The 144179-nt window shown below is 34.9% G+C and overlaps 1 protein-coding gene, 2 non-coding genes and 1 pseudogene across 3 annotated transcripts; 3 read left to right on the plus strand and 1 right to left on the minus strand.

The window, feature by feature from the left end:
- Positions 1 to 19442: 19442 nt before the first annotated feature.
- TRIQK (triple QxxK/R motif containing) lies at positions 19443 to 95777 on the plus strand. The gene is made up of 4 exons (XM_049782132.1): positions 19443 to 19494; positions 56410 to 56491; positions 86839 to 86924; positions 95518 to 95777. The coding sequence occupies exons 2-4, from the start codon at positions 56431 to 56433 to the stop codon at positions 95629 to 95631; spliced, it is 261 nt and encodes an 86-aa protein (XP_049638089.1). The 5' UTR covers positions 19443 to 19494; positions 56410 to 56430; the 3' UTR covers positions 95632 to 95777.
- On the plus strand, positions 91999 to 92107 carry LOC126021684 (U6 spliceosomal RNA). The gene has a single exon (XR_007500175.1). It is a non-coding gene; the product is annotated as a U6 spliceosomal RNA (small nuclear RNA).
- Positions 95778 to 100571: 4794 nt separating the features above from the next.
- Positions 100572 to 100696, minus strand: LOC126021236 (uncharacterized; annotated as a pseudogene).
- A 3907-nt stretch (positions 100697 to 104603) lies between these two features.
- LOC126021075 (small nucleolar RNA SNORA22) lies at positions 104604 to 104736 on the plus strand. The gene has a single exon (XR_007499689.1). It is a non-coding gene; the product is annotated as a small nucleolar RNA SNORA22 (small nucleolar RNA).
- Positions 104737 to 144179: the final 39443 nt, after the last annotated feature.

Below are 144179 nucleotides of genomic sequence, written 5' to 3' on the forward strand. Positions count from 1 at the left end.
AAAAATAATCTGAAACAATGAAGTATAAAAATCCCATAAATAGGACACTTTCATTATTGAACATCAGCACACTAATGAACTGCATTACTGTGTGGCATATTTTCAGTTTAAAGTACACATTTTTGTTATTTTGATTGTCATACAGGTTCTTTTGTATGCAAAGAACAGATATTCATTTAGGTCATCTCAGACAGGAATCCTATAAAAATGGGGAAAACAAGAATCTTAGCCAATCTTTATAAAAAGCAAACCAAATAAAGCAAATAGTTGTAAGTCATTATACAAACATGTGTCATCTGAACTATCACATTGAAGCTCAGCCTTTGAAAGTCAATGTAATTGCAAGTGGCCCTATTTCTTCTTCAGTGGCCATGACCATCATGCATGCTCAGCCTTTACTTGTCAAGCCTCCCTTGATTCTATCTCTACGCAGCCACCAATAAGTGGCCTCTCTACGTGTGTGAGTCCAGACGCACACAGGGAGATCTGATTTGCTCAGCAGCTACTGCCACAATAAGGCGAAACTCCCATGTCATGGCAAATTTGATAGCCCAGGAATTAGCACCCACCTTTGTGGGTCACAAAGGTCAAGTGTCAGAGAGCAAAACGTCCCATAGTTGAGCTGTACCAGTAGTTCTTTCCGGTAGCTTTTAATGAACAGCTCTTATGAGGTTCTATCTCATGCAGGATATGGCATAGTTCTTATACCCAGAGGACCACTGTTCATGCAATAAGATGTGGATTATTCTCCAAAACCTTTGATTGTCTTAAGAAAGACAAGCATATTATTGACAAAATTGAAACTAACCTCAAGTAAATCTTTTGCATCCAGCAACAGAAACATTGCCAGTAGATAAGAGTCATTATCTGGCATCTTATAAAGTAAATAAAATAAAAATAGGGCTTTAGGTTTGGGACTTAGCAGGTAAAGCTTTATTAACAGAATAGAATAATGAGTTTCCTCAATTGAATAAACTAACAAAGATCAAGAATCGTGAGTTTATATCAGCATATTTGCTACTCAATATTTTTGTGGCTTATGTGTGCTTCTGTTACAAATTCTCACTTATACTAAACATGTCATAAATATGCTGTCACATAATCTATTATTAATAATTAAAAATGTCAATAACCCAGTTTCTGACATTTATTCACTGTGTATCATATTATAGTCTCAAATAAGTGATTTTTCTATGTTGATTTATTTCCTATTCCATCCCAATGAGTTGGCAAGTATAAATGCACTCCATTTATAAGTGCAGAAACTAAGTCATCAAGAAGTTTTAATTATTTGCTCAAAGTCAAGTTAAAGCTCATGAGTGTTGGGACTATCTGAGTCCTGACTCCATTTTAGTCATCATTGCCATTATATTTCATATTAACTCTTAGCTAATTCGAAAGTTTTAAGAGAATCTAATCCCAAATCATTTTGCTTCCCTGTACATAATTTTTTACCTTTTTCTTTCAAATTTTAAGTATTTAAATTACAACCAGAGGAGAAGGAAAGGAAAGGAAATACAAAAAAACAAAAAGCAGGAAGTACCTAAAGAAATTTTAGAAAGAGTAGATTGATCTCCTAGTTTTCATACTCGTCTAGACTCACATGCTCATTACACCAAAAGAGCTTTCTCTCTATTTTGCTGTTGTATAAGGGCTCAGTAACTCAAACTGTTGGCAAAAATCACCTGTGCTCACCTTGGAAACACATATACTAAAATTGGAGTAGCATTTTCAATGCCTAAAATTAATTAACATTAATCATCTCCATACATTATGCTTTTGCATTATAATGCACATATATTTATGTACATGTATAGATGTATATACATGTATATATGTATTATGTATATACCCATATATATACACAATATACATTATGATTTTGCCTCATCTAATATTAATACTATTGAATACATTCCCCAATCTGCTGAAACTGGTTAAACTCATTCAAGTTTTGTTTTGAGGTACAGAAGTAAGAGAAAGCATAAAAGAAGTGACATGTATGGATGGATGGATAGAGAAGAGAGAATGATGTAGTGTTGGGTATCCCCCAGACTGGCTACTTACATATACAACAGTGAATGTTGATTCAAGCAACTACATATTACTTTGTAAGACAAGAATAAATAATGAAATCATCAAAGCTCTACACTTTGTGGAACTCATTCTACTATGAAAACCTGTTTTTCCTATCTTTGGGATTAAATAAGTCTTTTAGTAGTCAGACTATTTTACAAAAATTATTACTGGAATATTGATTATTTAGTCTCAAGCAAAACTATATCACAGACTAACTGGTTTCTGGCTATTTTGAAAGTATTTTTTCGAAATACCTAGCTAAAATCAGATACTGAATGGGGCCCCATCTCTCCCTGCTCATGGTTTCCATTTTGGGTGACTTTGCATAAGTACCTACCCAGAATGAGAGCAAGAATAGTGCAAAATTGTTTCTCCCAGTCTCTAGAAATGCTTTTCTTTCTCTTTATTTTTTGTTTGTTTTGAAGGGCAAGACAACAACACCCAGAAGTATTTAGAGCTTACTCTTGGTTCTGGCTAAGATATCACTTCTGGGTTTTGTTGTCCACCCCTTCAAAATAAACAAACAAACAAACAAACAAAAATAGGTTCAGGGACCATTTGGGGATCCTAAGACTGAACTTGGGTAGACTGTATTTATGACAAACACCGTCCCCACTGTCTTATTGTTCTACCTATTATTTCTTCTCATTTTTGTTCCCAATGATCACTGTTCCAGGAAGTGGTCCCCAGTCCAGTAAGCGCACCATAAGTTTGGCTGTAGGTAAACTGGCTCTTTTTTTTTTTTTTTTTTGGTTTTTGGGTCACACCCGGCGGTGCTCAGGAGTTACTCCTGGCTATCTACTTAGAAATATCTCCATGCAGGCATGGGGGACCATATGGGACGCCGGGATTCGAACCAACCACATTTGGTCATGGATCGGCTGCTTGCAAGGCAAACACCGCTGTGCTATCTCTCCGGACCCCTACTCTTTTTTTTTTTTTTTAATATAATCCATCTTGAGTTTTTGAGTAGCTTCAAAATCTGTTCATGGCTACTTTATATGTAACTTCAAGTGCTTTTTATAGCAATTATAAAAATTGTAAAGGAAAAAATGGTAAGGCAACTATTACAATATCTATACATCATCATCAATATAAATAATAGTAACATTGTGACATTTTTGCAGTTTTTTTAAGAAAATAATTCATTTATAAGACAAAAGTTTTGAATGTGTATCTGCTGCATTTCTTGGTGTTGGATGATACCAGTGAGCAGACTAGACCCTGATTATTACTAGTCACAAAGCATCAAGTCATGGAAAACTAATTTTAATTCTCTAGTTGAAGACATGCTTTTTCCCACTTCTGGTATTTCCTTTTAGGTGAAGGCGAAGATCATTAGCACAGCAACTTCTGTTCTCTCCAGTCTAATGCCTGTCCTCCGAAGTGGTACCATTTGTCTTGCTGGTGTTGGTGTAAGATTTGTTTAGGGTGAATGTCAATAGGAATCATGGAATACAAGATATTAATTTCATAACTTTGGCTAAAGCTATTTTAAAAATAACTGTTGATTTTGCACCACTCTTAAAGACATCTCTGAACCCATTTAATTAAAACAGTCAATATTTTGCTTTTAAATTGTACACTTGTTGTTTTGACTCTGTTCCTTAGTTAGTAAAAGAAGCAATAACTTGTTGGGTGCTCCAAAACTTCTTGAATCAGTTTCTCTTCCACCAAACAAACAGGAGCATTATAATATTCGTACATAACTCTAGCCGATGGTTTCTTTTCCTTTTCTTGTTTTTCCACCACATTTATGTTAAACCAAAAAACACTTGTAATCTATGCATTTTAAACTTTACATAAGTGTTCCATATGCTACATATTAACCAGTAGTCTTTTCCCAAAGAATTTTGTTATTAAATGTGACCCAAACAAATTTGAGCATAGCTAATTTGTTTATACTTACTTTTTAATACTGTATCGTATTATTATAATATTTTCTTTATGGTGGACTTCCTCTGCTAGTCTTAAATCTTTACTTGAAGTGTGTTTAGTTGCCTAATCAACACTACACAGTCTTGGATCTTTGTAGTTGCTGTTACTTTTGCCAGAAAAAAACTGCTTTTGCACAGCTATCCCTTATCCCTGTCTGCCACTTAATTAATACCGAGCTAATATCAATATTTAGTACTTAGCTCCAATTTTTCTAATTTTATAAAATTTTCTTCAATCTACATCATGACTTGACCTTTTCAAGCTGATGTAAAAAATTCATGTTTCCAAAAACAACTTTAATTTGGAAATATTTTGCAAACTGAATTATTTCCTCTACTCATTATACCTGGAATGTAGATTTTAAGCATTTTCTACAAATTTAGATATCAGCAAAGGAAAATGTTGCTTGGTTGTTGGTAAGCTTTTTTCCCAAGACTAGATTAGCAAACTGGTTGCTAATGAAACCATATGTGCTTTCATCTAGTCTCCTCTACACAATACCACAATACATTGAATCATTGCTAATAAAAATAGAAAAACACACAATGATTTAAAAAGTCTCAGTGAGGGCCGGGCGGTGGCGCTAAAGGTAAGGTGCCTGCCTTGCCTTCGCTAGCCTTGGACGGACCGCGGTTCGATCCCCCGGTGTCCCATATGGTCCCCCAAGCCAGGAGCAACTTCTGAGCACATAGCCAGGAGTAACCCCTGAGCGTTACCGGGTGTGGCCCAAAAACCAAAAAAAAAAAAAAAAGTCTCAGTGATATTAATGTTGGAGGACATATGGAAAACCAAGAAAATTTGTTCTTTTTCAATTAGCAGTGGGGTACACTTTTTTTTTTTTTCAAAGCAGGGCCATTGCTTTGCAAAATGTACTTTGTTCATGGACTGTGATGACTGCACTCTAATTTAAATTATTGATGATGAAGTTTTATATTATATTTTATAGTCAGAGTAATATGAGTCCTCACTAAAGCTCTTTGCTATTAAACCTTTGTTGCGAAGCATCAAGATCACTGATTTTCAGTGAGAATTTCATGAATCAATAAAAGAACTGGTAAGTTGTTTGCATTGATTGTGCATATGAAGTTCATTTTGAGGAAGACAAATCTATTCGTAGCCCAAAGTTTAGCTTGATTTTATTCTTTTTCACTTAGATAAAGCAGTGTTTTTGTTTCTTATGCACAAGGTGTTTTGTGTGTAACACTCATTAGGGTTAATGGGAGTAAGATGCAAAAATCTCTCTTTCTTTGTGAGAAGAACAGGCCCATAATGTTTCCAGGAGGAATATTCTGAAACCTTCATAAAACATTTATATCAGTTAGATAGAAAAAATGTTTAAAAAACTCTTTTAATAAAACATTTGCCCCATTACACTACACTGCCACTAGATTTTATTTATTCAAGCATCACATTCAATAAATTTGCATTATATGTAAATTTTGCAAAGAATGAGAGAATACCAATATTTTCATCTTACATAAAGTATACATTTCTGAAGAGTTTAAGGAAGAGGATTTTGGTAGAAATCAGCACATTTAAATATCCTTGTTTTACGTGAATGTCATTTTTAATTTGGGTTTTAAGGTTCAAAGTATTGGTCCCAAATTAATGATACAGAGGCAGGCAAAAGAAATTTGTGTTTATTTAATTTATAGAGTGACAGGTTAAAGTAAAATGAAAATAATAAAAATGAAAAAAATAATAAAATGAAAATAAAGTAAATGAAAAGTATTTTCATTCCATATGAATAAAAATGAGGATATAATTTAAAAATGATATGCTCACAGAACAAATCTACTACTAAATTTATTTTAAAATAATCTAATCTATGATTTAAATTAAATATTGTAATTTCACTGAAATTTGATGAAAATGCTGGACTTTTTACAAGAGCTTTTAAAATATTGTAAGGTATTGTTTTGAAATAAAATAAATGTTTAAAAATCACAAAAAGTAATTCCTAAATATTGCTATATTTTTTTAAATAAATGCATTCATAGTTTCCTAAACCTAATAAAATACTGTCTCTAGTGATTGTTAGGTAGAGCATTACAATGTTCATTTTTTTTTATAAATTTTGATTGAAATATGCCCCTTCTTGAGGAAATGTTAAATGTTGAACATCAATGTTCTCCACAAGTAAATAACACATTATATGGCTACATTATGACCAGATTATATCTATTAGTTACTGCTGTGCACCATGTAAATCTCTAGATTCCCCTGGGAAATGAGAAAATCATTTCAGACTTCAATAACTAACAATCAGTTATTGCTCTGGGCAATAATAAAGCTGAATGCAATTACCTAAAGTGAAGTTAGCAGTGTAACAAATGAAATACAGATTTTTCCCCCTCTCTTAAAATAAATGTAGCATCCCTTCATCCCACTCTACTGTGTATTACAATGGATCTTCAAAACAGTGCATTGTCTGTGCCATATTTATTTAATATTGCAAAATACATGAATAAAGTCATAGGTACTTTTCATGACACCACTGACTCATTTTGTATGGTAAACAATAGCAATGACAAACATTAAGCAGTAAGAGCCACAAAACTCAAACCTAAAACACTTATTTTTATTGAAATATTTACTAGACAGTTTTGACTCAAAGATGTCAATCTCTATCAATTAAAAGCTTAAAACTTGTTCATAGTCTTTGTTCATAAACGGATAACCATTAAAATTTTGGCTACCATGACAAAAATAGGTTCCTTTTTCAAAGTGTATGGAAATTAATATAGAAAACATAGAGGTGGCTCAGATTGGCTAATTTATAATTTTACTTTAGAATTTCTTTTCTTTTGTAACATTATTTATATATCCAAAATTGATTTCTAATTCATTATTTGCATATATTTCCTATTTGTCACAACAGAATGCAATTATACTGAAACAGATTTCCCAGTAGAAAGTTAATCCTGCTGTTTCACATTTTGTTTAACCATTTTTTATGTATAATTGTAGTCTGTGTTTTTGGCATCGACCACTCTTGAAACAGTAGATTTTCTGGCAATTTGGCTGTTAGCATACATTTGATGGTGAATATAGCCTTTCATTAGCTCTGTATTCAAATAGCACTGCCAAAGTATTTTCCATGTTCTTTACTCACTTCTGTTTATAATAAATCCTTGGAAGCTTAACGTTGACATCTGTTTTCTGAAGTAATCCTTTCTCTTTCCTCTGCATTGGCACATATTGACTTATTATTGTATGGTTGTTTTTTAGAATTGGTGTGCTAGCAATTATTATTATTATTTAAGAAAAATGGATTGTTTAGTGGGATGAAACACATAGGAAAACTACATGAATAATGTTGAAAAGGATATGTAAGAATTGGCACTTACAAACACCGACAACATCTGCTTAACCACATATTTACATTTTGTAGTTTTATTAAATGTGTAATTTGAGGATGTCTCTATTCACAGCTCATACACTATTAAAACATAAAATTTAAATATTAGAGTCAAATATTGGTTGAACTTCTCATTATAAACAATTTTAATTGTGTCATCTCACACAAGCTGTTTCCTCTTTCTCTTCCTGTCCATCTCCCTTTCTGTCATCTTCCTTCCACTAATATTTATTGTCACATACTCTGTCAAGATTCTATCAGAAGCAAAGGCAGTGCAATAGTCAGAGACATGGTTCCTAACTGTAAGAGGGATGGATCTAACAGGGATGAGGATGTCATCAACAAATTTATACAATGGATAGATTGAATAAAATAGCCAAATCACTATTCAAGTAAGCCTAGAAGCTCTTTTATTGGTAGTTATCTGAAGACAGGATATTGGAGAGATTGTGTGTTCCCTTTCTCTTCAACATTTGAGTGGACAAAATGTTTCATAATTTAACAAAATTATTTTATTAGTGTACTAAGACAACTCTGAAACAATTCAGCCAGGCCACTTAGCATAACTCAGGTCTGTTATCACCATCTGTAGTACCTTCATCATTGTAGGGTACTTATCTGAGACCCACCCATTTCTGGGAGGGGTCTTGGGAACCGGATAATAGGTGTGACCTTACCTGCAAAGCCCGGCCCATTCCTGGGAGGGGTCTTGGAATAGGTAGATAAACCCGGAAGCCAAGGGATTAAGGGGCTTTTGCCTTTTGGCCCTGCTGGGCTCTCTGAGGGAGATGGCTGAAAGAGGATAAGACGCAGGGCAAGCCTAAGATGGCTGTATGCTTGAAAGGTTATGAGTAGGCCACACACATGTGGTGGCTAGGGCATGAATAAAGCTGATGGTTTCTAATGCCTGCCTGTGAGTGAGTCTTGATTACGCCGATTACCTGGGCCTGGAACCCGCCGGCTGCATGGGGGTTGCTGAGCCACGTGGCCTGGGATGGCAGACAGAAAAATCCAACTCCATCCATCGCCATCTAGCCCCATCATTAATTATTTAACACTACAATCATATTTTACACACAGATACATACACACAGATCCATTACACCAGATATTTTTCAATTTATCATATAATCACCTTGAGAACTAGGATAAGGTCTGAAAACGCACTTTTTTGCCAAGTTACTAAGTTATGTGGGTACTGCTGATTTGAGGGAACAACTGAGAACTAAAACACTCTTTTAATAGGAATATTCACCATCCTCTGATTGTGAGAGCTTGGTAAAGAAAATAAACCTACTGACAAATTGGCACTGTAGTTCAATATTTAGACAAATTTTAAACCTTGTTATAAATTATTACATCACCATAGCAGATTGTAAATTATTACCACAATTTTCTATGCTAGTATCAATGTAAAATTCACTGCAGGCCTTCAAATATGGTTGTTTCATATGAAAGTTATATAATTAGAAAGTCCACACAAATTTTTCAAAAGCTTACCTGGGTCATTTCTGAAAGTGACAAAAGACACATTGGACACTCATAACTATAACGAAGGTTTTGTTCTCCTGAAATTGTTCATTTACCCTCCGTTATATATTGCTGAGATTTGGGCATTTCAATGCACTATTTTACTTGATCACTATTAGAAAACTATTCTTTTGAATTAATTTAGTATTTTTAAGGCATAACAAAAATATTTATTTAATGCATACAAAATGATTTAAGAAGTCTCTGTTCCTTTCATAGAGATCTTAGTTTAAAACTTACAGGAGTATGATTGAGCCATTCCATTTAATAAGTTCAACGGCTCAAATAGTGTCCTGTGGAAAAAAAACACAATTTCTTGACTTTATACCCTTTTGTTGAATATTTATGTCATAATCTCTCTAGATACTTTTCTCCTACTGGTGAATATTTTCCATCATTACCTCAACTCTCTATCATTCAATTTCATCTACACTTATCAGCATTTGTACGTATTTAATTTTGATATCGATTCAATTCCAAGGAGAATAGTTTCAAGTCAAATGAGCTTTGGATTTATTTGTACTGAGTTTAAGCCCATTCTTTCCAGTTAGCAATTGTGTTACTTGGGTTGTTTAAACTATTTTATAGCTGCTTTCTTTGTTAAATATAACTTAATTCACATTGAGTAAATCTTGCTAGTGATTTAATAGTTTACAGTTTGTAAAGTACAGATCCAGTATAAGGACCATTCAAACTGTTTATTTGATAGTGCTCTTCTTCCATTTCTTCTTTCCCTAAAAGATTTTTTTTGTCCTCACAACTTTCTAGGAATCTCTCCTTCCCATCCTTTTACCACTCCTCTGAATAGAGAGATAAACACTAAAATACTGTTGTTTTATTACAAAACCTTGAAAACAAAGAAGCCATTCTAACTAAAGCATATTTTTGCATTGCTGTCTTAAGTGTTAATCACAACTACTATCAACTTCCCAATAGAAACATCATTTAATTTTTTTAACCTAAGAGTTTTGTAGTTAAAAATTATTTTGATAAACAAATTTATAATGTCTACTATTGATTTCATTTACTATATTCAAGATAGAGAACCCCTGTATTTAGAGGGGTCACTCAAAACACACATTCATAGCAGATTATTCAAGATTATTCAAGCAGAATATTCATGAACAGATTATTAAAGACTAAGAAAAATTGTAAAGAACAATAGTACTCATAAAACTCATAATGGCTTATTATAGAGTAAAATGAGCACCAATTTGAAAGATCCAGTATTATTAACAACACCATGTAGTTGCTGATGAAATACCATGCTAAAATGTGTTGTATTTTAGGCCATAACTGACATGATTCAAACTGTGTGGGAAATATGAATGGCAAAAGTACTAAGATTAGGGGACAGAGCAGTGGCACAAGTGGTAGGGCATTTGCCTTTCATGTGTTAACTAGAATGAACCTCGGTTTGATCCCCTGGCATCCCCCAAGCCAGAAGTGATTTCTGAGTGCATAGCCAGGAATAACCCCTGAGCATCACTGGGTGTGGCCCAAAAACCAAAAAAAAAAAAAAGTAATGAGATTAAGAATAAAGGTAAAATTATTGTAAATCCTTTTAAAAAATAGTATGACTGCATAGTATGACTGCAGTGGGCACTTGCACAAGAAAGTACTATTTTCTAAAGATTCAAGAGTTCTTATTTTCTACATTTGAGTTTGTATTATTAAAATTTATGTGAGTAGTTCAGTATTTTTGATTGCTGCATATGGTAGCTAAGAAACATTTTGTAAAAGAAGAGAGAGGGAGAGAGAGGGAGTGAGAGGGAGAGAGAGGAAGAGAAAGAGGGAAGGAGGGAGAGGGGGGAGAGAGAGAGGGAGAGAGAGAGAGAAAGAGAGAGAGGGAGGGAGGGAGGGAGGGAGAGAGAAAGAGAGGGAGAGAGAGAAAGAAAGAGAGGGAAGGAGGGAGGGAGGGAGAGAGAGAGAGAGAGAGAGAGAGAGAGAGAGAGAGAGAGAGAGAGAGAGAGAGAGAGAGAGAGAGAGAGAGAGAGAGATCTGCTCCAGGAGCATGCAAAGGGGAAGGTGGGAGGGTAACTGAGGACATTGGTGGTGGGAAATGTGCACTGGAAAAGGATAGTGTACATCATATGACTGGAACTTAATCAGGAGCTATTTTGTAACCTCTGTGTTTAAATAAAGCTAATAATAAAAACGAATCATTAACAATATTGCAAATCAGAGTACTTCAATATGGATTTTTTTAAAAGGCAAAAACGACATAACTCAGAAACTAACACCACGCCCCCAAATTGAATAGACTAATAACAAAAGTTTTTTTTTTTCTTTTTTATGAACATGGGATTCCCAAGCAGGGTCAGGGATTTTTGTTTGTTTGTTTGTTTGTTTGTTTGGGACATCCCTGGCTATGCTCAGGGGTTATTCCTAGCTCTGCATTCAGAAATCTCTCCTGGCTTGGGGAACCATAGGGATGCCGTGGATCGAACCTGCACCGGGGATCGAACCTGCACCTATCCTGGGTCAACCATATGCAAGGCAAATGCCCTACCACTCACCACAGCGGCCCATGGACCAGGGATTTTAGAGGCACTATTACCTATGAAACCAGGTCCGATTCATGACTAGTGTTACTGGAGGCCACAAGGACTCCCATGCTGGTAGGTTGAGGTAGAGGGTGCATATAGTACAAAGGTTCTGGCTTTGGTCCCCATGGATGCAGGATTTTTGAACCTAGCTGCTACAATAAGTGCCTGGACCCCACAGAAATTATGTTTTGGGGTAGTGGGGTTAGATTCACGCACTTAGGGAGAGTTCTATTATAAGTGCTCAAGTGACCATGATGGGATGCACGGCTTTTGAATCAGCTTCATGCAAGACTAGCTTTTTACTTTGTTCTATCTCTCTGTCCATTAATTACATTTATTGTAAATTTTTATACTGTCCTTAAAAGAAAAGGAAATGTCAACAAAATATAGACCATGATGGGGAACAGATAAATATACAATTCTCACATTATGGTTGTGTTATACGAATGGAAATTTTTTGAACATCGTAAACGGAGCCCTAGGAATTCAAATTCTGAAATTCTGTGATTGGAGTGGGGAGTGGGGATAGAGTGATATATTAACTCTCATATGTTACATAACTATCGAGGCCCATTCCCCCTTTTTTTAAGTTATAACTTAAGTTCTCTTATGTTCGGGGATTACTCCTAGCTCTTTGTTGCAAGAATCACATTTTTGGAGCTCAGGGACTATGGTGCCTAGGATTGACCCTGAGTCAGGAGTGTGCAGGGTAAGTTATTTACCCACTGAACTATCTTTTTGACCCCACTATTGAACATTTTTGAAGATTTATGAATTCATACTAATTCTAGAATAACACTAATAAAATAATTCAAAAATTGGTATAGTTAAAATTTATTGAAAGAATAAAACTGCTTAGCTCTACATATGTATTTGACTAAATGAAATGAAAATAGAGAAGGCAAAATATATAGAAATATAAAAAGGGGAAGGGAAAATACATAGGAAAATGTTAGACATAAATATGTATAGTAATATAACTACAATAAATATAAATAGAGTAAACATTCCAATAACAAATGAAAAATTTTTATACTGGCTTAAAGGCAAATTTAACAATATTATCTATAAGAGACAAATGAGATATAAGGATTTACATATTTTGATATAAATATATATTTATATAGATAATTTAAGTGTATGGTAATGGATCCATAGAAAAATAAACATGAGGCATGGGGAAGCTAGTTTGACTATATTACCATCAGGCAGAATATAATTCAATGCAGAGTATGTGCAGCAGAAGTCGAAAGCAGCATTTCATAGTAAGAGTCCTTTCATCAGGAAGTCATAGCAATTCTAGATTCTACCTTGTAAAAGCCTAATGATAGAGTTTCAAAATACATAGGAAGAATGAACATAACTAAAGGGGAAAATAAACACTGCATAAGCATAATTGGAGATTTAACACCTGTCTTTCAGCAAGTGATAGAATATGTTAAATACATTAGTAAGGATATAGAGGATAATTGACATTTATAGAACAGTACCTGAAAAAAAATTGCATAATGCACATTCTTTTCAAGTACATTGGGAATAGTCATTGAAGTAAGCCATATGTTGGGTTATAAAAGAAGTCTCAATAAATTTTGAAAAGTTTGAAATCTTAAGGATTATATTCTTTAACAATTTCATTAGAAGTCAATAACAACAAGATGATTAAAAATTCTGATTCCTGAAACCAAAACAACAGATTCTAAAAATAAACTATTAAAATAAGAACTTAGAAAATTAAGAAAATGTTTCCAGTGTTAATTAAACCATACTCTAACAAAGTTATGATGTCTCATTAAAGCAGTCCTTTGAGGAAATTTTCTACTTTTAAGTGCTTATATTACCAATAATAAAAGTCTAAATCAATTAGGTTGAAGTCTAACCTGAGAGTATGAAAAGAAGACAGAAATTCAAGTAAAACAAAATAAAAGAAACAATAAAGATAAAGAGCAGAAGCCAATGAAACAGAAAACATCCAGGGCCAGAGAGACAGTACAGTTAGTAAGGCACTTGGCTTTGCATGCAACCCACTAGGGTCTGATCCATGGTATGATATCACATGGTTTCCAGATCACTACCAGCAGTAATTCCTGCCCTGGGCATTGCTAGATATGGCCCCAAACAAACACAATTAAAAGAAGAAAATAAAAAACCATCAGGAAAATGTTGGAAAAGTCCAAATTTGATTTTCTAAAGAGATGTATATGTTTGAGTCTCATAAACACTTCTAATGGGGAGAATATAATACCTTGAAAAATTTAAATTTTTAGAAAATTAATTATTTTATCAATTAATAAAATAAATTATTTTTACTTAGTAGATGTACACTCTTTAAAAATATGTTGTTCTACTCGTAAACTACAAACTTGAAAATCATAAATCTGTAGCAGGATATTCACATAATAATGTTTACTAACAACCCATTTGTAAAACAAACCTAGACATTGTTGAAAGTCCTATTACAGAAAGGAGGATGGATTGGCTTATCCATAGCACAGACTAAAATTTGCATTTGTGAGATCCTGGGTTTAATCCTAGACTAATACAAACCTTCCAGAATCTCTACACCCCACCAAAAGGATAGATGTATCAATGATAACATAAATTTATTTATGTGTTTGAGTATTGTTAATACAGCTTTAAAGTAGCATCGTGATTTCTTAGATTAATATTAAAATCTTTTAAAATAATTTATTTGAGGTACATATTAACATAAAATCAGGGGAATTCCCACCATCGAATTGTTCTCCCTCCACCTCTGTTCCTGTCCTACCTCCCAAATCCTCTGTCCTTCCCCTCGGGGCTGCTAGAATAAGTGGTCCCCTCAGTGCCTACTTTACTAGTAAGTGGGCTTACCCCTGTTTGGTCTTGGTACCTCCCTTATTTTCACCTCTAATTGAGAGGCAGGTCTAGATAGTTCAGGTTAGGTGGTTTTGTTTGAAGAAGAGAACAGTAATAAACTGGGGGAAAAAAATCATATACTCCGAACATGGGTGGAGTCCTTCTAGAGGTTCTCATCCTAGGTTTGAGATAGGAAGGGGAAAAAAGGTGAAACACCACAACAGTACAATAAGAAGTGTCAAATAAAGTATCCAGTGAGCACTCCAGAGGGGAAAAGAAAAAAAAAAAAAAAACATTTATTTGAATATTTAGGGGCCGGGCGGTGGCGCTAAAGGTAAGGTGCCTGCCTTGCCTGCGCTAGCCTTGGACGGACCGCGGTTCGATCCCCAGGTGTTCCATATGGTCCCCCAAGCCAGGAGCAACTTCTGAGCACATAGCCAGGAGTAACCCTTGAGCGTTACCGGGTGTGGCCCAAAAACCAAAAAAAAAAAAATGAATATTTAAAAAGAAATTTTTATTTTATTTGCATTTTAATCTACATTTTATTTTATTTGATTATTTTAAAATAAAATCTAATTACTTTCCTGATGTTCTAAAATGAATACACAGAAATTAAAGTAAATATCTTTTTTTTAATTTTTATTTTTGGTTTTTGGGCTACACCTCGTGATGCTCAGGGGTTACTCCTGGATACGTGCTCAGAAATCGCTCCTGGCATGGGGGACCATATCGGATGCTGGGGGATCCAACCGCGGTCTGTCCCAGGCTAGCACACCCAAGGCATTACCGCTTGCACCATTGCTCTGGCCCACAAGTAAATATATTGACCTGTTAAGTAACAGGTCAATTTTAGTGTTAGTAGTAAACTAGTATAAATAAGTGTTTTAAATTTAAAACACAGGACTGCCAAAAACAACAAATGCTTTTGAAATATTTTGTATGTAATATAACCAATATATATCAAATATTTTGACAGTCATAATTTCTAGAAATGACCCAGATTTGTTCCCCTAATTTCAATTTTTATGTTCACTTATTTAGAAAAGATATATTTGCATATATAATTATTATATTTTCATTTAAATAATAATTTATAAATATTTTCACTGAGGGTCTGGATCTATAGCAGGGGGCATGTCTTGCACGTATGGACATGGGTGAAATCCCTGTCATCCTAAATGAACCCCCAGGGGTCCTCAAAGTTTTTAAACAGGGGCCCAGTTCACTGTCCCTCAGACCATTAGAGGGTCTGACTATAGTAAAAACAAAACTTAGGAACGGATCCTTATGCACACTGCATAGATCTTATTTTGCAATGAAGAAACAAAACAGATACAAATACAATATGTGGCCTGCTGGCCATAGTTTGAGGACCACTGCCCCAAGCCCACTAGCTTGGAGTGATCTTTGAGCACAGAGCCAGAAGCCATGAGCAAAGCCTGGTATGGTCCCAAAACAAAACAAAAATTTAACTGAATATAAGACTGTCATGGTAAAAAAAAAAAAAAGCATACTCATGATACATTTGGCTCTTTTGCTTTTACATTAAGCCACTGACCTCTTGTTGAATGTTACTAAGACATATATTATTTGATGTTTGGCTAGTTAGTCTTCATACTTTTTAAAAGAAATATATTTGTACCTATAAGGAAATTTCAAATTACTCATGTTCAAGTACTGAGCATGAAGTAAAAGATAAAAATATAATTTGAAAATATAAGATTTTCCTACTAAAATCTGGAAATATTTATGAGGATTTTAATTATTGTGAGGAATTCCTTCGTAATTGTCATCTTCATATGGAATAAATGGATTTATAAACATTTTAGAGATTAGCAGGCTGCTTGCAAACAGATTGTCAGTCAAGCAATCTTCTAAGGACATGATCAAGAAATTCACTGGTAGAGCTATATCTCTTATTCAAATCATAGGTCCTCATTTGGGTTAGAGCTCTATTATTTATTCCTGGGCTAGTGGGATGGCTCCACTACCAAAGTGTGTTTCTTGCAAGTTTGACCTGTGGCTGCTGTCTAGAAAGGTTGAGCATGGCCCAGAAGCTCTACTGCTTGGAATACCCTAATGCCCATACCAGTGTGAAATTTTCAGTTCACTGGAGCCAGCTGTGTGTGAGCAATGTGATGTAAGTCTGTGATTCCCTCTTGAGTACTTTGACGAAAGAGGTGTGAGCATTACAACCAAGACTGTCATATCTAGGTAGTTTGTGAGAACAACAGCAATCCCCATGAGTGTCACAACCAGAATGTGTGCTAGCACCTCAAGTAAGAGAGCGACCCTACAGTCCGATCCATGGCATTGTGTGAGAGCACCACAGCTGGAGGTACTACTCTGTGGCAAGAACCACAGACAATAGTGTGGGGACCTCGGTGATCACAACAACTTCGACAACCAAATAAATATGAAAGACAGTCCTATAATTGTGTAGCCCAGTATTTTCTACTGGATATTTATTTAACTAAATACCAAGGTGTAAGTTCCAGAAATTTGAATATATACTTCAAACATCTGGAGCAATCCATATGGTAGCTATACAGCTGTGTTTATTTCAACGATTACTCATTTACATGCATACAATACATTTATTTAAATGTATAATCTCATTTATGTGAGAATATTGAAACAAATGCCATTTGCTGTACGTATTTGAATACCCAATTGAAAAAGAATTCAAATAATTCATCACTTTTATTTTAATCTGAGCTTGGTTATTTATATAATTAGTACTTATTAATATACATTCAGAACTTATTTTTATTCTCAAACCAAATACTTTTAGAAGATTAGAAGATTAAAGATAGAATTTTAGAAGATTAAGAAAAATGGGAAACATGAGACTTACAAATGGAAAAGAAATTTCTTGGGGGGTTTTATGAGTCACACTAGTGATGCTGGGGCTCACTCCTGGTTCTGCACTCAGGAATCATTCCTGTTTGACCTCAAGAAACTAATATATGGTGTTGGGGATAAAACCTGGGTTGGTCACATGCAAGTAAGCACCCTGCCTGCTGTACTATTGCTTGACCCTGTAAATTTTGTATAGTTAGTTTTAAGAATTTTGAAAATTCAAGGACCTTGATAATAAAATCACCTGCAATTGGAATGTGTTTTCTTTGGACCAACAATTTTATCATACTGTTTTTGACATTGTAATTGAATGAATATCAAATCATCCCATTCTTTTTTCTACCCTCTTTCTTTCTTGCTTCTATTTCTTCCTTCTATTGTTATCTGAGAAGATAAAAAAACCTTAGATGTATTATGTACTATAAAAGAGGAAAAATTAAGAAGATAAATAATCTGTTTATGAATATTGAGATGGGGGGGTCAGAGAGATTATAGTGGATAGGTCATTCCTCTTGAATTTGGGGGATAGAGTTTAATCCTGTGTCATCCCGTATGCCAGGGGTTCTAGGGCACTGCCAGGGTAATTCCTGAGCACAGAGCCATAATAACGACTGAGCACAGCTGGTGTGGGGATGAACAAATTCTAGGGCATTTTCCTTGCACATGAACGTCAGAGATTTGGTCCTTGGCATCCCTACTGTCCCAGAGGGCTGCCAGGATGACCCCTGATAGCAGACCCAGGACTAAGGCTGGGTATGGTTCCCAGAACAAAACTAAACACAAGAAAACAAGAATATTTAGAGAACTCTGCGATTATTTCTGGGAGAGGAACTGAAATTAGTAATGATGGAGAGGACAGGAGATTATAACATATTTTAGAATCAGTTCTTGACACTAATATCATGGGAGACTTAGAGAAACTTCTAGAAATATCTATAACTTTTTTTAATATAATTTTTATTTTGATTGTAGTGGTTTACATATAGTTGACAATAATATCATGGGTACATATTTACATAAAATCAGGGGGGTTCCCATCACCGATTTGTCCCTCCGTGTTCGTCCTACCTCCCATATCCTCCTCCCTCACCCCCGGGGCTGCCAGAATATGTGGTCCTCTCTGTACCTAGCTTGCTACTTAGAAGTCTTGGTCTTGGTGCCTCCATTATTTCCCCCTCTAACTGGGAGGAAGGACTACATAGTTCAAGTTATGTGGTTTTATTTGAAGAAGAGAAAAGTAGTAAACTGGGTTAAAAGTCTAATATGCTGAAAATGGGCGGAATCCTTCTAGAGGCTCTTATTGTCGGTTTGAGAGATGAAGGAGAAAAAAAAGGTGAAACACCCCAACAGTACAAAAAGAATCGTCAAATATCCAGTGAGCACTCCAGTGATAACGGTAGGCACCACAAAAAAAGCCATGGTCTTGAGTTAATTCTTTTGCATTATAATTATTTCCCTACCGACTTATAAAAAGACATGATTGATTGGTCTTTAGTAAAGTAAATTATATTTCAGGTAGAGAAAGGTTAAAATGCAAAATGATGCACTTTTATTTTTTCTAAAGATTTTAATTTTCATTCACCCCATAAGAAAATGCTCGAAAGCACTTTTGAATGATTTAATGATTGGATACATGGAACCTCCATATCTCAATGTCATTGTTCTAGGTGATGGATGGAAAGAGGGATTTTGAAAGAATTGAAAATATGCTCCAAATAAGCTCTAATGACTTCACATTTCCTTGTGTAGATATGACCAGTTATTAAATATCAAAATATAAAATATTATTAACAGTAAATTAAACTATCGATTTATTAATAAAATATTATTAATATTAACTATTAAAATATTAAAGATAATATTCTGGTTATATTGATAACACAAAGTGCTGTCCTTATTTTTGACTGCTGCAGAGAAGATTCCAGTCAACACAGATATTAGGTCTTCAAAGTTCCAAGGAAACCATCATCCACAAACAGGGCAAAGATCCCGCGCTTTCTGGCTTCAAGGAAGAGAGTGAGCGGAAGCGACACCTTCCAATCAGAGCGCGGGGACCGGAGTGAGCGGGAGAGCTCCCGGCCAATCGGCGCGCGAGCTCCACCTCCTTTCCCTCCGGGTCCCGCCCCTTTCCCGTCGTTCCCTATGGGAGCTGCGTGTGTGGCTGAAAGCCCCGCCTCTTTCCACCCAGACCCCGCCCCTTTCCCTTCCTGCCCTGAGGGAGCTGCGGGTGCGTGTCCGCCTCGCCCCGCCCCCTGCCTTGATTGACAAGGCGTCGGAGAGCTGCCGCCTTCCCAGCAGGACCAGAAGTTCGTCGGCCCTTTTCTGAGGTGTGTGTCTCAGGTAAAGGCGACGGGGCTGGGCTGACCCGGGAGATGCGTGGGATTCGGGGGTGATGGCAGGCGCGCCGCCACTGTGTCTTTCGGCTCCCTCTGGGTTCCCGCCCTGCCAACGTGTCTGGTGCGGGCCTTGGCAACGGTAAGCCCCACCTTCCCGGCCCTCCTTGTGAGAGGATTGGCTGACGTTTCTGTCATTCAGTCGTAAGTCCCGCCTTACTCCTCTTCAGCTTTTGAGCGGATTGGCTGTTTGTGCTGCCTGGCAACCCTAAGTCCCGCTCTACCCCTCGTTGAGCGGATTAGATGAACTTGCTGTCAGTCAAAGCTAAATCCCGCCTTCCCCGCTTGCTAACTTTCTACGGATTGGCTGATCTTGCTGTCAATCAACCCGCGGCATTCTTTTCATGGTCCCTCATCAGTTTGTGGTGGTCCTGCTCTTTCTCTAAACGCAGTCTCCCTGGACATCTTCCCCTTACTTTATTTTTTCTTTTATTTTCATTTTCTTTTTTTCCTTTTCTTTTCTTTTATTATATTTTCTTTTTATTTTATATTTTGTTTTCTCTTATTTTCTTTTGCTTCTTTTCTTTCTCTTATTATTTTATTTTGTTTCATTTTAATTTTTTTAATTTAAATTTATTTTATTTTCTCCCCTTCTTTTATGTTTCCTCCCTCTGAAGAACAAATACCTGAGGTCCTGCAATGTCCTTCCTAAAGTCTGAGGATGATCTCGGGGTGTCTACACTCTGGAATCCCCTTGTCTCCACCGATCTTGTGTGTTGCAACTCAGTCTGCTTCTTAGCCATGGGAGGCAATTCATCCTTGGTTAGGTGCAAATCTAGGACTCCCTCCCACCAGCCCTTAAGGTGAAGGAGGTAGTAGGGATTCCCCAAAGCAAAACCTCTGTTGCCTCTTGCCTTCCTTGTGACCATTCATTCATGCATTCATTCAAGGTGATAATTCCCAACGAACCATTGCAAATCTCCCCTTTTGCTCTTGTCCCTTGTGCCCAGATGAATCAGGAGAGCAAAAACTTTCCACATCCATCCATCCATCCATCCATCCATCCATCCATCCATCCATCCATCCATCCATCCATCCATCCATCCAGATGATAACTCCCAACGAACCACTGCAAATCTACCCCTTTGTTCCTGTCCCTTGTGCCCAGATGACTCAGGAGAGCAAAAACCTTCCACATTCAATAATGCATTCATTTACCCATCCATTCATTCATTCACTCATTCATTCATTCTAGATGATAACTCCCAATGAGCCATTGCAAAAATCTCCCCTTTTGCTCCTGTCCCTTTTCGCCGCCCAGATGACTTAGCAGAGCAAAAATCTTGCAGAGAACAAAGGGAGCTTAACTTCTTGTTGACTTCCTTCTGCTCGATTTACAAATCCTGGAGAAGGAAACTTGTCTTGCTTGTTAACACAGGGAGGAACCTTGATCTGGAAGGCAGAGCTGGCAGGATGTTTGTTTGGAATGTTTGTCTTTGGTCAGTAATCTTCTGTTTTTTCAAACTTAGAAAGCTAGGGCATGTATCTGTCCTTCATTCCTGAAATGATTTCTGAAGGTGCTCCTAGGAGTATATCTTATTACTGATTCCATTGAGTCTTTTTTTCTTGTTTTTAAATAGGATCTGGATTTGTAAAAACATAAAATAAAGTCTATTTTAATTTCCCTTCTGTTTGGTTTTAGTTTTTTCAACTACAGTTTTTGGTATACAGTTTCTTCTCTTAGCTGAGGATATCACCTTCCACCACTTCTCTGCTTGCCTCATACTGCCCCAGATTTTTCCCTTTTGGTTTCCACCATTCGGTGGCAGAGATTGTTTTGGTTTTACTCCTTTCTTTGCTTTATTTTTCTATTCCACAAAGACTAAAATCACATAGTATTTTTTTCATTGCGTTTATTTCATTTCTTTATAGTAAATCTGTATGGCAATTTTTTTTAACTGAATCTAATTCTATTGTTCATATCTACCACAAATTTACCCAGTCATTCGTCTTGGACACTGGACTGTTACTCTTTGCTCTTGTGAGTAGTGCTGTATATATATATTGGGTGCATATCTTTTTGAGTTAATGTTTTTATGTTCTAATGAATACACAGAAACAAAATGGAATCTTTCCGGTTTGTTTTTAATTACTTGAAGAACCTCTATTATCTGCCCCCTCTCCCACCTCTAGAAATAGTTTGTTGAGCTTTTTCCATTTTTTTGTTTTTGTTTTTTGGGTCACACCGGGGTGCATCATTCGGGGGTTACTCCTGGCTCTGGGCTCAGTGATTGCGCTTAGCTCAGGGGACCATAAAGGATGCTGGAGATTGAACCTCCTTGTCTTCCTGGGTCAGCTGTGTGCAAGGCAAACACCCTACCACTATGCTATCCCTCCGCTCCACTTTTTGCATTTTTGCTTATCACCTTTTGACCTTTATATTTTTCTTCCTTCCTTCCTTTCTCCCTCCCTCCCTCCCTTCTTCCCTCCCTCCCTCCCTTACTCCCTCCCTCTCTCCCTCCCTTTCTTCCTTCTTCCCTCCCTCCTTCCCTTCCTCCCTCCCTCCCTTCCTTCCTTACTCCCTCCCTCCTCTTTCCCTCCCCCCTCCTCCCTTCCTCCCTCCTCTGTTTTTGGTGTCATTGTTAATACTGAGCTCAAAACCCGAGTTAGGAAACATTTCCTTTTTTTTTAATTTTGCTTTATGAAGAAGTTAGAAAATATATCTTTTTGATTGTTGAAAGTCAACAGTGCAAACATTTGGTTCTGAAATTTGTTTCTTGGATTTTTTGGTAGTCCTTTCATTTTCTTGTGAATTGGTTCTAAAGACAAATGAGTCTGTAGAAAGGGCATTAAGGATGAAATTAAGGGTATTAAGGGCATTAAGGAGTGGCTCTTTCTTATCGTTTGTTGTTGAAGCTGTATTTTTCTGGGTTTCAGGTGTGTTCCGGCCAGATTAATTCATATATAGTTGAAGTTTTGTTGTAATAATCAATGGTAGGAAGTAAGCACAAGTTCTTCCTAGTCACCATCTTATTCTTCTTGTATTTTCTTCTTTTAGGATATTAAGAAGTGAGGGAAAAAAATCTACTCATTTACCTGTTATTCATTCTTTGTTAGTTCTGTTAAGTAGCATTTGAGTTATTGGATGTTATTTTTCCCCCTAACATGCCCCATTTTTATCCCCCCCCAATCTCAAGTATGTACATACCTGAAATAATTGAGAATGATGATGATGATGATGATGGTAACCTTTGGTGTCATGTCACTTTGAGAAACCAAGAAAACTAGTAACTCCTTAGAGACACAATCTAAACCATAAGTGAACTTTAATAAAAACTTGTTTCACTTTGATTCTTGGGGAAAAGTTTTCTGTCTTGTCTTATGAATAAAATACAGAGCTAGGGGCAAAGTCAAGTCCTTTTTGTTTCTTCCAGTCCCTTTTACCATAATTTAACTTAATTTTAAATCTTCTGTCACTTTATTTTAACATATAACAAACAAGAACTACCAATATTTACTAAATTGCTATCTTTTAAGACCAAGAAAGCTCTATTTTACTCCAAATGCCCTTTATACATTTTTAAAGTCATATTTTTATATCTAAATAATTGAAAAGAGCATTTATCTACAAGTAGTATAGAAGAATTCTCATTTATATTTTTGAGGTAAAAATTAAATGCAAGTTTTCTCTTCTTCATAGTGCATTTTAGAATAAGAAATGCTGATTTGGGGGCCAGAGTGATAGCACACGGGTAAGGCATTTGCCTGGCACATGACCTACCTCTGTTTGATCCCTAGCCTCCCATATGGTCCCTGATCCTGCCAGAAGTGACTTCTGAATGAAGAGCTAGGAGTAACTCCTGATGCTGCTGAGTGTGGCCCAAAATCCATAAACAAAACAAACAAAGAAAGAAAGAGGGCCCAGAGAGATAGCACAGCGGCGTTTGCCTTGCAAGCAGCTGATCCAGGACCAAAGGTGGTTGGTTCGAATCCCGGTGTCCCATATGGTCCCCCTGAACACTGCCAGGTGTGGCCCAAAAACCAAAAAAAAAAAAAAAAAAAAAAAAAAAGAAACGCTGATAATATTTTTGTGTATACTAGTGACTCTTAGAATTTTTTTCTTCACTTAAGTTAATGGTCCTTTATAATGTTTTAGTGGCTAAAAATATTGTGGTTATTTCCACTGTAATTCTTTTTCTATTTTCTGTATTCAAATGGAAGGTTGTAACATTAATTATCTTTGCTCAAATTCCTTCATTATATCAATGAGAGCAGGTTTCAGTATTAGATATTATCAGTAGTTAAGTAAAACTTCTCAAGAGAAAAATATATTGCATTTATAATACATGTAAAACTATATAGATATCTGATGTTTCTTTAGTGCTTATCATTTTATTTTAAATACTCTTATTTAGTGAGTTTGTTTCTGGTGGACCAACGGAAATAAAGACAAATGGATAGGAGAAAGCATTCTAATGAAATTCAAGTTTTGGGGGGATCAATACAGAATAACTAATGCCTTCTCTTAAATGTATAGCAGGCACGTAGAATGAATATGCTTTGTTATTATCTTTATGCATTGCTTTTGTAACAAATAATGCTTTATTATTAAAGAGCTGATTGAGGATCATGCTTCACCTGGGAATCCAAAATGTTAAAAAAACACTAGTATTTGCTGCTTGTTTCATAATCATTTCCCTTTATCAGAGTCTAGATTTAATGCTGGTGAGAGAAAATTTCAATTTTCAGAAGAGACACATTTACTCAGAATTACTGTTCTTCGTGGGAAGAACAAAATGGAAAGAAGAGAGCAAACCTTGAGTGTTTACCAATTTATAATAGATTAGCCCTACTAATGGAGCAATAGAGATCAGAAGATTTTAGCCAGGGAACAGAAATCCATTGAGAGTTCATGAATAAAGAGTCAGATCTGAGGTGTTCCTGTGTATTTGTATGCGTCTGTGTATGAGTGGTTGTACACTAAGTATACTATTACTTCTTTAAAGTGACAGTGACTTTCCAGATCCTAAGTTTTAGGGTCACATATTGTGTGACTACTAAGTTTAACCCAGTCTTTGATGCACCCTGTTGCCCAGTGCTTCTCTTGGAAACTAATTACCCCAGTGGGCCTTGCTTCATGGTGAACTATAAAGCTTATTCTGATCTCTTCAAGTCTTTGTTTATACATATCTACTTTTTTAGTGTTTTGATTATCAGTAGATTTGGTTCTAAATGTAATAGTCTTAGTAAATGTGCCCTTAGTATGGCTTTTATGGGAAAAATATTATACTTCGTGAATAACACAAATTATTTAATGAACTTTTGTTATATGATTGTATTTGAGCCCTTATCACATTTCTTTTTTTATATCTTTATTTAAACACTGTGATCACAGACATAATTGTAGTTGGGTTTTAGTCACAAAAAGAACACCCCCCCCCCCCTTCACCAGTGCAACGTTCCCACCACCAATGCTCCCCAGACCCCTCCACCCACAGTAGTGAAGACAGGCATTCTACTTCTCTAACTCATTAACATTGTTATAGTAGTTGTTAGTGTTCTAACTGCACTCACCCCTCCTTGAGGTGAGCTTCATATTGTGAGCCAGTCCTTCCGGCCCTCATATCTGAGCAATATTACCATAATGTCTTTATTTTTTAAAAACCCATAGATAAGTGAAACTGTTCTGCATCTCTCTCTCTCTTTCCCTCTGACTTATTTTATTCGGCATAATAGTTTCCATGTTCCTCCATGTATAGGAAAATTTCATGACTTTATTCTGCTGATGGCTGCATTATATTTCATTGTGTATATGTACCACAGTTTCTTTAGCCATTCATCTGTTGAAGGGCATCTTGATTGTTTCCAGAGTCTGGCTATTGTAAATAGTGCTGCAGTGAATATAGGTGTGAGGAAGGCCTTATCACATTTCTTTTTTTTTTTTTTTTTTTTTTGGTTTTTTGGGCCATACCTGGTGGCACTCAGGGGTTACTCCTTGCTATCTGTTCAGAAATAGCTCCTGGCAGGCATGGAGGACTATATGGGACGTTGGGATTTGAACCAACCACTTTAGATCCTGGACAGCTGCTTGCAAGGCAAACGCTGCTGTGCTATCTCTCCTTTCCAGCCCCACATTTCTTATTGAACAGGTAGGATTACAATCCAAGTGCTAAAGCTTTTTAGTTTTTTTGTTTTGGGACCATAACTAATGGTGCTCAGGAGTTACTCCTGGCTCTTTCACTCAGAAATTGCTCCTGCTAGGCTCGGGGAGCAAATGGGATGCCAGGGATCAAACCCAGGTCTATCCTGGATTGGCTGCATGCAGAGCAAATGCCCTACCTCTGTGCTATTGCTCTGGACCCGCAAATGCTAAATCGTTTCATAACTAATCCATACTCTTAATACCCCTTAATCCTTTCTCTCTCTTTCTCTTCTCTTTTTTTTCTTCTTCATTTTTGGGCTATTCCTTGCAGTGCTCAGTGGTCACTCCTTGGGGACATAGGGATCCATACAATGCTAGTGATGTAATTTGGGTCTCCTATGTAAAACATGTACTCCAGCCATATGAACCATCTATATGACCCCTTTCAGTCCTTTCATACATTGCAGAAATGTGGACTATCTTTACAACAATAAGCATATTGATATATTTTTTTATGAAAATAGAAGATTATTTTTGGGTCTACCTTTTTTTTTTTTTTGATGGTAGTTTTGGTCGCATCTCATGTTGCTCTGGGCTTATTTCTGATTCTGTGTTCAGAAACCTGGTAGTACTTGGAATCATTTTCTATACCTGTAATTGAACCAGGTTTGGCTGTGTGCAAGGCAAGTATTTGAGCTGTTTCTCTGGTCCTTAGCTTAAGTCTTGATTTTGAAATCATAAATAATAAAATATTCTATATGCAAGGATAAACATTCTGTAACTATTCTGTATTTAAATATAGTTTACCTACCTAGGACATTGAATTAATGAAAATAACTGATACATTTAGCTTAACTAATGAAGTCTATTTCACTAATATTAGTTTATGAAGAAGAAACTTCTTTGTTGGATCATTATATGGAAATAATTCCCTAAATGAGTGGATCTTAGTTTTATAATAGCATAAAAGATACTGAAATGGAGAATGAGAATATCAATGAGGTGGTTTCATTAGCTTTGACAATAGCTGCAAAAACTGTAAGGCCAAATAGATTAGCAACTTAAAAATTAATAGGAAAGTTAAATATATTCAACTCTTTTGGAATAGTAAACATATAATCCATATATACACATATTATATGAGTAATAATTTCTCATCTCAGTGATTCAATATAATGTTGAACTTCTGGGTAGGTTTTTTTTTTTAATTTGAGAATCGATAAAGAGAATTTTTCATTTTCTGATTGCAACCTTTTTTTTTTTTTTGCAGTGGTGGTGGTAGGAAGATTTTGGGCTACATTTTGCAGTGCTCAGAGTTTAATCCTCCTTTTGTTTAGATGTTACTGCAGTGTTCTTCATGGAATCATATGGTATAGGGGATTGAGTCAAGGTTAATAGTATGCAAGACATGTACTTTAATTCTTAAACCATCTTTCTAGCCCAACATTTTGTCCTTTCCTAGGAGATCAATTTTGCTTCTTCTCTGTTATCTTGATCACAATCCTTATGTAAAAAAAACAGACATGTCGAAGTGAACTGTCCATTCATCTCTCCTGATGTCTGCATAATATTCCATTGCTTATATGTACCACCATTTCTTTAGTCATCTATCTGTTGAAGGTATATATGTTAATTGTTTCTGTAATCTAAAGAAGAGAATATAGTTTTGAGGAAAAAAGTAATAAATAACTGTAAGTCAAAACTTTGATCTAAGAAAATCCATGAATAAAAGTAGGACTTTTTTGACGTAAGATATAACAGACATAATGGCAAAAAATTTTCAAATCATAAAGAGAAAGAGGAATATGTGGTGAGAGTGGGCTGGAGGTGAAGCTAAAGTTAATGAAGGAGAAGGATGTAAAAAGGAAAGAATAATATTCCTATAGAGGAGAGAAATCTGCCTTTCAAAATCTGCCTTTGGCAAAAGATTAATTTCAAAGGGTGGATGCTGAGAGTAGAATGGAGATTATCCTGTGAGAGATTTCCCTGTAAATAAATATTTCTTTAGCACTCTTATCAGAGAAGACCTTGTTTCCTTACTAGAATTTAACTTATAATTAATTTTTAATTGATTAACTATTCTAATTAATTTGCATACTTTTGTTTTACTCTGCTTTCTTTGATAGCCTTGCCTACCTGACCTTCCCCTTCTAGCCAATATCATTTGCCTAATGGTGGATTCTGAGAAGTTGCTTATTTATTTACTATTTTTTAATTTTTGATTTGGAACCCTGTCAAGCTGTATTCAGATCTTACTCATGGCCTCTTGTCAAGGCTCACTTGTAGTAGTGCTCAGCAAATCTATGTGGTGCTAGGGCAAAGTGCAAGGCATATGCTGTCTCTCATCTAGTTACTTATTTTTTATGAATCTTTCAAATGTACCAGAAGATATTACAAGAGGCATATATAGAACTATGCTATTAATATATTAATATATTTTTCTTACTATGTGATGCTTATTTGATCATCTATCTAAACTAAAAACCTAAAGGGATATATAGAGATTGTGTGTTTGTGTGTGTGTGTGTGTGTGTGTGTGTGTGTATGTGTCTGCTATGATTTGATATTAGGAAAGAAAAACTCAATGACTTCAGCCAATTGAAGCAACATTTTAAAATAAAACGTTTTCTAGTCGTACAATTAGTATTTTTGGTGTGATGGCAATAGATTACCACTCATTTGGGACTTTAAAGTATTTTTGTTCCTTTTAGGGAAAAAACAACTCTCCAAAAAGAAAAAAAAAAACCAAGACAAATAACAGCTTACTATTACTTTAGTACTATTTAGTACTTTTTAATACTAAATCTAATACAGGCATTTAGTACTAATCTTTAGTACTATTTAACAACTATGTTTCCCTATTGTAACTTGACCTTCATTATGATCACTGTTTTTCAGGTTGGCCAGGGGCTACTATAGACAATGTTTGGCCCAGTTATTTGGACCAAATGGCTCAATGGTTGAACCTGGAGATCAGTACTGCTTGGAACCAACAATTGCGGGGATACCAGGGCCACTCCAATGTACTGAGGGACCACCAGACTACTTTGAGCAGTGTCATATTGTACTAGGAAATAGAGATAAATTTATTATTTCAGGCATAATTTATAGCCCTTGCAAGCTATGCTTTGTTATAATGATTAGAATTTGTAAACTGTTCTAAAATACTTGGTGTTGAGTTTTCAGCTGACATTATTATTAGAATATAGATGGGTATCATTTAATTTGACATTCTTTTCTATGGAGAGCAATTGCAGTGCAAAACTAAATAACTTTACTGCTTTGCATGAAAAGATAGGTAGATATTAAGTAAATACTTACTGGATAAAAACGAACACATCATTTATTATGTGATGTTTTTTAATTATTGCTTTCATTGTTGCATTATTGAACATTCTGAAAGTAAACTTGGGTCAAGCAAACTTAATAGGCCTTTCTATTATAGGACTTTAATTAGAGCATTTTTAAGAAAATGGGCTTTGTGAAAATTGGGCAAGTCTGCAATGTTTTACAAGCATGTTTTAACATACAAACTTAATTGGATGGAACTTAGGACAGATTTAGTAAAGGAAGAAACACATTTTGGGAATTCTGGTATGAGGATTTTATTTAGTGGACAATTAGGGACCTTGGAGCTCAATCATTTGATATCTATATTATTCTAGTTTGAATTTCATTAAGAAAAAAAGGAACCAGAATATTTTATTAGTATCTGGAATTGCAGTTTGCCAAGGATGCAAACACAGCTTCCTCCAGAAAGATCTTTCCTTTGGAATTCTCTTACCCCTTGGCAGCACTCCAGAGTTCAGTGTTGGCAGCATTACGGACACAACACAAGGTGTGTTTATTTGATTAACATTTGGCAAAAGGTGTTTTCATTTGTGATTTATTTCTATCACCTTATTTGTTTTGTTTTGTTTGCTTCTGGCAGTGTGCTGGAGTTCAAATTTAGTTCTTTCTATGTCAGGCAGTGTTGAATTGGGAATACATTTATATTTGTATTTGTTTTGTGATATTTGGGCAAATCAAAGTAAATGAAACATGAACTGTAAAGCCATAGACATAGAGCTCTAAGAATAGATCTTGTTTGTTTCTTGAGTCATTTTTGATTTGCTGCTTAAGAATTTGTTGCCTTAAATATTCCATCTCTGTCAATGTTTGAAATATTATAATACTTTGGCAGTTTACTATGTTTCAGCAGTTCATCATCATCTTTCTTCTTTTTTCTCTTATATTTTTTCTTCTATTTCTTTTTTTCCTCCTCTTTCCTTCCTTCTTTATTTCTCTCTCTCTCTTCTTCTGTTAGAGCATACCTGGCACTGCTTGTAACTTACTCCTATCTCTGCTCTAAGTGACCACCTAGGGGACCATATGGGGTTCTGGGGATTGAACTTTGGTTGGCCACGTGAAAGGCAAGTGGGGACCCTACCTGCTGTACTATCTTTTTAACCCCCAGTTTGGTTGATCATACGTTGAGCACACTTAATGTCCCTATCACAAGAAGACCATATCTCTTAGCTATTATGCATTGCTTTTGATTTTCTTGATTATTTGATTATTCCTCCTCACAAGTATTGTGGGGAGAGGAAATATGTCCTAAAATATGGCACCGAATTCTGTCTTGCACTTTTCTCTACTAAGAATTATTTAACAACTCTCCGTTTCATCCAGAGTAAGGTTAAGATGTTTAGCCTAGCCAACCAATATCTACCATCTATCTATTCTCTGTCTGTCTGTCTGTCTGTCTGTCTGTCTGTCTGTCTATCATCATCTATCTGTCTACCTACCTACCTACCAACCTACCTACTTATCTATCTATCTATCTATCTATCTATCTATCTATCTATCTATCTATCTATCTATCTATCTACCTATCTATCTATCATCTATCTATCTACCTACCTACCTACCTATATCTATCTATCATCATCTGTCTACTTACCTATCTACCTATCTATCATCTATCTACCTATTATCTATCTATCTATCATCTATCTATCTATCTATCTATCTATCTATCTATCTATCTATCTATCTATCTATCTATCTATCTATCTATCTATCTATCTATCTATCTATCTATCTATCTATCTATCTATCTATCTATCTATCTCTATCTATTTCTCTCTCTCTGTCCACCTGCCTGTCTACCTGTCTGTCTGCCTGTCTATCTATCTATGTATTTATCTATCATCTACCTACTTATCATTTATCCTTTGTATGTGTATGTGTGTGTGATTGTTTATGTTGTGTGTGCATTCCTTTCAATATTTAGGGTTTACTCTTGGATCTATGTACATGGGTCATAGACCCACCGGGGTCAATCCTGGTGGTGCCTGGGGAACCATATGCAAGTTCTGAGGATTAAACTGAATTTGGCCACATGCAAGGCAAGTACCTTAATATTCCCTGTACTGTCTCTGGCCCAAAGAAATATTTTTACTGCTGACTATGTGCATATACCTTGGCTATATGATAATTAGATTAAGAGTAGTTTTCCAACACTATTTAATTGGCCATTTATTTATTTTTGGCCCTACCTGCTGTTGTTCAGAAGTTATTGCTTGCTCTGGTTTCAGAGTTATTCATGCCAATACTCTGGGGACCATAGGGAGATCATATGGGATGCCAGGAGTTGAAACTTGGTTGGCCATATATAGAGAAGTGCCCTATCCTCTGTACCATCTATTTGGCCCCTAATTTATTACTTTAAAAGTTATCTAGGTTTTTTATTTGTTTATTTCTGGTTTTGTTTTTTTTTATTTTTGGGAAACAATCTACTGTGTTCAGGGGTTACTTCTGACTCTGTACTCAGTGCTCACGGGACCATGTAGGATCTGGGGCTTGAACCTGGGATGACTTTGTGCTGTTCTGTTGTTCTGGCTTCAATATATAGTTACTTTTGATGAAGATATTAAAGCTTATGGTAGAAGATGGCTAACAGAATAAATAATAGAAACTGTACATTATGTATAATTAGGTTTTTATAGGCTTAATATGGTCTGTGGCCACTCTTAATACTCTAGGAACCTTCAATATAAGGAAGTTCATTGACTTTTTAATTGAATATGCAGTCATTAAATTGCACTTCTCTAAGATTTGAACTGTGTGGAGTTTTACCTCACCCATAGGTAGCTTATTCAATTAGCATGCTTTTTATCATATTAATGATAATTATTAAGAACAAATTTAAGAAATACCATGTTAATTGCTTTGTATTAGATTTTATTTTATTTTATTTTTAGATGACATCTAGCAATGTTCTGCAGTTACTTCTGGCTCAGCACTAGGGTGTTACTGCTGGCAGTGTTCAGGGGACTATATGGGTGGCAGAAAATCTAACCTGGGTTGGCCCAAGGCACTCTATTCCCTGTACTATCTCCCTGGGCCCTGTATTAGCTGTTAATTTAATGCTTACAACAGTCATTTAGCACAGGTATTCTTACTATGACAATTAAAAAGCTTGTAAATGAGCGTAGGTTGGTGAGCAACTGATAAATGATAAAACTAGAAAGGAAATGAATTAAATTAGGGAGAATTTTCCTCCTGTTTTATCAGATCTATCATCATATAAGAGTTTGCTTATAGAAAAATGTTAAAATTCAAAGCAATGTAATTTAATGCTAATCAAAAGATATTGACATTTTAGGTTAACATAATTCTCTTCACAGACTATTTCTCCCTAAAATATGTAATGAGAACCCACAACTATTTATAGTGCATTTCTATTGATTAGATTCCTTGGTGTACAGAACAAAGGCTTTCTATTACTCATTCTAGTGGAGAGAAATTGGAAAATATTTTTCTGTTTCATATTAAAATATCTTTAATTTTAAACTAGAAATCATATCTCATGTAAATAATTTTTGATGCAAAGCTAATTGCTTGTATCATTTTGTAATATTGTCACCAAATTGTGAAATGAACAAAAAATTTTTGTAAAATGTTAGTTTTAAATAATAAAATTGAAATTCGATATTATTGGTTATTACCTTGAAGAAATCTTTCCCTCTATTATATATAAAAGACACAGCATCTCAGTAAAGCAATTGATGCATTGTCATTTATAAAAAATAAATAAAAAAATTTTGTAGGCTGGAACAATAGCCCAGTGGGTAGCATGTTTGCTTTGCACATGGTCAACCTGAGTTCAATCCCTGGCATCCCATATAGTCCCCTGAACACCATTAGGAATGACCCTTGACCTAGAGCTAGGAATAACCCCTGCACATTGCTTGGGTGGCCCCAAAACAAAAAAAACAAAACAAAACAATTTTTCCCCCATTAAAACTGACATAGGTGGTTCATGATTGAAATTATATGAAACTGATTAAGAAATGTCTTAGGACAGATTTTCCTATAAAGTGTATTAATTGCAATTCTAATAAGTAATATAGGTTGTCTTTATATGTGTGTGAAAGAGGAGAGAATAAGTATATTAAGCATGCACCATTTGCTCAGACCAAGTACCTTTTCTACATTTGATGGTTTTACAGACTACTAGCACTGTTATCAATAGAATTTACTAATCCCCCACTCTCCCCCCACACACAGAGTTTCAGCTAGATCTAGGTTAGCTACCTATTGACACAATACATCTATATCTTCTACTTTTTCTCAAGTGATCTCAGCATTACTGTAATGGCTATTCCTTAAAGAGAGAATTTCTTGGTTGCCACCTGGAACTGTAGTTTGGTAGATCATCCTTCATTTACTCTTTTTTATAAATGCTTTAAGGAGTTAAATAATGGATGTGGTTTATGGACTTCATTATTGGATGTAATAAAGATGTGCTACTGTGAAAAATTAAAATGTTCAACCATAAGGTTATTAACAAAGAATGAAAAATAATTAAGGGCACAGAAGGAAGGTTTTAAGATAAAATTTAGTTGATTGGAGCTCGTAGTTGATCCCATGACAATATGCTATAAGGGTGGAGAAACCCTGTATCTTTTAGGCCAAGGGAATTTCCTTTCTAATTTCCCCAATTTCTGTGCCTATGCAATAAAACCCCAACCAAAAAAAAAAAATTGCCACATCAGCCAGCCTTTTTGTTGTTGTTGTTTTCTTTCCTTTTTTTTTCTTTTTCTATTTCTTTCTTTTTCTTTCTTCTTTTAAAAGTATATTTATAGCTTCTAAACAGGGGCTCCTCCTTGCCTTTTTTTCCCAACAGTACCTTAGTACATGAATCATTTTCTTCTGCCTCATAAATTAAGAAGAAAAAAAAAAGTGATGGTACCAGGAGCAAGCAGTCTCATGAACATTGAATGGAAATTTAAAAATGATCAGCCCTAAATACCCAACCCAAAGTCAACAACAACAGAATCAAGAGACTCAAAACTATAACAGGCTAAGCACTAAAGGGACCTGTTACACTAGCAGTCCAGGGTGCTAGGGGTGGCGGTTTGGGCTGCATGTGAGGAACTCTGGCGGAGGGAGGTCCACACTGGTGGTGGGAAAGGCCCTAATTCACTGTCACTACGTACCTTAAATGTAACTGTGAAGGAATTGTAACTCACATTGGTCTCAATAAAAATGATTGAAATGTAAGATAAAATTTATACTCAAGTATAAAAAGACAAATATATTCAAAGAAGTGCAGGAAAGATTTTTTTAGAATAAGATCTTTATTAAAAGTAAATTTTAGTTCTGTTACTAGATTTTTATACAGAAAGTGACAACATTAAAGTCTCTGAAATTGGTTCTAGAAAGTTTTGGGAGAGTAGAGGTAATAGAAATAACAAATGTAGTTTAAAAATAAAATATAAGGACATGTGGTCCAGTCAAAGATTGTGATTATAGCCCAGGAATGTGAAAAAAAATTAGAAAACAGCCCCTTTTTAAAGAAATAATATTCAGTCAATGTATTCATGTGCCCAAAATTACAATATCTATAAGAATATTTTTTCTGATCTGAGCCAAACAGGGCAAGTTTAAAAGCAGAGGCTCAGAGAATTCATAGCCTTTTTACTATGTTTCATTTTAAATGCCTTACAGAAATTTTCCTGTTTTATGATTTTCATATTTTTTCTTTTAGATAGTGGCAGATGGCATGAAAACTGGACTCCCTTATTTAAAGGGAATGTTGATATTTATAACCAAGCTTATCTCCAGCAAGACTTTTTTTTTTGCAGCTGTTCCAGGTTGAAAAAAATATATATTAAAACCCTGGATTTTTTTCTTCCATATTTAGGGAGGAGATTTTCAGAATCTGAAAAAGTGATGTTTGATTTTAAGCATGAATGCTATGTAAACTGTGACTTTTTTGCTTCTATATGTGAATTTTCTGTTTGTATGCTGTGATGATATTTCTTTTTGTTTCACTGATCTATTTCCTATATATATTACACTTGAGAAATAATTTACTCATCATTTCAAATCATCAAAGTATTCTAGGAAGTGTAGTAGTTTTTCATTAAGAGTTAGCCAATGCCAGAAAACTACTGAATTTTTGTTTTGTTAATTTAGTTTTTGTTTTCTATGATTTTTTTCTTACAAACTTACTTTATGTTATTTCTCTTATACTGTTTCAAAAGATTTTTCTTATTTATTTTCTATTCTTTAACTTATATATTTAATTATGAATACTACTTTCTGTGGACATATATTAGAAACTTCCTTTTATAATTTAATTAAAAGTATACTTTATATCCTAAATTAACACATGAAGTTATCTTTTTAGACACATGTTAACTCTAGAGTGTCAGAATAGTCATGTAAGTGTGTTCACATTATCTTCAGTGCACCCTTACGAGTGCATATAGGTGCAAAGAATGCTATGCAAAGAAGAATACTTTATAATATATTGATGTATTGAATGAGTGAGTGATTATTGGTTTATGTAATGATGTTTTACATAGGTTGTCAAATTAAGTTGGGCCCCACTTCTTATGTAGAGATTGACTTTCTCGTCTTTGTTGTTGTTGTTGTTGTTGTTGTTGTTGTTGTTTGGCCACACCCAGCTGCTCTCAGGGGTTATTCTGAGCTCTGCACTCAGAAATCGCTCTTAACTCTGAGAACTGTAAGGAATGTCAGCAATAGAACCCAGGCCCTTTTGGGTCAGCATGCAAACCAAATGCCCTACCACTGTGCTATTGCTCCAGCTCTGAAACTAACTTCGGAACATAGCATTCTACACAATTTATGTTATGCCGGCTTTGTATACTTTTGTTTTTAATAATTAAAATTAAAATTTCATTTATTCATTTTCCATCCTGCTTTTTCAGCAAAGTTTTACTACTTACTTTAAGTCAAGGACTGTAGCTTATTGCTCATATTTTTGCTGATAATTTAATCATCTTTTCAAAGATTTCTAATTTCTGATTAACCCTTTAAATTGTAAGATTCAGGGATCAGAGAGATAGCACAGTGGTATGACATTTGCCTTGCATGCTGCCAACCGGGGACAAATTTGGATTTGATTCTGGCATTCCATATGGTTCCCCGAGCCTGCCAGGGGCAATTTCTGAGCACAGAGCCATGAATAGACCCTGGGTGTGGCCAGGTATGACCACCACCAAAATTATAATATTCAGTTCACAGAATAATGTATCTGTCTCTTTAATCATATAGAACATAAATACCTTTAGTAGGTTTATCAATTCATTCCCCCCATAATTAGCTTTTGCTATGTATATTCTTTATAATGATATACACAGTGTCAAGTGTGAAGTGAAGAATATTTTTGGTACTTGGAACTTATTTGTGGTATATTATATCTGTCTTCTTGTAAGGAAGACTTTGCACTCTAGTACAATAGTTTATTACACAAATGCCATTATTTCTATTAATGTTTAATTAGCCTAATATGGATTTACTATAAATAATGGAATTCTCAAAATTAAAAAAACAAATTAATATAAAACAGTAAAAGTTGCCAGATATCTAGTATTTTGTAGACTCCCCATATGCCAAATCAAGTGATTTCATATACAATATGAAACTGTGCAAAGAAAAATCTTATACCTTCCACAGAGAGATTGCTCAACCATCTGAATGCATGCTTCTCATGTGGGGTCACTCCCTACAGCTATATGGTCTCTTGACTATTGATGGAAGCAAATATGCAGAATAGAGCTGGAAGCTCCAGAACAGAGCCCCAAATAAAAAAGAAAAACAAAACAAAAACACATTTTATGCTTTACTATTCCTGTGCATATTTCCAGTAGGATGTCAAGTATTGAGTACTTTTCTACATTGATTTTTATACTTCTTCAGATTGGAGGTGAAAAGTATGTGTTTCTCTCAAATTATGAGAAAATAAAGATGAAATCATTTTCTTTCATTTGGTACTTTACATTGCTAAATGGTAGTTAAGCCTGGCTCTGTAGTGCAATGAATAGCGCATTGGACTTCTAAATGACAATTGAGTTGAGAAATAGAAAGCTTGGAGAGTGATAAACTGTATTCTTTTAGTACATGATGTGAGTGAAGAAGAAACTGTTTAGTCAGGTTATTATAAAACTAATAGTATATTGAAGAAAATTAAGCTACATTTAGAAACTGGATCAAAATATTGAGTTTTCAATGTAGAAAATGTACAAAAATGTAATTTTTGTAGTTTTTGAATTTCACTGTGAATATCAGTGATCATTATTCTATTAGTTCATACAGGAAAACATCAAACTAATGATAATAATCACCCTTTTTTAGAAATAGACGTCTAGAAAACCAAATTTACAGAAAAATTGTTAGCTTGCTTGAAAGAGAATTTGATTAGCTCTGCTCTAAATTGACCAGAAGGAAAGTGAGAAAACTCACATAGTAGTAATTCCACTAAATACTAGAAAAAGTTGACTCTAGGGACTGGAGAGATAGTACGGATGCCTTGCAGCTGATGATCTAAGTTTGATACTAGCACCTTATATGGTACCCTGAGTCCCACCAGGCTTGATCTCTGAGCACTGCTTGGCGTGGCCAAAAACCATACAAACAAACAAAAGGGAAGATTCCTTTGGATGTCTTTCCTTAGTTGGTCTTTGAGTTAGATTTTAAGGCATTATTTTGTGGGTATATTATTTTTCAGATATGGGTATTTAGCCAGTTTATTTTTTTTTACTGGTATAGACAAAAGCCAATTCTCTGACTTTCATACAATTGCTACACAAAATCAAATGATTATTATATAGCATTCACAGTAATATTTTTATTGTTGTCTTGTGAATATTAACAAGATTATGGTAGAGTTATATACATTTTTTTTAATATGGCTTGTTAGACTATGCAAGTTATAACGGTTAAAAACAGTATTAGGGGTCTGGGCGATAGTCCACTTTTTGTCTTGAATGGGGTTGACCCGGGTTTATCTGTAGCACCCCACTATGGCACCATAAGCACCCTCAGGAAGAAATCCTGGACACAAGCCAGGCATAAGCCCTGAGCACAGTAGGGTATGGACTCCAAAATAATGATAATTAAAAAAAAATCAATCATGATATTCCAAGTTTGTGAGTTTGACATTTTAAACAAATGTGTTAACAAATTGAGAATACTTAGGGGCCTGAGTGGTAACACAGAGGTAGGGCACTTGCCTTGCACATGGCTGACCCAGGACTGACACGGGTTTGATCTCTGGCATTCCATATGGGCCCTGAACTAGCAGCGATTTCTGAGTGCAGAGCCAAGAGTAACCCCCGTGAGCACCACTGTGGTGTGGCCCCAAAACAACAACAACAAGAACAACAACAACAACAACAAACCCAAAAAAGAAATACCTTATAAAATTTTTATACATTTTTTAAAATTGATATTGGTTGATAAGGTGTAAAAACCTGAACAAAATAAAATTCATTGTTTTCTCATTTATATTTTGATTCTTATCTGAAATGGTCATGTATTATTACAGACATTTAAATATACATTTTAGTATCTTTCTTTCCCCCTATTTTATTTATAATTTCCTTTCAGTGTATAGATTTATTTATATTAGTTAATAACCACTGACTTCATCTCATTAAGTTGTTCTACATTGTTTTCTCAGTTTTCAAACTCAATACTCCTTATTATGTTTCTCTTTCTCTATAATTTGGTCATTTTGCTTATCTGCAATTTGCATTATTATTTATAAATATAAATTTTAGCAGCACAATCTGTTAAAAATTACAAGCCTGAGAAATTTATACTTTTTTGTAGATATGATATACAATGTTAAAATAGAATTTTATGTATTAATTGTTGTAATTTTATTTTTTTGGTTTGTTTTTCAGCCATACCCGACCCAATAATACACCTGGCTCTAAACTCAGAGATTACTTCTGGAGGTGTTTGGGGGACTATATAGGATATCAGGGATAGAATCTGGATGGGGTGCCTGCATGTCAAGTGCCCTAGCCATCGTACTATCTCTCCAGCTCCTGTATACCATGTTTTAATTTCATACCTACAGCATTGTCCACCAATGTCTCAAGGCCCACTTTGCATCTCTCACCCTCCCTCGGCAAACATTTTTAAAAATGGAATTGTCACATGTTTACAGAAGTGTTAATGGTTATTGTATTGATGTACAGTTACTTCATCACCTCCAAAGTTCCTACCACCCCATATTTCTCCTTTGTCTTAGAATTTTTATTTTTGTCCAAAGAGTTTCTTTGAATGTCATATAATTATTTAATGTAAATTCTAAAACTTATGTGTACTAATTTTTTAAAGTTCAATATGTTATTGTTTATGCTATCATATTTAAAAATATTTATTTTTAAATATTTATGATTTTAACTCATAATTTAAATAATATAATTTGATCACAATTTAAATATTATAAATCATTATTTATAATAGTAGTAAAGGCAGGATTTCATACATAAAATTTTCTATCACCACACACTTCATCAGAATATCATCTTCCTTCCACCATTGTCCCTGTGCCCCATCTCCATTCTGTTTTTCAATTTCTTTACATAGTGATTTATGCTTCATTCTAAACTTAGTTCTCTGTATCTGTTGTCTTGCTTTTTGTTGTTTACTTATTATGTTTCTTTATATGTGACATATGAGTGAGATCATTCAGTCTATGTCTCTCTATTTCAGAATGACTTCATTGAACATGGTACTCTAGAATCATTCAAGTATTTGGAATTTGCATTATATCATCTCTCCTTATAGCTAAGTACTAGCGTACTTTGCATTTGCACCAAATAACATAGTCGCATTGGACCTCATGTAATAAATCAGCTTATTGAAAATTCTAAATAGATTTGTTTATACGATACCAATTCTTAAATAAAGTTATCTTTTATATTTTTTGTTTTGGTTTAGATTTTGTAAGCCAGTGCTCTGTGCTTAGTGATTACTCTTGAGGAAGCTTGGAGGACCATATGAGGTGCTAGGGGTTAAACTAGAGTTGGCTGGTGTAAAGCAAATACCCTAGCTGTATTATCCAACCAAAAGCTACTTTTGGGAATTACATAGAATTATGAAAGCATTAGAAATAAAATAACCATAATGGATATTCTGATAGTTATTTTGGGCTTATTTCCCCTTAAATATGTTTCAAGTTATGTTTACATGAGTCAATATTTCCTTAAATGGTTTAAAGAGATATGTTTAACATTATGTAGCACTATTACTAGCCTTTTCTTAACTTTGAAGGATATATTTCATGCATAAACTATGTTACTTTAACCTCAGGCTTTTTTAATTTATATACTCTGTTTTTTAAGTTTGAAAATCATTTTAGAATTAAGAAGAAAAATGGCATAAATTTGTCCAATTTTCCCATCATGTTTAGAGGCTTTGCCTCAATTACGATTTTCTGGATTTTAGTAGTTTTTCTCAGGATGATATTGTTTAATGTGGATGCCTTATGTAGTATATAGGTAATAAACACAAGTGGTTAGTAATTAGCATGAGTGATGTTTGCCATTAAGTAGGTCAAAAATGTTCAGTGAATTATCTGGCAATTGTAAATAGCACTGCAATGAATATAGGTATGTAGAAGGCATTTTTGGATTGTGTTTTTCTGTTCCTACTGTATATCCCTAGGAGTGATATAGAAAGATCATATGGAAGCTCATTTTCCACTTTTTTGAGTAATCTCCATATTGTTTTCCATAAAAGCTGGACTAGATGGCATTTGCAACAGCAGTGAATGAGTTTCTTTCTTCGTATGTCTATGCCAGCAATGTTTGTTCTTGTTCTTTGTGTTATGTGACAGTCTCTGTAGCATGAGATGATGTTGTTTTAATTCGCATCTCCCTGATGATTCGTAATGTGGAACGTTTCTTTTTCTTTTTTTTTTTTTCGGCCACCCATTTGACTCTCAGGGGTTACTACTGGCTAAGCGCTCAGAAATTGCCTCTGGCTTGGGGGGACCATATGAGACGCCGGGAGATCTAACCTCGGTCCTTCCTTGGCTAGCGCTTGCAAGGCAGACACCTTACCTCTAGGGCCACCTCACTGGCCCCAGTGTGGAGCATTTCTTTATGTGTCTTTTGGTCATTTGTATTTCTTCTTTGATTAAATGTTTGTTCTTTTCTTCTCCCCAGTTTTTGATGGCATTAGATTTTATATATAAATATATACATGTATATATATAATTAGATTATATATATTTTTATTTATATTTGTACATATATTTATTTATATTTGTATATATATATACAATTTATATATGTATATGTATATATATATACCTTTTCTCTAAGATCCGGCACAAGACAAGATTGTTCCTTCTTGTCACTTCTATTCAACAATATACTGGAAGTACATCCCATAGCAATCAGGTAAAAAAAGATATCAAAGGCATCCATATAGGAAAGTTAGAAGATGATGTGATATTATATTTAAAAAATTCTAAAGACTCTACCGTAAAGTTTCCATTAATAGATTTGTATAGTTAAAGTGATAGGCCACAAGAATTAACACTCAAAAATCCTTGGTGTTTTTATATACAAATGATATAGGCAAAACAGTCATGACATTGAGATAAAAGCATCTTCAAGGAGGAAACACCACTGTCCAAGTAAGTGGAAGCAGAGATAAATAAATGGGACTACATTAAACTGAGAAGCTTCTGCACCTCAAAGGAAACAGTAACTAGGATACAAAGACTACCCACAAAATGCAAGAAATTATTCATCTAATAACCCATCTGATAAAACTCTTAATATCTAAGAAAGTTCTGTCTTAAGATAGAGGCACATTGGGGCTGAAGAGATAGCATGGATGTAAGGCATTTGCCTTGCATACAGAAAGACTGTGGTTCAAATCTGGGCATCCCATATGGTCCCCAGGCTGCCAGGAGTGATTTCTGAGCGTGGAGCCAGGAGTTAGCGCTGAGCACTGCCAGGTGTGACCCCACCAAAAAAAAAAAAAAAAAAGATAGAGGCACATTAATGCTTTTTAGTCACTAGACTCCCAGAATTTTATCATCTGAAAACTATGATGTTTTGGGAGCTACATGAGCGGTAACTTCTCTGGAAGAGATATAAATTATGAAAAATCAGGGCTGAGAAACTAGCTCAAACTTTCAAGCCTTTGCCTAGCTTTTGTGAGTTCTCAGCTCACTCCCCAGTTTTGCCTGGTTGTACTTTAGTGTGAAGTCCATTCCTCCAGGCACTCTAGGCTTATAGTTGAACCTATTAAACCTCTGCATTGAGTCATCCGTCCTGTACAGTGGTTAAAATAATACTGTCAGTATAAGGAGTGATTCCTAAAAAATGAGTATAGCTCTTACTTAAAAATAAGAAAGAGAAAATTCTACATTAGATCTACATAACATAACATAGAATTAGAAAATTCTACATTAGATCTGCATTAGATCTACATAAATATTATGTAGAAATTCCCAGAAAAATACTTTTAGCATTTTGGTAAAATATAAAAAAAATTTTTTTTTTGGTTTTTGGGCCACACAAGGTAATACTCAGTAGTTACTCCTGACTCTGTGCTCAGAATCAATACTGGCAGGCTCAGGGGACCATATGTGTTGCCAGGGATCGAACCCAGGTCCATCTGGGTCCGCTGCGTGCAAGGTAAGTGCCCTACCACTATGCTATCGGTCTGGCCCTAAAAATTAATTTTTATAGTAAATGTTTGATTTCTGTTGATGTCATTGAAGATGTCATCATTAAAAGTTTGCCAATATATTTGTAAAATAAGAAATGTAATTCAGACTGAGAAATTGTGATAAAATAGATTATATCTGATTAGTTAGGAATCGCAGAGATAAGAATAGATACCATCTGAAATGTTTGCATCTAAAGTCGATTGTTTTCTTTATTCCTTTAGCCACCAGTTTTTGGTACCATCTGGACAAAATAAAAGGTTTTGTTTTTTTATTTCTCAGCTAAATAATTAAAACAGCCCTTGTTTTTATAAACCTCTATTTAAATAACCCAATTGATAGGGTTTTAAGTATTAAAAAAGCAGTGTTTGTGACATTTATATCTGTAACCCTATTGCATTAGTCTTTGATTCATCAAGAGAAACATTTGTCAGTTTGCTGAATAATGGACAAGTAGATACAAAACTTTTCTTTCTCTCTGATTCCCTGAAGTTAAACTACTCTTGCTGTTTGTTTTTAATTTTCATTATTCATTAAACTCTAATGTGTAGTGTGCAGTTACCGTTTCTTACTGGGTTTATGCCAGATCAGATAGCTTTTCTCTCCTCCATGATTTCTTCTTATATTATTATTTTGTAATAGCAGACACTTAGGCTTACATTTCATTTGTTTGCTACTCTATTATTGTATTCATTCTTTTTCTTTACTTCATTTTTTGGGGGGGGAAAGGCTGTTACTCCCAATATTATTTGTGTACTACTTCTAGTTCTGAGGGAGGAATCCTTCTGGTGGTACTCAGGAATCATGTGGTAGTGCTGGGGAACAAATCTAGGCCTCCTACTTACAAAGTATGTGCACAGATTAAGGAATAGACTTTCCAGCCCCATAGTGTTGTGATTATTAAAATGTTTTTGAAAGTATACTTGACATAAAAAATCACTTTTCAAAAGAATATGTATCATGTCATGAAGAACATTTTAAAATAATCCATTATATCATAGATTTACTTCTTAATAGATTTACTATTCCCTTTTGCAAATACAATAAATTAGAAAATCACATTTTCATTTTTTGAATTTAAACTCTTGTGAACCATAATGATCCTTATTCTGCTAATAAAATGGTCACTCTATAAAAATTCTCTCCTTCCCAGAACCAAAATGCCTCTCTCCTCCGTATTTGTAAGAACTTCAGAATTAAGAATAAATAAATAATTTAAAAACAATGGGATGCGACTAATGTAGCACCCCTCCCCCAATGATGAGTGTTGTTGATGGTACATGAAAGGCAGCTTTTTGTCTATTCTGGGCAGTATAAATTTAATGTGTTGTTTTCGAGTATGTCATGTGTCCAGATGCCACAACAATCTGTGCATTAAAAAGACATTAAAATTAAAGTAAGTAAAATATTTGTGGGTATTTTTTGGAAGGGATCAGTGACAGTGAATTATGACAATTATATTTGGATCGACTATTTCTAATACTACATTTTAGGGAAAACAAGTACATCATTTTCTTATAGCAATCATAAACATTTTATCATGCAGATTTATAGTAGTCTTATCCCATTATTCACATCCCTTCTACCTATTTCTATGTTACCTGCTTCTGAGACCATCTGTTGGATCCGATATTTTGCAAAGAATGGTTCACAGAGCACCTGGCAAGAAGTCAGTTCTTTTTTGTTTGTTTGTTTGTTTGTTTGTTTGTTTTGTGTTTGGGCCACACCCAGCAGTGTTCAAGGATTTTTCCTCCCTCTGCAGTTAGGACTCTCCTGGAGGGCTGCAAGGGATCATAAAGGATTCTCAGGATCCGGGTGGGCCTTCAGCAAGACAAGACAAGAGCCTTCTCTACCAATTGTTTATCAACTCCCCAAGAAGTCAGTTTATTATTTATTTATTTACTTATTTATTTATTTATTTAGCACACCTGCCCAAGCTCAGAGATTACTCCTGGCTCTGAACTGAGAAATGACTTCTGGCAGGCTCAGAGACCTTTTGGGATGCTGGGGATAGAACCCATGTAGGCTGCATGCAAGGCAAATGCCCTACTCACTATGCTATTCTGGCTCTGAAGTCAGTTCTTTCTTTCTTTCTTTTTTTTTTTTTTTGGTTTTGGGTCACACCCAGTGACACTCAGAGGCTACTCCTGGCTATGCACACAGAAATGGCTCTTGGCTTGGAGGACCGAATGGGACGCTGGGATTCGAACCACTGTCCTTCCTGGATCGGCTGTGTGCAAGGCAAACGTCCTACTGCCCTGCTATCGCTCAGTCCCCTGAAATAATTTCTTAAATGTACTGCTCTTTGCCCCTTCTCCACCATAACTCACTACCTTTGAAAGTTAAAATCAGGGGCTCTGTATTTCATTTATTTTAAAACTGATTTTAAAGATTTTATAGCAACAGCATTCTTGGATTGTTGCAGGTCCTTAGATATAGCAGGTTGAAAATCGCTAGTCTACTGCTTTTGGTTATAATTGCCGCCATGTGGACCAGTATTTAGACAGGTGCACAAAGAGGTTGATGGATACTGGCTTAAAACACTTAGTTATTTTCAGGTTTTCTTCTGACATATGCCACATATCTGAACTGTTTCCAAAATCTAAAATGTCAGAAGCTAAAAGTCACCAGTATTCTTTTATGGTTTCCGATTGGATCCAGAAAATAAAGTTTCAGTGAATTATTAAAAGCTTCCAAGTTTTTAACATTTCCCCATCTAGGTATCTACCAAGGGACCCTTATCTATTTTCAGCAATATTTCTCAAAATGAAAGCACACACAAGAGTTATGAGTTACTTAAGTAAAAGCAGTGATTCTCAAACTCCAATGGCCATAGCAGTCATTCATAAAATCTAAAAGAAAAAAAAAAAAAATGGATCCTTTTCCTTCAGAGTCTGGGTTGGTAAAATCAGAACAGAGTCCAGAACTCTCGACTAATGAACATCCCTGTTAAGTTTGATACAGCCCATTATGATAAATGCTTACTTCTCATAACTCTGGTGAGTCATTGTGCCTAGTGTCACAATTGGGATCCAAAACTTTCTTCCCCTGACAAACTCAGATCTAACCTGCTAAACTTCTTTCCCAGTGTAACTTCCTCCTTCAATGTCCTCTGTGAAACTTGTGAGAAAGGCTTGTTCAAGCTACACCACGTTCTTGCTGCCTTTATTCGTTGTCTAAGGTCTCCTATTCATTGTCTGCTAAACACTTAATTCAATTATTTTTGCTATGGATTATTATTTTTCATAAAATATATTCCCTTTCCTATTTATTTTTGTACCTCTCTGGAATTCCATCTGTTCTCAAGTACTTCATTGATCATTACTTTAACTTCTTGACACTAATTGAAAACTGATTCTTCTCCTAAACACCATTTGCCTGAATCCTTCTACAGTGGAGACTGTCCTTTCTTTAATTCTTTGCATGCCCTCAAATCAAAAGGTACTTTCCATCATTAACTTTTCATGCATAATAAACAAGTAAGACAAATGAAATTCCTTTACGGTTAACTATATTTGACTAGAGTATTGATCTGCTTTGTGTTTGTTTATGTAGGGTCTCACCTGATGATGCTCAGGGGTTACTCCTGGCTCTGCCCTCTGGAATCACTCCTCGGCAGCATACAGCATGCTGGGTTTGAACCTAGGTCTTCAGTGTGCAAGGCAAATTCCTACCCACTCTATTATAGCTCCAGCATCAATCCTGTTATTGTAACTGTCTCAATGAGAAACTTAATCATTCCTTAGTGTTTCGAATTCACAAGTCTCCACCCCCCATATTGACACTAAAGGTGCCTTTACACTTTATATTTATGCTTTCTGTATTATATTAGTTTTTCATTTTCTTTATTTTCCATATTGTTTCCTAGCATTTTAGGCACTTTGGATTGAATATCCTGGACATTTTCAGGATCAACACTAATCGCCACATTTTTTATTAGCTTTTGTCTAGAAGCTTTTGCCCTATTACCTTCAATATTTTGGTAATTTGATTTTATCTAAATTTTTAAAAGAAAACAAAATGTATTTTTATGCCTAAGTCTAAACTTGTATTGTATTTTCCCTTTTGTCTGTAACATTAGAAACTCCATGGCACACAAATGCATTTTATAGTCTTTTAAACTTCTTCACTGTTTTGCTTTATTTCAGGGTTAGGTTGTCTGGAAAACCTAAATTTTACTTAATCTGTTTACTCTTTCCATATCCCAACACTGAGTAATTGATCTATCAGAAAAATTTATAAATCATATTATAAGATGCTATCTATATAGGCTCATAGTTATCACATTTATTCCAGCTCAGTCATCCTCATTAGTTTTTCCACTGAACAAGCTCGTGTTCTTTCACAGTATAAATTCCATCTCTGAATTCAAATCTTCAAACTTGGCACCTCCAGTTTCACTCTCAGTAGGTGATTTTTGCCTCTTATATCACAACAAAAGTTTACTAACCAATTAGAACTCCACCAAAAATAAAATACTATGTGTACTTATGACTTTTTAATTTTGTCTTTTTGCTATTACAATAAAAACAGAAGTCTGCTATCATTTTGTTTTTATGAAGAATTATCTTACTCTACACTTAGAAATCCCAATAATTTTCAACTTATTTTCCTGTTTCCCCCTTTTATTATGTATCTTCCACATATTCCACTAGAAGTCTATTCTTTGTTAAATTAACAAGCAATATGATTAATGTAAATTAACAAGTAATAAAACAGAAGACAGCAACAGAAAATATCTCTCAAACTTAGTTTCCTCTGCTTTCCTTTCTTTTGCTTAATTTGTAGTAAATTTATTATATTTTTCACCCTTTTCTCAGCTCTTAATATTATGTTAAGCTGACAGTAATAGGAATACAATATTATTTAGAATTATGTTAAAAGGACACATATCTGATGAGTGCCAGTTTGATTTAAATGATAGAGGGTTTGTAGAGCATAATTTTATTATTTATCTCCTTGTTGCATACTTTCAGTGCTTGTGGTATTTATATATTTATATATAATATTTATATATATAAATATATATATATATTTATGGTATTATACACTTTTTTGTTTCTTCTATTACTAATTTTTTGGCTATTATGAATCAAGCTGCTACAAATACCTTTGAACAAAGGTTTCTTTGTGAATATATACTTTTTATCTTTCTTAGCTAAGTACATAGGAGTGGAAATGCCTTTGTTAGAAGTTGCCAGTTTTTCAAAGAGGTTGTGTGATTTTACAATCCCAGCATCAATGTCTGAAATTTTCACTTACTCCAAGCCTCCCAACATTTAGACATATTTGTAAAATTTCTGTAATAATTTTATTTTGGATTCTGATAGTTACTATTAGCATTTTTATTTCTTAAATGGATTTATATATTATATACATTGCATTTGTGAAATATCTTTCATGCCTTTTACCCATTTTTTGTTCTCTTTGTTGTTAATTTTCTTTTATCTTCCAGATATGTTGATTTTATTTTTGTTTGATACAGGCACTATGACTTTACTTTCTACTTATAATTTTTTCTTCCAACTTTTTTTTTTGTTTGTTTGTTTCTGGATCACCAGAAGTGCTTGGTTTTATTGGTTTACCATTCGTTAAATATTAGAAGGTTTTGAGAGTACAAACTTCCCACCATTACCTGTGTCTATATTCTCACTGCAGCTCTCATTAAAGTTCTAGTGGCATTGAGGTAGTCAGGTAGGCACCTTGACAATTCATTTTCAGAAAATTTAAAGCTGAGATATGATCTTCCTTCACCTTTTTCAAACCCTATGTTTTAAATGATAGCTCAGATTAAAGACCTGCCCAAATACAGATGAACCCAGTCAAGGCCAGAGGGCTGGCCCCTTTCAGAAGGTAGTAGAATGTAGGCCCTTGTAAGATTCAAAATTTATGACAATGACTACGTAGTACTGACTCTTTTCTATACCAGGAGCCCCAGGCTAGGGAGATAAAAAAGACTAATAGGGGTTGGAGTGATTATAGAATGCTTTGGGAGCATGTACTTGAACTTGTTCTGCTCTGCTTCTATCCCCAGAATCCCGTATGGCTCCCTTTGAGAAGTAATTCCTCTCCTGTCCTTTCCTCTTCCCTTTCTTCCTCTGTCCCCCTTCTTCTCTCCCTCCTCTCCCCTTTCATTCATTTTTATTATTCCTTTCTTTATCTTATCTTCTCAACAAGCCCCTCTCTTTAGTTTTTCTCTTCATGCCCTTCTTTGCACCCCTTCATTTCCCGCTCTTCTCTTCCCATTCATTCTTTCCCTCCTTTCTTCTCTGTTTTCTTCTGCTTTCGCCTATTCCTTTATCTTCCTTCTCCTCCTCCACACTTCATTTTTTCTCCTCTTATTCCCTCTCCCTCCTCTTCTTCAGTCTCTTTTTTCTCCCTTTTCTGCACCTCTCACCCTCCCTCTCCCCTTTCTTATCCCTTCCATTCCTCCTGCCATTTCCTCTCTTCCTCTTCCTCCCCCTCACACTTCCTTCCTTCTCTTCTTTCTGATGCATTCTCTCTTTTTTTCTCCTTTTCTCTTTCTAAATCAGTTCATATTTTAATAGAATTAGTCCCTTTCTTCAGTACTGATACCTTCTCACTATTTTATCTTACCCAGAAATTGTCTTCTGTGGTATAAATCAAAAATATTAAATCTTAGTAGATATTGGGACTGACTTTTCCTGAAAAAATCATAAGCTTCATCTCAGCTTAAAATTAAATTCCAGTGGTAGTAATAACTCCATTGCCTAATAGGTCAAGTGTCTCTGGGCACTTGATAGTTGCTCAGTAAAGTTGGTAGTGCTGTTCATGCACTTTAGGAACTCCTGCTATCTTATTCTATTCCAGACATCCCCAGCACTAATGCTACTAAAAACAATATAACACTGTCAAAATGGCCCCCTCTACCAATTTCTACCCTCTCACCCACCTATGTATTTTACTCTGGAAAACACTATGTTTCAAAGACTTACTTTGGTTGTGTTTTGCCACTTGCTTTATTTATTTAGTCTGTACATCTGCGTGAGAAACCATGTAGTAATTTTATTTCACTGTGGATTTGCTGTGCTTAGAAAAGTTTCCACAACCTTTATCCATGCCATCTTTAAAGGTATGACTATAGTTTTGATAGTTCATAGTATTTTACAGTGTTTCACTAGATTTATAGTTCTGGCTTTGGAAGTTATTTTCTATAGTGGTATCTTTATTCTGCATATTATTTCTATTGGTTCCTTCCTTTTGCTTTATCATTGGCATTACATACATTACTGTAGACTTTCACAATGAATGTCCTTTTGCCTTAATATACCAGGTGAGTTTTTCTTATGTATCATATACAGATGGGTCATGGGTTTATTAATTTTATCCATACAACCATTTTATCTTTTGTTTGGTAGGAGTCCAGAACATTCACGTTTGGAGTGATTTTCATTACGTGGAGATTACTACTGATATAGTATCTTATTTTCTAGTTGTTTTATATTTCTGCTATTGCTTCTTTTTCACAATTTTTTGGGAGTATATTTTCCTTGATGATGCTCTTAATTTCTTTATTAATTTCCCTAAGTGTTCTTGGTATAGAATTTTGTTTGATGTTCATGGTAAGGTTGGACTGTACAATCTCTGTGTGTCTAAGATACTTTTTGTGTATTGTTATTAACTCCTTTTAAACTATACCAATTCCATCTCAATACTTTATGTTCTTCCATTTTAAGCGCTTTTATCTCATCATCTTCTTATCTGTTTTTCTGATTTTGTATTACTGTTTATAACCAAACTCAAGATTTTGTCTTCTGGGCCCGGAGAGATAGCACAGCGGCGTTTGCCTTGCAAGCAGCCGATCCAGGACCAAAGGTGGTTGGTTCGAATCCCGGTGTCCCATATGGTCCCCCGTGCCTGCCAGGAGCTATTTCTGAGCAGACAGCGAGGAGTAACCCCTGAGCACCGCTGGGTGTGACCCAAAAACCAAAAAAAAAAAAAAAAGATTTTGTCTTCTTTTTGTTTGTTTGCTATAAAAGTACTTTCAACATTTATTATGTTGAAGTCTGATGGTGATCAACTCCATTAGTTTTGTTAGTAAGGAAGCCTTTATTTTTCCATCATATGCTAATGATAATTATAGTGTAAAGTATTCTTGGCTGGAAGTTTTTATCTTTTAGAATTATGTATTTGTTATACTATTTTTCTCATCTGTAGAATTCCAACTGTGAAATTTGTTAATAGTTTAGTGGGTATGTTACATACTTCCCCCCCAAAAAGCCTTTACTTTTTTCTTTGTTTGTGAATATTGAACAATGATGTAATACTTTTCTTTTCTTTATTCTTTTTTTGGCTACACTCGGTGATACTCAGGGGTTACTCCTGGCTTTGCTCTCAGAAATTGCTCCTAGCTTGGGGGAACCATATGGAACTCCGGGGGATTGAACCGTGGTCTGTCCTAGTCTAGCACATGCAAGGCAGACACCTTATGGTTTGCACCACCGCTCCAGCCCCAATGATGTCATAATTTTCTCTTTAATTTTAATTTTGTTGTGACTTTTTAATGATATACAACTTTATAAAATTTTAGTAATTTAACTGGACATGTCTCTATATTTGTTGTAATTCTTTATAGAGTTCTTGTGCCATCTTTCCACTAAAAAGAGTCTACCTCATTGGCAGTTACAAATATGGGTGTCACAAATTTACATTCTCTATTGGGAAGTTGCCAGCTACTCTTTTATTTACTGCATTCTTAGTTCCTTTTTTTAATTTCTGTTATATCCATTATGTTTTCATATTTCTCTTATACTGAATTCCGATAGGTCTCAAAGGAGTTATTGATTTTTCTAAATCTTCTTTTCCCTCCACCTGAGCCTTTACTGGAATTTTATCTTCAATTTCACTTAATCTGCAAGATTGATCTATTATGTTTTTATAAAAGTTTTAATTTTATTTCTTGGTGTTTATCCTTCATATACAACATAGTTTTTGTGGGGGCACACTGACGTGTTTGGATTTAATTCTGCTTCTGTGCTTTGGGATCACTCCTGGCAAGGCTCAGTGGATCATATGTGGTTCCAGGAATCAAGCTTACTAATATCGCTTTAGCCTTCCATCTTTTAAATTTTTTATGACTTATCTCTTTGGTAAGACTTCTTTATACTCCTGTATTTAATTTATTGTTTATTGTTTCATTTTATGTTCTATACAGTTGATGTATTTTTTTTCATTTATTTTGAGAGTGGCCACATGGAGTGACCACTGGTGGTGCAAAGTGTTGGAAATCAAACTGGAGTCAGCTGTGTTCAAGGCAGTTACCTTACTTCTTGTATGATCTCTCTAACTCAACCAGATGGATCAGTCCATGATATGAGGCTTACCACAAAGAGAGTTGAGCACAGTTAGAGAAATAATTACACTAACAACTACCATGACAAGGAAAGGGAGAGAGAGAGAGAGAAAGAGTGAGAGAGAGAGAAAGAGAGAGAGGAGAGAGAAAGTAAGAGAGAAAGAAATAGAATGCCTATCTTGAAGACAGGCAAGGGGTGCAGGAAGAGGGAAATAGGGGACATTGGTGGTGGGAAACTTGCACTATTGAGGAGTTAGGGGTGGGTGTACATTTTATTACTGAAAACCAACTGTTAATATGTTTGAAACCATGGAGTTTAATAGATTACTAAAATAATAATTATGTCTTATATTTTACAGTTGCTTTGTTTATGCAATAGGCACCATAGTCTCTAGGTTTGTAGGTCTATTTTTTTAGCACCTTTAGGTATAAATGGAAAATTTTTGTTTTATGTTCCCATATTCTAACTTTGTCCTGGTGGATAGACATTTCCTAGGCCAATTGTATTTCTCTACTTCCAGTGGAAACTCTAATTTTAGACTTTCCTGGATTTCCAATTAAGGTTGGGGAGGGGGTTTTAGCCTTCTGAGATTTTCCAGACATTCTACAGCTAAGATGTTAATGGCTATAGTATTTACCAGTGAGTGTGGGAAATGGGGAGACAAGGTTTTACCTGCTGTCTTATGTATTGAACTAGCTGTGACTTTTGTCCATCTCTATATTCTCACCTTTGCATTTTGATTAATCCTTTGTAAGAGTCTGCTGGAGCCCTTGAAACATACTAGTTCTAAAAATCTAGACTGTTTCCTGCTTGAATCTCAGAACTGTACAGCCACAGTGAACCCTCTGTTGGGTTCAGAGGTGTAGCTGGATTCAGTCTTGGATGAAGATCTGTTCCACATACAACACTACGCTCATCTGGCCAATAATCAGACTCAAATGGAACATCTAGTATTGGTCGGCCAAGTGTGTCTTTCCTGTCTCAGGGTTTCACTAGGAGACCTGAGTGCTAAGTGCTTCCTCAGTTCTGCACCTTCTTTCTGGTCTCCAGTTCTCTCCATTGCTTCAATCTCAGCTAAGCAGCCTTAGGCACTCCAAATTCCCTATTCCTATTCACCACATAATAGTTTATTAGTCACTCACTTTCCAAACTTCAGGTGTTTAGTTCATTAGAAATCTACTGTCATAAACTTGTGTGAGCATCAGAGATATTTTGTTGATTTTGTTTACTTTTTTTTTTTTTTTTTGGTTTTTGTGTCACACCAGGCAGTACTCAGGGATTACTCCTGGCTCCATGCTCAGAAATCACTCCTAGCAGGCTCGGAGGACCATATGGGATGCTGGGATTTGAACCACCGTCCTGCATGCAAGGCAAAAACCGTACCTCAATGCTATCTCTCTGGCCCCGATTTTCTTTATTTATTTTATTTATTTTTTGTGTTCTAGATTTTTGCTTTCTTCTAGGAAATCAAGTGTAATTAAATGCTTTAAATATATTAATTACATGGGGCCGGGCAGTGGCGCTAAAGGTAAGGTGCGCCTGCCTTGCCTGCGCTAGCCTTGGACAGACCGCGGTTCGATCCCCCGGTGTCCCATATGGTCCCCCAAGCCAGGAGCAACTTCTGAGCGCATAGCCAGGAGTAATCCCTGAGCATTACCGGGTGTGGCCCAAAAACCAAAAAAAAAAGAAAAAAATAAATATATTAATTACATGAATATATCTGAGTTTTTCAGTTTTTGTTCTGGAATTGAATTTTTTAAGGAAACATAGGCATGTATCATCTTTCTTTACTACTTATATATGTGGCATAATATTATATACTCATGATTGATTTTCTGATCCAGCCATAATTAAATATCTGTCTTGCTTAGATATCAATTCATATTAAAGTAAGGATATTTCTTTTTTCTTTGTTTTGTTTTTTATTCCACATTTAACTCAGTCTTGTGCTCAGGACTTACTCCTGGCACTGTGCTCAGAGTTCACTCCTGGTATGCTGGGTGCCAGGGAATGACCTGGGTCAGTCATGTGCAAGGCAGGTGCCTTACCCTCTACGCCATTATTGCAGTCCAGAGTCTTTATTTTAAGCCTTAAAACTGAAATAGATATTTCCCTTGTGGTCATGTTTTTTTTTTTTAATAACCTGTGTTTTGATCTATATTTAAATGTCACAGTCTGGATTGAAGCTTTTTCTGGAAGCAGAGACATATGTGAAGACTTCTTATTTCCTTACTTGTTCTTTCTGTATATTATTAAAAAATATGATACAAATGAGCAGTTAAAAGTACTTGGTTGGAATGTGTTTATATTTATAAAAAAATTTTTAGAAAACATTTTCAAAGAAGGTACGTATTATTCTGAAAAATGTGTGTGGCAGTATTGCTATGCAAAATTTAGGTTAGAAAGAGACCAAAAACAAAAACCTTATCTTCAGTTTCAATCTGAAGAATGTCAAGTCTTAATTTGAAATATTTATTTTGAATTATTTTAACTTGCAATTTAAATATTATAAAGTAGCGTTTTCTTCCTTAAATATGTATCAAGTTTCAAGATGTTAAAAAGTTCTCTGATGATTTAATTTGAAATTATTCCTTCAGCAAAATTCATAAATAATAAATATTAACTTATTAATTCATATTTTTTTAGTTTAGCTGATCTCAGAGCAAGTTAGTTCCTCAGGGAATGAAGTGTTCTTTATAAAAGAAGGTGATGAGATGTAGTCTCCAAGGAATAAAATTGTGAAAACAATCTTGATATTGTACATACTAATATAATCTGTTATTCCCTTTCCACATCTATCACAACACATTTTAAAATGTGGCTGATCTTGTATGCAAATAACTGTCTTATTAGAAATTGTGACTGTACTTGCTAATGTCTCTCTGGATTTCTTGGGAGTTTGCTCTATAACCATGAAAGCAATTGAAATGAATGATGATTGCTTTATGGCTTTGAAGAACAAAGAAAAGCCAGTATATTTTTCTAGATATGAAAAACTGACAGTTTGCACCATACACATTATTGGTCACTTTAGATGTTTTGAAATAGCCTCAATGAGTTTATTAACAAAGTGAAATATTTTCTACCCTCTCATGCTTGTTCTAGTTAATAAAAGTTAATTAAATGTGAGCCATTTATGTATGTAGGTGTACTATAGATAGGCCTTTTATTTTTTTAAACAAAAATCCTGTCTCAACATTTGGTATAAGGTCTATTTTCCTTGAAGACTAAACTAATTTCAAAGATAAATTGAATTTAAAAAATTTGAAACTTACAGTGTTTCTTTACTGAGATATTGATAAAAAGGTTTAAAACTAGTTCATTTTTAATGTATCAGCTTTGTTGAATTTGTTTTATAGTTCTGAGAGTCCTAGTTCTTTTTTCAGTTATGAAATAAATTATAAAACTATAAAACTTAAATTTTTTTATACAATTTTATATGAACACATTTGAAAGGAATAGATATTTTAAAATGGGGACTAGTGAGTGCACATGGGAGAACTTGGTCTCCGGTGAAGATGAAAGTTGCTGCATAGAAAACCATCCAGAAGACACATCCAATTGACAATAGTAGCCAATTGCCTAGTCTTAATTTTGGTTTTTTAGAGAAATTTTTTTCTCCATTGTTCTCCAAATCTTTGCCTTCTGGCTAATCCTTCCTGGGCACAGAAAAAATGGGTGTCATAAATATACAGTCTTTCTTTAAAGGCTTCTCCTTGCTGATTTAACTTGAGAGGCATAAGGATTAATTTTTATTCACAGACTTTTTTAGACATAGTGTCTGGTTTTCTTGTTAATATATTTTCTCCAATTTTAGTAATCTTACCATTTCTAGCTAGATCCATGTGCCAATAGACATAATGCACTTTCTTAGACATAGTTTAAGAAATCTTATTTTTTTCTCCCCTTCACTCCCTCCCTTCTCTGCTATCTTCCTTCCTCAGTCCTTCCTCCCTTCTATCTGTTATCCCTCCTTCCTTCCCTCTCTTTTACCCTGTCTCTTCAACCTTGTCAAGAGAGAGATCCCTGGGCACAAGGTCAGGAGTAAATTCTGAGTACTACAAGTACAGCCAAAAAAAGAAAGGAAAACAACCAAATAACACCCCCCCCAAAAAGAAAAGCATACTGCTGAGAGAATTCCTATAATCCAAACCCCTTTAAATAAATAGCATATAGTTTTATCATTTATAGATAATGCTATCCTAACTGGTTTGTTGAGGTAGTACTTGAAAAAAATAAATTTAACCAAGAACGAATGATTAGGAAATTAAATTACTGCAATTGTATTCTTGATATTCTTGATATTTTATTTGAAATAATTTTTGTTCTTTACTGATGACTAATGAGATGACTCAAAGACATTTTAATACATTATTGAAAAATGGAATTATGAGAAAAATAAAGTTTTCGTGTAATTCGTTTGATTTTGAAAGACTTCACCATAATTATTTTCTTTCTTTGCAGCAGGCATTTTGGAAATCAAAGATGGGTAGAAAAGATGCGTCTGCTATAAAACTTCCTGTTGATCAGTACAGAAAGCAAATTGGTAAGCAATAGATTCCCTTGATATATTCCTGGAAATTAAAATTAAAAGAAGCTATTATATATAAAATTGAGAAAATAACAACTTTTTAACATTTATGTGTCAAAAACATTGAATAATAATCTTTTTATGATGAAAGATATGTGTGTTCTCACCAGGTAAGAAATGCATTAACAATTGAGACTTAGAGTGGTAACATCGATAAAAAAAAATGAATCCAATATCTTTCTGTCTACAAGCAAACCACTTGAATTGTCTGAGAAAATATAGGCTAAAAGTTGAAGGATGGAAAACAGTCATTCAAGGAAACAACTCCCTTAAAAAAGTCTGGGATGGCCATATTAATATCAGACAATTTAGGCTTAAAAATGTTGTAGGAGACAGGGGTAGACTTCTTAGTAAGCAGGTGATGTATATACCAAGAAGAAAGCACACTTTTAAATATATATGCACCAATGATGGGCCAGCAAACTACTGAAAACAACTGCTGATAAAAACAACTGCATGCAAAAAAAATGAAGTCAGACCTGTCCTTAGCACTTAGCTCAAATGTTGAATCAAAATGGATTAAAGATATTAAAATATCTGATATCATGGGCCGGAGTGATGGCTCCAAGTGTAAAGAGTCTGCTTTGCCTGTGCCAGCCTAGGACAAACTGTGGTTTGATCCCCCAGCATCCCATATGATCCCCCAAACCAGGAATGATTTCTGAGTGCATAGCCAGGAGTAACCACTGAGTGTCACCGGGTGTGGCCCAAAAACCAAAAAAAGAAAAAATATCTGATATCAATATTGATTTCAGACCTGAAATCACAAGGTATATAGAGGAAAATATTAGCACAAAACTCTATGATATTGGTACTAAAGGCGTCTTTAAGGATAAAACCTAACAAGGTGGAAAGGAAGCTAAACAAATGATACTACATTAAACTCAGATGCTTCTGTACCTCAAAGGAAATAGTGACTGGGATACAAAGACTACTCATGGAATGGGAGAGACTTTTCCATTCTATACACATCAAATAATGGGTTAATTTCTAAGTTATACAAGAAACTGATTGAATTTTACAAGAAAAATATTATCTAATCCCATCCAAGAAAGGGTAGAAAAAAGGAACAGACATTTTCAAAGAAGAAACATAGTGGACTAAAATGCACCAGGAAAAAATTCTTTGTATTACTAATTATCAGGTAGATACCAATCAAAACAACGAGGTATCATATCGCATACCACACAGACTAACACATATTACAAAAACTAGAGTAACCGGTGCTGGTGTGGATGCAGGGACAAATGGACTCTACTGCTGGTGGAAATGCAGACTGATCCAGCATTTTTTGAAAACCATATGGACATTCCTCAAAAAGCTAGAATTTGAGCTTCCATATGACTTACTCTTACTCCCAGGAACCCTAACACACTAAACAAAAATGCCCTCAACATTTCTATGTTCAGTGTAGCACTATTTACTATAGCCATCTTCTGGAAATGACATAGGTTACCAACAACTGATGTGTGTATAAAGAAATGGTGGTACATCTACACAATGGAATACTGTGCAGCCATTAGGAGAAAATGAAGTCATGAAATTTGCTTATACGTGGCTAGACATGGAGATTATTATGCTGGGTGAAATGAGCCTCAAGGAAAGAGATTGACATTGAATAATCTCACTGATTTATGGGATATAAGGAAAACAAGAGATAATATGGTAACAATACCCAGAAACAATAGAGACAAAGGTCAGAAGATTCAACTCAGGGTAGAAAACTTCTCACAATGAGTGGCTAGTGTAGGAAAAGTAGAGAAGGGTCTGCTAGGACAATGATAGTTGGACTTATCTCTTTGGACAAGAACTCAGCACTGAAAGTGGAAAGTGGAGAAACTAACAGGCAAAGACCCCTCCATTAACAGTATTGCAAACCATCATGTCAAAAAGGAAAGAGATGGGGGGAAGAAAGAGAGAGAGACTGAAAGAAACAATTTGCCTGTTCTAGAGCAAGATGTGTGGGTTGTTAGGCTCACTGCTCATTGGTGAATAATGGAGACTAAACGCATCAATGACTAATTTTGTTACCATAGGGCTTAAATACAGCAATTAAAAGAAGGTTTTTTTTGCATCCACCACTTGGAGAATGGTCCAGCTTCACTATTCAATCAGGGAGCTCTGCAGAGATGCCAAATAGACCAAAATTCCAGGTATGCCCGTATTTGGGCTGAACATCTTCAGGACTTTTTAGGAGTGGGTGCAGGCACCCTCCCACTTCCTTCACAAACTCCCAGAAGTCCTGACATTTGACAGCATGCCTAACAAAAGCCGAAGTGTTAGTCACTGAGCTTGGGATTCCTGAACTATGCAGCTGCATACATGGCGCTGCAACACCTCTAATTTTCTTTTCATTCCTGTTATCCAAGTTATAACGCACCAACTTTGACGTCAACTTGGATTGAAAGTCATGTAATGTTCAGAAACTAAACAAATAGCAAAATTGACTAGCAAGAAATCACTTAGCAAATCTTCTGACAATGACTTAATGACCTCGTTGTGAGATCCATTTATGTTCACAAATTTTCTTATTAATGTACTTTAAAATATAATTTCATTTCCACTTACCTGTGGGGGGGAATTATATATATGTATATAGTTATATATACATATATATAATTTCATTTTTGGGTATGAGTGGGAATCTGGTGACAGTGGTGGAAGAAATTTTACATTGGTAGTGATCTTGGTCTTCAAATAAGTAAATTTAGGGGCCAAAGCAATAGCATAGCAGTAATATGTGAGCCTTGCATGTGAATAATCCAGGACAGACTCAGGGTTTGATCCCCTGCATTCCATATGGTCCCCTGAGCCTGCCAGGAGTTTTCTGAGTGCAGAGTCAGGAGTAACGCCGCCACCAAGTGTGACCCAAACCCCACCACCACAACCACCATAAAATAAAAAAGAAAAAAGAAAAAGAAATACATTTATTATGAGCAATTATGTAATACATGTTTTAAATAAAATATTAAAAATCCATTTTATGTACTTGTGATATTTTTAATTAATTTTTATTTTGATCATAGTGGCTTACATATTGTTGACAATAATATTTTAGGTACATATCTACATAAAATCAGGGGGGATTCCCATCACCAAATTGTCCTCCCCACACCTCCGTTTTTGTCCTACTTCCCATATCCTCCTCCCTCACTCCCGGGGCTGCTAGAATATGTGGTCCCCTCTGTACCTAGCCTACTACTTAGTAGTCTTGCACCTGTTTGGTCTTGGTGCCTCCCTTTTTTCCCCCTCTTCCTGGGAGGCAGGACTAGGTAGTTTAAGTTGCGTGGTTTTGTTTGAAGAAGAGAAAAGTAATAAACTGGGGTAAAAGTCTAATATGCCAGAAATGGGCGGAATCCTTTCCCCAATGAATTTTTTTAAAAAAGTGTAAAAATCACTGTCTTTCTTCTTAAGTGTCATTACTTTCATATAGTCAATATTTTTAATATGAAATTTTGTTACATAATGGATTTTATTTATTTGAAACTGTTACATCTATTCATCCGTTAGTTTGTTTTTTGGGACCACACCTGGTGGACACTACTCCTGGTATTTGGCAGCAGTTAAAGTACAGTGTATAAGGTGCTTTAACTTGCATGTATCTGAATTGGTTTTGATTACCAGCATCATATATGATCTTGTGCACACTGCTAGGAGGAATTCCTGAGTGCAGAGCCTGCAGTAAGCCCTGAGCATAGCTTCATATAACACAAAAGCCGATCTTGAATTCATTAAGTAGAATAAAATGTTTAATGAAAATCATTTGAAAACTTCACAATTCTTTTTCTTTTCTAAGTGGCATTCAGGTTTTCATAGGAGCCTAGAGGCAAGAATACAGGGAAGATTGAATTAAAACTACCTCCTGAGCCAAGCTCATGTAGTAGAAAAGAATGAATATTCTAAAATCCATGACTTCAAAAGAGCTTAGTGAATCAGACATTAGTTAGAAGCCAAGGGATCATTTCTTTTCCTCACCACTATTCACACTTTTCACCTGTTCTTTCCTATTCCTGTTTATTCTCACTGTTTTTGACAATAAAAAAACAAATTAATAAAATTTACTATCAATTGAAGTATAAACAATGAAGTTACAATAGAATTAAGAAACACTCGGAAAGAATTGATACAAATAAAACATATACCTTTTTTAATATGATATAAAATGAAACAATCAAAGTAAAACTTTTTGTAGAATAAGAAGCTTTTTTTTTTTAAATTAATTATTTTTTTGGTTTTGGTTTTTGGGTCAAACCTGGCAGCACTCAGGGTTTACTCCTGGCTGTACGCTCAGAAATCGCTCCTGGCAGGCTCGGGGACCATATGGGATGCAGGTTCGAACCACCGTTTTTCTGCATGCAAGGCAAACGCCCTATCTCCATGCTATCTCTTCAGCCCCTAAAAAGCTTAAATGATGCGTAAAAGTATTAAAATATGTATAATAGTTCAAAATTGACATTTGAGATCTGTCCTTGTTGTAAACTTGAATTGCTAAAATTCAAGTCTACACATATATGAGGAGACAGGTCCTGAAAGGAGATTTACATAGAAAACAGTAAGCAAAATAACTTAGTATAAAATGTAAATCAAAGTATAAAATGTAAATCAAAATCATTTGATATGTAAATTAAGGATTTTAAGTGGTTACTTTATTGCAGGATTATTTGTGATCTTCAATTTCATGTTGAGCAGAGTTGGGGGTCCCAACTGTTCTTTGGACCCCCCCCCCCACAAAGGTTTCTCCTGGTATACTTAGCCTTTCATTGTGACTGGTGTTTGGGTGCCCGGAACCTGAAATGCTGTGTCAATCTGCTCACCCATGTTTACTAGGAACCACACTCCTCATCAGCAGTGCTGCAGGGCCTAACTCATTTGAGAGGTGAGGTGATGGGGCCAGTGCTAGAACTCAGAGCCTTGGCAGGCAAAGCCTATGTTCCCTCCTTTAAAGCTATTCTTCATGACTCCCTGCTTGACCTCTGTGCAATTTGTTTTTCTTTCATTGTAGTCTGCCTTATACATAAACTATATTTTTATTTGTGTTTAAATGGAATGACTGATTTATGAGATTAAGTGTCTGATCAGTGGGTGGAGTGATAATAAAGTGGATAGGGCTATTATTACCTTGCATAGAGTCAATCCAGGTTCAATTCCCAGTACCCCAAGTGGTCCCCTTGATTAAGCTCTGAGCACTTCTAGGTGTAGCTCAAACATAAACAAATAGCAACAACTACAAAGTGTCCAGTAAATTGTATGTGCTAGCTATATAAAGAAAATCCATATTGTTAGTCACCTCACAATCCAACTCTTAAATATACAATTCTTTGGATTTTGTAAGTAAATACTCCCTTGTCATCATATGCCAATCAAAATATACACTTCCTTTTTCTCAGAAATATTTCAGCTTCTCTCTACTTTATTCCTTACCCACCAACATGTACAATCACTACTTTGATTTCAGTCACAGTAATTTTTTTCTACATATAAAATATCAAAATACTTTGGTTCAAATTGAATTTGATCTTTTTATTTTAATATGCTGAATACATCATACTAGTAAACTTTATTTTGATCATAGTGGCTTGCATATCTTTCACATTAGTATTTTAGGTACATATTTGCAAGATATCTTCGCCGTTATCTTGGCTGGGTATTTGTGAATCCAAGAACAGTCCCCAGAATGAGAAATTACTTTCCATCCCCTTGTCCCCTTTCGGGGGAAGACCTTGGTAATATTTATCCGCAGCAAGTAATAATTCACACAGACAAGAACGATAGGGTTTAAAAGATCGGGCAAGGAGAGCCAGAGAATTCTCCTGCAGCCAGCAGCTTTTCACAGAAGGACCCCTCACTCCTGTCCCTCAAGCTATTTATTGCCAACTCCACAGCGCCCCACCTGGAAGGGTTAGGTGGGGCAAAAGTTACAGAACAATCCTAAGGAAACACTTTTATATACAATTCCAAGAATTATCTTATGGAAACTTTTTCATATGCTACACATATTGACATTGAATCAGGGGAATACCCACCACCAGATTTGTCCTCCCCCCTTCCCCGTTCACTTTCTGCAACCCATATTCCTCACCATCACCCCCAGGCTGCTAGAGTTGGAGGTCCCCTCTTTGTCTAGCTTACTGTCAGTGATCATACATCTGTTTGGTCCTGGTGCCCTCCCTTGTTTCTCCCTCTATTTGAAAGGCTAACCTAGATAAATCGAGTTATGTGGTTTTGTTTGAGGGAAAGAAAGGTAATAGAATGGGGTAAAGATTAAGCAAAAAAAAAAATAAAATAATAAATTAATAAAAATATGCTGAAAATAGGCGGTGTCCTTCTAGTGGCTATCAGCCTCAGTTTGAGAGAGGATATGAAAAAGGTAATTGAAACACCATAACAATACAAAAATAAATGTCAAATTAAATATTCAGTGGGCCCTACAGCAATAAAGAGAAGCACCACACAATAGTCTCCGTTCTGAATTTAAATCATGCCGGAATGCTAAAAGAAAGAGGAAGATTAGATAAAATAATATAAAATAAAAAAGGAGACTTCAACTTCAATATCTATACCAAAATAAAGATGTCAAAAAAATCAATATATATATATATATATATATGTGGAAAAATGATTATTTTGTGCCTTTTTTTTTCTTTTTTCCCCCCTGCATAGACACAGTAATTGTTGGGGATAATATAGAGGGAATTCCCTTGGCCTAGGAGATACAGGGTTTCTTCATTCCTGAAGTATACTGTCATGGGATTAACTATAGACTCCTTGCATGATTATTTACTCTCTTCTCGGTGTTTTCGTGGTGTATGGAAGACTTCTGCTTCGTCGTGGATGGTAAAACCAGTCCTCTGTATCTGGAGATCTTGGTGACTGTGCAGCTCAAGGAATGGAGCTTATGATGAAGGCTTTTTTTTTTTTTTTTTTTTTTGTGGTTCTAGCAGTTCTGCTTCTTCAGTGTCGTTTTAATCGATCTTCTGTAGTTGGTATTCTTGGTCATTAAGTTGCTCCTAGGATGGAGCCTGGGACAAAGTCTTTCATTGTTTCTGGAAGACCCGTTTAGTTGCGTTTGTCTCAGTCAGACCTCTGGAGATCTTGTTTGCTGAACAGATTGTAGACCAAAAGCTTGGTTAGAACTTTTTGTTGTTATTGTTGTTGTTGTTGTTGGTCCCGGGATGCGTACTGTCAAGTTTCTGGTTGTAACAACCAGTCATCTGTATATAGCATTCTTGGTTTTTGCACAGATCAAAGGGTGATGTGTCTTTTGATTTTGTCTTATCTTTGGCTGGTCAGGAAGGATAATTGCTCTTAGATCTAGTTGTTCCCATTTCCTCATTGTCAGGTTATCAAAATAGAACTGGCATACGTTGGTGTCAGAGCAGTATTATGAATGCCCTGGAGGGGACTTGTTTCCTGCAGCCTTTGTGGAGAACTGTCGTTTCTATGTCTGGGATCCAGGAGTCAAGGCTGGGTGGTCGGTGCCTATTTCCTTAGAGTCTAGGTTGGTTCCCCACGACATACATTCAGGGTGGGAGATGTCCCTGTGTTGTAAAAAAGTATAAGTTCTTATCCCTAGTAGATAAGAGCTTGCTTTGACAGGTAAAATTTCCACTATTTTTAATATGACTTTCCAGGAAGAAGTGGTGCTACATTATATTGTTGGTGGATTTGGGGGTGAAGAGAAAAGAAAACAGACCCATGACAAAAACTAAAAATATATATGCTTTAGACATGTCTAAAGAAAAAAGAGTTTCTTAAGAGAAAAAAAAAAGTATTAAATAAAAGACATAATTAAAGTGGGGCCAGGAGGGATAGCATGGAGGCAAGGCATCTGTCCTTCTGCAGAAAGACAGTGGCTCACATCCTGGCATCCCACATGGTCCCCCATGCCCACCAGGGGCAACCTCCGAGCACAGAGCCAGGAGCACCCTCCGAGCGTCGCCAGCTGTGACCCAAAAGAAGCACAAAACAAATCAAAAAAACAAAAAGTAGAACAACAACAACAACAAAAAAAAAAAAGAACAAGGGGGAGAAAAAGAAAAGAAAAAGGGAGAAAGTGATACAGGAGATTACTTTACAATTGGGGAGAAACAGGATAAGAGGTAGTGTTATATAGGTCCATACTTACGATGAAAGTATAGGCTTCCCCATTGTCTTTTGAGATTTCCTCGTGAGGTGTGGGCTCCAGGCAGGGAGGTCTTGGGTAGAGTTCTTGCAATGGGAGTCCTTTTGGAGCTTATCTGGTATTACGCCACAGTCCACAATGGGGAGAGGTGATTAGGAGGGCCACACTTCATGAGTCAGTCCGGGTGTTGGTTGTATTTCCTTGCTGGGAACGAGGTGTGAGTTTGAGTGAGTGTTGGGAACTGGGTGCTGCTTTGTTGGTGTAGGAGGTTGGTCTTGATGCCTAATGGGTTAAGAACTGAGGGTGAAGAGTTATAACATGGTGGGGATATGGGGGATTAGATTAAGGGGTGAAGGGATAGTCAGTTTTCTGAGAGGGGAGAGGGGATAGTACATGGGAGGGGTTATATAGGGTATAAGTATGGATTGTTTGTGGTTTAGGTTTGTCTCTTAAGGAGGATTTCTATCTCTGTGTGCTCCTGCCCCCATATAAACATATAGAAGTTAGTTTAGGAATATATTAATGTAGAGAGGTGGGGAGGGCAAGAGATATGCTGAGTACAGAAAGATAGGTAGGTAGAGTACTTGTAAGGAAAGGAAACCAATAGATCAACTTTTGGATATGTATAGGTTTCGTGTCTCGAGTACTAACCATTGTGTTAGTGAGGTCTATCTATATAGGTGTTTACCCTTTGATTATGCATTCTTCTAGGACCTGAAGGCATGACCAACCAGACCACGGAAGTAACAACCATGACCTACAGATTTTTACTACAGGGCCTAAGCATCTAACACGTTCAAGCAAACTAACATGCCCTTGCTCTTTTACCCTTTCTTCTCATTACTTTATATTTTTGTTGTTGTTGTTGTTGTTTAATTGTTGGTTTGTTTTGTTCTGTTTTGTTTTCCCTTTCCTCTATTCTTGTCTCCCTCTTCTTCCACCTTCTTCTCATTACCATCAATTCAATCCAGGTCAAATAAAAACCACACGGTTACCTCCTCTATAGGAAAGGAAAGAAAGCTGATATAAAGGGTGCTGCGGACAATCTTTTCATTTTTTATGTTATCTGTGTTCATTTTCTTTTTCTTTATATTAATACTTTTTATTTTGACCAAAGTATATTACAAATAGTAGATATTAATACAAAGTTTAAAGTATTACAAGAATTCGAGATGATAAGTTAAGGATTTTCTGTTAGAGTTGGAATATGCCAAAACACCCTTTTCCTGGCAGTTTCCCTTTAAACTAACTGAATATATCTTTTTTGTAAGGAAATATTTCTTTATTTTATGTCATATGACTTGCTAATTATAAAGGTGTACTATTTTGAGCATAATCCAATAGATTAGTGTAATTTTTATGTTCAGTTTATTTAAGCACCATGGTTACAAAATTGTTTACAGTGGAGTTACAGTCATACAATGTATACTACCCTTCTGGAGTGCACTTTTCTCACCACCAGTGTCCCAGTTTTCCTCCCAAACCCTGCTAGAGTCTCCCGCGCCTCTCTCCAGCCAGCCTCTGGGTCAGGCATTTTACTCTTCTCTCTGTCCCGGTCTCTGTTTCTCTCCTCTCTCTTTCTCTCACACTTCCCACACACATGCTTATTTTCATTTTAGACACTGTGCTTTAATGAAATGATGCCATGCATATTGTTTTTATCCCCTTTTAGCATTCAGTTTTTGTCCAGAGTTTTTATATTTTTATTTTTTATTTTGTTTTGGTGCTCAACCCAGAGGCTCCCAGGGTTTATTTACTCATGGCTCTGTGCTTATGGTGCTTAAGGATAACATAGGTTCTGGGGATTGAACTCAGGTCATCAGATGCATTGCAAATGTCTTATCCACTATTCTTTCTTTCTGGCTGCTAGATATGTATTTGTAATGTTTTTGTTTTGTCATTTTTTTCCTGATCAACTTGATTAGCATTTTTTTTAATTTATTTTGGGATCACATTGGTGTTTGTTTAGGAACTACTCCTAACTTGGTGTTGCTGGTGATGCTTCCCTGACCAAGTAATGCCAGAAATCAAACTGAAGCCTCTCAAACATGTATTTAGCCCTTTGAACCATCTCTTTGGCCCTTATTAATATTTTAATGACTATTTGCCTTTGATCAGGCCACTTATGATTAACTTGTCTGCTAGCGATTGAGAGCAGACCACTTGTTTACTCACAAAACTACTAGAGTTTCAATGAGAGTCAAGTAGGAGATTATTAACACTCAGTTTTCTAATGAGGTTTCTAGTTACTTGTAGTTTGTAGAATAAAATTTTGTCTATATGACAGCTGGAAAATAACCTTTGTAATGCTAAATTACTTTGCTCTTTTATAGTTAATTTTTATAACACGAACAAACTAAAATTCTAAATCGTGTTTTGCTTTATGAGGAAGGGAGGCAGGATTTGAAGTTGTTGATAAGACATTCTAAAAATTGTTGGAGGGAATATAAAAGTCTCCACTGTAGATTAGCTAATTTTATTATTTGTGGTTTTGGCATGCTGTAAATAACTCATCTTCCAATAATTCATTTGTGTAATTAAATTTAGATGGCAACTTTTTCTTTTCAAATATTTTGACTCTTATCTCTTTGCTTTCTATTGTATCTTAATTGGTGCGGTCTATATAAATGGACAATAAATTATATATCTTTGTTACAGAGATCAGACGGTGAATAGAACTTGGTATTCATCCCAGACAGAATTATGATTGGATGTATTTGCAAGATTAAAGCAGTGAATTTACTTTTTTTTTCTAATTAAAGGCAATTAAAGATTTCCAGACACAAATAAAAGACAATGAATTGAGGAATAAGTGTAGGAGCAAGTCCATTTGCAGGTGAAAAGATGTGCCTTTGAAGCAGAACCAGCTGTATTTTCATCGAAAGAATAACAGTTTAGGAAGCTTTTCTGTATGTGCTTGCTTGATAGCATAATGTACTCATAAGCAGCTTATGCAGTATTCAGAAAATAACAGTGCATTAATTTTTAAAGCGGCAAAAGCAGACGAGGAGCAGGACTGCCTCATGATGATAATGAGTGTGGCTAGCAAAAAAATCTACTGTTGAGAAAGGAAAAAACAGTCCATTCCTGATAAATGAACATTTTTATAAAACAAAGACCCAGATATTCATGATAATAAGCTTAGGCAGCGATATCAACAAAGGGCAAAGTCTTATTTCTAGATAAAGCTAAATAATTAAAGAGCAAATATCCAAAATTGTTTCATTAAAGAAATCCTCAGAAAAAAAATCATGATATAATTTAAATGGACTATTGTTTTATATAAGAAATAATTTAAGATAGATATAACTTGTATGTTAAACAAGGCATATTACACTTTCCCTTATTAATTACTGTCAGTTTTAGTGTAACAGAAGAAATGATAAATGGCACTGTTAGGTATTAAAGTATTTTAATATTTATTAAATGTGTGATTATGAATCTACTTTTGATTCTTTATAGAAAAGGCACCTATGCTAATGTTCAATATATTTTCATTTTTCTCATTAAGAATGAACTTAAGACATACTTTGTACAGAACCAAAGTTCAAAGTGTATTCAAAATGTATTTTTTTAATATCTTACATATATATAAAAAACCCTTCACCAGTGCAACATTCCCATAACCAATATCCCAAGTGTCCCTCCTCCCCACCCCACACTGGACTTTACTCTAGACAGGCTTTCTACTTCCCTCATTCAGTCACATTTTGTTATGATGGTTCTCAGTGTAATTATATCTGCAACTGCACTCATCACTCTCGGTGGTGAGCTTCAAGTTGTGAGCTGGACCTTCCAGTCCTTCTCTCTTTTCTCTCTGAGAATCATTGCACAAATGTCTTTCATTTTTCTCAAAACCCATAGATGCAAAACCCATAAATACATTAAAATGTATTTTTAAATATTATTTGTAAAAAAAGATAATGTAAACAAACATTATGTAAATACAATATATTAGCAAACATTATGAGTGTGCAAGGCATATTTTCTATCAAAAATATAGGTATAACTAAAAATTCTTTTACACCAGTGCTTACATTTTAGTTATGATTTTGCTTTAGTGGTATTAATTCTTGTTTAGGCCTTTTGTTTTTGTTTTTTGGCCACACCCATTGATCATCAGGGTTTACTCCTGGCTATGCACTCAGAAATCACTCCTGGCAGGCTCAGGTGACCATATGGGATGCCAGGAATAGAACCCAGGTCCATCCTGGGTCAGCCAATTGCAAGGCAAATGCCCTACTGCTGTGCTATCACTCTGGCCCCTCTTCTTTGGGTCTTAAAGCTGTAAAATTTGTTGATTATTTTGGGTTTTCAAGTATATATTTTTAAACATATTATTAGTTGTAACTAATAACTGAAATAAACTTGATTTGTAATGATTTTGATCCTAAAAATGATTAAAAGGACCCAAAGAAAATATATATGTTCTAAATAAGAATGTGAGAGAGTCATAATAGCCATAATTCAGAAGTAGACTTTATAATAAAAAGAGAAAGTTATTAGTGAGTTAAAAATTTGATCTACCATCAACATCAGAGGAACTGGCATTGTTTTCTTCTAGAATCAGTAATCAATCACCATCTATTTGATTAAGTTTTATCCTCTCATTTTCAGATTATTCTAACCTAAATTTCTGTTCATTTGTAATAAAAATAATTTTGACTATGATATAAGAAGATTCCTAGGATCCTCTACAACTCATTAGATATTTTCTATCAATTTTGGAACTGTAATTCTCTAAAACTAGTATCTAGTATGTTACTCATTTTTTAAATAAATAATTTCTTTCTTTAAGAACTACGATCACATCATGTTCATAATTGGGTTTCAGCCATAAAATGCCATTATTGTCTCCCCTTTTGCCTCCCCCCATCCCCAACTTGTCTTTGAGACAGGAATTCTGGCATTCCATATGGTCCCCCAAGCCAGTAGCGATTTCTAAGCGCATAGCCAGAATTAACCCCTGAGCATCACTGAGTGTGGCTCCAACCCCCCCAAATACATTTTTCCTTGTTCCAAATATGTTCTATAACTTTCCCTCAGAAAGCATATTAGTTTGTTGAAGCTCTTTTGCCTTTATTGAATTGCTTAAATCTTTATTGTTTCAATAATTATAAATTTATAATGATGATTTCATTAAATGTAGCGCATGAAATTACTCTGTATGAGATTAGCTCTCTCACATCTTTGTATATTACTATTGACATTCATTATATATTAACAAACCACTGTATTCTTGATAACCAGCATCGATTACCCCATCCAATATTGGGTTTTCTCACTTTGTTTGCTTACTGAAGGCATAAAACAAAACCCTGAAATAATTCAGTAAGATAGAATTTGTGGATGCATGCATGTGGTATGAATTAAATCCCCAGGACTGAATACATTCTCCACTGACACCTCTAGCACTGGCTCTTGTGGTCTCCAGTGTCCACCAGGTTGAGGAATACAGGTCTTGAGCAGTGGACTAGTTATAGCTATGAGTCACATTCAGACATTTGAGCACTGCTCAGGAATTCTTTATGAAGAGAGAGTTAAATGAAAAATAAATAAAAATAAAGATAAAATCAAGCTTACTAATTCAGCTTCCAGCTGAGGAGAAGATGTTTTGACTTTGTGTATTATTCCTCTTGCAAGTAAAATGCACAACAAAATATACTAATCACACTTCGGCCACTGGGAGAATTTTCCTTAACACAATGTGTTTTCAGGTCTTCTCTATAGATACGTAAGTACTTCCAGTTCTAATATTAAAAAAACTTCAGAAACATTTCTGACTACTAATATGGCATGCCCAATTTTATAACTTGTTGAGTTCAGTAACCAACCCTCGATTCATGACTCAGGCCACATGGCTTTTCATCTTCATGAGCAGGTAGTAATCAGAAGTTGAGAGTAATCCAGTTGTTGTTTCATAGAAATTCACCTGCTGAATGAAGGATGTCTGGGGCTCTTCCAACTTTAGACACTGCCAATCCTTTTTAATTGGAACCTACTAAAGTTCTGGTTTGGGCTGGAGAGATAGCATGGAGGTAAGGCGTTTGCCTTTCATGCAGAAGGTCATCGGTTCGAATCCCAGTGTCCCATATGGTCCCCCGTGCCTGCCAGGAGCAATTTCTGAGCATGAAGCCAGAAGTAACCCCTGAGCACTGCTGGGTGTGAACCAAAAACCACACACACACACACACACACACACACACACACACACACACACACACACACACACACACACACAAATCAGCTGAGGCTCCACTGACTCATAAACTTGTCATAAAATTAGAACTAATGTAGTTCATGCAACATTCTTCTGAAGATAATTTTTATTTTTACCAGTAATTTATATATCAGATATATATTGTGCATGGTGAGAGAACACACATATATGTATAATTATAAACAATAATGCCATGCAGTGTCACATGTTCATCATCTAGGTTGAAAATTGTATGTAAAGTTGTATCTTAGAAGTCTCTTAGTGTAATTAATTCCTAATTGCAATGACAGCCATATCTCTGAGAAATGATTGTTATCTTAATTTTTCTATTAGATCTGTTTATAAATTTTCTACTAAGGTATGTGTCAATATATAACTTTGTTTTGCCAGTTTCTGTACTTTATGTAAATGGAATATATTGCACAATATAACTTGTTATATAATGTGCTTATTTTGAACATCTTGCTTAAGAGTATTGTTTGGGATAATAGTGTATAAGATTTTCAGAGCCACAGAAAAGGATTTTAATTATGCTCAGGGACAAGTTTAAATACAAAAATAAAAATTGTGATATATTCTAATGTTACTCTTTTCAAAAGACTATTCTCACAGATGTTGGTGACTATGAGCCAATGATAACAAATAAATCATGTAATGAAGCCTAAGTTGTTGATGGGAATATCATACTTTCATGTATAATAATTATATACACTATTCCTTGTTATACATATTTATATGTAAATATGTATGTATTTGCTTCTAATAGAGAAGCATATTATTATCACATTTGGGGAAGCATTTCTTTTCCTTCTCAAGAATGATCTTAAATTTTACATGTAGCAGGGCCAGAAAGATAGCATGGAGGTAAGGTGTTTGCCTTTCATGCAGAAGGATGGTGGTTTGAATCCCAGCATCACATATGGTCCGTTGTGCCTGCCAGAGGTGATTTCTGAGCATAGAGCCAGGAGTAACCCCTGAGTGCTGCCAGGTCTGACACCCCCAAAATATTTTTACATGTAGCACAAAAAGGATTCGGAAGGGAAATTCACACTGACAGAACACAATAAAATTTCAATTTCATTTGAAGAACTTTAACTCTTGTTGATACGGTTTTCAGAGAAACTTTACATTTGATTTGCAACCTTAGTCTTGTAGATGTGTATTAATTGTAAGAATAATGGATAATTTAATCTGTATTCTGAGACCAGAGAGACAGAGTAGCAGAATAAGAACTTGACTTGCTGGTAGCTGACCCAGGTTTGATCCCAGGCATCCCGTATAGTCTGGTTAAACCCAAATAGGAGTGATCCCTGAGCCTGGAGCCAGCAGCCAGCAGTTATGTCCCCAAACAAAGAAACTAATAATGATGTAATTCGCATTTTTCCTACATAGTAAAATCTATCTCAAGTAATTTTCTACTGAAATATTAATATTATTTAAAAAACATCGAGTGGGCATTTACTAATATATATATATATACTAATAATATATATACAAATATATATATACTAATATCACTTAAAACTATAATTTATAGGATGTAGCTTTTTGTTTTGCTTTGTTTTATAATGCCACACTCAGTAGTGATCAGGGTTTACTTCTGGCTCTGCTCAGGGATCAGTCCTAGTGGTGGTCAGAGGACCATATGCATACCCAGGATTCAACTGTGGTTGGTTGTGCAAGGCAAACTCTCTAAATTATCTCTACTTTTATAGTATCAAAGAACATTTTTGTGCCTACAGAGGTCCTTGAGATTAGGGATTAAGAATGATATTAATCATCATTAATCAGCTTGCACATTGCATTTATGTCTATGCTTTAAATTCCACAGAATTAATACAATTCTATTGATAAAAGTAGTTTAAATGGTCATTTATTTTTGTAATACAGATATAAACATTTCAGAATACTTTTTATTAAGCTGATCACAATGCTCAAAAGAAGAGTAATAGACTATTACTTTCTGCATCAATATCGCAGGGATTTGTAACTAAGGAAAATTTGCAATATTTGTAATGAATATTAAGTGAGTGGTCAGTTATATAATTCTTTTTTCTATGTATGCATCTTCTTTTTATTGTAACCTATTAAATTAGAAGATGAGCATACATTGAACAGGGATGTCAGTACCTCTACTGTCTTTTGTTTGTTTTAGAAGCAAAACATATTTCTGCTGTGATTGTCTGTTTACTTGTGTAATTCTTTGTTTGAATAATTAAAGAATTAAAATTTTAAACATTCATGTTGCTATTGTGTGGGAATCTGAAATGAATTTTATGTATTAATTTTTAATGATTTTTGAATATATTTAAACTTAAGAACTTGAATAAAATATTGATTTGTATTGGACTAAAAGTTAAGTGTATGTCACATAACATATAGGAAACCATATAAAGTAAAAGTATAAGTATATACAAATCACAATTATAGTTTAAATGAAGATTAAAACACTTTTGTGGAATAATTGTAAGATTATAAATTAAATACTAATATCAAGGAAAATAAAGACTACAATAATCAAATGGCATGGCAAGCCTAATCAAAATACATTAAGGTTTTATTAAGTGTGAATGGTCTAATTATACCAAGTAAATTGCAGATGATTTTTATGTTGATATAATATGACTATATATTGTAGAAAAGAAATTTAGTAATATTACAGTAACATGTAAAGGACAGAGAAGTATTTATTGAATTGAAAAGATTATGAAAGCCTGTTACTTTATAAAAAGCAATAGGAACAAAAAGGCAAAGCACATCAAAGTCAACTTTCTCAAAAATATAATTAATACAACTTTACAATAATCTGTCTATCCACACAAATTACTGAAACTTGATAACACAAATTATAGTGCCATCATTACTGTGTTAAATCAGCCATTCCATATGACCAAAAGTAAAGAAAACTGTGCTCTAACTCTAAGAATATATTATTCAGTGATAGATGAATTCCTTATCATGAGACCCTGTTTTGATCTCTAATAGTGAATGAACACACACAAACATACATACACACACACCTTACTTTAAGAGATGGATGTTTCACCAAAGATAATTATAATAATTCAACTATGCATATAAAAAATAAGTAAAGATGTTGGATTTGTAATCTGAGTAATGTCTACTTTGACTTGAGGAACCCTTCAGCAGATTTGAACTACCAGAAGAAGCAGAGTGTTTTAAGAATTTAATTGACAATCAGTGTGAAGATCATGTTGACAAAGAGATTTGAGACATTGGTGATGAGAATGTTGGACTGGTGAAGGATGGTGTTCTTTACATTACTGAAACCCAACTACAATCATATCTGTAAGATGTTTAAATAAAGATATTATTTAAAAGATTAAATGCACTTCTCTCCTTAGCTGTAAAAAAACAAAGAAAAAAAAGAAAATTAAACTAAAATCTAGAATTAAATTTATCCATGAAATCTAGAATACTTTTAAGGATATCAATGTATGCTCAATAAAAAATACCAAGATAAAAGGAGAAAAAGAATAAGAATTTTTTAAAAATAAATATCTAAAAAGTTACTTAATGTGATGAAAACCAGTTTGTATAACAAAGAAACTCAATATATTTCTAAAGGATAAATTTCAGAGATCCAATCTTGACCACTTCTAGTCAAGTTGAAATGTAATTCTAGTCAAGTTGAAAATGTAATTCTAGTCAAGTTGAAAAGTAAAGGTGAGGGGCCAGAAAGGTGGCGCTAGAGGTAAGGTGTCCATATGTTCCCCCCAAGCCAGGGGCAATTTCTGAATGCATAGCCAGGAGTAACTCCTGAGCGTCAAACGGGTGTGGCCCAAGAACCAAAAAAAAAAAAAAAAAGTAAAGGTGAGAGGAAGAAGAGAAAAGTCACCCATTATCTATGATATTCTGAAAGCAAGATTGTCAACCAAGGACTCAGTATTGAGCACAACTGTCTTTTGAAAGGAGAGAAAGTAGTAAACAAAACCAGGTTATTTTTCAACAGCACACCTGCTGGCAAGAAATACTAATAATACTAAAAATACAAGAAGCTTCTGTAGGCTGAAATAAAATACACAAGTCAATGACTTGCATTTACACCTTGCATTTACAATCCTAGAACTGACACCATGTAAGATAGCTGTTTGGGTAGATATGAAATAAGTCTACTACTATTTTTAATGCAACCATTTTTTCTTTCTTGTTTTACTAGATGCAGGGAAAGTAGCATTTAGATAGTAATATATAGCAGCTGCTGAAAAGTATTAAGAGAAAGACTCTAAATCCATGGCATAACTTTCTACTTAAGGACATTAATAATGGAAGACACACTAAATGCAAAGGGAACCGAATGAAATAATAAACCATAGATTTTAATGAAACAAAATAGGGGGTGAGAAATTAAGCAATATCAATAAAACCAAAAGTTTGTTATTAAGAAAGGTTGACAAATATTGAAACACTTTTCATCAGACTGAACTAAGTTATTATCAAACATTAAAAGGGTGCATTACTGTCAATCTTAGAGATATTGAAAGAATTATAAAAGAATTTTGTGAGTACTTGTCTGCAATAAAATTAGATAATCTTGATAAAACAATGCCAGATATTAGTGATGGCACAAATGTTCTTTTATTGCCAATAAAATTGGCCAACATGGGTTTGATCCCCTGAGCCACACCAGAAATGACCCCTGAACGAAGAACCAGGAGTTACCCTTTAACATTTCTGGATTTGGTCCAAATACAAACAAACAAGAAAATATGTTAACTTATCTCAAAAATTCCATACTACGGGGCCAGAGTGATAGCACAGCATACGTTAGGGCATTTGCCTAGCACATGACCCAGGGGTTCAATCCCTGGCATCTCAGATAGCCCCTTTAGCCTGCCCTCTATGGCAGGCATTTTACTCCCTGCTCCCTCGTTTTTTATTTTTGACATGGTCATTTTTTGACACTTTGACATGGCCATTTTTATGTTTGCACTATTGCTGATGAAGAGCTATCTTTCATATCAATGTCTCCCCTTTCAGCACCCAGTTCTTGTCCAGATAGATCAGTTCCAACTATCATTGGCACAGTGGACTAACCATTCATTACTCTAACTAAATTTTCCACTCTTTGTGGCAAGTTTTCTATCTTGGACTAGTCCTCTTGTTTCTCATCGTTTTTGTCTCTGGGTATTATTAACAGAGGATGTCTTGTTTTCTTTATATCTCACAAATGAGTGATATTATTCTATGTTCTCTCCCTCTCCCTCTGATTTATTACCACTCAGCATAATAATCTTCATTGCATCCATATATAAACAAATTTCATCACTTCATTTTTCCTAACATCTGCATAGTTTTTAATGGTGTGTAGATGAACCACAGTTTCTTTAGTCACTCATCTGTTCTCAGAAAACTGGGTTGTTTCCAGATTCTGACTATTGACAGGAGTGATTAGAGATAGGAGTAACCCCTAAGTACTGCTGAATGTGGCCACAAAAACAAATCAAATATTCCATACTGTATAAATGGTAAATTTGGGTATCCATAAAAATCCAGGCATCTCTTTTAACTCTTATCATATTTGCCATACACTAGACATAATCCAAATGCAGTTCAATAAATGAACAAACACAGATTTTTACATAATGGAATAATAATCATTGATAAAGAATATTTGCAACTCTCATGAATGTTTAAATCCTTATATTGAACTAAATGTGTTCTTGTCATGTGATTGTCATATTATTGAATTAGTATGCCATAAAATTAGAAATTAGTGTTTTCCAAGGAGGAAGAATGGTTATAAAATATTAGTATAGTCTTTGAATGTTAGAAAAGTTTTGTTCCATGAGCATGGTGGTAGATACATCGTATGTATATGAATATTAAAATTCATAGAACTGGATGCTGAGAGGGAAAAAGTCAAATTTTCATCTTTATTACATTTTAATATGGATGAAAACAGCATAAATAAGACAATAAGAAGAGTTGAAGAAAACGGGCTAATTTTACCTGAATTATTTTATGGGAAATGAGAACACAGAAGTGTAATGATGGTGCCATTTATAAAATAAATACTAGATGATTAAGCTTTTAATAGAGATATTGCGTGATTGAGGTTTGATTTGGTAGATTTTAATAATCCACTTTGATTAGAATAATCAGATTTTCTCTCATAACACGTAATCAATAAGTGCTAAATAGCTACTCTAGTCTTTCTGCTCAGATCCAGTTGTTTTTCAAGATTTCATCTTGTATAAAATGTAGAGCATACATGTTTTTTTCTAGATATAAGTACTCAAACGAGATTTTGTGCATTGAAGTTTTTAGTAGTCACATGAACGCGCATATCTTTCTTGAAACTATAAGAACTTCAAATGTTGAAGGAAAGAGAGAAATAGAAGGATTTAAAGTGCTTATCTAGCATATAGTAGTGACGACAGCCAAACCTGGTTTGAATCACAGCACCCAAAATGGTCCCCAGAGTTACTCCAGACATCATCCCTAAGCACAGTCCCAGGAATGACTTTATTTATTTATTTATTTATTTATTTATTTATTTATTTATTTATTTATTTATTTATTTATTTTGGTTTGAGGCCATGCTAAGTGGCACTCAGGAGTTATTTCTGGCTCAGAAATTCTCCTGACAGGTTTAGGGGACAATATGGGATGCGGGTGATTCAACTTGGGTCTGTCCCGGGTTGCCTGCATACAAGTCAAAGGCCCTACCACTGTGCTAAAGCTCCAGCCCAAGAATGACTTCTGAGTACTACCTGGTGTGCTGTCCCATTCAAAATGCATTCAATTATTGTAAAGTAGTTGATTGTATGAAAAGATTTAACATAACGAAATTAATGGATACCCTTTTAAATATTTTCACTTAGAGACTGAAAGCATATTTTACAGTATGCTCTTTGTTATCAAGAAGAATAATAAATGAATTGTAAATAAATTATTTGGAGAAATATCAGGTATACAATAATTTAACACCTATATATTATATAAAGTTTTGTTATAAATATAGTTTTAAACTTACTAGCTTCGAAGTATATAACTAGAAGTACTATTGTGTATATCAGGAGTCTCAAACTCACGGCCCGTGGGCCGCAAACAGCCCTCCCTACAACATTTTCTGGCCCTACCCTAGAGGAATCCTTATTTGTTTTGTTTTGTTTTAGTTGTTTGGGTCACACCCCCCAATGTTCAAGGCTTACTACTGACTTTGCACTTAAGGATCATCCCGCCTTTGCCTCCTGTGGCCCCCAGGTAAATTGAGTTTAAGATCCCTGGTGTATGTGATTATGAAATTTGAATCAAAATAGAATGTATTAATTAATCCAGAGGTTACCATCTTCTTTGGTCTGCCAACTTTTTTCAGAAAAAAAAAATTAGTGTCCCATTGGGAATCTCTTTTTTTAAAGTATCCTAACAGAAAATCTCTAATTTATCCAGTGCCTTTACTCCAGATGGTGGGATAAACCACTTTGAGAAACACTGATGTAATCAATAGTTTTCTTGCAAGTGTAAAGAAAGTGATAAATCCTCATTTTAACATTGATTCTAGATGTCTGTGTATTAAAATCTATTAGTAACAAAACATCTAATATTTTGTATATGCATATGAAGATAATACTGCTTAACATAATTATTTTTCATTTGTTTTTTCTCTGCTAAGTAGGTTATTACAAGGTATATATAAACTCAAACAAACTGTAACAATGAAATAGTGGGCCTCAAATCTATATTCTTTAAATTTAGATTTATTTAGCTTCTCACTGAAACTTGCTTTGTAACACTGAGCAGAGGCATTTGATGTCTCCCCTTTTATTTTTTTTTTTCTTTTTTTTTTTTTTTTTTGGTTTTTGGGCCACACCCGGCGATGCTCAGGGTTTACTTCTGACTATGTGCTCAGAAATATCTCCTGGCAGGCACGGGGTACCATATGGGACACCGGGATTCGAACCAACCACCTTAGGTCCTAAATCGGCTGCTTGCAAGGCAAACACCACTGTGCTATCTCTCCGGGCCCTGATGTGTCCCCTTTTCATTGTTCTGAACTGTTTATATCTCAGCAGGAATAATGGCATGAATAGTTTGACTATTGAGATGTGAAATCAGTGAACATTTATCAAAAATTTTTTTAGTAAAATTAATGTTACTAACTTAAAATGGGTCATAGTATTATTTTTCTGTATTTTGCCCATTTCCTCATTTAAATTTAGATAATTGGCTATATACAGTTTTATAATTGGCTCATTTCTGGATCATTAAATTTCATCACCAAATTATATTTATTTGGCTTCTACATATTCATATACTTAAAAATGCTCTATCAGTTAAGGAAGAAGTATATACTCTTTTCTAAAAAAATTCTTATTTCTTGGGGCCAGAGCAATAGCATAGTGGGTAGGGTGTTTGCTTTGTTGTGGTCAACCTGGGTTCATTCCTGGCATCCCATATGGTTCCCTGAGCCAGGAGCAATTTCTGAACACAGACCCAGGATTAACTCATGAGTGTCACTAGATGTGGGCCAATCCTCACTTGTCTCTTTGTTTATTCTTGTTTTTTCCTATTTATTGTTTGTTCTTGTTTATACTTCAGCCAAATAAGCACGTTTGTTTGTTTGTACTGCACATAATTATACATTTCTTTATTTTATCCATCTGTTTGCCTCACTTCTCCAGATAACATAACTTCTATTTTAATTTTTAATTTTTTTTATTTAAATAAAATGCATCACATAGTTGTGATAACTGGTCACAATACATTTGTTTCAATATAAGGGAAAACACAGGTATTGAAAAAAGTAGAAAGAAAAACTAAAAAATAAAATGAGAGAAGAAAAAAGAAAGAAGAAAAAGTTCAGTAGTAGGTATATTTGTGAAAATTATTTTATCTCCAATAAAGTCATTTATACAATAGCAGAAGGTTTATAAAGCTCTTTTAAAAAAAATAAGAGATGAAAAATACAATAAAAAGGTGTGTGTGTGTGTGTGTGTGTAGGTTGTTGTTTGTATAGACACAGCAAAATATGGGGAAAATAGGAAAATCTTTGGCTTAAAAACAGGGAGACCTTACCCATGAAGCATTCTGGCATTGCTCCAATAAAGGCTACAGGCATAGTAACTTTTCTAACCCCAAAGTCTTTCTCTATGGTCCCTGTAAAAACTCTTCACAATCATGGATGTTTCTGTGGTTAGAGATAATAGTTTTTGTATAGATCCTATGTCGAAATCATGACGATGCTGAGTGTCTTCAAGTTTCGTCTCTCCAGTACATGGCAATGCAAAGAACCAAACCCTGAAAACAAGTTGTTGCTGTTGTCAAGTTGTCAGGGTGTCATATAAACCTAGTCTGAGTAAGTTGGTGCCCGGGCAGCAGTTGGGCCTTCCCTGGTAGAAGTCCGATTCCTGGTGCTGGTGTAGAAAACCATGTTATTTTCATAGATGGAACTCAAGGTTCAGCGGTCAATATCCGATCTTCTGAAGCCTAAGCCAAGTCACTATGACAAGTGTTCAGGGTGTAAGGCCTGACTGCAGTATAAAATTTATGTGTTCTCATCTCTATTACATAAGAAATTGTTTGCACATGTTAAATTTCTCCATTGTAATTGCCTATGCAAAAAGGAACAATGCCACATGGTACTACTGGTACATATGGGGGTAAAATAACAAGCTGAACAATCACAATAACATGATTTTAATATAAAATTAGAACACTAGAGAATTTTATCTACTAGAATTCCCTACTAAATAGATTTAAAAAATTGGGGGTAAATTGCTAAATCAGAACTGCTAAGTAAATAACTGCTATATAAGAAGATAGACAGTAAGAGTTATACCTATTAAGGAAATACATTAAAAGAACTGTTCAAAGGAGATATACATGTTGCCTTTCTTTAAGTGTTTTGAAATAGTCTGGAGGGGGGCATAAAATCCAGAGCACACCTTCAGCCTCTGATTTGGTCTTGAGTCTAAAAAATGGCTCCCAGCAATCACATATTAGAAAATGTCCTAGGCTGGGGGCTTTTCAGAAACTGAATTTGGTAGTGAGCAACAGTCCACAATGAAGAGAGGTTGTAGAAAAAGGAGCAGCCGAGAGCAAATCATCAGCAGTGGCATGGCAGCTGAGAATTTATCTTTTTCTTTTCACTTTTAGAGTTTGTTAGCAGCTGGCTGGGGTGGGGAGGATGTTTTGCTACCTGAGGAGTTAAGAACTAAGGTAAAAGAATTAAATGGAGGGAAATAACTGATGGAAGGTGAGAGAGTGAAGGGCTAGAAAAGAATTTGTAAGTTGCTAAGTGAAGGGGGAGGGGTTATATAACAGGGTGAAGGGCAGTATACACTGTAGGCAGACATTATGAATATTAGAGACAGACATTAGACAGACATTGAGGTGGCCATCACATACACTCATGTGCATACATCGATAGACACTGAGGATAGACACATGGGTTACAGTTGAAAAGCTGCCCTGGGTGAAATGGGACAGAATACTTAAAAAATATAAAGTCAGGGAGTCATGTGGAAAGATTTTCCATTTTCTATGTCAGTCATGATTGGTGATAGTAAACTTTACCAAAGAAAGGTTTTTTGAGTTAGATTTTGTATATAGCTTTCTTAAAATAATCATAATTTTTCAAGTCTAGAAAACTAAGTGATATGGTAATGAGCACTGTAAGAGGAGTCTACATCATGAAATGTCATTTAGCAGGTGTTGAGCATTCATTTTATTTCCTAAAAATAATCTTAAATCATGAGCATTATGGTATAATGGTGAACTAACTGAAATTGAAAACAAATTACGGTAATAAACTCAATTTGGCGTGCAATTGCATGTTCCATTATTATCTGTGAACATAAATATTATATTACACTAGCAGTCATAATCAAGTAGAAAATGAACAGAATAGAAGTTTTTTCAGGGCATTATTTGGTGAGCACTTTCTTCTAAGTCTAATATAGTATAGTATAGCATTGCAATGTCTAACTGGAGTGACCAACCTGTATCTCCAAGTACCACTGTGGAAAATAAGACCAAGGAATTATTATAGAAATAGTAAAATTAAGACAAAAACTTCTTTTAGCAAGCACTGCAATGGGAGTCCATGGCTTCCAAATGCATTTTGCACCCATTTCTGTGGATTAAGGCATTAGGACATTATTATAGACATCTATAGAGCAGTTGATTGGACACCTGCTCAATTTAAATAGTATTCGTTCTTGACTGGAGAGTTTAATCCATTGACATTTAAGAAAACTAATGACAGAAAGGGCTGTTGTGCCATTTGATTGTGAAGGGTTGTTGTTGTTATTACAGTTGGAGGTTTGATTTGTATAATTGCTCTTTGGGTAGCTCATTTAGGATTGGTTTGGAAAGTGCAAATATTGTGAGTTCTTTTTAGTCTGAGAATGTTTTTAACCCTACCTCCATGTAAAAGAGTTTCGCTGGGTAGTAGATTCTAGGTTGAAAGTTTTTTCATTTAGAAGTTTGAATAGTCATTCCACTCTTTTCTTTCCTGGATTGTTTAAAATGGAAGATCTGATTTGATTCTTATGTTGTTTCCTTTGTACTTGAGGGTTTTTTTTTCCTCCCTTACTGCTTTAAAGAGTCTCTCTCTCTCTCTCTCTCTCTCTCTCTCTCTCTCTCTCTCTCTCTCTCTCTCTCTCTCTTTGTTTTGCCTTTTGGATTACTAAATGCCTTGATGCTGTTCTGTTAGGGTCTATTTGTTTGGCACTCTTTTGCCTGTTGGATTTGTACAGAAACCTCTTTACCAAGAGTGGGGAAGTTAGCTGTATTATATCCCTAACTAATTGTTCTTCCCCTTTCCCATTTTCTTCCTCTTCTGGAATTCCTATAATTCAAAGATTATTTCTTTGAGTTGATTGAATTCTTCATCTATAGATTCTTAATTCCGCAGGCTAGTGAATCCTTGATTTCCATTACTCTAGACCATTAAGTGTTGATTTAAGGTCCTTATAAGGTTGAGGCTTGTGCAAGGACTTGAAGATTCACCAGGATTTCTCTCTAGGTCCGCCACAGTAGATGTCTTCTTTGGCTTCCCACTGATCTTTGGATTTAGTGATTTGTATTGGTCTATTACTTGTATGAAATGTGTATCAAGGTATATCTTCTTAGAGATTATTTTTTTCTAAACTAACAAGGATGTTTAACTATGATAAAATGTTTAACTATGTTTAACTATGATAAAAGTTGAACACTATTGATTTGTTCAACTGGTCTTTGAACAGTAAGAAAATGATAAGGAAGTACTAGATCCAGTCTGCCGGGAAGTTCATGACATAAATTGAAATGACTTTGCACAGATGCAGTAGTGCATCCATGCAGTTTGGGAAAAGAAGAACTGATGGGAAAGAAGGGGGTTTCACTAATGGCATTGGAACCCAGAGGAGGTGAGGGAAGGCTGGAAAGGAGGCCCTCTTTGAGCCTGGTGGAGAGGATTCCTCCATACTATTTCTAATTCTAATGTACTATATTGAATTTTAAAAGGACTCTTGAATTATTGGCAGCTACATTAAGAAATATATTGAGCATTAAAATTTTATGATTTTCTTTAGATTAACAGCTATAAGATTTATGTCAGTTTAAGATGTGGAAATTGAACTTTCACTATACATTATTTAGATTTTAAAAAATATATTGATATGTTAAGGAAAGAAAGTTATCATTAACTACAGAGTAAGGTGGAAAATAAAGATGACATTAATGAAAAAAATGAGACTATAAAGCAGCCAGGGATATTTGGTGGTATGTTAACTCCTAAACAGAAAAACATACTATATTTGAGATTCCTTTCCCTTGACCCATTTCTTAAGAATTTATTTCACAAAGGTTTTTAGTGCAGTAAATATTTTCATTGTGATTATTGTTAAATCTATTTTCTTGGCTGGTTGTGTAATAACTCGTTTGTCACTCAGTATTAGAATTACCACAAAAGGTATTGCACAAAAGGAAAGTTGATGATACTTCTGCAGTTTTGTTCTTTGGGGGGTATGGAATGTGGTAAAGAATGTTGAAAGTGTTATCTAAATGTAGTAAATAAGCTATTCATCATATTTTAACCTGTCCATTTATGCTATTCTCTATAAAAACCAGTAAGAGATAAGTTTTAACAAACTCAGTGATTAAGTTAATTAAGTCTATTTTTTCAATAGACTCGGTGATTAAATTTTAATTAGATAATGCTTTGAACTCTGACATTTATATAACCTGAGGATATTTCCCAAATTTACTTTTAATTCCATATGTAGATTTAAAACAACATATAAATATATGTGGTCTACTCTTGCATTAAAAGATAGCTTTATTAATGGTATCTTATCTATAATCTTTATTTATGAATTTGCTTCTAAATGATTCCAAAATGTTTGCTTTACAGCAGGGGCCTCAAATTCGCGGCCTGAAGGCCATTTGCGGCCCTCCATATAACATTTTCTGGCCCGTGGCCAGCCTTCAAATATCACAGTATTCGCGATTATTCGCTTACCTAATTATTGCAATAAAAATCGCATTAGTAAGAAAAATATCACATTAAACATTCATATTCCCCAAGCAGTTCCGTTCAGGGTATGCAAATGTTTAATGCATTTTTTTGTGATTTTTTCTTAGTAATGCGATTTTTTTATTGCGAATATTTGGTAAGCAAATAATCATGAATACTTTGTGCCTAGCGCAGATGTCATTTCTGCTGCTCCTGCCTGCTGTCCCTTGCATTATCGGAGGCCTAAGGGAGAGAAGTTTATTACAGAATTAAATTTTGCATACCTTCATCATGACTTCATCAAAGCCTGCAGTGAAGAGAAAGATTGATGACGAGCACAGACAATTTCAGGAAAAGTGGAAGATAAAGTATTTCTTTGTTGAGCACAGGGGCATCCCCACATGTCTTATTTGCTCAGAGAAAGTTGCAGTGTACAAGGAATACAACTTGAAACACCATTATTCAACTGAACATGCTGAGGAATGTGCAAAATATTCAAGGAAATGAGAGATCCAAGTGGGTTTCCAGTCTTAAAGCATGTCTAATGAGGCAACAAGATTTCTTCAAGAAAGCTACCAAAGAGAATGTTGCATCAGTCAAAGCTAGTTACATTGTTAGTGAGATGATTGCTAAGGCAGGGAAACCATTCACAGAAGGAGAGTTTGTTAAAAAATGCATGTTACAGGTTGCAAGTATTATCTGTCCAGAAAAGAAAGGTCAGTTTAGCAAAATCAGCCTTTCTGCCAGCACTGTGGCAGAGCGTATTTCTGACATGTGAAGTGACATTTATCATCAACCGTGTGAGAAAGCCAAATGTTTTGATGCATACTCAGTTGCTCTTGACGAGGGCACAGATATAACAGACACAATTTATGTCTGTGATGTTGATTGCAATTTTGAATTGACAGAGGAGCTGCTCACAATAATTCCAATGCCTGGCCAGACCACCACTAATGAGATATTTTGGCATCTGTGTGATGCCACTGAGAATGCAGGTTTGCCATGGAAGAGATTTGTTGGAATAATAACCGATGGAGCACCATCAATGACAGGGAGGAAAATTGGACTGGTGGCACGTGTTCAAAAAAAAAAAAACTTGAAGACAAGGCTGTAGAGAAGGCCATTGCTCTTCACTGCATTATCCATCAGCAGGCCCTTTGCAGTAAATGCCTGTCATGTGACAATGTGATGTCTGTTGTTGTGAAATGCATCAACCAAATCAGATCCAGGGGCTTAAAGCACAGGAGGTTCCATGCTTTTTTAGAGGAAATGGAGTCAGAATATGGAGATGTGCGCTATTTCACCGAGGGGGAAATGTCCTGAAAAGATTTTTTGAGTTGAGAGAAGTGAAAGCCTTCATGGAGAAGGATGGGAATGCTGTTTCTGAGTTGAGTGATCACAAATGGCTCATGGACTTATCTTTTCTTGTTGAAATCACACATAAGCTGAATGTACTAAGCAAGATGTTTACAAGGCCCAGGACAGCTTATCAGTGATGCCTATGACAATGTGAGAGCATTCTCCACAAAACTTGTGTTATGGAAATCCCAACTCTTTCAGACAAACCTTTGCCATTTCCCAGCATGCAAGGAACTGGTGGATGCAGGCATACCATTCAGTGGTGAGAAATATGTTGATGCTATTTTTAAGCTAGAGAAGTAATTTGATCACAGATTTGCAGGCTTCAAAAAGCACAGAGCCACTTTCCAAATTTTTGTGGACCCTTTTTCCTTTGATGTGCAAGATGCCCCTCCTGTGCTTCAAATGGAGCTCATTGACCTGCAGTGCAACTCTGGTCTCAAAGCCAAGTTCAGGGAGATTAGTGGAAAAGCAGACATGCATGGGCAATTTTTGAGAGAATTGCCCCCCAGCTTCCCTGAGCTTTCCTGAACGTTCAAGCGCACCATGCGTCCTTTTGGGAGCACATATTTGTGTGAAAAGTTATTCTCCACATTGACCTTCAATAAGTCAAAGTACAGGTCTAGACTTAATGATGATCATCTTCAAGCCATATGAGGGTTTCAACTGCTTCCACTCTAAAGCCAAATGTTGTTCAGATTTGTGAGAAGAAGCACTGTCAAGTCTCTGGCAGCAAGGAATAGGCAAAAGATGCCATGTTCAGAAGAACTGTTCATAATCTTCACTCAATGTTCTATTCATGTTCAGAAGAAATGATTAAAATTGTTAATAATGACGTTTGAGGACTTTTTTTGTGACATCTCTTATGCGGCCCTGCCTCACCCTGACTTTGCCTCCTGCAGCCCCCAGGCAAATTGAGTTTGAGACCCCTGCTTTACAGCAAACAACAGAACTTCTTTCAGAAAGAAGTTGGGAAAAGTTGACTTGAGGGTTACCAGTGTATGAGTTCTATAATGAGAACGTTTTTCAATTTTGTGCCCAGCCTTTACATGAAGCACTCTTTGGCATTGCAGATGGCTGTTAACTTTGCATTAAGTATGTCAACATAGCTCATTGAATCCTTTATTTTTTTTTAGGTAAACAGGATTATAAGAAAACCAAACCTATTTTACGAGCAACCAAATTAAAAGCAGAAGCAAAGAAAACAGCAATAGGAATTAAGGTACTGTATTCCATGAGCTTCATTTTTATATGTATATGCCATTTTATTTTCTAAAACTGATTGCAGGATTGTTGAATTCTGAATGTTTGATGGCATTTTAAATTCAAGTTATGCCAGAATGTAAGGTTTTCATTTTAAATAAATTACATAATGGCAAACATTTATATGATTTTGAGATTTTTTTTTGTTTGTTTTGTTTTGTTTTTTGGCCCACACCTATTTGATGCTCAGGGGTTACTTCTGGCTAAATGCTCAGAAGTTACCTCTGACTTGGGGGGAGATCATATGGCATGCTGGGGGATCAAACCAAGGTCCTTCCTTGGCTAGTGCTTGCAAGGCAGACACCTTACCTCTTGCGCCACCTTGCCGGCCTCAGATTTTGAGTTTTTTAAAAAATACTTGATCAATTGATTGGTTATTTTTGGGGCCACACCTGGTGGCTATCAAGGGGCTCCTCTTGTCTCTGTTATCAGCAATCACTCCTGGCAGGCTTGGGGAACTATATGGATGCCGGAAATCAAATTCGGTCACTCTTGGGTCTGCTGCATCAAGGTAAACGTCCTATCGCTGTGCTATCTCTCCGGCCCCAAGATTTTGAGATTTTTTTTTTAAAAGGTTTTATAAACCAGTATTATTTAATCAAACCATTAATACCAGAGGCTATAATATTTCTCCCTGACCACTGTATATATAATTGTTACAACAGGTCACTGTTTTATATCTTGAACAAAAATCTTCTCAAATTTGTAGTGCGTTTGAGATGTATAGCCCTTTTACACTCCAAGTGCACGCACCTTATTTAGAATAGTTTAGTGCCTGAAATTAGTGGTTGAGGCAGATGTTGGAGTGGTGGGAATGTGAGGTGGGAATCAAACACAGGGATGAACATGCTAGACTTGTACTTTGCCACTCAAGCCATGTTTCTGGCTTCTCATTATATTTAAAGTGTCTAATTGTAGTATTATTATATTTACTAATATATATCACTATGTCTAACTTTATATCATGGATTACTCTTGTTGTTACCACTCTGTATGCTAAAATGCTAAATAATGGCCTTAAAATTGTTCTTTTAGCAAAAAAGTGTTTAAAATGCTTAACATGAATAAATACAATTCAAAATGACGTTAACAGATATTAATTCAATGTGCTTGGACAATAAAGTTCAACAAAATTTCATTGACCATATTACCCATGCCAGTCTTTTGCCAAGCAAGTATTTAGAGTTGAATTAAACTATAATTAGGAAAATTAATTTGGCAATTCTCTTGTCAGTTGTTTTGAGTTGAAGTGGCTAGGACATATATTTTATTTAAATATTAAAACGTTAAAAGAAGATTTTGGTTTTGATCTGGCAGATGAAAAATCAATTTCTCTAAGTTATAGCTTACAGCAAATGCCAAGGTATTACTACCAAGCTGTAACAGCTGTTGAACTGCCAGATGACATACTTGGTTGTCGTCCAGAATTTGCTATTATGATCACTAAACACTGCCTCCGTTTTTACTCCTGATTGCTGATTTTTATCAGGCTCTGCTGTTTGATACATATGTTTTCCCAACACAATCTCTTCAGTTTGTACTGTGTGTCAGTTTTTAATGAACCGAAACAACCCCCAAAATAAAACCTAACAAAAACTAAGTCACCTTTTTGTTTAAAAGAGAGACAAATAGGAGTAAAGAGAGAGTACAGGGGTTACAGCACTTTATTGTGTGCATTCCCAGTCTGATTTAATCCCAAGCATTGCATGGTACTGTCGCATCCTTGGGCACAGTAGCTAAGCCCACAAACATTGCAGGAGATTGGGGAGCCTCGGTACTCTCTGGTACCTCAAAACAGGAGCAGCACTGCTGCCTTTCTTTTTGCATTAAGTCACAGGTCTTATTCAGTGAAAATGGCAGCAAAAGGCCTCTAGACCTCTGATATGATGTATGAGCCCCAACCCCATAATAGGGAGATAGATAGGATTCATCTTTTGATTTCTTTTTCTAATATGAAATTTCATTCACTTCAAAAGTGTTTTCTGACTATGATGTCTAAATGCAATGCTTCCTTTTTGTTTGCTTGTTTGTTTGGGGTCTCACCTGGCAATGTTTAAGGCTTACTTCAGGCTCTGAGCTCAAGGATCACTCCTGGTGCTGCTCAGGGAATCTGTAGGCTGCCAGGAATTGAACCAGGCTGGCTGCTTGAAGGAAAATGCCCTACCCTCTGTACTATCTCTTTGGGCCCATACTTTTCTAAAATTTTATAAACAGTTACTTCTAGAGTTTTTCCTAATGAGGGCATTGTCATGTTTAATCAAGGCAAAAATGTCACTGTTTATCTTTTACAGTTCAGTATATTTTTAAGAAACCGAGCAATTTATATTTTTACTTACATACCACTTTATTTTACATTGAATTATTTGCATATATAATCTTTTGCTATTGTTTTAATTTGCTCAGATAATTATATTCCCAGACGGTATTTGCGTTGTTATTTGTTGATATAATAAATGTTAAGTATTATTGATAGTATGATGGATTTTTTAACATTTATCTTTTTATGAGCAAGTCTTGATTTTATTTATGACTTAGATGTTTCTTGCAGGCATTAGAACATAATTTATTTTTAAATCACTCAGCATATATGTTTGTGGAAACCAGTTAAAGAGAAACCTTAACTTTAAATATTGTTTAATTTGCTTGAAAATTTATGTGAGATGCCCATTAAAATGATAGGAAACTTTTTAGAATCAGAACTGGGGAGGTGTTTTACATTTCAAATCTGGCATTTTAATTAGTTTGCCCTGTCAAACTTTGATTGCCTTGTCATTTTAGCATAGGATTTTAAATAATGAAGTTTCTTTCAGCAGTTGCCTCTTAATGCTATTTAATTTCCCCAATGAGTGATTTTATCCATATTGATAATGTCAGAGACACAACTTAGGACTAATGAATATCAAACGCGTTTGACTCTTACCTAGTTGACATAGAATGACCACCATAATATTCTTATATTTTACTATGGGATTGCTTATTCTTTAGAATGAAACATCTTATGCTTTTAAAATAATTCAAACCTACCAAAATATGAACAGCTGCATGGAGTAGAAAAATAATACACTGCACACAAAATAAGGAGAACTAAGATAACAACTTGTCTTTTACCTTTCCGAACTGTCTGACTTTAAAGGTCTTATTTGTAAAGCAAAGATGATACCATTTGTTTTACAATTTTGTCAGAGGGTTAAACTATACCACTAAAATACCTAATATTAAAACCGGCACAAAGTTCTTTTAAATTGGTAGCATATTGAGAAATTATTTTAATTAGTCATTACGTTTTTAATTTGTCATGCATTAATTAGTAAATGTATACATCAACAGTAAATCTGAATATATTATAAATCGCATAAGTAAGATTCTCTTTACATGTTTGTCATTTATCTCAAATCTCCCAACTTCAAGTAAATTCACATTATATTTTATGTTACATAAACAAAATTTTGTTTAATTGAGAGAATAGTAGTGTGGAGTTTGTTGTAAAGTTTTCAAAGCATTATATTATTTTCATACACCCGTAAATAAGGTTATCTAATATTATTTAATCTTTATTTATTTGGAAATCATTGTAACTAATGTGTTCTAGAACATGGAAAAAATGAATAAGGCATGATTGCCTTGACAAAATTTAGTTGCCAATCACTTTCATATATAATAGCTATCAAATCAGCAATACTGATTGAAAAATAATGTACTAGGGTTATAAAAAATATACAAAGGGTCTTTACTTACAAAGGTTTATAAATCTTTGTAAATTGTAAAATAAATTCCAACATTGTGAGATATCCCCACACTCCTATTTCCACCCGTAGGTAGCTGAGTCTGAAGTACAGGGTTCAGAGTTATGGTGGAGAATTAATAAACCAAGGAGAGAGTCTTTGAGCCAGTCTACCCCTCCTGGTCTCTGTGTGCCAAAATCAGACTTCCCTTCTTTTTTAAACCAATACCCCATCACCAGGAGGGGGAAGGTCAAGTGATTCAGGTGCGATTTTACGTACCAAAGGAAAGGTTTAAAGGAAAGATGAAGATGGGGGAACGCCTTTGTTTTGGGTTAATAGCCGGATATCATCTTACAGTAAATGTGCGTATAGTAATAAAAAATATCAGAGGACAATTGATGATCAGAGAATTAGATATGAATTTGATTGTCAGAATCTATAATTGATTTTTCAATAGAAGCTACTTTTATTTCCCACTCCTTAAAGTTGGCAATTTCCAGAGCATCTGAGTGTATCTTTGGCATGCCCCAGGCATCACTGACTCTAGCCCTGATTAAACTTCAGCACTGCAGGGTCCAGATTACTAGACATCGTGAAGCAAAAAATATTGCTTTGCACTTGCACATTCTTTTCATAATTGATCATGATGAAACAAGTGTTATATAGAAGCATGTCCTTGGGGTCAGAGCAGTGGTGCAATCTGTAGGGTGGGATGGACCATGGTTCGATCCCCTGGCATCCCATACGATCCCCCAAGCCAGGAGTGATTTTTAAGTGCATAGCCAGGAGTGAGCTATCGCCCTGAGCATTACTGGGTGTTGTCCAAAAGACAAAATGTCCTTAACATCCTTTTTTTTAACATAATTTTTATTTTAATTGTAGTGGCTTACATATCGTTCACAGTAATATTCCAGGTACATATTTACATTGAATCAGGGGAATTCCCACCACCGAATTGTTCTCCCACAACCGCTCCCATCCTGCCTCCCATATCCTCCACTCTTCCCCCCAGGGGCTGCTAGAATGCGTAGTCCCCTCTGTGTCTAGTTAATTACTTAGTGGGCTTATAACTGTTTGGCCTTGGTGCCTCCATTACTGCCCCCTTTCAATTGGGAGGCGGGACTAGAAAGTTCAAGTTATGTGGTTTTTGTTTGAGGAAGAGAAAGGTAATATAATGGGGTAAAAATCGACTACACCGACTATGAGCGGAGTCATTCTAGAGGCTCTCATCCTTGGTTTGAAGGACGATGGGGAAAAGAAGAAGGTGAAACACCACAGCAGTTCAAAAAGAGGAATCAAATAAGATATTCAGTGCTCGCTTCGGCAGCACATATACTAAAATTGGAACGATACAGAGAAGATTAGCATGGCCCCTGCGCAAATATGACAAGGCGCAAGGAGGAAGAAAAAAAAAGTAAATATATAATTAAAAAATGGACAACTACTTCAATATTTACCCCAAAACAAAGAATTCGATCAAAACTAGATAAAAAATAATAAAAAATAAAAAAATAAAAAAAGAATTATTTAGTGTTTTTTGTCGTCCCCCCCCCACCGCATAGGCACAGTAAATATTGGGGTCATCTGAAACAGGAATCTCCTTGGCCTAAGAGATACAGGGTTTCCATACTCTTGGAATATATTGTCATGGGATTATCTATAGACTCCTTTCATGTTCATTTACTCTCCCCTTGGTGTTTTTGTGCCATATGGAAGACTTCTGCTCTGATCTGGATGATAAAGACAGACCTCTAACTCTAGGGGTCTCAGTCTGTGCACAAGTCAAAGAGTGGAACTTATGATGAAGACTTTCTTTGTGATTTTAGAAGTTCTGTTTCCTCGATGTCATTTTAATCTGTCTTCTGTGGTTAGTGGTCTTGGCCCTTGTGCTGAAGCTCAGATGGAGTCTGGGATATCATATTTCGTTATGATTCCGGAAGACCCGTTCAGTTGCAATTGCCTCAGTCAGGACTCTGGCATTGGAGGTCATGTTTTTAACATCCTTTTAAATTTAATTTTAATTGTTTTTTTCTAGTTATTGTGTAAGAACTACATCACTCATTAGTTTTCGTTGATATATTTGTTTTTTGTTATGATTTGGGGGTTATACCCAACTGTGCTTAGGATCCTGGCTTTATGCTCAGGGATCATTCCTAGTGGTGTTTGGAGAGACCATCTGTTCCAAGGTTTGAACTAGAGCTGACCAAATGCAAGGCACAAAATTCAAGGCACATCTCTAATGGAGATCTCCATCTTTCTAGTTTTTGGAGGAGAGAAGATAGTCTGCATGTCCTAATTAATTTAATTATCAGAGCCTAGAGATAGCTCTGAGTAATCAGTGATCTGACAGTGGACTGAGCACATTCTCTGCATGCAAGAGGCCTGAATTCAACGCAGCTTGATCCTCTGAGCCATATGGGAACAACCCAGTGCTGAAAATAGTCTTCAAGTACTGCTGAGTGTGCCCCCTGCCAAGTCTATATTTAAATTTATTTGGGGGCTTTGGACCATAGACCATCATGCTTAGAAACACTGCTAGGTGGCTCTGGGGAACCCAGTGGCGCCAGAGGTAGAAGTCAACCCACTTGCATGCAGCAGCATTTGCATGATGACACTTTGAACTGTCTTTCCTGGCACAAAAGGTTTATTTGAAAATAAAAATGATCTGAGTAAAACAATTTTCTGCTACATAAAAGAAATACTTAAAGGTCAAGCAATCCCTTGGGTTCCATCTCAGCCCAGCTAAAATGTTTCTTTCTTATTTTTCAGATTTTATCTATGTTTTTGTTTTTGTCCTACAAATGTTCAGTCTTCAAAATATTCATCTCCACAACAGAAGTGGGGACATTTGTTGCGGGTGGGGGCTGGAAGGGAGAGCTTTGCTGTATATTCCAGTCAGCACTTTTTAAAACACTGACTCCCAGATGATATCATGAATAGAATTAATTAACTAATAGATCTCTGAAGATTTGTAACGTGAGTGACCCCCGCGTTCACCTTTGAAACTTCTAGTTATGCCTCTAGTAATTCCGTAAGTCCTCAATAAAAAGGATCCAGAAGTGTTTGAAAGGCCAGAAATGTGGAAAAGCAGTATTTATGTGTGATTATCGATGGAATGGGAAAGACCAATTTCAATCAGGAGAGAAAACTATGTTCCTGCATTAAGCTCGCGTGAACGGGTCTTGCTGCAGAACAGTGTCGTCGTCCAGTCTACAGAGCAGATGGAGTTTGCAGTTGTGTGTCACATGTTTATTACATCCTCTTAAAATTAGTAGCTGTGTAGCCAGATGGGTCTGGGAGCACAGCTGTGAATATAAGAAAATAAATGAAACCTGTCTGGTGCTGCCATGCCCTTTTGAGATGCCAAGTGCGCCAACTGCAACAAAGGAACATTCACTTTTCTTTGACATTATAATGATAGATTCGGTTTTTTAAAAAAAAATCAAATTTTATAAAAATAGTTGACAGTGGCTCTTTCGGCCCCCTGATTTTCATTAACATTTATTTTTATAATTTGAATGTCTAAATAAACATGAAACACACTACCCATTTGTGATTTAAATATTATGACAAAATTTCCATGTTAGGTTTAAACCAGATCCATGTTGGTGCTTTTAAAATTTATTAGGTGTCATGTGTTGAATTATTGATTTTTATATTCTTATTCCTATGAAGACAGATAAATTGCTTTTTCATAAAATAATGAGAAAAGGTGCAGCTAACACAGGTGAAAATATGAAAGGAATCGGAGGGCTGAACTGGCATTATTTGTTCTTTATTTTTGTAAATGTAAGTTAATATTGAAAATACTACACCCAAACACATACACATCTTTCAAACTTACAGAATCAGAAATTAGATCTTAAAAATAAGTTCAGTGCCATATGTAAATAGTAAATTGGAGTGAAGATATGTTAGTATAATTTATTGAAAAGATCTACATGAAGTAATCAATTGGCATATCCAAAATCATGTGTGCTATGTCGTCTGTTACAGTTGTGTTAAATTGTCTTCATCATGCGTTATATCATTGTCAGCTGAATGTCTTGTTCCTTCTAATCGTAAAGATAGAATTTCCAATTAAAAAAAGAATATTTGGATAAGATAGCATTTAATACAATAATATAGACTGTTGTAATAGTTTCTTGAAAACTATTGAAAATGATTTGAAAAATATTTTCATTGAATATATAATTGAAACATTATTTATAAAATAATTGAAAAAGTATTGAAAATAATTGAAAAATAATGGTGTATATGTATGCTAAGACATGTATCTAAATGTGATAATAAATTTATTGATACAACAAATAAAGTTAAAATATTTGAGTAGAGGCTAGATATTATATGAGCATGAAATGCTTCTTGCATCCAGTATTTGATATCCAGGTTATGAGTATATTTGATATGATTTTATTGTGTTATTAGGAACATAGAAATAATTTAACTGTTGATATACTGGGAATTTTAGTAGGCATTGTTAAGTATACAATAAAATTTTAATTATAAAATCAAAAACTTTAAGCATAAAGTACTTGATTGTTAGGACTAGTTCGATGATACACACATAAGGTGTTGCCTTGCATCTGACTGACCTCCCTTTAATACCTCAGTATCCCATATGGTCTCCCTAGGACCACCAGGAGGGATCCCAGAGCTCAAAGGCAGAGGAAAACCTCTGAACACTGCTGATGTCTCCCCTTTTGAAGTTTTTTTATTGTGTTCAAATTATTCATTGGATACCATGGAACTATATCATTGCTTAATATAATAAAACCATTAATATTAACCAATTTCTTACCAATTTCAAATCTTTTTTTATTTTTCTAGGAAGTTGGACTTTTACTTGCAGCTATCTTGGCCCTCCTCCTGGCTTTCTATGCTTTTTTTTATCTCAGACTCTACACAGATGCTGACCCTGATCTGGGTTCAGATGAAGATTGACTGAGCAACATGTATGAAAGGGAAGTAATTTTTTTTTAAAGCACTTCTTGGGACTAGAATTTACTGAAGTATTGAAACCAAACATCCTGAATTTTCTTCTACTGCTGTTTGCAAGTTACAGAAAAATCTTTTGGAATAGTTGTGCAGTTAAGAAGCTTACCTGACAATGTGGGATTACATGTCTTACTAGATACCTGGATAAGATTTTTGACTTTGAATGTGCCATCTTATTTATGGGGCATTTAAATAAAAAAATTAAGCACATCCCAAATTCTTTCATAGGCTAGCCAATTTATGTGTATAACGCCTTCACTTAAACAATGTTCAAGTCTTATTTTTGTTCTATGTACACAGAAGTAAAAGTATAGATTCTCCTTTACAGAAACATACTCAAATCATATTCAGAAACTAAGAGGGAATGAAAAGTCACGAGACATTTTTTTTTATATTTCAAAGAAGACTTGCTTTCTTTCCAGCCATATTTTATGTCATTAGAGATACTCTCTGCATATCTATCTACAGTAATCTTTTTCCTTCTTGCCAACTGTTCAGTGTACACATGTGCTTCAACAGAAACGGCACCTGGATGACAGAAGCTCAAAGAGTCACATATGTCTCAAAAATAAAGATCCTTTCCTTATGAGTGTCTAAATTAGAGAAAATAGAAAGTTCAGTTGGTATCGATTTTAATTAGCTTATTACTCTATTAATATAAACTTAGAGTTCTATTTTAATTATGTCCTTTTGGCGGCTTACACTATCAGTTTGTGCCTCTTGTCTGGGAGATATGTACAATCTGTCATTGCATTGTGTATTTTTTTTCAAACAACATAATAGCAAATGTCCTGCCTAGGAAACCATTTGTGGGTCTTAAAATTGAATAATATAAAATTCATTTAACAAAATTAAATTTTTGTCTTGAAAATTAAACAATTAAGTCTTATATAAAATAATACAAGAAAATATATACTTCATTTTACTCACATGTGGAGTTTTCAATATGGTTTTTCAATGTATTTTAATTTGTCAGTGTATCACAATCAATGTATTCATTTTTAACTTGAAAATGACTATTTTTAGAGCACAGGAACGTATAGAAAATAGACCCTGTTTACACAACCAGTTTTTATTTGTGACTTTATATAAAGATGTATAGAGGATGAGTATAAGTAGTTTGAAATGTTTTATAGTATCTAGATAAATTGAATGTAGCCAAGGTAAGAAAAATTTGGATATATGCTCCATATATTCTATAGTGTTTTTGCAAATAGTTGATAATGAATGTGTAGCATTATGCTGTAAAATTTATTTAAGTCGCACAGTTTTTTCTCATCACATGAAAACAACTGAAAGTTCCAACAGCCTCACCGAAAATCATACCACACATCTTGAGCAAAATTTAACTAGTGTCATTTACTGGAGTTTTCTCTGCTGAAGTCACAAACTCAAAAAGCAGACCAAGAGTTCTTTTCTACTCACCACAGTCTATCAATTCAAGTGGCATTTTTAGGAAAGGTTGCAGCATTTAATGCCATGTGGTCTGTCTGTTAGAGAAGTGGGAGGCAAGGGAATATCCAAGCTGGCATTTTGGATATGATGGGCCTTTTACTTTCCTGAGTGACATGCCACATGTCAAGGAATACTGCTTTCCCCCACTCCTATCACATGTACGTGAACAATTTTTCATTTATTTCCCCTCCCATATGGTGTTAAAAATAGTCATGTTAAATAAAGATTATTTCTAATTTCGCTAGTGATTTAATGAGAGGATATATAGTCATTGTTTAACAGATAATTAAAATGAGGTGTGCATATTTTCAGTATTTAAAATATATAATTACTCTGTAGGACATATTTGAAAATTCATTACCATTTTTTTGGACTGACTGACTTAAGAGGACCCCAAAAATCATGAATAGCACAGACTACATCTTATGTTAGTGAATAGTAGATAAAGGACACAATATGTTTACACAATAGTATTTTCAAATAATACATTTTTCCAAGCTTAACATGAACTGGAAATCAACAAATCTTTGCTTGAGAATCACAGGTTGAAGTATGATTTGAATTTCTGATGATAGGTGGTATCTGGCCTGCTGTTTCATAAATCACACAGTTAAGCAGTGAGTGATGTTGGCATAAATCTGAGACTAGCACAATACACATATTTTAAGTATGGATCTTTTTTTTCCTGACAATTCACTGCTTAGAGTAATTCAGAAGACAAAAACAAATTCTATCATGATTTTCAGTATATTAGAATCTAATCATAGTTAACAGAGATGAAATGATAAAGTTCAATTACTGACTCAGACTTAATAAAACCAGTAGAATACTGTGAAATTTTGGAGTTGTTGGTTCCTTTTGCAACAAAATAAAAACATATGTATGAATCAATTGTTGAAGGCATTATAAAAATAACTTCACCTAGGATTAAAAAAAAGTATGCCTTGGGGGTGGAGAGATAGCACAGCAGTAGGGCATTTGTCTTGCATGAAGAAGGATGGTGGTTCGAATCTCAGCAACCCATATGGTCCCCTGAACCTGCTCGGGGCGAGTTCTAAGCATAGAGCCAGGAGTAGCCCCTGAATGCTGCTAGGGCTGACCAAAAAACCAAAAACCAAAAAAAAAAAAAAAAAACCAAAAACAAAAAAGCCTTATCTAAGTGTCAGTGTAAGGTTTATTATTTAAAGATGAGAAGATATTTGAAGATTTTTTATATATTAAAAATACTACCAATCAATGATTCTGACATCTTAAGAGTATGTTCTTATTAATTGTATATTAATTGATGTACACTTAATAAATGTATGTGAAATTTTAAGTAAGTCTCTTTAGTCTTCTCGGAGTCTGGCATAGTTTATGTATGTTATGATGTCAAAAATTGTATCTTATACATAAAATCTTAAAATCACAATATTGATTAACTCTTAGCATTAAGCATTAATGACCATAATTATACATATTTCATACTCACTTTCATTAATTTCATTAATTTTATGAGAGCTGACATTAATTTTACTGTAAAACAAAAATATTTCTATTTGAAATAGAATAGGCTATTTTATCTCAATATGATTGAAAACTATATTCTATGTTCTAAGTTTAATAGTATACCTATTCACTCACCACTAACATAAAACCGAATTTTTTATTTCTGTTGATATGAATAATGAAGCACTCTTTCCTTCAGATTCTGAAATTAGAATTGTAATTCAGTAGTGATTCATTTTTGATAAGCTTCAGAAAGAGACTTTTAAAAGCTGAAGCTTAAAGTTTTATATATTTCCATGAGTGCTTAACGTTGTTGAGCCGAGATTATATTAAGTAAGTGTCCTTACCTACAATAGATTTCTTTACACTTACCTATAGCTTCCCAGAGGAGAAATTCCTATTACTTCTCCCTTCATTCTTTTATTAACCCTTCATTCTTTTATTAGACTTGTTCCAAAGCAATCTGGAAGTAATGAATTACCTTTGTTAGATTTTGTTAGATTAATACCATAGCTAGAACGAGTGTGGCCCATGATAAAACAAAACAAAGAAAAATGTAGTTAAAAAAACTACAGATTCAGAACCTAGGAAACATTCTTTGTGTTTTGGATAGTTGTTACACAGTTAAGTGGAGAGGGAACTGAGAACCATTTAAAGAATTATTCCGGTATACAAGAAATTCTAGTGGGTCAATGAATTCACATAGAACAATTGAAGTGCAGCAGTGATCAGCACAGTGCCTCCTTGTTAAACGTTTTATTTTTTTTATCCCTAGCAACAGACTTGAGATTTTTATTTCAAGAAAAATAAGATACTTCACATGCCAGAAGATTTTTTTAATGACAGTACCCCCTCCTATTCTTCATTTTTTCAAAACAACAACCAAATTGGTGGGGAGGCAGCCAAAATTTGAGGTACCAATGCCTCTTGAACAGATGTCGCACCATTATTTTTTCACTCGTTTAGATGAATAAACATGTTAAACTGTGAAGTATTACATTTTAGATTTTTTTCATTAAAAAAAGAGACAATCTGTTTACTGTCCTAATTGAGACAACAATCCTTGTGGTTGCCAGTTTTGGCAGTCATAACAATGAACTATAAATATTTGGACCAACCAAGTAAATGGTGACTGTAAAGGCTATACCATGTGGAAGTTTTGCTTTCATGGGCAACCTTCGGAATATGACTTCTCCACAAGTCCAAATACAATGGTTTGTATAAGTAAATTTTCTGATAAGGCTAAAAATTATTTTAGTCTCTAATTTCTCTCTAGCTTATCATAATTTTTGGTTTTCAACAATCCATCTGCTTTTGACAAATTGTTTCTGCAGTTGCTCTATTGAATATGGCACATCTAGTCTTCAATAGTTTGCCTCCACTGGACATCCTAAATAATTTATAAAACCTATTCAGAAGTTTTTTTATGTTCAAGAAGTGAGATTAAACTTATATTAATACACTTATCACATTTTAAATTTGTTAAAGTTTAAAGTGAACAGTATGTGGTTATAAATTCTTATGATCTTAAAAAAGAAGAAATTAGTGCCGAAGGAATAGAACAATATGCTGTCACTTGCCTTGTACACAGACAACTCTGGGTTTGATTCCTAGCACCCTACATGTTACTCTAAACTCTGCCAAGAGTGATTACTGTGGACAGAGCCAGGTGTTAAACTTAAACATAGCCATGTATGGCCTCAAAACAAACAAATAACAAGAAAAGATCTTATCATCTTTGCCTTTAGTAGGGTGTTATACATAAAACAGAGTAAAAGTTGCTAAACCAAAGAAAGTCCAAACATGTTTTTAAAGTTTTTTAAGTAGTTTCCAAATAATAAGTGCCTTCTCAATCAAAGTCCCCAGTTTTACTTCTGTGCTTCCCCCCACCTTCAGCCATACCTGTTACAGACACTATCCCCCCTCTCCTTTTTCTTCCTTTTTTTTGTCCCCCCAATTCACAATACAGACCAAACAAAGGGCCTGGGTTGAGGTGTATATGGGATGCATTTACTATACCTCCTCTTTCTATACAGTCAGTGAAAAGAACACCACCCCCAAAGTGCTTATGATCCTCCATCACTGTCCCTAACTTTTAAAGTCCAATCTTCAGATTCCCCCTCTGATATCCACACAGCTTAGTAATAGTTTTGTAGTCCAAGGCCAAAGGTTTGTCATTGTTTGCTACTGTCCATTTCCTTGATTTGTCTCCTGTTTCAACCATGTATATTGTGCACACACACACACACACACACACAGAATAGTGTAAAAAGATCAATCTTCTCATTACTGAGTTTTAAAATTTAACAACATTTTGATATTTTGCCTTCTTTCTACTATTCTGTAGCCTGAAGTATTTTTAACTGAGTCTCAGATGTAGTAGCAATTTCCTTGTACATGTCTTAGTACATGTCTTTGATAGAACTTTGATTATGATGTTGTTTGTTCATGCTAGTGCTGTTATTGCATTACCTAGAATATGATATTACTATTAATAGAATCTTCTGGTTTTCTTTTAATTTTTTATTTAAACCAGTATGATTTACAAAGTTATTCATAGTTGGATTTTTAGATAGAAAATGTTTCAGGACTAGTCCCACCAACTTGTCATCTTCCCTCTACCAATGTTCCCAGAGTCCATTCCATGCCACCACCACCCACCCCAGTCTGCCATCATAACGGGGGGTCTTTTTAAGTTTGGTTTTCAAAACTGGCATCTCATAATTGCGTTGTATTGACTCTGGCTTGGATAGTTAGTTTTATCCTTTCTTACCACCAGCAATGCACCTGAGGCCCCTTAACCCCTGTGCCCCCCACCACCTACTCAACTTTCTTCCTTCTCCTCACTATAGTCTGAAGTGTAGGATGTATATTACATTTGTTCATGCAGTTATTCTAAATATAAGAGATCCACATATATAAGTGATAGCATCCTGCATTTATATTTCTTTTTCTGGCTTATTCCAGTTCCATTCATGTTGTAGTGAATTGCATGATGCCATTATTACTGATAGATGTGTAATATTCCTTTGTATATTGTACCATATCTTCATGGTCTGTTTTTTTTTGTTGTTGTTGTTGTTGTTTTTATACACCTAGGTTGATTCTAACTCTTAGCTCTTGTACTGAGTGCTACGATGGATGCTGTACATACATCTTTTTGGATCAGTGTTTTTTTTTTGTTGTTGTTGTTGTTGTTGTTGTTATTGTTATGTGGATAGATATCCAAAAGCAGCATTTCTGAGTTATATCGCAGTTTGATTCAAAATTTACTGATAACCTTCCATACTGTTTGTAATAGAAGTTGGACCAAGCAGCATTCACACCAGAAGTGGATGAGTGTTCTTTTTTCACCATACCCCCACCAAATAATTTGTTCCCAGTATTTTTGATATGTGCCATCCTCACTGATGTAAGATGATATCTCACTGTCATCTTGATTTGGATTTCCTTAAGGATGAATGATGATGAGCATTTATTTTATGTGTCTGCTGTCCAAGAGTTAGTCTTCCGCAGACATATTTCTATTTTATTTCTTCTCATTTTTAATGGAAGTTTTATAGTTTGTGGAGTTAACCTTTCTGTGTTCTTTGTATATCCTATCAACTCTTTATTTGTTGTGTTGAGTAAAAATATTTTCTCACAGTCAGTTGTCTTTAATTTTATCCTTCTTTTTTACTTTTATTTTTGCTATACAGAAAATTTTTAGTTTGCTTTAGTGTAGGATACCTATCTGAGACCCACCCATTTCTGGGAGGAGTCTTGGGAACCGGATAATAGGTGTGACCTTACTTCCAAGACCCGGCCCATTCCTGGGAGGGGTCTTGGAATAGGTAGATAAACCCGGAAGCGAGGGGATTAAAGGCTTTTGCCTTTTGGCCCTGCTGGGCTCTCGGAGGAAGATGACTGAATTATAAGATGCAGGGCTAGCAAAGTATTGCTGTGCTTAAAAGGTTATGAGATAGGCCACACACATGTGGTAAATAGGGCATGAATAAAGTTGTTGCTTCCTAACGCCTGCCTGTGAGTGAGTGATTACGCCGATTACCTGGGCCTGGAACCCGCCGGTTGGATGGGGGATGAAGCCACGTGGCTGGGGCCTAAGCACAAAGGCCTCCATCCATCGCCATCCAGTCCCATCGTTAATTATTTCATGCTACACTTTAGTACCATTTATCCAGATTTGATTCTATTGCCCTTGCCATTGGAATTACATTGTTAAGAATCCTTTGATGTCTAGGTCTGTTTTCGTCAATGTACTTTATGGATTCATTTCTTATCTCAAGGTCTTTGATCTACTTTTGATAAGGTGTGAGATATGAATACAACTTTAATTTTTTTCCACTTGCAATTTTTTATATGTGGTTATCCAGTTGTCACAATACCATTTGTTGAAGAGGCTGTCGTTATTATACTTCGTGTTCTTGGCTGATTTATCAAAGATTCATTGACCATCTACATGGTAATTTGTTACTGGATATTCTATTGTGACCCATTGGTCTGAAAATCTGTTTTTATGCCGATACCATGCTGTTTTGATCACTATAACTTTGTAGTAGAAGTTCAAATTAGGTAACGAGATGCCTCCCAGTTTTTTGCTTTTTAAGATTGGATTTGGCTATCTGGGATCTATTATGGTTCTGCACAAACTTTATAATCGGCTATTCAAAGTCCTTTAAGAATGTAGTTTGAATTTGGATAGGGATTGCATTAAATCTATATAGCAGCTTAGGTAACATGGTAATTTGATTGATTGATTGATTCTTCTGATTCATAATTATGGAATGTTTTTCCATTTCCTTATCCTTTTTCAATTCCTTAAGTGCTTTGAAGTTTTGTGGCATAGGTCTCTTACCTCTGTTGTTAACTCAATTCCTAAGTACTTGATTTTTTTTTACACTATTTTAAGTGGGATAGACTTTGACCTCTTTCCTCTCTGATTCCTTATTTGTATAAAAGTTTGAATAGAGCCACACAATATTGTTTATTTTAGTTTTTGTTTTTCAGACAAGACTATTTCATAGTACATAATGAGGCAGATATGCCTTGGTTTTCTCATTGATGTTGTTGCCGCTATATAGTTGTGTTCATATACTAAGGATCTTATTTCCTTCAAATTAAAATTTTACATCAAGAATTTACATAAATGTTTTAGCATGTATTCCTGATTATTTTCTTTACCCATTATCTCATTATACATTGCAAAGTAGTGATATTCTACTTAGAATATAAACAGATTTATAAAAGTGTGAATAATAATGATTTAGGAATACATTGGTACTAAACCATGCTAGACACTAGAGTGCCAGTATTCCTCCACCACTGTCTCAAGATTCGTTTTTACTTGCTATCCTTCCCCTGTCCCTCATTTAGTCAACTCAGTTCTATAATCTGGGCACTCTAGGGTCTGTAGTTGGCTATGCAATCACATTTAAAAACATTAGGAAGAGCAGAGAGACAATACAGCAGAAAGGGTGCTCGTCTTGCAGCTAGCTGACCAAGGATCAATCACCAGCACCCCAGATGGTCTCTGAGCTTGCCATATGTGACCCCTGAAAGACAGAGCCAGGAGTAAAACCCTAAGCACAGGTAAGTGTGCTCAAAAATCCAAATTTTAAAAAGATTTAAAAAGATTTCAAATACATGATAAAGAAGGGAAAATATAATATACAATGCTGTCTGATTGATCAAATCTTATCTGATGGATAAAATAAAAATTGATTGAATGTTTGATTGATAAAATTGAGATTTCTGTAGCTTTCTCATTACAAAATAACTGAAAATCAATACTTTTGTCATTCTAAAAGTTTATTTAACTTAATAAAATTAAGCTATCTTAAAATTTTAGTATTTATGAACTTCTGAAAATTAAGAAATATGAAGTGTGTACTAGTAAAAGTAAATGTAGAGTAACATAATAAGTCATATAAAAATTCTATGGATGGAAGACTCAATATTATATAAGAAATTTTCTGTAACATAGAAAAATAAAATAGGGTGTGCTTTATAGTTCCCTTGGTTTTAATTCTGTGCTACAGCAATGTCTGTTCTTTACCTCTGCATTGAAAGGACTATCCTTTTAAGTGTAGTCAGAAAGTCAGCACATTATATAAAACTGTATATTTGTGTCAAAGTGAAGAAATCAAGTATTGATGAAAAATATCGTTAATTTTATGAGTAATTAATAATATGAAAGTAAATTTTATAAGCAGGTTGTCAACATGTATCAAATATGATTTGGGTCTTAAGATCTGAGTGTGGAAATGCATTAAATGTCTTTAAATATATTTTATAATGATCAAAACATTTTGTTAATTTGGTATATAAAATTTTAACATGGAAAAAAAAGAAAAGAAAAATAAAATAGGAAATTAATTTCACCAGGTTATAATGAATATTATAACATTATAATAAATTACTATCACAGTTAATGTTGGTCAAAGTAGGAAACAATACAATTTATTTTTAAAAATCATCATCTTGAGGAGTTATGATGTAGAATCCAGTTTGTAATGGAATGCTTCTTTTTAAAATTATTTCCCTGAAGTTTTAATAGAAGCATTTTTTTTCCATGAAGTCCTCCTGATCCTGTGTTAATTGGTGACTCAAATTTGGTGTCAGAAATGGGGGTGAGAGGTAAGAGGAGAGATTTTTGAAGTGGACTTGTGCTCAAATGCCTAGTATTAAAACAACCTTGTCAGTTGTCTAAACACCTTATTATTCTACCCCCATAATGTATTCTAATTTTATTAAAATTCTTTGCTTATTTTGTCTTTTTTATTTTTGTATTTTTAAAATTATTTTTATTAAATTCATCATTTTAAGCATCATTAAGTACTAATAAATTATATCTTATAATATCTGTTCTATATAAGATATATAATGGAGGGGCCGAGAAGGTGGCACTAGAGGTAAGGTGTCTGCCTTGCAAGCGCTAGCATAGGACGGACCACGGTTCGATCCCCCTGGCATCCCATATGGTCCCCCCAAGCCAGGAGCGACTTCTGAGCCCATAGCCAGGAGTAACCCCTGAGCATCAAACGGGTGTGGCCCAAAAACAAAAACAAAAACAAAAAGATGTATAATAGAAACAAGAGTTCTGCTTATTTGTGTATTTATTTATTCACTGTTTATTAAAACATACAATGTTAGGATTCTTTTCTCAAAGGAAAGAAAGTTTTAGGTGTGGCTGTTATCATGTAGATAAATTTTGAAAATTCAAAAATATTAGAGATTTTATGATAATTATCTTGAATTAGAGGAGGATTTAGTGTGGTTTTGAATTTTATTTTTTAACAAAACTGTTACAGAGAAATTGTATATGTATCTAGCTTTGCATGCAGATTTAATTTGAAGAATGAACAAATGAAAGTGTAAATAGTGTCCTGAATTATTTTTTCTACAGATTTATTATAGTTTACATTTAAAACTGATTTTGTGTCTTTAAATAATATATTCCTGAATGGACTGAGTAACTTAAAAAGAGGAGTCTTACAGTTTTAGATTCCACCATAGTCCTGGATATATAAATGAAAACCTAATATTGTCTCAATAAATATGAATTATTTAGTTGATAAGATTATCATTTGATAGTAAAAGCAAACCTTTATATTAAAGGAAACTGTACATAAATACTTGGATTATTTGTATTGTCTTGGCAGGACCATGTCTTTCAGTGCTTAGGGTTTATTTCTGGCTTTATGTTTAGGGATAATTCTTGGTGGAGATCAGTGTTCTTATGTGGTGCCAGAGATTGGAAATGGGTCAACCGCATGTAAGGTAAGCAACTTATCTGCTTACTATCTCTCTTGGCCCATTGGTGCACTTAAAAAAAATATTTTCTTACAAAAATAAATTACAAGAATTATCTTGTAAAGCCATGAAGATGTAGTGTAGTTTCTTTTCCCAAAAGCTTTGTTTTACTGGATGCACTCATGAGAACATAGACTTAAGGAAAATCTAAAATTCAAAGAAACCAAGTAATTGCTCCAATTCATGTTTTTTTAGTATATTCTCTGTATTAAGCAAGTAACAGCCCATGCATTTTGTTCTTTATTTTAGCATGTATAAAAACCAACATAGCAACAATAAGAAACTATAACACATTAGTATAGTCCGCTATTTATTAATTCATTTAATTTAAATGCAAATCATATGTTTTAATAATCATAAATTGCTTGGCATCAGGTTGTTCCTGGTAATGAGCAGTTTGAGAGATGACACTTTTTGAAATTCTAATAAAGCATTCCATGGAGCTCCCTGTCTTTGTGAACCTGGTTACCCCTTGAAATATCTGAAATAGAAGCCAGATGATTTAACAATCTCAGAAGGTTGTTAACTTTGGAAATGGAAGCCACTCCACGCTTCATTGCTAGATCAGAACATTGCAGTTAAGAAGCAATATCAGATCAGTCTCTAGAAGGATTCTACCTCTGATCATGAGCAGAGAACCTCTCTCCAGTAGGTGCCAGGCGTCTTGTGATGGACACTAATGATGGTGGCTGCCTTTTATCATCTGTCAGGAACAAGTCACATTGATTTCCGCAGTAACAGTGAGAACGTTTAATGAAACAAAACAGTATTATCGAACTCCAGGATTTTCAGTCCTTTTGGTACTGGAAAAGAGGCTCCATATTCATTAAATTGTGGCTTGTGGAGGTAAAGCACAATTATAGTGTATGGAATCATGAATTATAATAAGATCCCAAAGCAAATCTTTATTAATCACTCACCCCTTCGCTATATCAAAGACTCAGATCAATTCAGCACATATCACTTATTTACATTACATGTGCATAATATGTACCACTTGGATATGTGGATGTATGTACATTACTTTAATATATAATTATGCATGAATTATAAAATACAGTGACAGTAAATCTAAGATATATTGGCCAGAAATTTCTCTTAGTAATTATACATATATATATATATAATTTTTCTTTTGCCCTCTTGATATTATAAAACACACCTCTTCTCAGGAGATATGCAACTTACTTATCTGTCAGGCTTCCGTATTCTATAACTACAGTGCCATCACATTTGTTCTGTTTTATAGAACAATTTTTATTTTATTAATTTTTGTTTTGGGGGCCCACACCCAGCAGCACTCAGGGATTATTCCTGGCTCTGTGCTCAGAAATTATTCCTGGCAGTTTCAGGGTACCATATGGGATACCAGGGATTGAAATCAGGTTGGCAGCATGCAAGGCAAATGCCCTACTCACTGCTATTGCTCCAGACCCATTTGTTCTGTTTTAATCTCAGCATCACAACTGTAGTTAGGTGAGGTCCAAGTATGCTGCTACTCATTTTTATATTTATTAATTCAATGAACAATTAAGAGTTGAATATTATATTTCTCTTACGCACTTTTTAAATGAGTATAATGGTATTTGTTAACTAAAACTACTAAGATCTTTGTCTAAAATCAAAGGCCATATTTTCAAAGAGGAGATAAGCAAAGATTGGAAATACACTAATTAAAACTTAATATAAATATATAAAATCTTGATGATATAAGGATTATGAGAAAAAATAAAAGGAAGCTAGGGAATATGTCCTTTTATTTCACTATTTCACTGTAGTCACAATTCAAATAAATGCCAACATGTTTCCATCTGGGACCTTTGCACTGACTTCTTTTTTATGGAGCTTGCTTCTCTTAATGTTCAAATTTTCCCTTGTCAGTTTGGTCTACCTTCTATTTATTTCAGGGTGATTTTTTTCTTTTCTAGGGAAATGGTCCCCATATCCACATAGGATGTATGCTTGTCTTTTTCCACTATGGATGAGCTTTTTTTTTTTTTAAACATATTTCTCTATCTATCTGTATTTCTCTGTGTCTTTCTCAGATTCTCACATTCTCTCTCCCCACCCTTCACTTATTCCCAAATAAATATACTTCAATAATAAGATATTCTTATATTTATTTATCAAAGAAATAAAATTTCAAATTGATGACCCATTTAACCCCAGTCACTAGCCAGGTTTTATTCCTGCACTAACTGTAAACTTACCAGTTTTAAAGATTATTCATAGTTATATATATATGTATATATATATATATATATATATATATATATATATATATAATTTACTTAGTGTCTTCTTTTTGAATGTAAGATTCATAGTGTGAAATTTTTACCTGGTCATAATATATTGAATGTTCTGAAATTCAATTGTGGCATATAAAAGTGTTCAGAAATATTTCTTCTAAGTGCTGACTTCCATCTCTGTAACTACAAATAAAAGAGGATGTGTTAGAGAATTGAATATCTAGGATCAAATTTTTTGGACAAAAGTTCCAAGTAGAAATATCACAAAGTGTGACAGTTGAAGACTAGTCAGAATTTCTTCTCCAGGGAATAAATAAGACTAGAGAAAAGTAGAAGTCTTCAAAAAAATCCTTAGGCATCTCAGTAGTAATAAATCAGCAAGAGGAGAGATTTTTCAGAGAAGAAAATTAGGAGAAGTATGTAGTAAAGAAGGAAGAAAATCAGTAATCTCAAGCCTTCCTATAATTCAAAAGTAAGAGTAACTCATTAAGAAAAAGGTCAACTTATTTGAAAATTTGTGTTTTTGTAAAAGATAAATATAACTTCATGTTTTACTGTTTTTGTTCTTACATACTATAATGCAAGTTTGAGTAGTATAAAAGATCTTTATTTCAACTTTAATCATACAACGAAGTATGACAATTTAAAAGTTTATAAAATAGTTACAAACAGTACATGCATATAAATTGCATAAACTTGTCCACCAACTGGACAGCAAACATTATAAATGTTTTAAATTGCACAAACTACAATTTAGAAATCACTGGTGTATAAAATAACATTCAAAGTGACTTCAGATGGAGAATATCCAAAAAGGAGTTCATCACCTGTTTTCTCAGTTTCTTTCTTTAAGATTTTCTTCTACTTTTCTCTAAAAACTCTTCTGTTCCATAAGACAGAGGTTCCCTGATTTCTATCCAAGTGCCATGTATGACGGTTTCCTTTGCTACCCACATCTCTGCACTGCTGCTCACAGTTCTTTCTTCAGCTACCACCTTTTCCTATCAGCTACCACCTTTTCCTATCAAGTATCATACAAACCAATGTTCTTAAAGATCATCTCACCTACCGGTTCCTATTTGAACCTGATTTTCATTCTCACCATCTTAAAACGATTATTTTATTAAAGTAGTATGCTTTACAAAGTTGTTCATAGTTGAGATTTAAACTTACAGTGTTCTAGCTCCAATCCCATCGTCAGTGTCAACTTCTTTCCACCAATGTTCCTAGGTTCCATGTTCCAAGTTTGGTTGCTGTAGCTTGGATTCCATATTTTCATTGTTGTGAACTTTGTGGTTTGGATATAGACCACTCTTCTATCACCAATGCAGTTCAGTACTCACCTGTTATATGCTGGCTATGTCTTCATATCTTGACTACAACTGCTCTAGCTGAGAATACTAATCATGCTCTAAGTAGCCAAGTCAGTGGTCACCTTTTAAAACTTTGCCTGCAGGTGACATTTGATACTTAGGAAATAACTTCTACTAAATGACCTTTCTTCTTCTCATGTTTCCTTCAATGTAATTCAGTATTCCTTTCACTTCTATAGTTCCTTGCCATCCCTGTATCCTGAATTTTCTTTTTCCTCTCTCAGGCTCTAAATTTATTATTCTCACACTTCCATCTGTAGTCCTTTTGGCATTCATCAGTCTTTAATCAGCATAATTTCTTGTTTTAACCTAATTAAACTTAACTAGTTCATTACTCAATGTGTGCTTTTTTTTTTTTTTCTCACTATGTTGTTCTATGTCTACATTTGCTCTCTATTTTAGCACCAATCCACTCACATATTAATGTGTTCTGGTGCTTCAAAACTCACCTACAATTTTTTGTACCCTTTCACTTCAGAGCAACTGAGGTAAGCCATTATTCAGGTTTGTGTTACTGTTCATCAAACATTAGAATTATTTATGTAGCTTGTTATCTTCCTGTAGGCTGAGTCATGTATAATGTATCCTTTTCTACATTGATTGACCTCGAATAGTTAAAACTCAACAAATGGACCAAATCAAGAAAAAATAAATAGGAATATACTAATATTTCAATGACATCATACAATCAATAGGGAAAGATTATTTAGTTGGCAATTTCCAGAATTGCTTATCAAAGGACTAGCAAAGTAAAGTGTTTAAAATTCCTGTTCAAAATGCCACAATAGAGCATCTTAGTGACAAGTATGACATAGATTGAGCATTCAATTACTTTTTCATAATCACAATTTTTCTGAATAACTGAACACTAAAATATAGAAATACATTTATAAATTTGCAGATTATCATGATTATCATTCTTGATTTCAGTGATCCATTTATATATAAATACTGTTATTTCACATGTTTTTGTAATGCTTTAACATTATATTTGACAGTTCTAAGAGTACCTTTGCAGAGCTCACACTAATAAAATCAACATTGATAATTATTAACAGCGTTTTAATGGATCATTATATTAACATGTGAGATTAGGGTTTATTGTGCTTATTCCTAATGTTCCTCATATGATAATTTCTCTCAGAATTTTTTTTAAACTTTATTTAAACACCGTGATTACAAACATGATTATAGTTGTATGATTACAGTCATGTAAAGAACACCCCCCTTCACCAGTGCAACATTCCCACCACCAATTTCCCAGATCTCCCTCCTCCCCACCCCACCCACACCTGTACTCGAGACAGGCTTTCCACTTCCCTCATTCATTCACATTGTTATGATAGTTTTCAGTGTAGTCATCTCTGCAACTGCACTCATCACTCTATGTGATGAGCTTCATGTCATGAGCTGCACCTACCAGCCCTCATCTCTCTTGTCTCTGAGATACTTTAAAAATGTCCTTCATTTTTCTTAAAGCCCATAGATGAGTGAAACCATTCTGCGTCTTTCTCTCTCCTTCTGACTAGTTTATTATGTCTTTATATATGTCTCGTTGCCAGGAGCGTTGCTTGGGGTAATAACTACAAAATCACTATATTTAATAAGTAGGAATGATATAGAAACAAAAGTTATTACTCATTTTCTGTTTGCCATTTTCTTTGATTCTCACTGAACCCTAGGAGGTAGATAAATTTGTTTTATCCACATATAGTAAACTTGAGGTTTAGGAAAGTGATTTTTTTTTCCAAAACTACAAATTAAAAGTCAAGGGTCTAGGGGCCAGAGAGATAGCACAGCGGTAGGGTGTTTGCCTTGCAAGTAGCCACTTCAGGATGGACAGTGATTTGAATCCCAGCATCTCTTATGGCCCCCGTGCCTGCCAAGAACAATTTCTGAGCATAGTGCCAGGAGTAATCCTGAGTGTCACTGAGTGTGGCCCCAAAACAAAAAACAAACAAAAAGAATACAAAAAGCAAGAGTAAATCAGTTAACTAACACATACAAAAATACTGATGAATAAAGAGTGGAAAAAAAAGTGAGAGATAATATAAAAAAGAGAATGTGAGATAAATAGAATAGTATGCCACAGTCCCCAACAAAATTGCAATAATAAATAAAATAAATAAGTAATATATTACTATTCCGTATAGAAAGTCGATTTAAATAGAAGGCACTTGCCTTGCAGATAGCTATGTCAGCTGTTGCTCTGTTCTATGAAAAATAGCATTCAATTTTTTTTATAAAGAATATAGTCACATAAAATTCAGATGCCTGAAAAATTGTGACTGTACTATTTTCCAAGAGGATAAATAAACAACAAAAATAGTTTTCTCCTGTTGAATTGGTGGCAGGAAACTTTAAAAAAAATAGTACATTCAAAATAAATGTTTAACCTATATGTTGTATAGGGTAACATTTTTTTCAATTCTTAGATTACCATAGTGACTCTGAGTTTAGTCTTCAAATATCTCAAATATTCTATCTTGCTGTTTCAATAACATGTGTGTGTGTTTGTGTGTGTGTGTAAGGGAGGGAGAGAGAGAGAGAGAGAGAGAGAGAGAGAGAGAGAGAGAGAGAGAGAGAGAGAGAGAGAGAGACTTTGCATATATTTGTGATATCATTATACAGCCTCTGTGAGGAATGCCAAGGACTAGCCACAGGTGTCTGGCACATTTTGACTATGGCCAGGAGATCCATATCATTAGGATAATGACCAAAAGTCATCTTGCTCGACTCAGTGTTGGAAATCAAAACAAGAGGCAAAACCAACATAAGTGCGGTTAATTTAAGGCACTTTCTCTCTATTTATTAAAGGTAATTGCAAGTCTGGCTTACAACTAGCAATTGCTCAAAGGATTAAAATGTTCATGGCACTTGACAGAACAATCCAAGGCACTGCCCCAGGATTTAGTATTCCATTGCCTGTGAGAGAAAAGTCCTCGTACGAAATAAGCATAAACAATATCTTGGCAATGCCAAGGCAATTGATGACTTTATGACAGTGGATACTGGTGTCTGCTATTAAAGCAATACAGCTGGAAGCGAATTAATGGATATATGTAGGATGTTCCATCCTGTAAGAGGTAGGTTGCCTGTTTTGCTTCCTGGCTGCTGGTTGCAGCTCTCATACTGATAGCGTGTTGCCACCTCATTAGAAAATTAGTTTTTAATTAACTTTGGAAGCTGTTGCATGGGTTTTGATAGGAGGCAGACATTTGTACCCATCTTGTTTCAGAATTCAACTGCCCCTCCACGTTTCTAATGGGCCTTTCCTGCCTTGCAGAAAAGCAGCAGGCTAGCTGCTCACAGGCAGCGGCTACATGAGTATAGCAGTGACCGCACACCTGCAGCCTGCCCCCCCATTACAAAGAATAGCCCTCTCGAATAGCCCCTTACTCCATGGCCACTTGAGACTGGAAGTAGCGACAGATAAGGACCACAAACCCAGGTGCTCCCCTTTTCTACCCAGACCCCCCAACCTGGTTTTAATGACCAAGAGTCTGACAAGAATAGGCCTTACCTCGTTTTTTTTCTATTTAAACATCTTTGCCTGAGCACAGTGGTGATAAATCCAGAGACAAGATAAATAGCTAGATCATCACTCTTTTCCCCAGGGGAAAGCCAGGCTGTCAAGTAGGCTAATGGGGGTTCTGGGTTCAGCTTTGGCGTGCTCTGACACTAGGGAAGTTCGTTTTGCCCGCGCAGCTAAAATGTTAGCAAAGGGTTTGAAAAGTGGCTCCTGCCCTAGGGTGGCCAGTCCAGGAGGGTAAAGTCGAGAACCTGATGATTCATCATCCACGGCGACAATGGAAGGGCAAGGAGGATGAGGCCACAAGACTAGATCTCTTGAGCTCTGTTCTAATTACACATGGCCTCTTTCAACTCGACTGGGTGACATAAAAGGAGATGGGTGCTTTGTATGTAAGCAGGGAGATGGCAGCCTCTAGTCAAAAAGAAGCCTTCTTTTGTCATCCTTCTTCAAAGCACTTACTCCGACGTCTCATTTGATCTTATTACCAGTCTCTGAGGGACTTAAGGCAGGTGGCATTTTTCTCATTTTGCAGATGATAGAGTTGTGCAACACAGCAGAGTTTAGTAATTTCTCTCCGATCACACAGACAGCTGGTGACGGTGCCAGGTTCAGAATCCAAATCATCTAACTGTCCTAAAACCTTATTCTCTAGCGCACCTTGGCTCATCTTTCCATAGAAATTGGGACCTGGTACAGAAAATGGTTGTAATTTGATCCTTTTAACCATTGGTTGGAATTAAAAAAACACTGACTCCATTTTACAACTATAGTTAGCTGAACAATGATATATTGTTTTAAATAAGAAATTCTAATTTACAACTGGGGAGATTACGAAGCTCAATTATCTATCCGCAATCAATTTCAGGTTATGCAGTTCTGGAATTTTCCATTCTCAAAACGTTTTTATCCAGTATGATGGGTTGGATAATCAGCAAAATGACCACATATTCTCCTGATATGCCTTAGCACATCCTAAGTTTTTAGTTTTTGTCTAGCTATTATGCGAGGTGTAGCAATTATCCTTGACAAAATGCCTCAACTGGATAGTAAAATTTATAGCATGCTACTTGAAGTTAAATATCTTCTAGTTATGCTATTTTACTAAGAAACCAAGTATACACACTTTAACTACTGTGTATTCTCCAGAAACACATTATTAGTGGTGATAATAATTTTGGTGCTTTCCTGAGGCTAGATTGAGAGTATATGAAGGTGGCAATGAAGCCAATGACTATTTACTGTGCACTTGCTTTGTGCTGTTTTGCACTTTACCAGCATTTTAATCTTTTCTAATCATCCCCAAGACCTCCAAACTGGCTAGTTTTCTTTATTTTAAGTTGGAGTAAATAAGGCTAATTGTAATTAGGAATCTGCTCAAATATAATAGCAAATAACTATGAATTGAGTTGCAATCTATCTGCCTTTGATGGCCAGACTCAACATCTATGATTATGTAGAGTGGACAGTGACTGGTGTGTGATTTTTACAAATAATGACACTGTATACATGTGTTCATACATCTCATCAGTCGGATAATTTATACTGAAAAATAACATGTATTTTGTTAAGTTGGTGATGATATGGGGAAGTCTACTTGGATTTTTAACAATTCAAATAGTCTATATGTATGGAAAAGCATTGCATTTTACTAGATATATCTACTACATTTATGTGTCATTAATGTTTTTCCCCATACTTTTCTATTTTCCAAATAATTTAATTAAAGAAAAGCTATTTTACATAAAAAGTAATAGCAACATAAAAATACCATAAGTTCTCATTGGTTGATGACTCACAAGCAAACTTAGCAGGAATGTCTGGAGATCTAGTATTCTATTTTGAAAACAATCACTGGAAGAATTGGTAAAGAATGATAAATGGAAGTGGTATTCCCTTGAGTAGGTTGTAATAGTAAGAACTGGGCCTCAGTTTTTCTGGCTGCCTCTGGATAACTCCAGAGAGCAATACTCAGTTATATTCCAGAAAATTATGGTCTCAGTCCTCTACCACCTATCTGTTATTTCATAGGATTGCCATGAAGAATTCATAAACCAAGCCAGTTAGAAGAGAGTTATGAGTCAATGGCTTCTCGTCCTGTGATATCTTTGTGCACCAAAGTCAGACTGACTTTCCTTTATTAAACCAGTTCCAATTCACCCAGTCAGGGGCAGGTGTATTTCTACATAGAAAAGGGATAGGTTTAAAAGAAAGAGGAAGATGGGGAATCGCCTTTGTTTTGGGTTAACACATGAGTGTCTATTACAGGACTCAAAGTTAAATTTGGTTTCCAGATAAACATAACTTCTATTTAGCATGTTTTCCTATGGAAAGTCAGTCTGACTTTGGTGCACAGAGATATCACAGGGTGAGAAGCCATTGACTCATAACTCTCTTCTAACTGGCTTGGTTTATGAATTCTTCATGGCAATCCTATCTGCTTCAGGCTCATCTGCCTGGGGTTGGAAAAGCAGTGTGGAGATTTATTTTACAGAGTCCTATATTTTTTTATTTACTAACTGACAATTTTTAAGCAAAGTAATGTTGGTATGGCTATCTAATATAAAATAAAATAGATATTGACACAGAATATACTCTTCAAAATACACTGATTCCATCTCCACCAAAGTGATAAAGATGTTCTATAGCAAGCTTATTTAGAAACCTTTGATCAACTTATTAAACAACTATTATTTAAACAACTATTATTATAAAAATCTCTATATATAGAACTAGTTCTATTTATATAGTATTCTTGAGGACTTGTCTTACTTGTTCTAGGAAGGAAGGAAGGAAGGGAGGGAGGGAGGAAGAAAGGAAGAAAGGGAAGGAGGGAGGGAGGGAAGAGGGAAAGAGGGAGGGAAGAGGAAGGAGGGAAGAAAGTGAGAGGAGAGGGAGGAAGGAAGGAAGGAAGGGACAGAGGGAGGGAGGAAGGAAGGAAGGAAGGAAGGAAGGAAGGAAGGAAGGAAGGAAGGAAGGAAGGGACAGAGGGAGGGAGGAAGGAAGGAAGGAAGGAAGGAGGAAGGAAGGAAGGAAGGAAGGAAGGAAGGAAGGAAGGAAGGAAGGAGGGAGGGAGGGTGGGAGGAAGGAAGGAAGGAAGGAAGGAAGGAGGGAGGGAGGGAGAGTGGGAGGAAGGAAGGAAGGAAGGAAGGAAGGAAGGAATAAAGGGAGAGAGGGAAGGAAGGTGAGAGGGAGAGAGTGAAGGGAGAGAAGGAAGTTGCTTGTCATGATTGGGTCTGTGGGTCCCCAGTGAGCCTGGCTCTTCTGTTAGCCTCACAGAGCACCAGGTGGGTACTAGGGGCAACCTGCATCTTGGCAGGCTCCCTGAAGGAAGTGGCAGCTTGCTGTGAACTTAGAGTGAAGCTACAGGCCCGACCAGGTTGAACTCCCTTGGGATCAACTAGTGTCAAACATCAGCTCTAGGCCAAAGAGCCTTTGTGTGATCTGAGACCACATGTCCTGGAGATCTGGGACTAAAGCAAATCCCACACCTGGGCCCTTCTGGAAACCTTTTATTCAGGTGGCAAGAACTGCAGACGGGTCTGAGTGTCCTCAAGAATAGAAAAATGGGACTGGAGAGAGAGCTTTGGCATGGACACATTAACTATGAGAGAGACATTGCAGGACAGAGACTCAAACCCCACTGCTCATTAGGGGCTGAGATGCCCCAAAACAGTTCAGGGACATATGAAGAATGAAAAGAAGGGAGGGAAGAAAGGAGGTAAGAAGACAAATAATTCAATAGAAAAGTTATCAACTACACAAGAACATAAAAATATAAACTTAAAAAGACTTTTAAAAACTTAAAACTTTAAAAAAACTTATTACATGAAGATAAGTTTCATTAATAATCAGAAAAATAAGAGTAAACTGATTAGACTGAATAACCTCACCTGACTACCCCAAATTAAAATGTTTTAAATATAGAATTGAATCTATATGAAATTAGTTAATGCATATAGAGTAGCTAAATAAAGTTAGAGAGTAATTTGAAGTTATTTAATAAGAGTGCACATATAACCACCTAGTTTTTGATAAAGGAGCAAGAAATCCTAAATGGAGCAAGGAAAGCCTATTCAACAAGTGGTGTTGGCACAACTGGTTAGCCACTTGCAAAAAAGTGAACTCAGACCCCCAGCTAACACCATGTACAAAGGTAAAATCCAAATGGATTAAAGACCTTGATATCAGATCTGAAACTTTAATCCAAATGGATTAAAGACCTTGATATCAGATCTGAAACTATAAGGTATATAGAACAACATGTAGGTGAAACACTCCAGGACACTGCGACTAAAGGCATCTTTAAGGAGGAGACAGCACTTTCCAAACAAGTGGAAGCAGAGATAAACAGATGGGACTATATTAAGCTGAGAAGCTTCTGCATCTCAAAGGAAATAGTGCCCAGAATACAAAGGCCACCCACTGAGTGGGAGAAATTATTCACCCAATACTCATCAGATAAAGGGCTAATATCCAAAATTTACAAGGTACTGACAGAACTATACAAGAAAAAAACAACTAACCCCATCAAAAAATGGGGAGAAGAAATGAACAGACACTTTGAAAAAGAAGAAAGGCAAATGGCCAAAAGGCATATGAAAAGATGCTCAACATCACTAATTGTCAGGGAGATGCAAATCAAAACTACTATGAGGTACCACCTCACGCCACTGAGATTGGCACACATCACAATAAAGGAAAACAAGCAGTGCTGGCGGGGATGTGGAGAAAAAGGAACTCTCTTTCACTGCTGGTGGGAATGCCGTCTAGTACAACCTTTATGGAAAGCGATATGGAGATTCCTTCACAAACTGGAAATTGAGCTTCCATACGATCCAGCTATACCACTCCTAGGAATATACCTGAGGATCACAAAAATACAATTCAAAAATCCCTTCCTTACTCCTATATTCATTGCAGTGTTACTTACAATAGCCAGACTCTGGAAACAACCAAGATGCACTTCAACAGATGAGTGGCTAAAGAAACGATGGTACATATACACAGTGGAATACTATGCAGCCGTCAGGAGAGATGAAGTCATGAAATTTTCCTATACATGGATGTACATGGAATCTATTATGCTGAGTGAAGTAAGTCAGAGGGAGAGAGAAAGATGCAGAATGATTTCACTCATCTATGGGCTTTCAGAAAAATGAAAGACATTTTTAACAGTATCTCAGAGACAAGAGAGATGAGGGCTGGTAGGTGCAGCTCATGACATGAAGCTCACCACATAGAGTGATGAGTGCAGTTATAGAAATAACTACACTAAAAACTATCATAACAATGTGAATGAATGAGGGAAGTAGAAAGCCTGTCTCGAGTACAGGTGTGGGTGGGGTGGGGAGGAGGGAGATCTGGGAAATTGGTGGTGGGAATGTTGCACTGGTGAAGGGGGGTGTTCTTTACATGACTGTAATCATACAACTATAATCATGTTTGTAATCACGGTGTTTAAATAAAGATAAAAAAAAAGAATGCACATATGGGTGATAACTTTTGGACCAGAAATTGTATTTCGACATCTCCATATAAAGTCGTGGTAACACTATAGTAGCCACTGTTTATATGTAATTATCAAAATGGTTTTAGTTTGTTTGTTTGGGGGTCACACCCACTGGCACTCAGTGTTACTCCTGATTTCTGAACTCAGAAATCACTCTGGTGGCCATATGGGATGCCAGGGATCGAACCTGCCTGGGTCATTCTCATGCCAGGCATATGCCCTACCTCTGTGCTACTATTCCGGCCCCTTGATTATCAAAGTTTAAATTAAAATCATTGGGGACCAACAGTGTAGCCAAGTGTTAGAGCACAGCCTTGAAGTGTGTGAGATCCTCGTGTGAAAACCTGCAACATCAGCATGGTCTTCACAACAATAAAAATATTCCTGTTTATTATTTGCATAAGTTGCATTTCAAAAACTTACTAACCACAAGAGTATAGTAGCTATCATAATAGCCAGAGCATCTATGAAACTTCATCATCACAGAAATGCTTATGAGCAATGACTGCCATTAATAAAAGTGTGTACAAGGGAATATTTCTTTCAGGTTTTGAATTTGAGTCACAGCCAGTGGTGCTGAGGGTTCAATGTTGGTCACTTCTGGGTCTCCACTCATGAATGACTTTTGGTGAGACTCAGGGGGACTGTTTGTGGTGCTGGAGATTGAAACTGGTTTGGCCACAGGCAATGCAAGCACCATGCATGCTCTGACCCAAAATGTTTACTTTCTTTCTGATTTCTCTACTATTCCCTAGAAGAAATGAGCAACGACTGTTCCAGGTTCTAGCTCTAAGACATTTTTGAGATAACTTCTATATCTCTTACACATTTTTAAAGCACAGTAAAATAAATGATTTACTCAAGCTTGAGTGTATGTATGAATAAATATAGAGATCAAATTGTAAATAAGGCATTGGGAATGTTCAATTGGTGAAAGGGGGTGTTCTTTAAATATGACTGAAACCCAACTATAACCATGTCTATAACCAAGGTGCTTAAATAAAGATTATTTTAAAAAAATCTTGAAGCAATTCACTTACCTAAAACTAATTTATTAATGTTTATGAAGTTTACACATGAGCTTGCAGCAATATTTTGTTATTTTTTAACAAACTAATGCTCATCTTAAAAATGAGTTGCCCATCAAAAAGTTGCTTTTTTTTTTTAAAATATAATCCCTAGAAAACAGAGAATGCAGTCTTGATAGCAATCCCTTGAGAATACTCTCAGTGGAGTTCAGCTTTTTCTAGTAGACACCAGTTTATCTTTTCCTTGTTTTGTTGATCTGCTTTTGAATTTGTACTTTAGCTTCCAAGCTATAAAAATACTACCTATTTTTCTAGCATTACTAAACACAATATTTTTCAACTATATTGTAGGTGCATTCACAGGACCACAACAGAAAGTCACAAGAATAAATCTCTCACTACCACTTGAACTTGAAAAGACTAAAATATCAATGTATTGAGTTGTGTTAAGTAATTTCAGTGTGAGCATATGATTCTCTGTGAATGTTTATTTCTGAAGTTTTATTTATATAGACATGTCTGTATTTATGCATCTGACAACTGTTATTTTGAGAAAATAAAGTAGAGGTGAAGGTCCAGCTATCCTCAGCTGTTAGAAGCTAATATTGTGTTAACAGATGCATTGGGAAAGATTAACGCTTTATTACTTTGTTTACATCTAAATTCAGAGGGGTTAGGGGATAAAAACATTGTAAAGAAACATTATATTTAAAAGAACATGCATGTTGAAATCAAATTGCTTTAAGGGAAGAATATTTGACTACTCTTTACATCTGACCTAAATCCTGCTATTTAGACAACAAACGCATTAGCATAAATAATCAGATGAAAATTACAGAGCCATTATTCAGGGATATTATATAAAGGATCGCTGCTTTGCTGAATTGGAACATGATTTAGCTTAACAATATTGTGTCTTATTATTTGGTTTCTTTTTTTACTTGGTTTGTGGACCACTACAGGTGGTGGACAAGGCCTACTAGTGGTTCTGTGCTCAGGACTCTCTCCTGGCAGGACTCAGGGGACCATACTTGGTGCAGGAATTAAAACAAGGCTCCCACATGCAAGGAAAGACCCTACCCCTGGTATTATTGCTCAATAATGCCCAATTTTGTTGACTTTTACAAGACAAAGTTAATTGTTTAAAATAGTTTGGGTAATTGCAGAGGATCAAAAAGGAAAGACTGCCTACTTGAGTTTCTTCCCCAACAACCCAAATGGTCCCTGAGTGTATCACCAGGAGTTAGCCCTAGGCACCACCAGATGTGGCCTAAACACCAAAAACAAAAACAAAAACAAAAACAATTTTTATTAGCAATCCAATTCCTAGGATAACTCATTAAACAGATGATTTTTACATTCATTTGAATGTATCACTTTTTATCTTCTCTTCCTCCTACCTTATTCTGTGATTTGATATCATATTAATTCTAGGTGGAATTGTTTTGTTTACATTTGAGACACTTTCATTTTTCTTCTATTACTAGTTTAATAATCATAAGTTTAAAAATGTTTGATTATCTTTTGTCCTTTGTTCTCTCTGTCCCTTTGTCTATGTCTCTGCCTGCCTGCCTGCCTGCCTGCTTATTTCTCTCTCTCTTTCTCTCCCCCCGCTCTCTCTCCCTCTTTCTCTCTCACTCCCTCCACCCCCAAATCCCAAATCTGGGAGTGCTCAGGGCTTAATCCTAGCTCTGTGCTCAGGGATCACTCCAGGCAGTCTTTAGGTGACACTGCATCACTGTATACAATGCTGTGGATTGAACTGGAATACAGCTTGAACCACTCTATTAATCTCAAGCACCTGGTCTATTTGCTATAAGTCATCTCATTGGTGTATAGTACTATCAAATTGTGTTCAATTTTATATAAATTTCTCTGATAATAACTGATGACAACCTACCTTATTTTTTTTATCTGTTATTTAAATGTTTCTTCAGCCCTTTGAATTTTCTTTTTGGAGAAGTTTTTATCAGATAGTCTTTGTGTTTTTATTGTTTTTGTTTTTATTTTTTTGTTTTTCTAATGTGTTATAGAAGTTCACTATAGACTTCAGATTTAGCCCCATGTCAGATGTGTTAAGATTTTGCCTCATTCTAACAAATGTTTTTATTTTAATGATTCTTAATGATTTCACTGTGAAGTATTTTAATTTGATTTTAACACCATTGATTTACCTTTCTCTTTCGTTTCCTTTGCTGTAGCAAACAAGTCCCTCCATTTCATGATGAGAGCCAAATTATAGAATATATTGCTTAAATTTTCTCTTATATATGCTGCCATTTCAGGTCTAATATAAAAGTCAAAAATTTTGTACTAATTTCTCTATATGCCATAAAATGATAAATCTTATTCTTTGGAACATAGCTATTTTTTTTAGCACCATTTGTTGAAGAAATTTTTCTTTTTTATTTTTCATTGTATGCTTTTACTCCTTACCATGATTTACTTTTAATATATGTGTGGATTTATTACATTTTGGGCTTCTAATTCTATTCTATTTATTACTGTGTCTATTTTTATTTCAATGTTATTTTAATTACTTTATTTGTAATGCAATATGACATTAGGGAATTTTAGTAATGTTTACTATATATAAAGAATGTCATTGAAATTTTTAAGGACTATACTGAATCCCTATGTTAATTTTGATAATACCATTTTGACTATATTAATTTTTTCAAATAATTATCATAAAATTATTTCTATTTTTCTCACTAATTTAATTTTATTTACCTTTATTTATTTTAACAATATCTTGTTTTTACATTACCCTCATTTGCTTCCTTTGATAAGTTTATTTCTTCACATCTTTTTTAAGCTGCTACATTGAATTTTTTGATCTTTCTTTTCAAGTTCAGATTTATATATAGAAATGAAAAAGACTTGCTTTTTTGTGTTATAGCTTGTCACTTTATTGTACAGTTTTGTGTTTTAAATACTGTCTTAATGGAGTATTCAAGATTTTCTATGAATATTATGGTGTCATCTGATATAGTCATTGTTGTTACTTGTTTTCTAAAAGGAATTTAGTTTTACTTCTTTTTCTTGCTTAATTTTGTGTGACACTTATTTCCATTAACGTGCTAAATAAAAATGGTGAGATATACATTTTTTTCTCCCACTGATCTTAAAGGAAAGGCTTTTAGTTTTTACCATGGAGTGTGATGTTAACTGTGTGCTTGTCATATATATCATCACATAATTAACATAGTTTTATCACAAATGAAATATTAATCTTGCCAGAGATTTTCTCAGTATAGTAATATGATCACTTAACTTTTTCTTTGTTGATGTGGCAGTGTTCTACATTAAAAAGGTTTATTATTATGGATGGTGTTCTTTACATGACTGAAACCCAAACACAATCATGTATGTAATCAAGGTGTTTAAATAAAATATATATATAAAAAAGGTTTATCAAGTTGAACCAATATTATCTTTAGGATAAATACCTCTTGTTCATTAATTATGATCCTTTTAATCAATCGTTGTACTCCACTTGTAAGATTTTGCTCCAAATTTTTATTACTTTGTTCACTATAGATATTTTCTTAGAACTTTTTAAATTTTTCTCTCTTATATCCATATACACTTTGATATCAGAATAACGTTGGTCCTATAAATGTGCTTAGAACTTTTTCTTTATCATTTCTGATAATTTGATAAATCTCTTCAATAACATGAGAGCTACCACCAGTTCTGTCGTCGTCTGTTATCAGGTCTGTGTTTTAAGCAAAAAGAAAGTCAAACTATCTGGCCCTTTAGTAAATAAACACGAGTTCTGTACAATTTCCTCAAGTGTTATTTCTAAAAAGAAAGAAAAGAATACTGCATGGGCTAATTTGTAAATTCCATGAACTCATTATAATCTCAATGATATCAGGAAGAATGCAGTAGCAGAAAACTAATACACTTCAGTTTCTATAAACAGAAAGGGGTTTTCTAATAGGAATTTAATTAGTAAAAAAATTTTCTCAAGAGCTGAGTTAAAGGACTTGATGGAGTAGACAAGAATTATTCTCAAAAGCCACTCCACAGAAAACTACCTACAGCGTGTTAAGTGAGGAAATTTGTCTCTTTTACTTTTTATACTCTTTTGAGGCAAAAGTGCAGCATTGTTATGGATAGGGGAAATATTGTATTGGACACCTGTAGTATTATTTCTTTAGTCAATTAGATAGATTGAAAAATATAGACGAAAGCTTGCTCTTTTTGAATCATATGAGTATATACAATCATATGCCTGTTAATACCTTTGACTTTTCAAAATCAGTATATTTTGTCCCTCTAGATAGTGGTTGCATGTGGCTATTATAGAAATAACTTAGATATTTCTGCATAACAAAATACCATTGTTTAAGAGATCTTAACATATAGGTAATTAACAAAATTTTTTTCTTGTTTTTTGGACCATACCTGGTAGTTTTTAGGTGTTACTCTTGGCTCTTCATTCAAAAATCACTCCAGGCAGGCTTAGGGGTTCATATGGAATACTGTTGATCCAACACTGTCATATGCAAGGCAAACATCGTATCCTCTATGCTATCAATTCGGCCAGTAATCAACAATTTTTTAAATTATTTTTTCCAATTGCATTTCAATTTAGTTTCTAGTACATGTAACTGACTTAACACCTAATTAAATAAATGCTGGCACAATATATTGAGAATACAGTTTTATGATATTTTTTAATTCAGAAATCAAAGTAAGTGGTATGCTTTTCTTTTTATATCATTGAGATAAAGTGTTATACTACATATTTCAGAGATACAAGAAAATTACTGATTAGACTTTGATATTGGGGGGGGGGATCACACCTGGCGGCCTTCAGAATTTAGTCCTGGCAGGCTCAGAGACCATAAGGGAGAATTCAGATGGAACCCAGGATAACCATGTGCAAGGCAAACACCCTAAACACTGTGATATCTCTCTGACCCCAAGACTTTCATTATTTCTTTTGAGATCTAGGTATATGCTTTTCTCAAAGAAAGTTATATTTATATACTCCATAGTCAAACCATAAAGGGGAATGATAATTTCAAAAGCCATTTATTCTTACTATGTATTGGAGGGATGGGTTATTTTCAAAATCTTTAATGCCTTGATGATACATAGAATAACTCAGAAGGCAGAAAAACTCAACTATCAGTTTGTAATAAAAGCAGATTTTGACAAGTCATTTGCAGCTAAAAAAATAGATTACTTTATAATTTTATAATTCACCAATGCTACATCTTCCAGGCACTTCACATGGACTAATAATGTCTTGTAATATATAACTATTACAAAATTAAACTCTGCTTGAAAATTCCATGGTAAAAATCTCTTCAGAATCTAAGTATTATGATAAAATCTGTGGGTGTAGTAAGCCCTTGGGTATCGGAACTGTCAAATGAATAAAAGACACACAGCCTATATTTTCCCATGGAGTAAATAGTGCCAAACATAAATATTGCAGCTTTGAATATAAAACACCCTATGCAAAAGTACAGACCTTGTTTGTTTGAGTCCCCAAAGCTTTAAAAAAGCTTACTTCACGGGTACTCTAAGTACTATATTTAAAACTCTAATTCAATTTAAGGGACTCTATGCTGACTGTAAATTTTTCTGTTGAATTGCAGCCTATTTTCAATTCAAGTCAGTACATTGTTCTTTGCTAACAAACCTTGCTAGGAACTAAAGAGCAGTAATATAAAAGGGATTATGGTAATAAGTGTTGAAAAATTAGTCATTCTTAGTAATTGCTGGCAACATCTTTCTATTGGAAACCACCTAATAAGTTCAAGGAGTATAATTGCATTTTAAATTAATTTTATGAAATATCTACTATGTGAATGGTCACTTTTAGGAGTGCTTCCTGTGTACTTTATTTGATATATTTTTCAGTCTTTCCATGTATTTTTTTTTGTTTGTTTTTGGGCTACACCGGTGACACTCAGGGTTACTCCTGGCTATGCGCTCAGAAATTGCTCCTTGCTTGGGGGGCCATATGGGATGCAGGGATTTGAACCACCATCCTGCTGCATGCAAGGCAAATGCCTTACCTCCATGCTATCTCTCTGACCCCTAAAACGGGTCAAAATTTAATCTCTACATAAGCACCTTTTATGCCCTCCTATTTCTTAAAGAAATAGGAAATATATATAACTGAAAACCAAAACAACAACAAAAAATGATAACTTTAATAAGGTGAACATAATAAGCTGGGAGCTCAGTAAAGTCAGTGTGAGAAAGGAGTTTATAAATAGGATGCAAATAGAACACTTTTACTTATGGAAAAATGGGATGCATAATAATCATACTTTACTTGTTTCATAATAAAGCTCAATAACAAATTATTATCCTTCAAGAAGCAAGAATTATATACCCATAAGATTATATACCCATAAGTAAGAATAAATCTGTCAAAATGGAAGTAATTGTAAAATCAATATATGGACATCAGAATTTGCAGAAAAACATGAAAATTTATGGCATTTCATATTTTAAAACTGGATGTAAGATAGATCATTTTACTTTGAAATGTAAAAAATATTAAAAGACAATAAATTATTTTACTGATTAAAAATTTAATGTCTGAGAATGTAAAATACATCAAATTGAGATTAGTAATAGATTAAATATTTACATGGAAAATATAAGTGAACTTAAAGAGCTATATAAACTTTCACAATAAAATATTAAAAATGTTATGTTCTCAGAGAGTTTGGTAAAACACTTCAAATAAAATAGCAAATATGTAATTGTTTTGTATTGCAGACCTAGGATAAGGACATTTTAAAAAATACTTGAAGTCATGACCACAAAAATCTAAAGAGTGGATTGGGACTACAATGAGTTAATATATGGATAAATTTTATTATCATTTCATTTTTTTAATGAAATTACTAATAAGAAGTAAGTGTATGAGTATTGTTATGTATGAAGAACTAACCTATAGCAGTATAAATCAGAAAAAACAATGAAGATATACTGTGTTGTATTCACGTTTTTCGGGTATTATATGTATAGGTTATAAATATTGAACACAATGAATAGTGGCTGAAATAACTACTGAAAAAAAGTTAATTTATAACAACTTAGCATTAAGTAAAATTAATATTAATATAACAAAAAATATATAGTTCACTAAAATAGAGTAAAAACTTTTTAACAAAATGAGCATTTTCACTAATCCACGTAGATGTGAAACTTTTAGAAATATTTCCAACAAGGGGAACTGATATCATCTACAGAATTTCCCTAGGGTTTTTTATTTTGACAAAATATATATATGAAATATTCATTTTTTTATTTGAGAGATTTCATGTGATGCAAAGTAGTTACCCTGTCCCACCTGGCATTGTTTGGAATCTCGATTGCCACACCCAGAAGTGCTCAATGCCTACAGGATGGGTATCCAAAATGCTTGGGGCAATGTGTGCTGTTAGAGATTAATTTTCATTTTTATTCTTTCTTTGGAGGCCACAACCAGCAGTACTTGGGGCTTACACATGATTCTGCTCAGGGATCATCCCTACTGGTGTTCAGAGGACTCTATGTAGTGCTAGGATCAAACCCAGGTCAGCCCAGTTGCTAAGTAATGGCCCTACCTGCTGTAGTATTGTTCTGGCCTCTGCTGCCAAGGATTAAAACAGGGCTCGTGCATACAAGACATGAGACCTATTTCTCATACTCTCTTTCTGCCCTAGGAATTCCTTTTTTAAAACCAGAATTCTTAATTGCATTTTTTTTTATAATTTTGGTGCCCACTCAAATGATTTGTTCAGGGCTTACTCCTGGTTTTGTGCTCAGAGATTACTTCTGTTGAATTCAGGACAAAACAATCACCCCACTCACTATACCTTTGCTCCAGCCCCTCCTTTTCTTCTTTTGCCACAATATTCATGAGCAGTGTCTTCAATAAGTGTGATATATATTCACTGTGTATGCTCTGACTTCCAAAACACCTTACCTCCATACAAAAAATAATTTAAGTGTCATACAATTATGAGAAAATAATCTTGACTCAAAGTTTGTCTTATATATTAAAGCCAATGTATTCAATATCCTATATATTTCTTACTACTAATAAAAACCAAGTGATAAATCTTACAGCTTACCAAGTTTTCTATAATTAAGATCAAATAACTAAAACCAATTTGCCAATGGTAAACTCACCTCTCGCAAGAAAATCCTTTCCAATTAGTGGTCTTTTCTCCTCTTAAACCATCCCCAGAAACTTGATTACTTTCCTTTTCACTCCCTAAATTGTTGTGTCTGTTGTAAAAATTTTAAATTTTGCCATAATTCGAGTTGGGAAACACAGACTTAGATGCTGTTTTTCAACTCTGATTTCCTTAACTGTCTTTTTGATGGGAACTGGATGGCTGCCAATAGAAGACGGCTTTTACTAACGAGACTAAAGTACAGGCACTTAGTGTACTTGATTGAAAAGAGTTCTACCTTTCAAGATTTCAATGGTTCAGTCGGAGGAGACCCAGTTTTCTATGGACGAGTGTCAGTCAATATTCAGTCGCACCACAAGTGGTTAGATAGCTTGGCCCCAATTTCAACAGTGATAAAATTATGAAGAGGTAGGCAAACCAACTGAGTCTGACTGAAGCAAAATCCCAGTGGGGAAAGACAATGGAGTGTGTTGTTAACTAGACCTATGTCTTGGGGCATACTGGAACAGTTGGAACAAGAAGATAGGTACGTTTCTCTTCACAGTATTTGACATTTTAGTGCCATAAATTATAACAAATACTTTCAGTGACTACTATTTTTCTATTTTATTCCCATATTTTGTGATTATTATTTTGCTTAAAATTTAGTTAGCATTTATTTTTCGGTTGAGGGGTCACATCTAGCTGTGCAAAGGGCTCAATCCTGGCTCAGTGTTCAGGGATAATCTTGATAGGTTTCAGGAGAATTGATGTTGCTGGGGATTTAACCTGGATGAAACCCTGCAGCCTGCATGACAAACTGGAACTATTTTTCTTTCCCCTGGTAGTAAATACTTGAAATATGTTTTTAAATAGAAAATTTTGACTCCAGGAAAGATTGCACGCGAGCACGCAAGTGTGTGTGTGTGTGTGTGTGTGTGTGTGTGTGTGTGTGGTGTGTGAGAGAGAGAATAGCAGAAGAAACGTAATTTTATATTTCATGCTGTTCATTTCTCAGAGATACTCAGTGATGCCTAGTTTGGAGGTTGCTCATAGAATGCTTTGGGACCATGCAGTGCTGAGAATCAAATCAAACTTCTACCATGCAAAGGACGTTCTCAGCCAGTTGAGCTATCTCTCCAGCACCATGTCCTATTTATTCCAAATTATAATCTCAATAGAATAAAGTTGGTTCTTTTTTTCTTTCTTTTTTTTTTTTAATAAAGATGGTTCTAATCCTTCAGTGAGACAAATCATACTTATATTATTTGCCCTATTTTTTTTAAACAAAGAATACTCCTTTTCAAATTATTGTCCTAGCGATATTATTGATTGTGTTTAACTCAGGATTTCCTGTTTAGAATAAGGATTCGATGAGCTCGCAAAGACTGGCTGGGAGCCCAGTTCACAGGTGTGACAGGTGGAGCCCACCATGTCACCAGGCAGCCATACGCTGAGCCCAGTCTGTCACCTGACAGGTGCAATAGGCTGATGAATTTGAGATCTTTTCAGCAACATCCCCTGTCCTTGCAGGCAGGTAGTTAAGTTCACAACCTTCGGGTGTAACTGGAAAGTTCCAGGGAAATATGCGACTTCTAAATGTGCCTTTCGGAAGGTGACTGATGCCACGCTCATTTAATAAATACCTGGCCATCATTCCATTTGGATTTATTATGCAGACTCACCCTTCTGAACAAGATATCACCATTCCTGAAGGAAAGTCACGGCAAAAAAGAGTGATGGTGACAGCTGACAGGTGAAGTGGGTTCTCTTGCGTTGTAAGCAAGCCTTCTGATCCTGGGCCAGTGACTCTCACCTGTCAGCAATTGTTGGCAATGAAGGGCTCACTGCCAAGAGCAGAAGCCCTGTGACTCTGACTTGCCAGATGGGAGTCAAATATAATAGCTGACAGGTGAGATGGGCAACCCAGCTATAGTTCTTTTGTATTTTCCAGGGTCAGAGTTTATAGGAAATGTCTTTCTTTGCCCAGTTCTCAGTCGCTATCCCATACATCTTTGATAGATTAAAAAAAAAAATACAGGGTTCAACATTTCAGTCAATAATGAGAATTTGGTGTCTGTAGCAGATACTTAAAAACACTTTCTCTCCTCTCAGAACTGGCTACAAGTTCTTGTTCAATGTTTTGCATACAAGTAACTGAGTGAGTTGAATGAGGATATTAGAAATATAGAGCTAGAAACTAGAACGGGGATCAGACACAGATCTGCCTCAACCTGGACTGTTTCCAATATTCTATCTTAGATTTCCTAGCAAATATTCTGGTTCTGTGACTCATAGATTATTTCTATTTTAATCTTGGACATAAAAAGACAGACTAGCAGGAGCCAGTGCAGTGGCACAGCGGTAGGGCATTTGCCTTGCATTCGGTTGATCTAAGATGTACCTGGGGTTCGATCCCCAGCATCCCATATGGTCCCCCAAGCCAGGAGAGATGTCATTTTTTTTGTCACACCCGGCAACACTCAGGGTTTATTCCTTGGGACCATATGGGATGTTGAGAATTGAATCCAGATTCATCCTGGGTTGGCAGCATGCAAGGCAAACACCTTACCTCTGTGATATCTCTCCAGCCCCAGGAGCAATTTCTGAGCACATAGCCAGGAGTAACCCCTGAGGGTCAACGGGTGTGGCCAAAAACTCAAAAAAAATTTTTTTAAATAAAAGACAGACTAGCAATAATTATATCTATAAATTAAAACATATTCTGTAATATTATGTGTTCATAACTTCTTCATAATAATGAACTTTATGAATTTAAATTATGGTTGAACTTAGATTAAGTTGCAGAACTTTCTCAACTTTAATGCTTATACGTGAATAGGAACATATTTTGGAGTCACTTAAAATGTGATATGCAATTCACAGAAAATATAAATGTAATCATAAAAATGAAAAATGGAAAATGCCATCTAAATATGATATTTTTCTATTCTATTTCTATTCTATTCTATTTTCTTCATCAAAATAGACATTTTGCTTTTTTATTTGGAAAAATTTTAGTAGAATTAAAAAAATACCAGGATAGTGTTAAGAGTGTAGATTGAATACAGACCTTGAAAAAAAAGCAGAGTATAAGACTGTGTATATAAAAAAATAAAGATAACCAACCACCTTCAGGTGATGAAGATTAGAAGTAGGGTATACTGGAATAGGAGAATGAAGAGGAATGGAACCTGAAAGCAGAGGAAGGCAGCAGAAATATAGTTTGTTGTTTTAACTGGTGGTGATTCTGAGACATGGATAAGAACATCTTAGGAGCTTTATTGGCCATGAGTTGAAGTAACTGTGTAAACCAAAACACCATCGTAGATGCATTACTTTACAAATAATAAAGTGAACAAAATAACAATGAAAAATAAGACAAACTCTGTTTTTCAGTGTATGAGGAAGAGTCCAATCAATTCACTGAGTTTATGAATTTTTCAATAAATTTTTGGGGGGCCACACCCATTTGATGCTCAGGGGTTACTTCTGGATAAGCGCTCGGAACTTGCCCCTGGCTTGGGGGGGACCATATGGGACGCCGAGGGATCAAACCGCCATCCTTCCTTGGCTAGTGCTTGCAAGGCAGACACCTTACCTCTAAGGCCACCTCACCGGCCTCGAATTTTTCAATTAATTTATTTAAAGGAAATGCATCACAGAGTTGACATAATTGATTATGATACATTTGTTTTAAGATGACCAAAAGCAAAGTTATTTAAAAAAATAGAAAGAAAAACTAAAAAAAAAAGGAGGAGAAAGAAAGGAAGAAAAAGCTCAGTAGCAAGTATATTTGTGAAAAATATTGTATCACCAGTGAACTCATTAAAGCAAGAACAGAAAGCTAGTAAGTTCTTTTTTTAAGGATAAGAGTTAAAAAATACAGTAAAAAAGTGTGAAATTGGCAATTGAGTTCATGAATTTTTGAAGCAATGATAGAAGATAATAACTTGGAAGTTTGTCTTCTATAGAACGAGTTAGTCCTGGTTTTTGTCTTTGTTCGTTGGTCAGTCAGAAATTCAGAGCCATCCTTTGTTTACAGTGTTTTCTGTTTGTTTGTTTTTGTTTTTGGGTCATACCCGGCAGTACTCAGGGGTTACTCCTGGCTCTATGCTCAGAAATCACTCCTGGCAGGCTCAGGGGACCATATAGGATGCCGGGATTTGAACCACCATCCTTCTGCATGCAAGGTAAACGCCTTACCTACGTGCTATCTCTCTTGCCATTTACAGTGTTTTTGACTCAGAGGATGAAAGATGCGCTTCTAGCTACTTCAAGTAAGTTTAGAAAATGCAAGGGCAACATGACAAGTTCAGAAATGAGCGTGATACTACTACCATCTATACAACGGATTACTGGAATCCATGATTTCCAAGAAATCATCTGTAGTGGGCATCACTGATATCCAAAGCAGGTCTGAGTATGGTTTATGATTTAAGTCCATTTATATATGCAAGATATTTTCCTGTCTATGTAAATTACTTAGTTTGATAATCTGATTTTGTTTCTTGGCCCACCAATGTGCTACTAATATATAAAGCCAATAAGTTAAGATCCAACTTTTCCTTTACCTATCTGGGATATCCACTTTGATATGTCCTTCACTAATAATGTATAGCTGGAACTGCTGCCTCATTCTCTATTGCCACAGATTATTGGAGAGATTATTCTAGCTTCCTCCTTGCTTTCTGTTCCCTGTTATTAATATTATTAACAATAAATAATATAAATTATAATAAATAAATTATAATACTAATTATCCTGATTATTCTCTACATAATAGTAAGTCAGAGAAAATCTTCTTTGATCATTATTTGCAATTATCTTGTTGAAGAGGTAGTTTCCATTTTGTCCCTCAAGTCTAATATCTAATAATGCTTATTTGCTTGCTAACTAGAGAGATCTACTATTTTTGACCCAAATAGAAAGGCAGTAAGAGCTGGGAAAGCATATACTCCTAAAAAAGTTGCTACATAATCTTCAGCAGCTTTCTTTTCAAGGCTAATTTCACAGAAAACATGGGATTATGTTTTAACAGTTTCTGAGAAATGATAGCAAATGGAAGGGAATCTGTACATTAGTAACATAGACAACTTCATGGCTCAGGAAATGAGAAAAATGCAAAATGGTGATAGCATAAATAGGGGTTTTCTGTATATATAGCTTCCTCTTAGCCCAATCTTGTGTTTATTGAATATTCATTGGGGTATGTTAGAACCGTGAACAATATTTTATGAACTTGGCAAAGACTAAATTGCTGAATGAATTGAAGTTTTGCTGCTAGAAAATCCCACAAAATAAGCCCCAATGTGGATTATCAGTACATGCTAAAAGTGATTAGAAAGTAAATTTATTTCATTGTTTTTTGTCAGTTCAGTACAATTTCTTTGTGTTGGACTCTCCTACGTTAGACTCACCCATAAGCTTATTTTTGTTCATATAGCTGCTAAGGTTAATTCCATTATAAATATTTTTCAGTCTTTTTATGAACACATACACATCCATCTTCAATAATAAGTGTTTAGAATATTTCCATTTTCTTTTGGAGTGGGCATGATATTGTGCCATACCTGGAACAGCTCCTGAACCACTCCTTTCTCTGTGCTCACCAGGAATAAGAGCTGGTGGAATTTAGGGACATATATGGTGGCAGAACTTCAAACAAGTTTTGGCCACATGAAAAGCCAGTCTGTATTATTCTGTATTATTTCTCTGGTCCCCTTTCAACAATTTTCTCTGATAGTACTAGTAATCTCAAAATACTCAGACTATTACACATTATTTTATTGCTAAATAGAGCCCTAAACATTATTCCCGTGATCATTCCTAAGCATTCTTCTGAAATCTGATTTGAATTCGTGGATAGTTTTCTTTTTATACTGTGTAGTAACTTATTAATAGTATTAAAAGGTCAAAATTATGTTTCAAGTAATTTTGTATATGGTAATAGTTGTCATAGAAATAGTATCTGACACAAAGTAAGGTATAACTCCCTTATGGAAAATAAAAAACAATGAGGGTTACTGATAGTATGCTTTAGTAACCTCTTTTTTTTTTTAATTATGAGAACAAAGATGCAAAGAAAGAGCACAAGGTAAAGTTGCAGTGGAAAGACAATAACCCATAAACAGAATTCTCAGAAGTCCTCTTGCTGATATTTTAACTTTGAACTTTCAGTCAAAGAACATTAAGAAAAATAAAACAGAACCCATGTACAAAAGCTTTGTTCCTCAAGTCCCCAGATTGTAATACATAATATTTCTTAGCGGCACATAAAGCAATCTAAAGCCATAAAACTTCTGTAACTCCTTAAACATTGAAGGCATAGTTCTTTTTTACTTTTCCATGCACATGCATATTAGTTTATGTTAACCTCAAAATTTTAAGTGGGTTGTTTTCCTTAAGGATTAGAGTCAAAGGAGCACAGCAAAAAGGGTGTGAGAGTGGCAATTATTGTTTGCATAGGCAAACAATGAAGGACATGGAAACAAATATGAAGGACATGGAAAGGAAAAGCCTTGGCCTAAATACAAGGAGACCCTACCCGTGAAGTTTCCTGGCATAAGACCAACTCAAGGCTCCAGGCAAACTAGTTAGTCCAATCCAAGTCATTGTCTGTAGTGTCAATACACTTTTATTTTGCACACAGTCTCTGTTGTTGGTATCATGTTTCTGTATTAAAGATCCTGGAATCTGCATATCTTACATTGAAGTCGGGTTGTGGAGTGTCCTCCAGTTTCAACTCACAATTAAAGGGCAATGCAGAGAGCCCTGTCCTGTAAGCAGGTCGTTGATGTTATCAAGTCTTCTTAGTGCTAAGGGAAGTCTCTTTTGAGCAGGTCGATGTCAGAGCAGTGGTAGGGTCTTCCCTAGTAGAGGATTGCTTCCAGGTGTTGTTATAAAAAAAAAAAACCTTGGATGTTTTGTAGATAGCTTCCCTGGTTCAGGGGTGAATAGAGAAAGCACATTCTTCTGAGGCCTGTGTCAGGTCATTATGCCAATGTTCAGGGTGTAAGATTCCATTGCACTACAAAATTTGTGTGTTCCAATCTCTATAAGATAAGAACTTATTTATATGTATAATATTTTTCCATTTTAATGTGCCTGTGCAAACAAGAAACAATGCCACGTGGCGTTATCAGCACATTTGGGAGCCGTAAGAACAAGTCCAACAATCCCCTTGACATGGTTCAATCATAAGCATTAAACTGAGGGGCCATTTCACCGAAATTCCTTATTGAACAGCTCTGCAGTTCTATATCGGGAAATGCATTTGAGTGGGAACTAATCTGAAACCTAGTATGTTAGCAACCACAGTTTTTAAAATGGAGACCAGTGAGAAAAAAAAATACCAGTGAATGTCCCAACATACACCAGTGCTGCATAGGCCCACCCTAGTCCCCATGCATCCTCCCCTTAGTGTAGGGAGAGAAAGGGGGGAAAGCCTGAGGACCACTATAGAGTCCAACTGAGCCGGCACCCAGGGAAGGCCTGGAGTCCAGGGGAGAAATAGGTGACTGGCTGGGGGCCTGCCACACCTCCCATCACCCCCCAAGCAGGGAGAAGGCCTGCGACATGAGGTGTCCCCTAACCCCATACCTGGGAAGAGCTGGCCTCCCAGATTTAGTAACATTTATACTTAATATGCTAGTTTGTAGGCAGATGGGAAATTCAAAGGCAATTTGGATATGATTGTTTAAGTAAGCAATAATTTTAATATGATTAATACATTTCCTATTGGGTTATGATGTAGGCTATAATTCTGTCACAAACCATATGATAATCACTAATATAGTGTTTGAACATTGGCAGCCAAAATTATCAATAAGAAATATTTTTTCATTAACTAGTCTTCATGATCATATCAAAAGTGCCTTAAAGAGTTTGTTTTGTTTTTTGTTTTTTTGGGTCACACTGGAAACGCTCAGAGGACACTCCTGGCTCCACGTTCAGAAATCGCTCCTGGCAGGCTCCGAGGACCATATGGGATGCTGGGATTCGAATCACCATCCTTCTGCATGCAAGGCAAATGCCCTACCTCCATGATATCTCTCTGGCTTCAAGAGTTATTAACAAATTTAATCATTTATTTACAAATATTATCCAATATTTCTAAGATGAATAAAATACAGATGAAGAACATTTTAATTTCTCATTTTTTCCTCTCAGCTAACTGAGTAGCTGAATGACTTGGCTTTTCTGTAAATTTGTAAGCATTTACAATATTTATTTAAATTTTATTAAAGCACTATAATGTACAAGGTAATTCAGAATTGAGTTTGAGACATACATAGTGGTTCTAGTACCAATCTCACAACCAGAGCCAACTTTTCTCCACCAATGTTTCTAGGTTCCATTCCCTAACCATGTCCCCACCCCCCATCTGCCATCTTAAAAGATACCTTTTTAAGTTCAATTGTTAAAATTTGGGTTTTATGATTTCAGTGTTGTTGACGCTGGTTTGGAAACTGATCTATACCATTCCTTACTTCCACTTATGTACCTGAAGCTGCTGTCTCCCATTGCTTCTCATCTCTTTCTCCCCACACTCCCCTGTCAATTTATGTCTTGACTTTGTAGGTGGCCTCTTTGCTATATTGATTATTCATTTCTAGTATTTGTGTGTGAATTTAGATATATATTATTCTGTCTTTTACAAATAGAGACAAACTGATTTCCTCTTTTTCAGTTCAGAAACTTTTTATTTCTTTTTCTTGCCTCATTGTTGTTGCTAGGATGTCTAGTACAATGTTAAATAAGAGTGAAGACAGTAGATATTTTTGCCTTGTGCCTGATCTCAGCAGGAATGCTTTCAGTTTTTCATCACTAAGAATAAAATTTGTACAGGATTTTTATTGATAGTTGTTACTACTTAAAGAAGGTTCTTTCCATACCTGTTTTATGAAGGTTATTTTTCATGAATGGCTGTTGGATCTTGTCAAAAGATCACTCTTTCTCAATTATGATATATGATCTATATGATCTATATCTCATATGATCTATATCTCATATGATCTATATCTCACCTTTTACTAATCTGGTATATTATGTTAATAGATTTGTATGTATTGAACCAATCTTGTATTGCTGGGATTAATCTCACTTAATCATGGTTTATTAATTTTTTGATGTGCTGTTGGATTTGGTTTGCTAAGATTTTGTTAGGAATTTTGCATCAGTGTTCTTCTAAGTGATTGGCCTAAAATTTTCTTTTTAGGTAGTATCTCTGTTAGCTTTGGGTACTGTTTCTTCAATACTTTACCAGATCTTAAGATACAAGTAAATCTTCTCTGAAGGTTTTTAAAACTCCCTTGTAAACCCATATGAGCCAGAATCTTTACTTGGGGGGGGGTGTATTATTAATTACTGTATCAATTTCTTTGCTTGATTAGAGGTTTGAGAATATTTTCAGTAGTTAAAATTTTTTTAAATGGAGAAAAAGCTATAACACATGGGTAAGGAAGGCATTTGTCTTGCATGTGGCCAACCCAGGTTCAATACCCAATATAACATGTGGTACCCTGACCAATGCCAGGAGCCCTTAGTCAGGATTAATCCCTGAGCACCAACAGGTGTGGTCCCAAAATAAACAAACAAAAATAGAAAAAACAAACAAACCAGGAAACAAGAAAGTAGAAAAACCATATAACTTGAAAGTATCATATTGCCCAAAAAAGTGGTTATTATATTACCCAGATAAACCATGGTTGATAAATACTAATAGTTTTAAAAATATATTTAGCATATATTTTTACATTACATGCATTCAAATGGTATATTATACAACAATTCCTAGTGAAATACATTAACATTTAATATAAATAAATATATAGCATATCTGATTATATGTTAGTAATTACACATAAGCTATTTCAATAGGTAATTTTTTTCTTACAAAATTATGTATTCATTAAATCATCCTTAATATTAAATTATAGTACCTCAATTATAAAGGTAAATTTTTTTCTTCACATCATCTTCCTTTAAATATTTGAAAGAAGCTATTACTGCCATTACTGACATTTAATATAATGGAGAAGTGGGAAATGCTTGTGATTTTCCATTATTATGTATGTGAACTAATTTTCTTTGATGTTCCAGGAGCTAGATATTTCCCCCATAGACTTCAATCTATAACATATACTTTAAAGTAGATTGTGAGGCCATCTTTTTTATTTGAGGCTTTCTTCTTATTTTTGCTAATAATAATCAGCAGCAAATGTATGTGTAACACATTGATTCTTTTTAGGAAAACTATTAACTTTATGCATAACTTTTCATCTCTCAGCAGAACAAGAAAAATTAATGTCAGTTACTTCTGTTACTTAAGTCTTTATATTTTTGTTTTTGTTTTTGTTTTTGGGCCACACCAGGTGATGCTCAGGGATTGTTCCTGGCTATGCACTCAGAAATCAGTCCTGGCTTGGGGGACCATATGGGACGCTGGGGGATCAAACCACGGTCTGTCCTAGGCTAGTGAGGCCAAGGCATATGCCTTACCACTTGTGCCATCGCACCAGCCCCTACTTAAGTCTTTAATTCAATAGAATTTTATTTACTAATTTGGTAACAAGTGTTTTGCAAAATGAAACATAAAGATAATGAAAACAATTCCCTGTCTTCAATAACTTTGTAAGTATTCTTACACATTCTTATGTGTGCTTCCTTATTAAGGTGGTTAATCTAAAAATATATACAGATTTAAATTGTTTTTGAAAAAAAGAAATCAAGTTCAATTTACTTTTGCATGTTTAAATAAAAAATTAATCTACATCCCTATATTGTATTCTTAATCAATGACAAAATAATGCATGAATCTACTTTAACAGTTTATAAATATAACCATGAAAGAAAATACTTTGCAATAATAGCTACTATGTTATTATGTGGTACATTCTATGTTATACCTTATTTCGATCATCTAACTTTATTTTCACAATAAATTCATATATATATAGCTATATTGATGAAGAAATAAGACTGTGTTGAGTTTCAGGATTAGAAATGTTTAGCACAATTTACAATAGCCAGACTCTGGAAACAACCAAGATGCCCTTCAACAGATGAATGCCTAAACAAACTGTGGTATATATACACAATGGAATATTATGCAGCCATCAGGAGAGATGACTTCAAGAAATTTTCCTATACATGAATGGACATGGAATCTATTATGCTGAGTGAAATTAGTCAGAGGGGAAGAGGTAGACGCAGAATAGTCTCACTCATTTATGGGTTTTAGAAAAATAAAAAAAAATTTTGTAATAATTCTCAGAGACAAAAAAAGAGGAGTGGTGGAAGGTCCAGCTCACTACATGAAGCTCATCACAAACAGTGATGAGTGCAGTTAGAGCAATAACTACATTGAGAACTATCATAACAATGTGAATGAATGAGGTAAGTGGAAAGCCAGTCTAGAATACAGGCAGGGGTGGGGTGGGGAGGAAGGAGATTTGGGACATTGGTGATGGGAAGGTTGCACTGCTGAAGGGGGTGTTCTTTACATGGCTGAAACGCAACTACAATCATATTTTAATCAAGCTGTTTAAATAAAGAAAAAAAAAGAAATGTTTAGCACAAATTAGACTTTCCATCAAATTTTACTAGTTGGGAAATGTAACTTAATTAGAATAAGGGCAGAGTGAATTAAAAAATTCTTTACTTCAATCACTAAATAACTCATAAACAAAAATAACCACATATATAAATGAAATATTTTGGCTAATGTTAAAAGATTTGAAGAGTAGAATTAAATAATAATCGTAATTGTATTATTAAGATAGATTTCTGCTACTTTCTAGTAAGTGGCCTTATTATTTTTTAACAGGTATTTACCATTACTTACAAAGTATTTTTGTTTGTTTTGCGGCTGTCTGTGCTCAGAATTTACTCCTTTTTCTGCACCCAGAAACTACTCTTGGTGGTGTTCTTACTGGGGATTCAACTGAGGACATCTGCATGCAAGGCAAATGCCTAATCCTTTATACTATCTCTCTAGAATTGACATAGTTTTTGATAACATTTTTAGGCATTCATTGTTCCAATTCCAAGCCCACTACTACTAGTGTCATTGTTCCTCCTCTAATGACCCAAATTTCATCTTTCTCACCCTTAAAAAGACTCACTAAGATTAATTTTACCTATTACAATGTACTTCATTAAATTGATTTTTTGAACATTTTAGCACACTTAAGTTAATGAAAAGTTACTCAATAAATTCACAAATATTTAGGCTGGAGAGAAAAAATAGTGGGCAGGGTGCTTGTCTTGAATGTAGCCAATTTGGTTTTATCTCCAAAAGGACTCTTTATATGATATGCTCCCCTTAGAATTGCCAAGAATTATGCCTTACTAAAAAGCCAGAAGCCCTGAACAAATTTGGGTATAGGATTTATCATTGTTAAACAAAATAAAACAATACCAAATACAAACTTCTAATATTATGATACTGTCTGGTTAATAATAAAAATAAGACAAGATATGGGGCTAAAGCAGTGGTTAAGCAGTAGGCTGTTTGCCTTGCAGGTGGCTGACCTAGGATGGACCTTGGTAAGATCCCCAGCATCCCATATTATTCCCAAAGCCATGAGCAATTTCTGAGCACATAACCAGGAATAATCCCTGAGCATCACTGGGTGTGACCCAAAACCCAAATAAATAAATAAATAAATAAACAAACACGACAAGATACAAGTTTACATATAAATATGTCCATAAATTTATATTAAAAGGATGAATTTATGATATTTTAAATGTGCTGTGTATGTACTTGGGATTTATTTTAGTTATATGTAAGGTATCATGTCATAGCAAATATATCTGTCATAGCAAAATAAAAAAATCTAAATAAAACAACTTACTGTAAAATAATATATAGAATTTAAATTTAATTTTTCTCCTAATTTATACATGTATAAATGATAGCAGAAAAAGAAGTCTTAAATAGCCGTTATACATAATCAAACACTGTGATTATGACAACTCATAGTTTAAAAACAGTTCTTAAGCCGGAAGCTAATACAGCATGTAAGGTGCTTGCCTTGCATACAACCTGCCCACATCATCTGAGCTCAGGAGTGAACTCTGATCTGAGCCAGGAGCAAACCCTGAGCACTACTCGGTGTGGTCTCCAAACATAACCCCAAATTTTCCTTTTCTATTATTTTTGGAGGGGTTGGGGCCACACAGGGCACTCTCATGCTGGTGTGCAAGGCAAACATCCTACACTATAATAAATATAATAGCTATTATTTTTTGTAAAGCATCTGCTGACATGATTTTATTTATAAATTGTTACAGATAGATTTGTGCATTATTTTGCCTTTAGTTAAACACAAAATAAGGATGTAGATGAATTCCCCCCGTAGATTAATTTTTTAACTTAAATATGTGAAAGTCAATTGAGCTTGAGTTTGTTCATGTGCTATTTATTGCTTCCACCCAAACCCAAAATTATCTTAAAAATTAATGTATACATAATCATTATTTAAATTTAGAAATCTTGATAGTATATTTTATTTAAACGTATCTATGTCATAATATTGAATATAAGCAGTAAATATAATAAATAATTTTCCCGGGAAGCTTTAAATGGAAAATATAAGAAACACACAAATATAATTTATTATTCTTACCTGAAATAAAAAATATTGATATTTAAGATCTCTTATTTTATTAAACAACTAGTACACATTGGTGGATCTGGCGCAAGGTCATTAGTAAGGTACCTGGACAATTTTATTATACTTACATTTTACTTCATGCAAAAATTAAACTATTTGATTTTAAATATTTCTTTTCTGAGTAATTATTTTCTGTATATTGAATGATATGAAGTGTTGTGAAATATAGTAGGCAATGATTGATTCTGCAAAGTATAGGAATTAAAGAAAACAAAAATATTAAGCCAGAAGGATTTTTTTAAATGGTAGAAAAATACAACCATTATAATGCAGAGAATCTGTATTTTTAATCAATGAGTAACAGAAAATTTTAAAAAGGAATGAATATGTTCCACATGATTAGACCAACAATATTCCCACACTTCAAACTTTCAGGCAATTCATTATATAGATCCCTTTAGCCTTTTACTGTTAAAACAATGTTCTGATTGTTTGCCTTGAAATTTGGTTACACAGTTTACCCTGTTTAATAATCTTGAACAACAAAGAAAGAATTTGGGGGGGGGAGTGTAAATTGGGTGTAGGTTTATGCTCCATGACTGGAGGCATGAGAAAGAAAGGTCTGCTTAGGAAAGAATAGCCATTATGACAGGACTAGATTACTAAGTAGATAATTAATGGTGGTAAAGATAGGAGATCTTCCCTTCTTTTGGGGTCTTATTCTCACACTGAGGCTATCGCCTGAGGAAGATTTTTGCTTTAAAGACTATTCTTTCTGAAACTTTTGGTCTGTCTGTGGTTTATTGAGCAAGTCTCTAAAGTTCAAGGGGGTCAACATAGAAGATATCATCTTCAAGGCATTAAACAGACATTAAAGGAACAAAGCTAGTCTGAAGAGTTTTCCTAGGGTCTCCTTCAAAGATTTAATCTACAAAGGGCGCTTTTTTTGCCACCCGTAGAAGACATTTCACTTAATGACTTTATGAATTTTATATCTTTTCTCCCTTTTAGTAAAAGTTTTAAAATGACCAATTTGAGAACTTAATATTAACAGAACAGTAATCTTAAAGACAAAAGCAAAAGGGCTTGTGAGAAATTTGTGACTTTTTTGCACATACTGGAATATTTTAGATACTTTGAGAAACATATAAAACAGGAATATATCTAGTGCTTTCTATTTGTGAGTGACAGGCACTTTTATAAGAATGAACTCACAGATCTTCTGTGTCAAAAAAGCATAATTAATTTAGCATTTATTCTATAGGCAGCAAGAACAACAAAACCCCAGAGATACATGCTTCATTAAAGCTTTATAGCTAATGATGTCATTGTTAAATACAGTTTTAAGTTAAAAAACAACATTAATAGTAAAAATTATAATAATGATATTTATCGATTTAGCCCATTAGATAGCATTGCAATAATATGATAGTACCATACTAGATAATAATGTTGTACAAAAAATTGCACAATAATATTATACAAGCATGGTGACAGAATTTGGTTTCTCTAGATTCTTTCAGTCCTACTATGTCTATAGCAAACCTTTATATAATTTGAAAATTAATTTATTCTATTTTAAATCATAATAGAAGTGCAAGAATAGATGACTTTAAATGTTCAATTTTGACTGCAAGTGTGTAGATGTTCATACACATGCAATAGATCATGTGTCTTCATTTAAAAGCAGTGGCTTCTATAAAATTTAATTACATTTCCCTGAAGCTTTAAACTGTGAGTGGCACTAAATCAAGTATGTCTTCAAAATAGGGTCAGCTTCTATTAAATTTAATTATGCTTCCCTGCATATTGCACAGCAGAGGTGTAGTAGCTAACTGAGGGCATTTTCTATTGGAATTGTACAGGGAAGATGTAGGCACATGCAAGATAGTCCTAATGCCTCTTCGAAGGGATAAAAATACTCTTGTCTTGCCAGAGTCAAAATTCTCTGGAACCAGCTTCAGCAATAGAAAACAAAGCCAAGAAGATTGAATTTTTCATGTGGTTTTCACGTATGATATGTACATTTTTGGAAGCATTCCATCTATGCTAATTTTCAATACATTAAATATGCATTCAAATGATTGAAATGTAGAAAGTATTTTGCATTATATTTGAATTTCAGAACCATATGCATCACTAATTTCTAGCCATACAAAAGGGATTAAAGAGGCGAGGCAGCTTGAAATTATACTTTCTTTTCTAAAAAAAAGAAAAAAGAAAAAGAAAAGATAGCTAGGGATAGATTTTTGTAATCTCTAAAGATCAAAACT

Source organism: Suncus etruscus, chromosome 10 (genome assembly GCF_024139225.1).
Source record: "Suncus etruscus isolate mSunEtr1 chromosome 10, mSunEtr1.pri.cur, whole genome shotgun sequence".
NCBI classification, from domain to species: domain Eukaryota; kingdom Metazoa; phylum Chordata; class Mammalia; order Eulipotyphla; family Soricidae; genus Suncus; species Suncus etruscus.

What these genes read in the sequence shown, in the direction of transcription:
- TRIQK (XM_049782132.1), top strand. Translation starts at nt 56,431, where the DNA reads ATGGGTAGAAAAGATGCGTCTGCTATAAAACTTCCTGTTGATCAGTAC. An exon ending in TCAGTACAGAAAGCAAATTG is followed by an intron (nt 56,492 to 86,838) that starts GTAAGCAATAGA and finishes ATTTTTTTTTAG; the next exon opens with GTAAACAGGATTATAAGAAA. An exon ending in AAACAGCAATAGGAATTAAG is followed by an intron (nt 86,925 to 95,517) that starts GTACTGTATTCC and finishes TTATTTTTCTAG; the next exon opens with GAAGTTGGACTTTTACTTGC.